The sequence below is a fragment of the Equus quagga genome, chromosome 5 (assembly GCF_021613505.1).
Source record: "Equus quagga isolate Etosha38 chromosome 5, UCLA_HA_Equagga_1.0, whole genome shotgun sequence".
NCBI lineage: Eukaryota > Metazoa > Chordata > Mammalia > Perissodactyla > Equidae > Equus > Equus quagga.
In genome coordinates, this window is record NC_060271.1 from 34,958,506 (window position 1) to 35,084,879 (window position 126,374).

A 126,374-nucleotide genomic window follows, 5' to 3' on the forward strand; every position below is an offset into this window, starting at 1 on the left:
CATCTACTAAATGGAAGGTTGGACTTCACGGACTCCGAGAGTACCTTCCAGCCTCTAACACGCAACGATCCTATGGTACAGATGCTCACTAGCCTGTATGCTGCCATGGAGGAAGTATCGAGAATGTGACAGATTGGCTGGTGCCGGTAAACGAGTGAGGAGGAAGGAGCCAAGCTTTTGGTACCTTTTTAAGCACCAGCTAGAATTTGGAAGACGACATAAGACGGAGAATGACAAAGGCATCTTGCAGATAGAGCAGTTGGTTGACGTCTCGTGATGCCAGGCCGATGGGCAGTTTACTCATCCCTTTGTCTGACTGTTCAGTCATTCGTTCCTTCCTCCCGCCCTCTGCTCCTTCCTTCCTCCACTGGGTGATTCATCATGATTGACAGCTGGGTTTGGAAGCCGATCTGCTTGGGTCCAAAGCCCAGCTCTGCCGTTTATTAGTTATGTGACCTCAGCAAGTACTTGACTTCTCTATGCCTCAGTTTCCCCATCTGTAAAATGGAGACAAAAGAAGAACCGACTCGTGGGGTGGCTTTGCGTTAAATGAGCTGATGTATGTAAAGTGCTGAAACCAGTGCCTGGCGTGGACACGATGCCATACACATGTCTACTGTCATTCTTTGTCTGTTCTGTCACTATTTACTAGGAGACAACTATGTGGCAGGCCCTGGGCTGGGCAACCAGCGGGGATTCAGATCTGAAGGGCAAGCCCCAACCTCGAGGAGGTCACCCGTGGGTAAACAGGCAGTTACAGAGTTGCGTGGTCAGTGTTGGGCAGGTAAGCACAGGGCGCTATGGGAACCAAGAGGAGGGGCACCCGCCTGGATGGGCTGGGCTTGAGTTGGGGGGTGTGTCCAGGAAGGCTTCCTGGCAGAGGTGTCACTGGATCTGGGTCTCAAGGCACTGGAACGTATTAGCCAGGAGGTGAAGGGGGTGGGACGCCCAGAAGCTCTGGCAGAGGGAAGAGCCTGTGCAAAGGCTTGGAGCAGAGAATGCAGATGTTCAGAGGACAGAGGCGGTTTCGTACTGCTTGCTGGGGGCTGGGTGGGAGATGAAGCTGGCGGAGGAGGTGGAGCCTTAACTATGCCGGGCGTTCCAGGCCTGCTAAAGAGTTAATATTTTATCAAGCAGGCCACATATCTCCACCTTTTAGGACCATCTTCAAAATAAACAAAGAAACTCCATGAAATGGAGATTTATTTATAAATAAATTATATACATGTGCTACCACACAAATATATCATGTACATTATAAGACACACAAAAATAAAAGACATTAATCAGCTTGTTTGCCTTTTTTTGCTGTTGAGTTGAATGAGTTCGTTATATATTTTGGATATTAGCCCCTTACCAGATACGTGGTTTGCAAGTATTTCCTCCCGCTCAGTAGCTTGCCTTTTCATTTTGTTGATGGTTTTCCTTGCTGGGCAAAAGCTTTTTAGTTCGATGGTTTATTTTTGCTTTTGTTGCCTTTGCTTTTGGTGTCAAATCCAAAGAGTCGTCACTAAGACCGATGTTACCGCCTGTGTTTTCTTCTAGGCGTTTTATGGTTTCAGGGCTCACACGCAAGACTTTCATTTACTTTGAGTTAATTTTTATGTATTGTGTAAGATAGACAGCGGTCCAGTTTCATTCTTTTGCATTTTGCATGTGGCTGTTCAGTTTTCCCAACAGAAAAATTTATAATATGAAATAAAGTTCACATATAAATACAGGTTGGCCTGGTGGCATAGTGGTTAAGTTCGTGCGCTCTGCTTCAGTGACCCGGGGTTCGTGGGTTTGGATCCTGGCACCTACACGCCACTCATCAAGCCATGCTGTGGCAGCGTCCCACATACAAAAAAATAGAGGAAGGTTGGCACAGGTGTTAGCTCAGGGCTAATCTTCCAAAAAAAAATCCTGGTACTTTTTCTCCTTTGCGCCAATGGCTCTTCTCGTGCCTCTCCTTGCCTGCATTCCCCTCCCCACTTTCGAGCTCGCTCCTCAAAACCTTGGGGTGCATCAAAGAACGGTAAGTGTAAGAGAGTAGATTTTTACCTTTAAAAGACAATTTTGACATTTATACGTGCTGGTTCCCTGCGCTCATTAAAATGAAGATATAGTTGTGTATTATTAACGTTGAAAAGTGCTAATATATTAGCAAAAAAGTTGCAGGGTGACAACCATCCTGGTTTGCCCAGGACTGAGTGCTTTCCCAGGATGCAAGACCTTCAGTGCTAAAACCGGGGCTGTCCCAGGTGAACTGGGTCACCCTGGTAGTAGGTATAGAACAATCCTCTTCTGTCAAGAATAGAAATGAATGTTTAGAAAAAGAATTGGAAGACTGCTTGTCCAAAATATTAACAGTGGCTGTCACTGGGTGATGGTGCTTCTACTTCTATTTATTAAGTAATTTATTTTGGGTTTTGCCTGTCTGTATTAAATATTTTCTCATTAGAAATATGTATTTCTGTGTAGTTTTTAAAACATGGAAAACAAGAAAGTTGAGACTTGGTGGGTAAGGGGCCCCGCTTGGCACAGAAGGAGGCGAAATAAGGCAGAAGCCCTGCGGTGAGTTAGAGGCAGTCGGAGAATCAGGAGAGAAATGAGAAGGGGGCCTGGATTCGGCAGTGCCAGTGGGGAGCGAGAGAAAAAGATGGATTCCAGAGATCAAACGGAGAGAAAGACTCAACAGGACTCGGCGACTGCTTAACCGTGGGACCCGAAGACGACACGGCAGGAGTTGAGACGACCCGCGAGTTTCTGAGTGATGCTGTTGACTAAGATGGATAATTGGAGAGAAATAGCAGTTTTAAGAAGAGATAAAAATGGGAGCTCTGGGGGGCTGAGAATACGCTGCTGGCTGGGTTTTGGAAACACGGACCCGCCTGTGGGACACCCAAGAGAAGGTGCAGAAGAGGGGATTCTCCCAGGAGCTCAGGGAACTAGTGAGACACAAGCGTGTTTCTTGACTCAAGCCACAATTGCCAGCACCCTCCCTTTGAAAAGTCGTTGAGACCTTCGACGACACGCTCTACTGGCCAGGAAGTCCCTTCTGACTCATGGCCTGATCTGAGAGGAGTTCAGTCTTAAGACACACTGCAGAAATCCATTGCTATCACTTGTAAGCAGCAAAAGATGACTCATTTGCATTGTATAGAAAGTTTCTCTTCTCTATCTTTTAGCTACAAAAAACATTGCATGTCCCCGTATCATTTTTTTCTCCAGAATTGGTGTAGTGATTTCAATCCTTTTAAACTTATTGAGGCTTGTTTTATCACCCCGCGTTTGGTGTATCTTGGTGTGCCCTTGAAAATTGTGTGTACTCCGTTGTTAGGTGGAGTGTCTATAAATGTCAATCAGGCCAAGTTAGTTGACAATGTTGTTCAAGTTTTCTATATCCTCGCTGACTTTCTGTCTACTTGTTCTATCAATTATGGGAGTACTGAGATTTCCAAATCTAGTTGCGGATTTGTCTCATTCTCCTTTGAGGTGTGTCAGTTTTTGCTTTATGTATTTTGAAGCTCTGTTGTTAGGTGCATACATACTTAGGAGCGTTATATCCTTGTAATTAATTGATCCCTTTCTCTTTAATAAATATACTTCTTAATCTCTGATAATCTCTCTTACACTGAGGTCTACTTTGTCTGGTATTAATACAGCTACTCCAGCTTTCTAATAATTAGTGTTTTCCTACTATGTATTTTTCCATCTTTTTACTTTTAACTTATCTATTTCTTTATATTTAAAGTGGGTTTCTTCTAGGCAGCATGTAATCTTGCTTTTTAAATCCTGTCTGATAGTCTCTGCCTTTAAATTAGAGCGTGTAGACAATTTACATTTAATGTAATTATCAATATGGTTGCATTTACATCTACTAGCTCCCTACTTGGTTTCTATTTGTCCCCTATCTTCTTTGTTCCTTAATTTCCCCTTGCCTGGCTTCTTTTGGATTAATTGTTTTTGTTATTCCATTTTATTTTCACTCTGTTTTATTTTTTAGTGGTTGCTATAGGGTTAATTATATGCCTCTTTAACTTATCACATATTTACATAATATTATGCCACCTTATATATTTATTAGTCGGAATTCAATCAGAGGAACAGAACTACTGAGGGTGATACATAACAAGAAATTTATTATAGGAATTTTTTTTTGAGGAAAATTAGCCCTGAGCTAATATCCACTGCCAATCCTCCTCTTTTTGCTGAGGAAGACTGGCCCTGAGCTAACATCCATGCCCATCTTCCTCTACTTTATTCGTGGGACGTCCACCACAGCATGGCTCATCAAGTAGTGCCATGTCCACACCCAGGATCCGAACTGGCAAACCCCGGGCCGCCGAGGCAGAACGTGTGAACTTAACTGCTGCACCACTGGGCCGGCCCTATTATAGGAATTTGATCTTATACAATTATGTGGAGCTGGCTAAACAGTCTATAAAAGGCTATTTTCCTTGTGTCTAGTGCTGGGAAACTACTGACAGTGAAGGGAAGGAATTTGGGAAGGAGAGATGGATTTAAAGTGGGAAGTTTGGGGGGGGGGGCAGGAACACATCGGCACCCAGGTGTCATCTCTCGCCTCCTCCAAGATACCAACTTCAATGATGTGAAAGATCTATAGGAGGAACTGGAGATTTTCATCAAGGAGCTAAGCACACACCTGGGCCAGTGATCACAGAAACTAAGGGACAATCCAGCAGGAGCTGGAGGTGCTGTGGGTTCAACTGCACCTCATGATAACAAGGTGACCCAGCAATGAAGTGACAGTGCGTGTGAGCTGTACCTGGTGTCCCTGTACCAACTTTTTTTTTTTGAGGAAGATTAGCCCTGAGCTAACTACTGCCAATTCTCCTCTCTTGCTGAGGAAGACTGGCCCTGAGCTAACATCCGTGCCCATCTTCCTCTACTTTATATGTGGGATGCCTACCACAGCATGGCGTGCCAAGTGGTGCCCTGTCCACACCCGGGATCCCAACCGGTGGACCCTGGGCCATGAAAGCGGAACGTGCAAACTTAACCGCTGAGTCACCGGGCCGGCCCTGTACCAACTTTTTGAGTGACCGAAGAAAAAGAAAACCAAGTGGCTACTGTTTTACTCCACCTTCCAGGTGTTGCACAAAACGTCTCTTGTGACTCACGCTCACTTGGAACTATGCAGGGAAAGGAATTCTAGGAAATGTAGCTCCATCTTAGCTGAGTTGCCCCAATACAAATCTACCACAAGAGATAATGTAAGAAACTGATAACGACAGTATATTTCCAGTCCCCACTCTGTCCTGACTGTGCTATGGTCATACATTTTGCTTTTACATACACTGTAAACCCCACCATATAGTGTTATTATTTTTGTTTATCTTTCAAAGAAGTTGACAAATGAGGGGGAAAAAGACTTTTGTATTTACTCACATGTTTATCATCTCTGGCCTTCTTTATTCCTTTGCGTAGATTCAAGTTTCCAGATTTAGAAAATTTCCAGCCATTATTTCTTCAAATATGTTTTCTCTTTCTTTTCTTTCTTTTTTCTTTTTCCTTTTCTTTTCTTCCTTCCTTCCTTTCTCTCTCTCTCTGTCTGTCTGTCTCTCCCTGTCTCTATCTCTCCTCTTTCTTTCTCTCTCTCTTCTCTCCTCCTTGGATTTCAGTTACACATATTTTAGACCATTTGACGTGATATCACGGGTCACTAAACTCTGTTCATTTCTTCCCAGCCTCTTTTTCTCCCTGTGCTTCAACTTAAATAGATTATATTGCTGAACCTTCAGGGTCAATGATCTTTTCTCCTACAGTATCTAATCTGCTGTTAATCTCATCCAATGAATTTTTAATTTTACATGTGCTATTTTTCATCTCTAGAAGTTCCACTTGATTCTTTTTTATAGTTTCCTCCTTATGCTTATATTTTTCTTCAAATACTTTAACATGGTTATGATAACTATTCTAATGTCTTTGTATGCTAGTTCCGTCATCTCTGTCATTTCTCGGTCTGTTTCTGTTGGTTGACTTTTCTTCTGGTTATGGGTCACATTTTCCTGCTTCTTGGTATATCTAGTAATTTCTGGCTGGATGCTGGACATTATGGACGTCATGTAATTAAATGTCTCAATTTTGTTGTCTTCCTTTAAAGAATGTCAGACTTTGTTCCAACAGGCAACTAGGTTACTTGCAAATCAGCTTGATCCCTTTGAAGCCTGTTTCTAAGCTTTTCTGTGGCTGATCTGGACTAGCCCTCACTCTTAGGACAGCTCAGCTTATTGCTAAGGTATGACTTCTACAAAGTCTCCACTGAATGTTCAGGGTTTTCAATGAGTTCTCACCACTCTGGCTGGTTGCAACTCCAATGTCTCCTTTCCTGTGTGAGTTCTTGCAACTTTCCAGTTGCTCCTTGTCCAGTCTCATGGAATTTCACCCAGTACTCAGCAACAACTCCAAAACATCCCATGTGGATTTCTGGAGCTCTTTTCCTGCACAGCTTCCTCCTTTTGGGAACTTTGCCACACAGCTTCTAGCTGCGTCCCTGACCTTCCATCTCCAGATCTTCAATTCAGCAAGATCGCTACATTGTGCTTGGGATCCCTCCCCGAGCCAGGGTCTGGAAGATGACTCCAGAGAGAAAACCAGGACAATCAGGGGCTCCCCTCGTTTGTTTCTCTTCTCTTATGGGTCACATCCTGCCATGCCTGTTTTTCATTATTAGGAAACAGTTGTTGCATATATTTTGTTCAGTTTTCTAGTTGCTTAGGCTGGGAAGGTAAGTCCAGCCCTTGTTACTACATCATAGCCAGTAGCAGAAGTTAGGAACTGAGATAAAGAAAAGCTTCCTAATGACTCAGTTTAAATTCTACCCCTCTCTAATGAAACATCTCTCAATTTCTGTCTCTTCCATGTTTATTGCCATCACACTCTGCCTTGACTTGTAACCACACACATATGCGACTCTCTCAGAGGTATAAGGGCCTCAAAGGTGGGCGCAGAGTCTTTCTTATCCTAGGAAATTCTCCAAGCTTCACATGAGATGGGCCCTCGGGGAGTGAGGCTGGATTTCCTTGTGTGGCTTGACAGTGAACTGAAGTGACCCTGGTGAGGTAATGGGCATCCCAGGCCGAAACCCAGGAGGACTGGCTCTCTGCTCTGCGTGCTCACCAGTAGGCATCCTCCCAGTAAAATGATGAGATGCACAGCTCTCCCTTATTAGGCAGGGAACCGAGGGATGGGTTAAAAGAATCCAAGCCTGTCCAGACTTGCCAAATACCTCATCCTGACATCAGAGCTCCCAAAGCCTCAGGTCTTGACACAATGGAAGGGCTTGACCACAGGTACCCTAACAGCACAAGAGCAGGGCCAGACCCATCACAGTGGGCGGGTCCCTGGGCCGAGCATCCAGGAGCTCAGGGTGCTGCTGCACTGGCCCACTTTCCCTGGAAGTGGAGCAAGGATGGGGAATGGCGAGGTCTGGGTCCTAGCCCTAGCTCTGTGACCTTGATCAGCTGACTCAGTTTCCATACCTGCAAAATGAAGCCTCAGACGGGATGGTCTCTAAGGCCGTATGTCTCTCTCAAGAGCTGGGTTCTGGCAACTGATGGGTTGATGGTCCTGGAACTCTGCGATTTCCTGAGCAGTGATTCTAGGCTTATAATTGAGGGTTCTGGGACACTGGGTTTCTGTGGCTCTTGGACAATCTGTGATGCCATGATCCTAGCCTTCTATGGTTCTAATGGCCACAGTTGGTGACAATTCTGTGACACTCTGCGGTGTGGCTCTGTGACCCTGGAGCATCCATTGCACTGATCTCCATCAGCAACTGTGGCACTGGTGTGCCTAGGATGCAGCTGTCTGTCTGCTCAAGAAGAATTCAGACCTGCCCCCTGGTCATTGTTCCCAGGGTCATTCACTTACAGGAGCCAGAGAGAAGCAGCGGTGCGGGAATGCCAGCGGCTGCCCTCCTCCTGAAGGGGCAGAATTGTCTGCCCGCCTGAGAGAGCCTTTGTGTTTGGCTGTCTGGTGAGGGCCTGGCTGGGCCGGGCAACAGTGCACCGTGCCTGTTCTAGAGAGAGGTTCTGCACTCCCGGCCCTTTATCCGGCATCTTGGGACCCCGACAATGATCCTGTGCCCCACCAGGAGGGGTGAGCAGGAGGGCAGGCAAGCGCTGAGTCTGCCCCCAGGTTCCCAGGGCGCCTCTGGCTGGGCTTCTGCCTGTTTTGGTAACCTTGGGTGACATCCCTCGTTCTGCCTGGTTTCTGGCCTGACCCTGCCTGGGGGTCTGCCTCACAGCCCTCTGACATCCTCCAGGCCTGGTCATGCTGCCTGACTGGGACCTCTGGGCACATCTCCTGGAATGTCTTTGTTTCCATTATTTCCCTCTAAATGAGGACCCCAATACTGCTCTCTGACCTGTTGGCCTGTGGGTTTTGGACAAACTCCTAGCAATTTCATAATCCTGTCCCCGACCTGTAGCTGTCAGATCCCGATACACAGGGACAGGCCACAGGAGAAGGGATGAGGGATTTGAAGGGACCCCCACTCTGCCACCTGCTCCTGTGTGACAGCTTGCATCCCCTCTCTGTGCTGCGGGCTCTTCCACCTGTAAAATGGGGAGCGGAACCTCCCTCGTGGTGGCCGTGGAGAGAAATCCATGAGAACGTGTGCACAAACGTGCTCTGGGCACTGAGGTTGGTTATTGTTGTGCAAACAGCAGGGTGAGTTCTCCAGGACACAGGCAAGCCCGTCTCCCACACCACACCACGGGTCTCTGGCCCAGGGGAGAATATTTGCTGGGCACGGATCTTCCTCTCCCGAGGGAATCACAGATGCTCTCTATCCAAGAGGAGACCATGTAGACAGGAGAAATTCATTCATCCATTAATTTACACATTCATTAATTCATTCATTAGTTCATTTATTCACACACTCGTTCATTCATTTATTTATCAAACTCAGAGTCTTTGCCAGCCATTGTTTTAGGTGCTGGTTCCTGTCTTGGAAATTCAACACTCAGGATGACTTCATTACACTGTGGTCTTGGAGAGGGAGGGGTGGACAGGTGGGCATGGCCACAGCAGCCCAGCCCTCTTAAGGAGAACAGTTTCAGGCAGGCATTAACAGCAAGCATGTTGGAGTCAGACAGGTGTGGGTCTCTGCCATTTCTTGACTCGCTGCTGTGTGACCTTGAACAGATTGCTTGGCCTCTCTGAGTCTCTGTTTGCTCATCTGTAAAATGGGGAAAGTAATGGTGATTCTTCTGCAAGGGTTGCTGTGTGGCCTGAGTGTCATCAGGTGGCCATGTGACCGAGGATAAGCTCCGTAAGTGGCAGCTCCAGGGTGGAGGTTAAGGTCATGGAAATCAGGTGACATGTTTGAATCTCAGCTCTGTCACTTGTTGACCGAGGGGCCTTAGGAAAGCCACTTGGCCTTTCCCGCCTCAGTTTCTTCTTCTGTCAAATGGGGCTCGTAGGCTTATTATGAAGATTAAATTTTTGAAAACATAGATCATGTAGCATGAGACCTGGCGTGTGGCAGACCTCAGTCAGTGGGAGCCAACAGTGTGGTGAAATATTCCTCATGAGACCTGAGGCCCGGCCTGCTTGGACTTCATTCATGAACTTCTCCAGGAAGTGCGTGCCCCTGGAGGGTGTGCGAGGCAGCCTTGGGGAAAGACTCTGGCCGCATGGCAAATGGGCATCTCTCCTGGAGCTGGGATTTCTCTGGGGAAGCAGGCCGAGCACCCCTCGCCCAGTTGGCCCTGCCGGAATGTCTGGATTCCTAAGTCGTTGATGACGGAGGCACCCTTCCTCACCCCTTGACTTTCCCAGGGAGGGTTTGGTCTCTGTTTTGGTGCCTTGTTGTGGGGTTTCCATGGGGCCGCCTGAGCTTGGCGATTGCATTGATCTCAGCCGCGACACCCGGGTACCACGGCTGGCTCACCTTCTGGGGTGAGGTATAGGGAGGAGGAGGATGCAGCTGGCATGGGGCTGAGGATGAAAAACCTGTAACGGATCAGCATTGCTGTGCTCATGGTGAGCAACAGGAGAGCCCCGTGTGGTCCCTGCCCATCTGAGGCTGGCTTTCCGTTCCTTGTCTGTTCCAGTTCCCAATGTCTCAGGCTGTAAAGGTCTGAGGGTGAATATGGGCTCGGTACCCAGGCTCCAAAGGCATGCATTCATTTGCTTATTCATTCATTCGAGATTTCGCCGAGATTCACCTATTACACGCCAGGCCCTGCACTGGCATTTTGGGAAACAGCAGTGGACTCGTCCTCAAGCAACCAATTATCTGGAGGACTTGGTCAAATTACAACCCAACTGAAACAGCGGTGTTATGAGAACTCTTCTGTGTGTTTTTGGCATAGACTCCTTTAGGAATATGCCAAACAAACAAAGAACTTTCTCCCGGAAAATGTGATAAGCCCATGCCTGTGAAATTTTGCCTGCAACTTTAGAATGCTTCCGGATTCCCCTGACATCACTTTGAGAAACCCAGATGCAGAGTTTCTGAATCATGGTGGAAAATTGCTGACGGATCAAAGCCTCGAGGCTGTCCAGTGCAGAGTTAAAGAATGTTTCTTAGCCTAGGAATTCGGGACAGACTTCTTGAAGGAAGTTGCATGTACTCATTCAGCAAGCATTTATCGAGCGCCTACGAAATACCCTCCATTGGTGATAAACCGCTGAGCAAGAAAGGCAAGTGTCCTACTCTGCTGGTGCTTACAATCTGGCGGGGAGAGACAGAGAAATAAACAAGCAAACAAATCCACAGACACAAGAATGTCTGGAGGTGATGGGGAGCCTGCCTTGGGGGAAGTGCCGGGCATAGTTCATCGAAGGCCCTAACATGAGCATGAAAATGCAGAACTTGAGGAAAGCTTGAAGGAAGGCTCGTGTGGCTGGCGCTTAGTAGGGGCAATGAGATGGAGTTAGAGAGATGAGCAACAGCCAGATCACACGGGCTTGTGGTCCAGGGTAGGAATTAGGACTTCACGCTGAGATTAATGGGAAGCTACTTTTCTTTTTAAGTTCAGAATCTTAAATTTGCATAAATGGAAGCAGTGTCCCATGTCTTTCTGTGACTGCTTTTTTTTCACCTGACAATGCTTGATAGAAGTTAAATTTACTTAGATAACTTATTTTCAACTGCTATATAGAATTCTACGGCACATATACATGAGATTCTATTTATCCACTCTCATAACGATATATGCTTAGGCCGCATCCAGTTTTTCACTATGACAACTGATTCCGAAATGGGGGATGAATGGGTTGAAGGGTGTGCACATTTTCAACCTCATAAGAAGTTGTCAGATGGCTCTCCAAAGCTGGCATTTATATTCCCACCCGCAGCATCTGAAAGTTCCCTTTTCTTTATATCCTTGCCAACGGTTGACATTGACAGCCTTTTAAAATTTTGACAATGTTTTGGGTATAAAATGGTAACTCGTTTTAATTTGCATTTCCAAGATTACTAGTGAGGTTAAACATGTAATTTTATATTTATTGGCTTTTGGTGTTTCTTCTCTTGTGAATTGTCTGTTCATATCCCTTGCCCATTTTTCTGTAAGGCTGTCTTTTTCTAATTGATTTGTGGGAGTTGTTTATGTATTCAAGTTACTAACCCATTATCTTTTGTAAATGTGGCAAATATCTTCTCCCACGCTGTTTATGGAAGGGTTTAAAGGAGAGGAGTTACATGATCTGATTTACATTTTTAAAAGATCATTCTGGCTTTGATGTGAAGAATAGATGGGCGTGACAGATGTACGCAGAAGCCGGGAAATCAGTTAGGAGGTCATTATAGTGGTCCAGGGGTGGCTGACGGTGGCTTGGACTAGCGTGGTAGCAGAGGAACCAGAAAAAAGTAGACGGTTCCAGAGCACATTTTGGAGGTAGAGCTGACAGAGCTTGCTGATACGTTGGATGTGGGGCAAGAAGAAAAGATAGGAATCAGGATGACGCCTCGGTTTTTGGTCTGACCAACTGGGTGGATGGTGGTACCATTGACTGAGATGAAGAATGGCAGGTGGAGAAACAGGTTTAGGCTGACAGTAGGGGAATAAATATTTCTGTTTTCAACATGTAGATGTCCCCAGGCTGTGGTTAAATCAGGTAGGCAGTTGGATCTGTGAGTCTGCAGTTCAGAGGCGACAGCCAGGGCTGGGGACAGACATCTGAGAGTCGTCAACATGTGGATGGAATTTAAAGCCATGAACCTGGATAAGATGGGAAAGACGAGGGGTCCCCAGACGAGCCTCAGCACAAGCCAGCACATAGAGGCTGAGCAGAAGGAGGGAATCAATAAAGAAGATTTGCCCTAGAATGTCAGCTCCACGGGGCAGGGCTCTGTTCTGTTGACCGCCTAGTGCCTCGCATAGGGCTTAGCAAGTAGTAGGCTCTTAATGAATATTTGTTGAAGGAACGCATGAAGGAGTAAATGAATGAACGAAGAGATTGAGAGGAGTGGTCAATGAGGCAGGAGCAGAATAAGGTGTCATGGCAGTCAAGAGAAAGAGAACAGTTTCAAGAAGGTGGGATGGTCAATTGTGTGGCATGTTGTCAAGAAGTTGCACAAGAGCTGGACAGAGAAGTGACCATTGGATCTGGCAACATGGAGGTCATTGGGGACCGTGACAAGAGCAGTTTTGGCTTGAAAGATGAGGAGTTTGCCAGGTCCTATGAGGTAGGGGGCAGGGAGGGGGTGGAGAGTCAGAGGGAGGGGGTCTTCCAAGCAGTGGGAACCACATGTGAAAATGCTGGGAGACAAGTGGGGCTGGTTCACGCCACTGCAAGTTGTTCCAGCTGACGGGAGGGTGAGAGCGTGGTCAAGCGAGAAGAGGCTGGGAGAACGCAAGGCAGGCTGGGCTTCAAGGCAGAGAGGAGGGGGGCGTAAGGGCCAGTCCCACAGAGATTACAGGAGGGTTGAGGGCAGCCCAGCCGTTTCCGAACATGGTCACTTGAGCTGGGATTGAGGGGGTAACCAAGTGTCCAGACAGTATTCAAGATTCAGGGGAGAGAATTCCAATTCAAAATGGCTTAAGCAAAAAGGAATTTTTTTTCCTATTGTAAATGAAAAGTCCGGGGATAGACCCTGGCTTCAGATACAAGAGTTGGGCTTTCTCTTCACTCTTCATTCTCCTTTTCTCTGTGTTGGCTTCCTAGTCAGGCAGACCAGTCTCTCCAGGGGCAAGATGCCCGCCTGCAGGTGTAGGCTCCCATCCTACTCCCTCAGCAGTCCCGGGGGGGGCAAGCCAGACTCATTTCCAATCTTCCAGCCAAATGAAGTCTCACTGGCTCTGCCTGGTGGTCATGTGTCATTCCCGAACCAACCACTGTGGTCAAAGGAGGATGCTCTTCTCTGATTGGCCAGACCTGGTTCTATGCCCATCCCTGTAGCCCAGGGTGAAGATGAGTCTTTCTGAGGCAATTTTGCTTTGGAGAAACAAGGTGCTAATGCAAGAATGGGGTGAGGAGGGGTATAATGCCAGACAAGCGAACCCACAGAATTCAATGATTACCCAGCATCAGAAGGACGTAGATTTGTAGAATATTAGAATATTAAAAAGAAGAAGTACCTTTAGGGATCCCCTAATCCAGTGCTAGAATGAGAGCCACAAATGTAACTTTAAATTTTCTGGTACCCACATTAAAAACGAAAAAGAGAAACAGGTGAAATTAATTTTAATAAATATTTCATTTAATACATTAAATCCAAAATAATACCATTTCAGTACGTAATCAATAAAAAGAAGTATTAATGAGATATTTTACATTCTTTTTTCACAATAAGTCTTCAAAATCTGTATTTTTCCTTACAGAACATCTTAGTCCAAAATCTAAATTTTCCTCCTAAGTGCTTGATCTGCATGTAGGTTTCATCAAATTTACAGTGGGAAAGAGTAGATTCCCATACCCAAGTTGTTCCAGATGTACCTAAAAACTATCCAATGATTGACTCGTGTGTTGGTTTTTTTAAATTCAAATTAATTAAAAATAAATACAATTTCAAATTCAGTTCATCAGTCTCACCAGCCACATTTCAAGCCTGTGGCTACCATATTGGATGGTGCAGCCCTACTCCAATATGCTCTCCTGACTGAGGGGGACGTGAGGTCCAGGGAGGAGTGTGGCCCGCTCTAGAGCACTGAGCTGAGCCAGAGCAGGACCGAGGCCTCCTGGCTCCGTCAGGGCTGTGCCAGCCCACTTCACTGCCTGCCCTGTTTTGAGCAGGTAAGGCACCAGCCCAGAAGCAGCACTTTCGATTTCCATTATTTTATGCTAATCTTCTCTGGGACCATCTCCGCCACTGGGTGATAAATGCTTGTGGAACGAGTGTACAGGTGACTTTAGCATGCATTTAATGAGCACCTACTGTGTTCTAAGCACTGTACCTGATGCGGGCTCAACACAAGGTTGACATAAGGGAAGCCATCGTGTAGAAAAGAAACCATGTTGCAACTTTGAATGACCTCTGATTAACTAGCCCAGACAGGCTCGGTAGATTTTCTGGTCCCTCCTAGCTGCGATAAGATGATAACTTTGTTCTTTGGAGTTCTCTAGGAATGTGATGACCCCCGGGCAGGCAGCCTATGCTGATAGCCATCATCAATGACAACTGAAAGATCAGGGGATAGGGCCTTGTTCCGGTCTCTGATGCATATCCAGTAAAACAAAAGACTATCAGGAACTAAGACCAGATGTCTACCCCAACCTGGAGACCAGCCGCTCCCCTACCCAGAAACCAGCCCCCTATATAACTGGCCTGTAGTGTTTGTTCTGTGAGATGGTTCTTTCGGACATTGGTTGGCCATCTTCCCTCTTGCTAGCAAGCTGTAACAAAGAAACGCTTTATCTCCTACCACCTTGTCTCCTGACTATTGGCATATCTTGTGGCGGGCAGATGACCCCCCTTGGCGGGTAACACACCCAGTCTTAGGGACACAGTGATGAAGCTGGCCAAGCCCCTGTCCTCCCCATCGAGGAGCTCACCATCTGTCCCAGGGAGAACAGAGTGGTAAACACATCATTTAGGGTGTGCACAGGGTGGCGTGGGACCAGTGCTTGTGGGAGCGAGCAGGTGGAACGCCTCGTGTACCAACCACCAGCTAACAGCCTCCAGGGCTGGTTGAGTCCTTGGGAAAATCCGCAGGGAGCCCACACCTGGCACTGCTGGGTGTTGGGCCTTGGCCTGTGGGGGTGGGGGATTTGGGTAACAGCCCGAAGGCTAGGAGAGGTTGTTTTGGTTGTTGATGTTTGGAACTGAGGGGTTATTGTTCGGCGAAGTCTTGGCTTGTTGGTGTGTGCGGCTGGCTGGCTCAGGCTGTGGGGTGGGTACTGGCAGGGGTGGCTTTGCCGACAGTTAACATTGCTTCATTGATGAGATGTTTGCGTGCACACAGTTGGCCTCGTAATTTAATTTGCAGAGTCCAGCGCAAAATGAAAATGCAGGATCTCTTGTTCAAAAATTAAGGATTTCAAGATGGTGACATGGAAGCAGAGCATTCCCCAAGGGCAGGGCCCTAGAGAGTGTGGGGTCCCGTGGGACTGCCTGGGGCACCAATCCAGGAAGCTGACCCTCCTCGCGTGCCAACCCACCAGGTGCCTGCTGTTGGCCCAGGACTTCTGCCTTCCCACGTTTCCGCCTGCTGGGGATGGGATGAAGAGCTCTAAGCGCCTTAGAGGTCTGTTATCATGTGTAATCCGCCAACGTCCGGATGTAATCGGTGACTGTCATGCCACTTTACATATGAGGAAATGGAGACGCAGAGGAACACCGGGCACTTGAGCTCTAAACTCAGCTGAGTCCAAAGCTTGGGCCCATCCCCCGTGCCCCATCTCTCCCCCGAAGAGGAACAGCACCTCATTCTTCGTGTCCTTTCTGATTCTTGTTTAATATTCTTTTCCTCTGCAGGTTTAGATGAATCTGGCTTAGTTTAGTGAATCTGGTAGGAAAATGGAATCGCTGAACTCCTCCTGCCATGCGGGGTCGCTCTTCCCTTCAGTGAGTCCCTACCATGGGGACCCGTGGGGTCCCCACCTGGCCCAGATCACCGAGGGTTTTCAGGGGGTGTGTCTCTCTGAGTCACCTCCTGCAGTTCTCGTCACTCCACCCCCACGTGGACTCAAGAGCAGCCCGTTTGCCTGTAACCCCTTCTCAAGGCGTCACTCACCTGAGCAGCACGTGCTTTTAGTGAGATCTGGAGGCACAGAGAGAATTGCATCACAGAACAGCAACCAGTTGGAAGGCGACATTAGAGACTCATATTTTTAGCCGTCTCTGGGACCCCCGCCTCCCAGGACTTCTCTCTGATGGAGGCTCCCCGGCTGCCTCTCCTCGCTCTCTCCTGGGATGTCTCATTCATTTGTTCATTCCTCACCGAGCATCTGGTATGCGTCTGGCACTGTGTTTGGTGCTGAAGATACAAGGAAAAAAAGATGGACAAATCTCTGTCCTCATGGGCTCCCAGGCTGTTGGGAAGATGGCCCTGAAGTACCTGAGACAGCCACACCGACTAGCTGCTGAGTTTCGGTTGTGACAGGTGCTATGAAGGCAAAGGATGGAAATCAGAACAAGATGGGGAAGACCAGTTTTAGGTTGTATGGCACTGAAGCCAAGACCTGCAAAATGAGCAGAGGTCAACATGGGGAGAAGGAGGTCCTTATCAGAGGCCACAACTTGGGCAAGGACCCTGAGACATGGAGGAGGAGCTGGGGAGTCTATGTGGAGCAGAGGGAGCCAGGGGGAGAGCAGAAGAGATGACGTCAGAGAGCACGTGGAGTCAGATGGCACAGGGCTATCTGGCCAGGGAAAGGGCGGTCCGGCGGGAAGCTACAGAAGGCCTTTGAGCACGGAAGCATGTGATCTGAACTACGTTTCAAGAAACGTTTCATTGGCTGTTGGGTGGAGAATGAGTGGGAGCAGCAGAAGGACAAGAGTGGGAGAGTGGGAGTAGGGGACGATTGCAGACAATTTCGGAGTTTCCGCGAGGGATGAGAGCGGCTGGCTCTGGAACGGTGGTCATGGAGGCAGAAGGGGCGGACAGACTTGACATTTACCTTGGAGGTAGAACCAACAGTGCTTGAATAGCGTTTGGTAATGGAAGACGATTCCCACGTTTCTGGGACCTCCTCTCTTAATTTACAACCCCACTGGCCCTTCTTGCCCAGCCTTCAGACACACCCATAGCGTGTGACACCAGCCAGTCACTGGGTACAAAACTGTATTCCTGGGTACTTGAGATGTGCAAGAGAGGCTGGCGGACCCCTTGGAGGCTGCTGAAGATCCAGTCAATCATCAGGTGGTGGGGGGTTGAATGACATGACCGTTGAGAACTCTATTTTCTTCTTTATTACTTATGTAATACACACAAAAGTAAAAAGATTGATGATGTCCAGCACTGGCAAAGACTTGGAGAGGCATGAACCTTAAATACCGGTAGTGGGAAAATCAACAGGCAAATCTTATTTTTGGAGAGTACTTTGGGGTTATCTACTTGAATTTAAAATGTACACGACCATAGACTGGACCTCTCAGGATTCCCCCCTGCCCCCCAGAGAAATAAGCGTGTACCTGCGTGCCCACAAGCACAGACTAGAATTTTCTCTATACCAGTGTTTGCGTTAGTCAGAAACTGTAAACGAGCAACCTAAATGTCCATCAGTGGTGGATGGATAGACAAACTGTTGTCCGTCCATCTACAGAGAGCACACAGGAGGACAGCAGGGAAAATGATGGAGGGAGAGCCCTTATTCCAGCATGAGAAGGTCTCCAAGCCCACGGGTAAGTGAAAACACAGGTTCTATATCTCTATAGCAGATACATTATGATACCAATTATGTAAAACAATAAAGAAAACTGGAGAATGCTGCATATTTCTAAACGGACACATATACTCATGCAAAATAGGAGAAGGACTCAGAGGAATGACGTAACTCCTAACGTTGGTCATCGATGGAAGAGGATGGTACTGAGGGGGTTAGAGACGATGCTGGCCTTCCGTGTTTGGCTTGTACATTTCCCCATGAGTCTGTTTCCATGCATCACTGGTGTAATTAAAAAGTTAAAACTAAAACTAATATATAAGCATTGTAAACTCTCTGTAATGAAGGGTAAAAAATATCCATAATATTACACCCCAAAGATAACCATTATCAAGTTCTTACTACATTTCCCAACCTTTTCTATTTTCCTATGCTTAAAAAATAAAAAGCATGACTTTTCAACCTACTATTTCATGACCTGCTTTTCTTTACACTTTGCACTATATTGTGAATATCTTTCCCTGTTGTCAATATTCTCCCAAGCTAAGCTTTTGTTAACGGGTGTGCTGTCTCATGCTGCTGGCATTTAACATTATGGTATGTACGTAAGTCCACGGTGGTTGACATACAGCTTATTTCTAATGTCTCTTTATTATACAGAACCTTGTAAGGGCCTCTTTGTAAGATTGCCCAATTGTTTACTTAGGAGAATTTTATTGGGAAACGATGTGGGTTAAAGCTATTTTGAGGCTTTTGATGCGTGTTCCACAGTCACCTTCCGTAAAGGGGAAGCTCGCTGCTGACTGAACAGGACAGTGTGTTCCCCACAGGTCTCTTACCTCAAGGCTTTTCAGGGGGAGCTTCTTGTGCAAAAGCGAAAAAGTTCCCAGGAGAATTCAGAGGAAGAGGTGTAAGTCTGTCCTGGTTGGTCTGCAGAGGCAGAGATGCCCACGTGACCTTTTGAGTCCCTTCCAGAACGGATTTGAGGTTCCAGTGACAGGAAGACAAACCGTGGAGGCTGCATCGAGGTTACTTTGACGTCTGGTTGCGGGTGCCAAGGCCCCTGGGTATCCCCAGAGACTCTGCTTTCAGAGGGCCCGGGTCAGGAGTCAAGCTCCCTGGGGGCCCACAATTCAGAGTCCGAGCGTGGATCGGCCACATCCTCCAAGCGTAGCTACCTCAGCAAGCTACGTGCACCTCGCAAACAAGATGCCGGGCACTTTTAAGAGGCAAGGAGGAAGTCATGTGATGGAAGGGTTCTATGGTGGGCCCAAAAGGTGACCAGTAAACTCTCCGGAGATCGCCTGAGCAGCTGTGTAGTCTGCACGTGGAGGCCAGGACAAGGCTTGAGGACAGCAATTCCAGCAAATCTTCAATTCTCCATCCTTAATACCAACTCTCCAACTGCCTTCAGTCCAGTGCACACACCACATTGATAAAAATAACCATCCACACGATCCTTTTGCAATACATACAAATATCGAATCATTATATTGTACACTTGAAACTAATATAATGTTATATGTCAATTACATCTCAATTTAAAAAAAATGTCTACGTGAGCCAAACTTGCATGAGGAACAACCCACCCCCTGCAACCTCCAACTGCTTCTCCTCGACTGGTTCCTGCTTGATTTTCTCCAAATACTAACCGTATTACTATATACTAGGAAATCGTAATATCATTGTTGACTCTCTCACCCCCACATTCAACCACTCTAAGCCGCAAAGATCTCTCAGGTTTATTCCTTTCCCCATACCCACTGCCTTCACCGCCCCCCCCCAAACCCCCATCACCACAATGAGAACAAACACTTCCCTAGACCCTATCATGGGTGAGGCACGGCCTGAAGCACTCTAACATTCGCCATTTCATTTAATTCTCATAAGACCTCAGAGAGGTAACAGCGTCATGGCAGGTCCGCCCTCTGCAGTTTCTCCCTTTGAGTCTGAGGGCCACACCACCCTCATGGTTGCTGGAGAATGGGTGCCCACGTGTGGTAATTGCATTTCCTTTTTGAGATTAAGAACATTTCATCTGTGTAAAACATACCTAATATGTGAGATAATAATCATAATAAAAATAAATTCATATGCCCACCATCTGACTTAGGAAAGCTGACTTTACAAATTCCTGAAGCTCCCCCGTGCCCCTCCTCAAGCTTTTCCTCTCCCTTCCATCCTGAATTTTGTATTTCTCATTCCTTTGCCCTTTTTCTTTATAGTTTTCCCACAGGTGGACGCAGTCCTGAAGAGTAATTGTCTAGTTTTGCATGCCTTTGAACTTTGGAGAAGTAAAATTGGATTGTCCGCATTTTCCCACCGTGTGTTTTTGTTCCACGTTTCGTTTGTGACATTCACCCCTTTCATTGAATAGAGCCGGAATGCGTTTATTTTCGCTGCCATGATGCACTCTATTGTATGACTGAACCACAGATGGTCAATCCATTCTCCTCTGGATGGACAGGGGGCTGCTGCCATTGATGTTTGTTACAGCCGATGCGCACGTGTGAGGGTTTCTAGGCGAGGCACATAGGAATAGGAATGCTGAGTGGTAAGATACGTGCATCTGAGCTTGACCAGACAATGCCAAGTTGCTTTCCAAAATGGTTGGGTGAATTTGCACTCCCACAGGCAGTGTGCAAGAGCTTGCACTGTTCCACAGCCCTGACAATACTTGGTGGTGTCAGACTTTGACATTGGTGCCAACCTGGTGGGTGTAAATCGGTGTATTATGGAGGTTTCAGGCTTATGTCTCCCTCATTCCTAATGAGTTTGTCCATCTTTTCACGTTTATTGGTGAAACTTGCTTCCTTGCCTGTGCAGCACTCGGTTATTGTTCTTTAGTCCTTTTCTGTTGTGTCGTCCTTTTCTTATTGATTCTTTAGGAGCTCTTTATATATTCGGATCCTAATCTTTTGTAAATTACATTCATTTCACACGTCATTTTCTAACCTGCGGCTTGTCTTTTCACTTTCTAAATGGTGTGTTTTTGTGAACAAAAGTTCTTACCCTTCACATAGTAGAATTTATTGATGTTTTCCCTTACGGTGAATGCTTTTTGTGCCTTTTCGAAGAAATCCCTCTCTCCTCTGAGGTCATAGAGATAGCCTCCTATATTTTCTTCTAAAAGTTTTGCCTTCTGCCTTCAGGTCTTTAGTCCTCCTAGAATGGATGTTGTATAAATAAGGATTGAATTCCAGTTTTTTCCACGTCCTAGCTCTATTTATCGGATAGTTCATCTTCTGCATTATTTTGCAAAACCACCTGTTCTCTAGATCACATTTTTATTTATGACGGAGTCTGCTTCGAGACTCTAGTCTGATCCACTGGTCTATGTAACTATCGCTGAGCCAAAACCATACTACGCCAAGTACGAATGCTTTAAGACCAGTCTTAATGATCACTTTATATTCTGTGTGTTGGTACATGGTAGGCCAAGCCCTAATCTCTGTAATTCTTCAGGAATGTCTTGGCTCTCTTTGGCCTTTTGCTCTTCCTTCTGAATTATAGAAGGAGATTGTCTTATGCCGTGAATGCCGTGTTGGGATTTTACTCAGAACTGCATTCATGATAAATTAATTTGTGCAGGGATCATATTTTATATAACTAATATTTCTTCATATTTACCTGCATGGTTGTCTCTTTTTTCTCATTGTTCTGTCTTGTATTTTAGTCCTACATCTGGGATCATTTTTATTCTTCCTGAGGTACATCTTTAAAAGTTCCTTTGAGGGCTGGCCCCGTGGCCGAGTGGTTAAGTTTGTGCACTCTGCTGTGGCAGCCCAGGGTTTCACCAGTTCGAATCCAGGGCACGGACATGGTACCGCTCATCAAGCCATGCTGAGGCGGCATCCCACATGCCACAACTAGAAGGACCCATAACTAAAAATATACAACTGTGTACCGGGAGGCTTTGGGGAGAAAAAGGAAAAAAAAAATCTTTAAAAGTTCCTTTGGCGAAGTTTTGTCAGTATTGATTTATTTGAAAATGTTGTCCTTGTTCTTAAAAGATAGTTTTGCTGGGTACACAATTCTAGGGACAATAATTTTCACTAAGGGACAACTATTTGGTCCTTTGGAAATATTGTTTCATGATCTTCTGGCTATACTTGTTGTTGAAAAGCCAACTGTCCACGAATCCTTGTTTTTTTGTTGATAATCTGTTGTTTCTCTCTCTGAGTGTGTTTTCTCTTTGACCGTGCTCTTCTGCAGGTTCATTATCTTATATATAGATGCAGATTAGAACGTTTATCTTGCTTGAGATTTACTGTGCTGCTTGAATATGACGTTTCATGTCTTTCATCAGTTCTGAAAAATTCTTAGTAGTCATCTTCTCAATTATTGCTTCTTTCCCATTGTATTTGTTTCCTGTGGCTGCTGAAGCAAATGACCACAAATTTGCTGGCTTAAAGCAACAGAAATTTATCCTGTCACAGTTCTGGAGGGCAAAAGTCCTAACTCAGCACGACCGGGCTGAAATTGAGCTGTCTGCAGGGCCGTGCCTCCTCTGGCGGCTCTGGGGGAGAATCCGTTCCTTGTCTCTTGCAGTTTCCACTGGCTGCCAACATCCCTTGGCTGGCAGCAGCATCACGCTGACCTTCAAGGGCAGCATGTTCAAGTCTTTCTCTACTCTCTTCATGTTGACTTCTCCTCCATGTGTGCGACTTCTCCTCCTTCTTCTCCTCCGTCTCATCTCCCTCTGTTTCCCTTTCATGAGAATAGACGTGGTTGCATTTAGAGACTCTGAACTATCCAGGCTGATCTCCCCATCCTCTGACCCTTAACTTAATCACATCTGCAAAGACTCTTTTTTGCCAATTATGGTAACATTCACAGGCTCCAGACTTAGGACACGGATATCTTTTGGCAAGCCATTTTTCAGCCTACCCCCCTGAGCTCCGATGAGATGTACGTTATGTCCTCCCTCTCTGTCTTCCATGTCTTCAGTTTCTTTTTCACAGTTTATATAACTTTGTCTTTCTGTGCTGTGTTCTAGATAGTTTCTTCAGATCTATCTTCCCTTTTCCCAATTGCCTTTTCAGCCCTACGTAATACGCTGTTTAATACAGCCAATGATTCTTAAAATTTCACTTAATATAATTTTCATTCCCAAAAGTTCTATTTGGTTCTTTTTGAAATCTCCGTGGTCCTTTTCATAGTCTCTTGTTCCTTGCTCAGTTTAATTCTCTTTTTAATTGATTCAGTTCTTTAAATTGATTGTGGCTGGAGAAAAAAAAATCACAACTCTTTTATGAAACTTTACTGTGAAAATGATCAGAGAAATAGGCCAGTAGCTGGAGGAGGATGTAGGGTCCAAAAAAAGATGGAGATTGAGAGGTTACTTTAAGGTGAAGTGGAGATTTGTATGGTGATGAGAATGACCCAGCAGACAGGGGCCACTTTATGGGGCAATATCCTTGTGTAGGGGAGGGCAGACAGGGCCCAATGCACAACGGGAGGAGTACAGCTCAGGCAGGAGCTGGAGAGGTCACTCACAGTGACGGGGGAATGGCAGAGCACAGGGTCAGGTAGGTTGGAATGAGGTGATGGATGGCTGTGGGCCAGCTATTCTGGTTGCTTCTGCTTCATCAGTAAATAGGAAGTAGGGTCATCGGCTGAGAATGAAGACGGGGAGGAGGTGCGTGAGCTATGAGAGAGAGAAGGTGTGAAATGGTCACCCACGGCCAGTGGCAGAGTGACCCGACTAGGAAATGGAATGGAACGGCTTGTCTGGCAGCCTGAAACACAGTGGATGCCAGTGGGCTGAATTTAACAAGAGACTGATGGACGTGGTTATAGTTTTCTAAAGCAGAGCTCTGATCACATCCCTCCCCTGCTTCAAACCCTCATTCACGCCCCCTGCCCCACACTCCTTTGTATGGCATTCTGCTTCTCCATGGCCCCGGTCTACTGATCCCAATCCTGCCCTTTCCACTCCAACCGCCCAGAGCTACTTGCAATTCCCCAAACAGATTTCGCACCTCTCTGCCATGGCTCTTGCTGTTCCCGCAGCCTGGAATGCCCTTCCCTGCCTCCACCCTCCCATGGTGAGTCTGCCCACAAGGTCCGCTTCACTCCTGCCTCCGGCTCCTTGTTCCGCAGTTCCCCGTAGGGACTTTTCTCGTCTGCTGCAGCTCCCATGGAACTTCACTGGCTCTCAGTCGTTTATGGTTCTGCCTCGTCCACCTCACTGAGGGCACAGACTGTGTCCTGTCCTTTCTGTGTCCCTGGCACCGTGCGCGGAGCAGGTGCTAAGACAATGTCTGCTGAGAGGGTGGACCGATGGCTTCTAGAGGAGAGCTGGGTCAGGCCAGCAGGGGTGTTACCCAGAGGGCCCTTAGTGGAGTCACAGGCCTGGAGAGAAGAGACAAGAACAGTGGCCAGGAAGCAGAGCGAGGGCCGGAGGTCAGGAAAAAGCAGGCCATGCTCCCAAGTGGAGGGCCAAGAGGGAGGCAGATAGGGAGGCTAAGGGAGCGAAGGGGAGCAGGTGGGGTGGAGCCTCGTGGTCCGTGACACACGTCTTCAAACTCTGAGCACCCGGCAGCGTGGTTCTGTGCTGTCACCTGGTCCTTGTGCTGGGAGGGGCACAGGCTTTTCAGGGTGAGGGCAGCAGTCTGCTGTGAATCCCTTTTCTCTCGGGGAGTCATGGACCTTCAAAGGCAGGGGACGGGTGAGGCGTCCCCCAGCTCCTCATTCCCAAAGAACGAAATGTTCAACTCCCAACAACCTCCAAACAGGCCCTTGGTGAATCAGGAAAAATGGGGATCTGGACACAGCCTGAAGCAGTGCCAAGGGCAGCACTTAGGGGTCAGGCTGCTTGTTGCCCACAAGCTGTGGTGCCGTGGACAAGCTGCTGTGCATCTCTGAGCCTCAGTCCTCGCATCTGTAAAAGGGGGATGACAAAGAAGACACACACCCCAGTTGAAAAATGGGCAAAGGATTTGAATAGATGTATGTCCAAGGAAAATAATATATATGGTCAATTAGCACCCAAAGCCTGTTCAACGTCCTTAGTCATTAGGGAAATGCAAACCAAAGTCACAACAAGATACCACTTCACACCCACTAGGCAGTAGCATGGGTTGACAAGGGTGTCCAGAATTGAGGCCTGCCTGCTTTGCTGGTGGGAATGTCAAAGGGTGCAGCTGCTTTGGAAAAGCGTTTTCTCAAAATGGTAAACACAGAATTAGCAGATGACCAGCAATTCCACCCCTGAGTATCCACTCAAGAAAACTGAAAACATACAGCCGCACAAAAACTGGTACATGAATGTTCATTGCAGAGTGGCCAAAAAATGGAAACAACTCGAATGTCCGTCAGCTGGGCAATGGTTAAGCAAGATGTGGCATATCCATACAACAGAATACTGTCTGATAAAAAAAAAAGATTGAAATATTGAAACACCTACAACATGGACGAGCCTCGAAAAGATTACATGAAATGCAAGAAGCCAGACACTAAAGTCCACATATTGTATGATGATATTTATACGAAATGTCTAGAATAGACGAATTTATAGAGATGAGAAATAGATTTGTGAGTGCCTAAGGCTTGTGGGGGGTGATGGTTGGCGGGCTGGGGAGTGACTCTAAGTGGGCAATGTCCTAACATTAGATTGTGGTGATGGTGGCCCAACCCCGTAAATATAAAAAATTACATTGACTCGTACACTTAAAATAGGCAGATTTTGTGGTATATGAATTATACCCCAATAAAGCTGTTTCAAAGAGGAGAGGGATGATGATGTCCATCTTGAAAGGTTGTTGGGGGGATTGAGTGAGAAATCGTGCGTGGTACCTGAGCGTCTGGAACACAGTAGGTGCTTGTAGCAGGTGCACTGGGGCCCGTGGGCCCTCACCCTCCGTCGCTCCACCGCACACTGGCCCCGCTTCCAGCAGCTGGCTCCAATTCTTCACCTGGGGGCTTTCTCATGCTGCGTCCACAGCAGCCGTGAAGTGCTGGGGATTCACCCCTCGACCCCCCAAGCCCCACCGCGGGCAGGAATTGGTGTGTAAAGACCCCAGCTCTCTTACCTCGGGCTCCCAGAATTTCCCCATCTGCCTGCCCCAGGGCTGCCTTCCCTATTCCGTCTCACTTCCTCACCCCGCTGCTGGTGTTTCCTGGGACCTCGTCCCAAAAAACTAGTGTTCAGGTACTTGAAATCCTGGTATCGAGCCAGCTTCTAGGGGAACCCTGTCTAAGGCAGGGCTCCCAAGGCCCAGCGGTGATTATGGTCCTAAAGAGGCTGATTGAGTCTCCTGACCCCAGGCGGCCCCTCTCTATCTGCTCCCAGTGTGCCCTACGACCCTGGACCCTCTACTCTCCCCTCCTCTGGGGACGGAGGACTTGCCCCGGAAGAGCTGAGGCTCAGAGAAGGAAAGAGAAGGACCCAAGGATGCTTAGGTGAGGATAAGAGCTGGGTGAGTTGAAGAGGTACTTGGTGCCTGGCACTGTGTGCCCAGTGCTTCTCAGATATTATTTCAGCCTCACGGCAGCTCTGTGCCTCATTTGACTGAGTGGGAACTGAGGCTCAGAGAGGCGGAGTGACTTGCCAAGGTCACATAGCTATTCAGTTGTGATGTCCTGATTCGAACCCAGGGCCTGAGCTCTGCCGCTGGCCCCCCCCACACCCGTCCCAGCCTCTCCCGGAGCCCTGTTCAGCAGCTGACCCACCTCCTTTCTATTTAGAATTGGGGAACTCTGGTTTTCCTGGGGAGGCTCCAGTTTGCTCTGCCTGCTCCTGCCTGGCCCCAAGCCCAGCGGTAAGGACACCACTCAGGCGTGTCTTTGGTTGGGTTGCTAACTGGGGGAGAGGAGGGGAGGCTGTTGGCAGGAGAGAGCCTGGGGGCTGGACGGGGAACAAGGACGCCGGTGTGGCCTCCTTTGAGGTCCCACTGACTCATGACCAAGGGAAGCCTCTTAATCTGTCTCCTGGCCCATTAACCGTGTTTATGGGGTACTTGCCTCGGATTGGCAGGGGAAGGGCTGCAGTGGGGGCCTGCGGCCTGGGGTTCAGGTCCGGGCCCCCTGTGAGAAAGCAGACCTGTCCTTGGGCAGTGCAGTCCCAGCCCCTGGCCGCTGTGCTTTGTTCAGCTGGGGCAGGGCTGGGGGGAGGGGGGTGGTGAGGAGAAGGAAGGTGGGAGGGCGCTCACTTTTCCTGCGTCCCTAGCCCAGCCCTGCAGCTGCACAGGCTCTGGGGAGTTGCATGTCGACGAGAGGCAGCTCCCACTCCCACAGAGTCCCTGTCCCTCGGAGGGCAGGGGACAGAGGAACTGACAATTGCCATCACAGTGCAGTAACAGCAGAGAACACCTACTGTGTGTGAGGGCTTCTCAGGCCTTGTCTCCTCCGGTCCTCACACTGACCCGGGGCTCAACCTGCTGTCGCTGCCCCCATTTTGCAGGCGAAGGAGCTGAGGCAGAGCGAGGCTCAGTGGCTTGTCTGATGACGCAGAGCTAGAACTGAGAAGAGGCAGATTTGAACCCAGGCTGTCCGGCTCCAGGGCCTGCCGGCTGAGCATCCCCTTCTATGACGTCGCCGGTAGTGGGGGGCACGGGGACAGCCCAGGGGATGGAGGGATCTGCTCTGCTGGGGGTGGGTCAGGGGTACATCATGATCTTCATACTGATCCCTGATGGGGGCTTTGAAGGATGAATAGGAGTTAGGTGCAGAAGGAGAAGGAAGGGTGTTTCCACCAGAAGGAAAAGCCTGTGTGTGGGTAGAGAGGCCTGAGCGAGCCTGATGGGTTTGCGGAGTTGCAAGTGGTTCAGAGTGGCCGGAGCATAAAGCGGAGCAGCGGAGAGGAGAGCTGAGGCTGTAGGCCAGGCTCAAGGCATGGAGGACCTGTCCTGTCCCGCTGAGTCATTTGGACTTTGTATAAGACACAGTCCCCGCCTGCCAGGTGCCTTTCCTGAGTTTGGGGAGATGAGCCGCATCACCACGAAATGATGATGAATAAGCTACAGCCACACAGGCATGAGTGGGGGGAGGGCAGAGAAGGGAGGGCTGCCCTGGGTCTAGGAGAGATGGGGGGAGGGGGAGATTTCCTACAAGAGGGTTAAGAATGGGAGGAAGAGGCAGGAGGGTATATGCACAAAGGTGCAGAGGTTAGAAAGTACTGGCTGGGTTTGGGGGACATGAAGAGGATGAAGGGGGCAGGACTTGTGGGAAGAAAGATTAGCAAAGCATACGTACGTTCAGCCCCGCCCACCGGATACCCCTTTGGAGTCTGACCTTCGTTCAAATCCCGACTTGCTGCTGACTAGCTGTGTGACCTTGGGCAAATCACTAAACTTCTCTGAGCCTCAGTTTCCTTCTCACTTGTAAACTGGGTAGAAACAAATGATGATAACCTCCCAGAGTTCCCGTGAGGGATTCACTCAGTCTGGCACCATCACCAAGATCTTTGCCACGTCAGCCAACCTCCTCCACCGGGGGTCGGCAAACTTTTCCTGCAAAGGGTTCAAATAACAAATATTTTAGACTTCATGGGCTATTTGGTCGCTGTTGAGACTATTCAGCTCTGCCACTGTAGCACGAAAGCAGCCACAGACAAAACGTAAATGAGTGAGCATTGATGTGTGCCAATTAAACTTTATTTATGAACACTGAAATTTGAATTTCATATATTTGTCACATATCACAAAATATTCTTCTTCTTTTGATCTTTTCCCCCAACTATTTAAAAATATAGAAACACTTTTTAGTTTGTGGACTGCACAGGCACAGGCACTGGGCCAGATTTGCCCTGGGGGCCACGGTTTGCCCACCCGTGACCCAGACTATCATTTCTTTAATATTTTCTCTAGATTCTCCTTTTCCCACTTAAATAAATTCATAGGAAAAGGACACTTTATGCCACACCTACACCACTGCACATAAATAGAAAGTGACCATAAAAATAGCAGGAAAAGCAAACTGGTGTCATTAAATGTCATTAAATTCTCGCTGGGTCCAGCCCGAGGGTCCGAGCCTACAGCCTGTTGTCTTTGTTGAAGGGAGATAGAGAGGTGTCAGGACAAAGGAGAACAAGATTGAGGCTTTCCTGGTCAAATTCAGGAGAAGCAATGCGCAGGAGGGAGGGTGTCTCCCTCCCTATGGAAGTCAGTGTTATTTAATGCCCTGTCCTGTGCGGCCGAGCGTCATCTTGTGGGAGGCAGCGCGATGTCAGCTCTTCGCATGGCCAGCAGCGTGCGTGGCTGTTCCTGGGGTCCACTAGCCACAGCCTAGGGTCCTGAGTTCCAATCGAGGTTGCTGACTATCTGGGGCGAAAAACGTTGCCCCTGCCCGGCCTGCGGGGCCTGAGACGACCTCTGCTCAGCGTTCTGAAATCACCCAATGACAAGTTGATGGCCGGTGCCGGGAATTATTATTGGTAATAAAATACCAATCACAATAATGGTGGTGAAGTCGGGTTGATGGGACGTTACTGCCCGAAGGCCTGGGAGCATCTTTTAAAGGCATCACTAAAATAATAATTAAAATTACAACAGGGTGGGTCAAGGACATGAAAGCGACTTAGGCCTGGTGGAAAAGCTGCAGGAGACAGCCTCGTGACCCTGGCGAGCCCTTCCCGGCAGAGGCTGGTGCGGGGCTTCAGGAGGCTCAAGGAGATGAGGCAACAGTCAGGCCACTGGGAATTTTAAGGCCCCCAGTGAGCAGGTGGCTTCTGATGTGGGGCCTCTTGTTGGAGGTTCCTGGGCCCCAGTGGGCTCATCTGGGAAGAGGAGATAATCATGCTTCATGCGCAGGAGGAAGGGGCTGGACCAGAGGAGCGTCCTGGGTCCTATTCCAGTCCCGCCAGCTCTTAGCTGATGTGAGTGAGTGTCAGATCCCGGTGCCCTGGGCATCTCAACGGCCAGGTGCTCCCCATCTGGGAGAAAAGACCTGACTCGGGGCTTGCAAGCGTGCTGCCTGGGGGCCAACTCTGACCCTGAGATGTCTTTGATTTAACTGGCAGAGTTAAAATTTGAAAAACAACTTTTGGGATGTATTACATGTTGTGAAGTAACAATACACAGACAGAAACGTTGGTTGGGTAACCCCCAACCAGGCCAAGAGAGAGAGCCCAGCGTGGCAGGCTCCCCGGGGACCCCTGGAGCCTCTTCCAATCGCTTGACACTATTTTAAAAAAAAAAAAGTTTAGTTTCTCCATGTGCTGTCATTTTTCTGACACTGAATCGTGCGGGGTTTTTCCACAGCAGTTCGGCAGTTCTCCGACACTCGTTAAGTGTCCAAGAATTCAGGTCAGCTCTGACACAAACTCCTTGGAGGTATGGCAGACCCCACAAGTTCAGGGCTGAGTTCCACAGGACTGCCCCCGCTTCAGACGTCCATCGCAAGTCCTGGGGGCCCCCTGGACTTCTGACCAATGGGCTGTAAATCGAGGGTTCCCGTGACCCCCTCCTTAGGTTTGATAATTCACTAGAACAACTCACAGAGCTCAGGATAACACTTTGCTTCTGTTTACTGCCTTATTATAAAGGGTATCATTCAGGAACGGCCGAATGCAAGAGAGGCACAGGGCAAGGCGGGGGGCCGGGGGCACGGCCTCTTGGGGGCACCCCGCTCCTAGCACCTTGGTGTGCTCACCAGCCCGGAAGCTCTCAAAGGATGTCGTTAGAGGGTTTACGGAGGTTTCGTTATCTGGGCGTGACTGAGGAAATCACTGGCCATTGGTGATTGAAGTCAGTCTCCAGCCGTCCGTCCCTCCTCCCCGGAGCTCAGGAGGGGAGGTGGGAAGTCCCAGCTCTCCAGCCATGACATGGTCTTTCTGACGACCAGCCCCCATGCTGAAGCCATCTAGGGCGCCCCCGTGAGTCATCTCATTAGCATACAACAGACGGTAAATTCCAAGGGTTTTAGGAGCTCTGTGCCAGGAATCAGGAACCAGGGACACAGATGAAACATTTATTTTTTATTATATCGCAGACCATCTTTAAGCAGGGACTTGCACACTGTACTTTACCACAGACCCCACCACCCCCTGTTGTTGCTCACTGCCCCATTCATTAATCTATGTTGCCTGCTCAGCCTCTTGGTACCTGAAGTGGTGGTCCCTGCTTAATGGATGTTCTTTGTCTTAATAGTAATAGAAACAGTTGTCATCATCATCATCAAATTAATAACGGTAAAGTAGCTATCGGTTGTTGGGTATTTATAATATGCCAGGGACTGTACTGAGTACATTAGACATAGTATCCTTCCAAATAAGGACTCTTATGCTCTCTATTTTTCAGATAAGGAAACCAAGGATCAGAGAATTTGAGTGCATTTCCCAAGGTAATACAGCAAGTTACCTTGGGAATTAAATTAAATTAGAAAGCTACTTTAGCCCAGGCCTTGAAGTGGGATGGGGTCATGTCGGGGAGTGAGACAGGTTAGGGGATCAGATAGGCCTGGACTTCAGCCTCCACACTGCCACCCTGGACAAGCGACTCAGCGTCTTGAGCCTCAGTTTCCCTATCTACAAAATGGGCACCATGACAGCCACCTTCCAAGATCACTGTTAGACTGAATGAGCTAAGGGCTGGGTAGAAGCTCCATAAATGATTCTTCATCACTTACAGCTCAAGCAGAGGGGTTGCTAGAAAGCTGGGGTCCCCATGGAGTGCCCTATCTCTGCCTCCTTCAAGATGTAGTTCAAGGCCGCCTCCTCCAGGCAGCCTCTCCAGATTCCCAGAAGCCCCACTGTCCTTGTCTTTACTTTCAAATTCCGCAGGGCTTTGGTTTTGGGGACTGCCCTCCCGGCCTTGGATATTCACTCCCACCTCTGAACACCCTTGACCTCCCAGAGCACCCTGGACCTCGTCACTCGTCACTTTTGACCTTCTGTGGGCGTCACTGGTGGGCCTGCCTTGTCCCCTCCACCAGGCAGTGGAGGCTCCTTGGGGGCGGCGGTCCAGTGGAGCATGGGCAGCACAGCCTCGCAAGCTGCCTCCCACCCACACCTGTGGGTTGTTGGTGGACTGTGGGGGTTGGGGGTCTCCTGCCCCTTCACGGCAAGGAAACGTGTGGTGGTGACATTTCTGTTGCCAGAGAACGTGCTGGGCGGTTACACACCTTGTCTCATTTCACCTCCCCAGGAGTCTTTTTCGGATGATATATTAAATTTTTTTTTATTTAACATAACGTAACATAAAATTTACCGTTTTAACCATTTTTAAGTGAACAATTCAGTGGCGAGTACATTCACATTAATGTGCAACTATTACATTGTCCATTTCTAGAACTTTTTCACCACCCCAAATTGAGAGCCTGTCCCCATTACCCACTAAGTCCCCAGCCCCCAGCCCCGGTCACCTCTCTTCTGCTTTCTGTCTCTCTGGATTTTCCTGGTACCTCATGTAAGTGGAGCCACATAACGTCTATCCTTTTGTGTCTGGCTCATTCCACTGAGCATAATGTCTTCTAGCTTCATCCATGTCGTAGCCTGTGGCAGAATTTCCTTCCTTTTTAAGGCCACATAATACCCCATTGGGTGTACACACCACATTTGTTTGTCCATACATCCGTAGATGGACACTTGGGTCACGTCCCCCTTTTGGCTGTTGTGAACGATGCGGCTATGAACGTGGCTGCACAGGTAGCTGTTTGAGTCCCTGCCTTCAATTCTTGAGTCTACACCCAGGAGCAGAGTTGCTGGTAATTCCACGTCTAACTTCTTGAGGAACTGCAAACTGTTTCCACGTGGCTGCACCACTTTACGTTCCCACCAGCAGTGCCTGAGGGTTGCAATTTCTCCACGTCCTTGTCACCTCTTGCCGTTTTCTGTTTTCTGAGGACACTCATCCTTGTGGGTGTGAAGTGGTATCTCATGTGGTTATCCTCCTCGTGATTTTAAGGTAGCTCTTGCAGCCCCATTTTACAGTGGGGGGAACTGAGGCTTGGAGAAGTTCAGTAACTTAAGGTCACATTCCGGGATGGGAATGCAGATCCCAGGGGTTACAGAGTTCACTGCCTCCCACTGCCCCAGCCTCCCCACCTGAATTCCTGGACGGTTGGGACTGTGACCTCCTGTCCCTTTGTGGGAACTCCGTCATAGAACCCCCAGATTCTTTGGGAACTGGAAGGCCCTGGGAGACTGTTCCGTCCAAACTTTCCTTTTTCAGCTGAGATGGCTGAGGCTGGCAGAGGGCCATTCACACCCTGAGCGAGCTGCAGGGCAGAAGCAGGTGTCATGAGCCCTGGGCCCATCCCTGGGTCCCACCGGCTCTCCCAGAGCCATCCTGCTTCCCCACTCCTCAGCGCTTGCCCCCTGTTCCCGCCACTCGCCACCCTCTTTTTCCGACCCTGGCGTGGATGGGCAGAGACAGGTGGGTCTGGACACCAGGTCGGGTGACCAATGTTTGGGTCATAGGGGAGGACCTGTGCCTCCCGAAGGTGCCTCCCAAGCAGATGTCCCACCCCTGCCTGTGCTCTGGCTGGTTTAAACCTCCTCCGACAGGAAGGACGGCGGCCAACCTGAAATGGGAGCCCCCGCGGAGCGCTGAGACGGGAGACTCCTGGTGGCTGGCACACTGGCTCTTTCTCCCAGTGGTTGTCTCCGAAGGAGGCCAGAGGGTCCCATGGACAGACTCCAGCCCAATGCCTTGTCCCAGCTGCATGGGAGGTGGGGATCGTCTGACTGTGGGGAGCCAGAGGATAAAGAGAGGTCGACGTCCATCCATCCACCAGAGAGAGTCCAAGTCGGAGGGACGAAGGGGGCGTTAGAGAAGGAATACGGACTTTGGGTTTGCACAGCCTGAGCTGCAGTCCTGGCCGGACCACCAATTAGCTGAGTGAGGTTTGCAAGTCATTTGAGCTTCCTGGGCCTCAGTTTTCGCATCTGTAAAATGGGGGTGTGAGCACGTGCTCACGGCATTGCTGTGAGGATTACAGGACCACCCGTATGCACAAAGCTGAGCGAAGCGCCCGCCCCACACTCACTGCTTCGCAAGGTTAGCGCTAACTCAGCACTATTTTCTGCCTGACCCTGAGCTGCCAGGTTTGGGCTGGGTGAGGTGCTAAATGTTAACTTATGTCCAAGGTGAGCTTTCTCCCAATTTCTGCACTCCTAGGAGAGGTTGCTCTTCCCTCCGAGGCCCCTCGGACCCCCTGAGTCTCCGTCCCTCATTGTTCCTGTGACTCCAACTCCTCCCTCTCTCCAGGAGGTTGGCCGATCAAAACCGGTAGTGTTACTACCCCTCTGGGGATGTTTCATTTAAAGGGGTCCTTTAACACCCCTACAGCAAGGACCGGGCCCTGATGACGTCAGAAGTCTTTGCAGTACAAAATACTATTAATAATAATAATGACCATTTACTAAGTGCCTACTATGTGCCAGGCATTGTTCTGAATTCCTTACGTGCCTTCCCTTATTTAACTGTCCCAACAAAAGTATGAGGCGGGGACTTTGATTATCACCCCCATTTTATAGATGAAAAAATTAAGGCACAGAGAAATTAAGTAACTTATCCCATGTCACACAGTAAGCAGCAGAGAAGGGACGCAAACCAGGCAGCCTGACTCCAGAGCCCATCAGAGCTTCTGTGTAAGCGAGAGCTCACTGTGCACCAGGCATGATTTCAAGATGCTATACACACGTGGTCGCCTCTACCACCTCCGCCCTGCAAATACTGGATTTCTTTTAATCTTCACACCAACCTTATGAAGTGGGTGTTATTACCCCCAATTTAAAGGTGAGAAGGGGCTATACGGTGGTGCAGCGGTTAAGTTCGCGTGTTCTACTTTGGCGGCCCAGGGTTCGCCAGTTCGGATCCTGGGTGTGGACATGGCACCACGTGACAAGCCATGCTGTGGTAGGTGTCCCACATATAAAGTAGAGGAAGATGGGCACGGATGTTAGCTCAGGGCCAGTCTTCCTCAGCAAAAAGAGGATTGGCAGCAGATGTTAGCTCAGGGCTAACAAAAGAGTTGAGAAAACTGAGGCCTGGAGAGGGAACGGCCTGCTGTTGCCTCTCCTGCTATTGAAATATTACCCATGAAGCGAGTCTGGATTTGAAAGCCGCTTCATCCTGAACACTCCCCTGGGGATGGTGGGAGTGTCAGGAGCGGGGAGAAGGCATGGGCTTTGCAGACGGAAGGCCGGATCCTGTCCCCACCACTGCTAGCTTCACGGCTCTGGGAAAACCCGGGAGCCTCGTTGAGCTTGGATCTCCTCGTGAGTACACTGACGGAAGTCATGCCCACTTCAGGGGCTGTTGGGAGCCCGAAATGAGATAAGACGCTCACAGCAGAAGGCACACAGTAGGTGCTCAATAAATTGTCCCACTGCCCCTAAAGCCACATCTTTTGTTCTGTATCCTCCTACACTTTGCCTGGTGCCTCTGTCGGTCCACTGACCGGATGAGAACCAGCGTTGTAGTTATTCAGGTAGCTGGGGCTGGAACCTTCTGGAAGTCAAGGGCTGCACCCCACACATCTTTATGTCTCCCGCTTGGCCCAGGGCCTGATATGCAGCTGTACACAATAAATGTTTTTTATGTTCAAAGCGAAAATCACTTTTCCATTTTTCTCCTTATAAAAGTAATAACTTCGTTGTAAAATGGAGAAAGAATTTTACCGACCTTGACGTCTCGATGTGAGGAGTAAACGAGATGATGCTGTGAGGCACCATCGTGCCTGCACAGAGCTTGGTAACTATTGTTATTATTACTCAGAAAACACATAAAGATGTTTGAAAAAAGTAACAACCATCAGCTGACCTTTTGGATAGCGTACAGATTTTTTCTATGTATATGCACACAGACAACCCTACTGACATAAGATGACCATTTTTTAATGGGTTTTATAGTGTGTCTCTCCAGGGGTAAGTGGTAGACTTCCTTCTGCGCCAACAAAGGTGGGTGTGCGTTATCCTCTGGGTTGTTGGAGCATCACTTCCTATGGATGTGTCGTGACTTAGTCAATCCCCTGTCGCTGGACATCTAGATGACTCCTGTCACCTGTTTGGAGCTGGGCTGCAAGGGGCAGGGTAGGTGGGGACCGAAGGAGTCTCCGGCTGGCTGAGGCCTCTGCAGTTACAAAACAGCCATTGGGGAAGTCACAAAGGCTGACACGATGACTTCTGTGGCGAGTAATTTCTCAGTTATGTTAAGGACAATTAAGGAGCCATTCCTGCCATTGGGGCCCAGATGAGCTCAGACGCATTCCCCTTTTCATGGCCCTAGAAGGGGTGGCCCTCCCGGAAGAAGGCTTGTGACTCACCCCTCTCTTGCAGTCACCTCCCAGGAGGTGTCCCCATTGCTGAGAAGTCTGTTTCAGCAGAAATAGGACCAGGAGGCCACAGAGGCCCCGCCCTGCCTTCCTCTGAGGGCTTTCCTCGGCTTGTGAGAAAGCCCTTTGCCAACCAGACATCAGCGGGGAGGTAAGCGGGGATTTACCCAGCTGGCCTCCTAATGGGCTGGGAGCAAGCCAGTGGGGGAGACAGGCAGGACCCCACAGGTGAGGACTCCCCTGCCCTGCCTGCCCTGCCTTGAAGTTTCTGGAACTCCCAGGGCCTCCCTGGCAACAGTCACCTGTCCTTGTCCCCAGTGCAGCTGCGGGGCCCTCCGTCGTCCTGAGGCTGGCGTGGCCATTGCAGGATCCACGCAGGACCTGGCTCAAGATTTCAGACGTATGATCTCCAGGCCCTGGGACGGGGGAAAGAATCTAGCTGCTCCTCTCCAAGCCTCAGTTTCCTCATCTGTAAAAGGGGAATGATGGTCCTCCCCTCAAATCGATGAGGCTGGGATAGAATGAGGGATGCGTGTGAAGCACTCACACAGTGCCTGGCATGGAAACGATCGCCATTAGAACTGAACCGAGCACAGTAACAAGAGGAACGGGCGAGAGGCCGCATGTGGAGCAGGAGAAGGCCCTCTCCCTGCTGGTCCTCGAGGTCAGGGACCCATCTCTCCGGGTAGAGATGGACGCATCGCTTCATGCGGTTGGGCGCTTTATAAGCTTTCTGATGATGAGAAGAATGAGGCAGAGGTCACATCCTCTGAGAGAGGGCTGCGGGATTTAGAGTGACCTCAGAGAGCCACTCCCCTTCTGTCAGGCACCCTTCCAAGGACTTAATAGATAGCATTTCATTTGGCTCTCATCACAACCCCATGAGGCAGAGAGAACATTCCTATTTTATAGATGGGGAAACTGAGGCTCGGAGCCGTCCGGTATCACACACCCAATAAGGAGCCAGCTCCTTAAGCGTCAGGCTTGAAATTAATCAGGCACGTCACAGAGAGGGGCCCAGGGCTGGACTTCTGCCTGCACTGGAGGAGGGCGAGTGGCCTGGGACTGGGGCGACAGGGTCTGGCTTCTCCTTCTGAAGGTCAGATAGATGGCGTCCTTCCCTCCCTCATGGATCCGTCTGTCCACGAGATGAGGGAGACAGGGACTGGTGGAAATGCTACGGAGAAACGAATCTACAACAGGGAAGAACAAGGGGCCCCTACCCTCGTCTGGGGGTGCACAGTGGCTCCCACGGGGAAGTGCTACCCTTCACATTCACCAAAAGGTTTAAAACAAAAAGGACTGACTATACTGGCCGCTAGCCAGGATGTGGCGCCGTCAGCACTCTCGCACACCGCTGAGGGGGGCGTACATTTGTACGGCCAGCCTGGAGAACCGTTCGGCAGGATCTACTCATGCTGGATGTGCACATACCCCGTGACACAATGGTTCCACCTCTCGGTTTTCATCCAAGAGGAGCAAAAGCTAATGTTCGCCAAAAGGTGTATGTGAGGGGACCCAGTGGGGCTCCCGATAGCCCCAAACCGGCAACCACCCAGACGTCCCTCCGCAGTAGGATGGATAAATAAATTGTGATATGTTCATACCGTATGATACCACACAGCAAAGAAAATGAACAGAATGCTCAACCCACGACGACACGCATGGATCTCAGACACATGAGACTGAGCACAAGAAGTCAAAACATGCGTATGAGTTCATTTCCATGAGGCTAGAAAGGAATCATGGTGAGAAAAGTGAGAATCCGTCTACCTTTGGGAGGTGTCACTGAAAGGAAGCATGAGGGATCCTTGTGGTGTGTGGGAAATGATCTGAGTGATGAGTACCTCGGGGTGCGCATGTGTAGAAATTTGTTGAGCTGTACACGTAATGTTTGTGCACTTTACTGAACGTAAGTTATACCTCAACACAAAGTGTAAACAAGACAACAAATGAAGAAGCAGAGGTACTCCCAAAGCTAAGATCTGAAGGATAAGTAAGAGCTGGCTAGTGAGAAGGGAGAACAGTATTTTTGGAGGGGAATCAGCATGTGCAAAGGCCCAGAGGCAGGTGTGCGTGGCATTGATGATGCCCCTGCCCCTCACTTCTAGATGCCTCTTTCCACTCATTTGCAGGTTTCAATTGTGGAACAGCTTGGCAGAAACCACTTCAACAGTTCACTCCTCGGGTCTGTGCTTGAATGTCCCCCCTTTGAGTTGTTGAGGTAGGAGTTACAGCCAGAGTGGGATGAACGGGACTTGGATTCAAAGTTGGGCTGAAAGCTCAACTGTGCCATGAATCATTTGTTCTTGGGTAGGCCCCTTCACTCCCTGGAGCCTCAGTTTCCCCCTCCATAAGAAGGGTCTTTAACATGTAGTTTTAGTGATAGAGTCAGGGTTAAGAAGATGTTCCACAGATGCCTGTCATGTGGGGATCAGGGAATACGGCCTGAAAGCAAGCACCCCCACAAACTCGTGGCCCCCCCAGAGTGATCCAGCACGTCCCTGGTTAGACTTCTGCACCCCCCGACCTTGATTTCCCGTCACGTGGAGCTCAAACCACCACTGAGCACGGCGCTGGGTGTGGGGTGGAGGAACGCAGGTTCATGATCGCTAATGCCCCGTACATGCCGGGCCGTGTTCTAAACTCTTTACACATGTGGACTTGTTTCATCCTCACGGCAACTACTACCATCCCATTTTACAGAGGGGGAAACTGAGGCTCAGAGCAGCTGAGTAACTTGCCCACAGTCATGCAGGTAACTGATGGAGCTTGGCTCTGGATCCCTGCTGATAACCACCTTGACTTCTAACAAGATTACACAGTGCTGCCCAGCAGGCCTCCATGACATAGGCCTACCGAGCCCCGGAGAAGGCTCCAGAAACAACTGAGTCTTCCCCAAGGCTGCTGACCAAGATCTGCGCTGTCCTGGCAGCCAGTGGGACACGCTGGCGCCCTGACGTCGGTGAAACCCACACCCTTTCCGAGGAAGGCAAACCCACCCAGAATAATTGTTGAGCCAACAGGCAGCTTAAGTCACTTGTAAGCCTGGAGGTGCCCAGGAGGGATGAGGCCGGGCAATGTGCCGCCACTGCCAGATGAGCAAGAGTTACCTTTTGGGCCAGTTTTTTTTTTTTGGGCTGTTGTTGTTGTCATTATTGTTTTCTGGGAGGAGAGCTGGGACATCTCAAGAATTTGCCTGTGCTGCTGAAAGGATTAATTTTCACCTGTAGCATCCTGTGGGGCTTGCGGCCACTCCCTTTCCTCTGTGCCGTCATGTTTTACTGCTCTCTTTCATTTCACCATGATGAACAAACCTGATGAGAATGTTCTAGAAACTGCAGCCTGAGGGTGGGGATGGGGGACAGAGGGGAGAGACAGCAGTTTGTTCTCCCTGGCAAGCAGGACTGAGCTTAGAAGCCGAGAGGGCCACTGGGTGCTGGATCCTTGGAGGGGCTGATATTTTTTTCCTGCTTCTTTATTTATTTATGGGCTTTCCACATTTGCATAAACAAAAAGAAGGAAAAAATTACTGTGAGAATAGCTAATATCTATCAAGCATTTATTAAATGCTGACTTTCCATGTATTAACCCATTTTACCTTTACAGCCGCCCTATGCGGCAGATATTCTCATTAGCCCTATTTCTAAATGAGACCAGATGAGGAACTGAAGTGCAGAAAAGTAAACAAAGTCATGAAAAATTCAAACCGTCAAAATTTAAAAAGAGATTGTCAATAAAAAGGAACGACCCACTGGTGCTATGACACGAATGAACCTCGAAACCATTATGCTCAGTGAAAGACGCAAGACACAAGGCCTCACGTCTTGCATGAGCCCATTTGTATGAAATGTCCAGAAAAGGCAATTAAAGCTATAGAGACAGGAAGTAGATTAGTGGGTGCCTGGCAGGGGGTGGAAACAGCAGGGAACAGTAAATGGACATGAGAGAGCTTTTTGGGAGAGATGAAATATTCTAGAACTGGTTTATAGAGGTGGTTGCAGAACTTGGTAAATTTACTAAAAGCCATTAAAATGGGTGAGTTACATGATATGTAAAATATGCCTCCACATAGTTGTAAGACAAAGAAATGCAATTAAGATTTGGAAATCTAATATTTATCGAGCACTTATTAGACACGTTTCAAGTGCAGACAGCTCATTCGTTTACCTAAACTCACCTTTTTGAGCACCTGTTATGTGACCGGCTCCATGCCGGGATTGGCCCTATGATGGTGGGTTCGACCTGGTTCTGGTTCAAGGTCCCTGCCCTGAGGGACATCATGGTCTGGCTAGTGCTGGGGGTGAGGTGGAGATGCAGATGAGAGAGCCAGCAGTGACAAGGGAGTGTACCGGGCACTGTCACGAGGTAGGCATGCGGCTGACATGGCCCAGAGGAAGCACCCCAGTCCAGACCCGGCCGGTGCTGGGGGCACAGAGAAGGCTTTGTGCACGAGGACGAGGGGTAGTTACGAGGTGAATCGGCTGGGGAGCGGGGTGGGGAGAATGAAAGTTTTTTGACCATTCATTCATTATTTAATTCATTCATTCAGCAACTGTTGATTGAGAGCCTGACACCATGTGCTCAGCACTTCGATGGGGCTGGCAGAGTGGCTGTGGCGGAGGGTACAAGAAGGGCCTTGTAGGTGAAGTTATGCCCGTTTCACTGATGAGGAAATGGAGGCTCAGAGAGGTGAGGTGACTTGCCAGGTCACACAGCTGGTGCAGAGACACAAACCTAAGCCAACTTTGGCTCAAAAGCCCAGCTCTGGAAACACCCTCCCTTCCTGCCTCACAGAAGAGGCCAGGAGGGCCAGACACACCGCTGTGATTTGGAGGGCTACTGAAAGTCCACCCTTGTTCAGCAGGTGGAGGCCGGCATCCTTCCTGGGGATTATCCATGGCCTGTTGAAACGACCTCCCCACCTGGTGAGGACTCGCCTGTAGTCCCTTTGGATGATGGCTGGGGGAGGTGAGGGTATCCAGGGCTGAGGGGAAGGGACCACTGACTTCACTGTGTGGCCGGGGGTAGGACTAAGCATCGGACCAGAATTCTAGACCATGCTTTGCCACCAATTATCTGGGCAACCTGGGGCTACTCCTTACCCCTCTCTGGGCCTCAATTCTCTTGTCTCCAAATTGGGGACATTAGGCTTGCTGCATTCTGAGCTCTGTCTGGTTGACGTTGGTGACCAGGACTTCTGGCCTCAGAAGTCTCCAGAGCATCATGGGCTGGAAGTAGGGTGACTAACTTGTCCCAGTTTGCCCGGGCCTTTCTGGATTTTAGCCCCGAAAGTTCTGCATCAAGGGAAGCCGCTCGGTCCTGAGCAAACAGAGACAGTCACCAGAGCTGGAAGAACATTAGGTCAGCCTCCCCTCTTATCTTACAAATAGCAAGACACACAGCATCTCGATTTTGCTCCTATGCAGCCACAGAACTGTTTTCTAGTCATTTTGTTTGTACAAATTATGTTTCTACAACTCCGTTGAAAACCCCTTCGAGTGCAGGTACCGCTTCCTCCGTTTCCTTTGGATCTCTGGTCTCTGCCCAGCCATCTCCTCCAGGTCAACTGTCTGTCCTCTGCACCCGCTCCCACGTCTCAGGACAGCCTTTTGGGGCGTCTGCTTCCATCAGCTCCCCCAGAGCTCCTTAAACCCTTGCTTGCATCATTCACGGTTGTTTCCCCAGCAGGAGGGCAGAGTCTGTGTCTAAGCGGTTGCTCAATAAATGATCATGGGATGTCTGTCTCCGCAGGGCCCAGGACAGGGCTGGGGGAGCCCAGGAGGTTTCACCCCAAGTCCAAGGCAAAGCTCTTGGCAGGACAGATCGTCTCTGGAAGAGGCTTCAGGGAGCCACTCCCCAGGTGTGGCTTGTTAACCCTTTCGGTCCCACAGGCCCCTTGGGCATCTGTGAAGCCTGTGGACCTCTTCTCAGATTAATTTTTAAAAATCGCATTTGGATTACTATGAAAACAATTTTACTAAAACACAATTATCAAAATATTTAACAATTTTTGTGGTATAGTACCATAGGCCCTTCTTTATTAACAGGTTAAATGATAGGGTGAGGCTGATAGGATCTTAACTTGAGAGTCGCGGTAGCTTAAACGATATTTTGAGATAGCTACAGTGTGATATGAAAACATCTGTGATTTCTCTTAGTGACAACATCCCGGGGACTTCTACTTGGTGCCTGCATTCACGATCAAAGGAAATCCTAACTGCCAAGCAGAGATTGGTGAAAATGAAGATATAACTTTTGTCCATCCCAAGGTCATGGACCCCTCAGAATTCTATCCTCAGGCCCCGTAGGGGTCCATGAACTGTTTTAAGGCAAAGGCGTTTTGATTCTTTAGGATAGATAAACAAGAAAATTGCCAAGAGACAGAGAACAAAGTAAAGAGCAGTGAGTACACTGGGTTGGGCTACGAAGAGAAAGGTTTCAGGCCAGGTGAGTTTCGGTGGCGCTGTGGGCTGTAAAGGTGAGCGAGCCTATTTCGTCAGGGAGCAAGGAGCTAGGAGTGAGGGAAGGAAACACAGGGAGGATTTGCTCTCGTGACTGAATCAAAAACAGCAGCCCAACATCACAGCCACGACCTCACCCCACAGCAAGCCCCGGTCTCCTTTGTGCCTCTTTTGTCACTGGGAATACCAAGCCACTGTCCCTGTAAGACAGGATACCTGCCCTAAAGCTCACACACAACGAGACAAAACAAACACAAAAGTTAATCACAAGCCAGAAATTAAATTGCAATCCAAGAAGTGCAGCTGGAAGAATCTGGAACATGCCACATATCTGGTTAAGTGCACACAGGGCGACCCACAGGCATTCGAAGGTGGGGGTCACCTCCCCTCCGAGGTTTGTGGTGAGGAGCCAATGGGGAAATGGACAAAGGCCAGCAGCGCCGGCTACAGGGTGTGCTTTGGGATCGCTGGCTGTTCCTCTGGTCTCAGTGATGCTTTCTGTACAACTGGGATGGTAACTAAGTATGATGCCTGACACACACTAAACACTCAGTAATGGGAGCTATTACTATCATTTAAAAAATAACGACAGATGTTTGCAAATTGGTTCAAGAGACACCAGGAGACTGCAGAATTCGGTCTTTAGGATGGTAGACCTGAAAACAGATTTGAATGAATGAATGAATGAATGAATGAATGAATGCATCCTTGGGTTGGCCCCACCCTCCAGACCGGTTACACACCCATGCTGCCCACTGAGCGGCTCAGTGAAATGGACCCCGAGCTGCATCTCAGCGCATGAGTGTGCGCAGTGGGGTGTGTGGGGGGGTGGTCATTCGGGGCCAGGGAGCAACCCAGGGAGAGCTTGCGGGTGTCATATTCCGGGAGGGTCTTCGCTCGGTCTCCCCCCCTCACCCCCCACTCAGCGAGGCGCCTCCGTGGGCCCGGGGACCAGCCGGCTCGGCAGTGCCCAAGCCCATCTCGGGAGGCCGAGCCAGCGGCTACAGGCGGGGGCAAGCGGTCAAGGAGCCCGCCCTGGTTCTCCGCGTGGGGGACGTGCGGGCGGAAGCGCTACCTTATCCTGGGAAGGTCGATCTAGGCCGCCCCAGGCTGGAGTGGGGGTGGGGTGCGGATGCATCTTCGGATGCTATGGTCCCCAAACCCTTCTAGGCCAAGGTCTCCCGCACCCAGTGGGAATTTGGGGCCGGGGAAATTGAGGTGGGAGAGGAAGAGAAGCGGAGCCTCCCTGGCAGAGGACGTGGGGGAAGGGGCGCCCTAAAGGGGGAAACGAGCGCTGCCCAGGATGCTGGCCCCTTTAAGAGGCCGGGCCGGCTCTGCGGCGGTTCCAGCTAACCGCGTGCCTGGTGCAGCTCTGCGGTCCGCGTCCCCGGGCGAAGAATCGGAGCCGGGCCGGGCGGCAGGACCCGGCGCAGGAGACGGCGTGCTTCGATGGGCAGCTGGGCGGGGCCAGAGCTGCGGACAGCCTGTCAGCGGAGCCGGGACAGCGGCGCAGCCCTGGAGTGGGCGGAGCCCGAGGCCGTGGGCGTGGCCCGGCGCTGCGGCCTCGGGGGCGGGGCCTCGGGCTCCGGGAGCGCCGCAGAGGGCGGCGGGGTGGGCGGGGCGAGCGCGGGGGCGGGGCCTGTGTCTGCAGTGGGCGTGGCCCGCCGCAGAGGGGCAGTGCCGGCCGAGGGTCCTCTGCGCGCGGCTGCCGCGGCGTCTCCACACCGTCCCTGACAGCCCCGGCGGTGGACCCGCGATCCTCGCTCGCTCGCTCGCGCAGCCGCCGCGGCCTCCACCCCGGCCCGAGTCCGTCCCTCGCCTCGGCGCCCACATCCGGGGGCCGTCCGGCCCGCGTCGCTGCGGAGGCCGCATCTGGCGCGCATCTGGAACCGCCCGGCCGGCCGCGCTGGAGCCCGCGCCTGCCCTGGCCCGGCCGCGCCGGGAGCCCTGCCCGGAGCTGGAGCCGCACCTGGAGCCGCGGGCCCGGGGCCTTGAGCCGCGCAGCCGGCGCATGGTGAACTCGCTGCTGTTCGGGGAGATGGCCTTGGCCTTCGGCTGCCCGCCGGGCGCCGGCGGCGGCGGGGTCTGCCCCGGTGGCGGCGGCGGCGGCGGCGGGGCCGGGCCGGGGCCGTCGCCGGTGACGGCGGCGCTGCGGGACGACTTGGGCTCCAACATCCATCTCCTGAAGGGGCTCAACGTGCGCTTCCGCTGCTTCCTGGCCAAGGTGCACGAGCTGGAGCGGCGCAACCGGCTGCTGGAGAAGCAGCTGGAGCAGCAGCAGAGCGAGCGCGAGCGGCGGCTGCGCTACAAGACCTTCTCCCGCGAGCAGGCCGTGCAGACCGGGCCCGAGCTGCTGCAGCCGCCCGCGCCCGGTGGCGTGCACGGCAGCGGCGCGGCGGCCGGCGCCAACGCCAACGCGCTGGCCCTGGGCGGCCTGCCCCCCGGCGGCGGCTCGCACCCGCAGCACTACGGCCGCCTGCCCGGGACCATCTGGAGCTACACGCAGGTGCGGCGCACGGGCGGCGGCGGCGTGGAGACCGTGCAGGGCCCCGGCGTGTCGTGGGTGCACCCCGACGGCGTGGGCGTGCAGATCGACACCATCACGCCCGAGATACGCGCGCTCTACAACGTGCTGGCCAAGGTGAAGCGCGAGCGCGACGAGTACAAGCGGAGGTGAGTGGCTCTCGCCCCTCCCCCCGCACCTCCTGGGGAGGGGGCGTCCAGGTCCCGGCAGCCGCGGAATGTGTTCGGGAGGGGTCGGGACCGGCCAGCTGGTCCGAGCAGGTGGGCTGGAAGCTGTGTTTGCAGAGCGCCCGCCTGCACACGCTTGGAAAACTCAGTTATCTGCTTCCAAGAATGGGGGCGGGCGCTGACTACGGTAGGGGACACCTCGGCGCCGTCATTGGACCAGGCAAGTTGTCTTCTGGGTGACATAATCATCGGTGTTTTATGGGATCTCATTTAATCCTCACGGCAGAGTGTAGGGCCTTTTTATCCCCATTTTGTAGATGAGGAAACTGAGGCACAGAGATGCAAGTGGCTTGTCCACGGTGGCTTGGCTAATAAGTGGTGAAGCCCGGATTTGAACTAGTGATTTTAACTATTCCTGGCTAGTCTGTCTCCCAGCTTAGGTATTTTCCTAAGGGTGTAGCAGGGGGGCTCCCCTGCCTTCATGGGTGAAAAGAAAAAACTCTTAACCAACGCACTGGCTTCTTGTTCCTTGACTTAAATGAGATCAAGTGTTTGAAAATGGACAGATCTGCCCCTGCCTGCTAGGGCCAGGGTCTGCCGTCTTGCTCCAGCTCTGTAAGGTCCAGCTGGCTGGGCTGGATAAGCGTACCTACATCAGCCTGGCCCCAGGCTTTTAAAAACACCTCCCTTCGCTCCTCTTCTCCCCACCGCGCTATTGTTCTGGTTTATTGGGCCCCAGCAAACTCAGCCCTAAAGGCCCACAGGAAGAGAGAAGCTTGGGCTAGAAGACTGGACATCGAATGGACCCAGGCCACTGTCTCTGGCTGGAGTGTAGGGCAGACTGCCTGCAGGACTGGCTAGCACATCCTGCCCAGCTCAGATTCCCCAGCTGGGAGACCGACATTGCTTCCTGCCTGCAGCCAGGCTGACAGTGCTGTCTGCTCTGCTCTCTGATAAGAGGAGACGGGTCTGTCCGTAGCATCGGAACATCGCAGGCCTGGGTGGGGGTGGGATCCTCTGGTCCTGGCTGCTGCTCTCCCAGGCATGCAACTCTGCACTGGCAGCCGTGGCTCTGCACTCCAGGGCTTGGAGGATGTGCTGAGAAGGATCTTTCCTTCTGCTCCTTGAATCCTGGTGCTCACATGAGCACAGAGGTCTGCCCAGGTAGCTGGGCATGGATCTCCTTCCGTCTCCTTCCACTGGGCAGCCTGGCTCCTGAGCAGGACTCAGGTGCCTGCTCCATCACCTGCTTGTGAGATTGTTGAAGTACTTGGAAGCCTGTTTGCTCATCTGAGAAATGGGCATAATAAAATCCACCCACTGTGGCATGAAGGAAGAGTAGGGTGGTGATACTTTTCGGAAGGTATAAAGTAATCAAGCTGATGTGATAAAGGTGACGGGCTCTTTGTCAAGCCAGCAGAGAGTAGACACCCAGAGACTCAGGTCTTTGCAGAGCCTGGCTTTCTGGGGGTAGGTCTTAACACCCGCTCAAGACGAGCGACTCTCCTGAGCTGGGAGTCTCTCTTGAGGACTTGAGAGTGGCCTGCTGACTCGCCATGGAGGCATGAGGCAGGCTGCCTCCCTGCCCCTCGTGGGCATCTTCACTGGGGTGGGGAAGGGAAACAGGCGTTTGCTCTCGATGGTGAAACTTGGAGGGATGGGCCCTACTGTCTGCTGCTGGGGATGGTGTCGTCATGCCCTAGGCTTGCGCTGTTTGTTTTAATGTGTGTGTGCTTTTTGGACCTGGCTACTAAGGAGATGGAAAACCGTGCCCAGTCTTAGAGGCAGATAGGTTGGCATTGAGCAATGTTCAAGTTGCGCCCAGGGCGTGGGGTGTGATGTCAGCTTCTGGCGCTGGCCTGGAATGAGACGGGCTCTGCCAAGACAGGTGGAGTGCGGGTGTCGCTCTTCCCGCCCTCTGGGGTGCGTGTGCACCTCCTCTTTCCCCATTCTTTTGTGAATTGGGGAGACGCATCTTTTCTGACATTGATTCAGGGCTCAAGTTGGGGTTTTCCAAAGCAAGTCTACTCCCTTCCTTGGGCCTCAGTTTCCCTTTCTGTAAAGTGAGAGGTGGATGGGCTAGAACTATGCTCCTCGAAGTGCCAGGCTTCCTCAGAGATGCTTTAGGGGTTCCTTGAATATTAAATAAAAATGAATATTTAAAATTATATTAAAATGTTCATATGGTCATAAAAATGGGCTCACTCACTTTTAAGTTCTTCATTTTAACTCATCGAAGTCCACATTTTGGCTAATTTGTTAGTGGTTGGCCTCAAGTAAAGGCCACTCTCCTCCTTTGTCCATTTGTCTGAAGAGCATTCTGAGATTGCAAAGCAAACTGCTAAAAACGATTCCCATTCGTAACTACTTCTCTGTGTGAGTCAGGATTTTCCTGATACTCTGCAGCCAAAACTGGAGATGGAATTAAACGGGACGTGGAGCTGTCATCCAGAATCCCGGTTTTCAGTGTTAATGGTCAAAATAGCCTCATCAGCCTCACTGAGTGAATTGAGAATAGGTAACTGTTATATATTTGAACCTATGATAGAAATTTACACGAGTAACATTCTGTTTGTACTTGTTTCTGTATTTGAGTTTCTCCTAAGAATTTTCTTTTGGGAGGAGGGTGGGCATATGATCAACTTTTTAAAAAGCTTAAAAACCCCTGGGCTAGACGATCTCAAAGGGTCTGCCTGGCTTTGACGGTCTGTGAATCTGAGTTTGAGCTCCTAGCCCACTTCCAGTCCCCCGTCCCGAAGAGAAGTCGAGGCTGAAGGATGAGACCACGGTGTTTGTCTGGACTGTTGGCCTCTGAAGGCTTCAGATTCTTCCATGATGTCTAGCACAGAGTCCCAAGCAGTGAGCAATGAAAGAAGCCTGTGCCAGGGTCTCCTTGGGTCCACTTGGAGGAATTCAGAGCCTCGGAGACCCCAACTTCCTTCCTCAAAGGGCAGCCCGGCATGTGTCGGCCAGTGTTCTCCAAGCTAGAGGCCTTCTGGGTTCCACCTCCATGATTTGTGACTATAGCCACGTCCCACTACCTGTATTATTACTTATGTAAAATATTGTAAAGAGCTTTATTGAGGTATAATTTGCATATCCTGAAATCCTCGCATTCTAAGCATACAATTGAATGATTTTTAGTAAGTCCACAGAGTTGTGCAACCATCACCACAATCCCAGCTTTAGAATACTTGCATCATGTCCGAAAGATCCTTCGTGCCCATTTGCAGTTCATCCCCGTTCCCACCCAGCCCAAGCAGCCCCCGACCTGCTCTCTGTTTCTATGCTCGACCTTTTGTGGACACTTCATATATAGAGAACCATATGATAGGTAGTCTTTCGTGTGTGGTTTCTCTCACTTAGGTAGTGTTTGTGAGGTTCACCCGTGTCGTGGCGTCTATCAGTAGTACATCCCTTTGTGTGCTGAATAATGGTCCACTGTATGGTTAGACCACATTTTGTTCATCCATTCACCTGGTGAGTGCCTGGGCCCCGGCCTGCACCCTCCTGCTTTGATTTCTCCTTGCTCCAGGCAGCTCCGAGCTCTTTACCGCAAGGGAGATGTGGTCGCCGAAACTGTAACGCGACAAGGTTGTCAGGCGTTGATTTGGAAACCAAAACAAACATCACTGCCCTGTCACCACCCAGTGCCACCAAAATATCCTGTTCTGAGTTTGTAGGCTGGGGGCTTTTCCCTGGGAGAGTCCTGCTGAATCTGCCTGAACTCGAAACAAATGAGAGTTCTCTGAATTGGCATCTGAGAGACCTGGACTCTGGGTCTGGCTCTGCCACTAGGTGCTGTGTGACCTCAGGCCAGTTGCTGCCCTCTCTGAGCCTTAGGTCCTTCACCTTTACACCAGGGGATTTCTACTGGTGATCTCTCCCAGCTCGCTCTACACTTAGAGTCTGTGACTTGAAGGGGCCCAAGTCAGGGCTGCCCTTTCTGCCTCCTGCAATGACAGTCTGGGCATCCCCCTCTCCTGTCCCCAGGCCCAGTGTGGTTTGGAACTGGCTGGTTTCGTTCCCTCCTCCTGTAGGTTGCCGAATGTCTGCCCCTGACTCAAGTCAGCATGAAGGGCTTAGTTTATTTTCCCTGGTGCCTGGGGCGATGGGAGCTTTGAGACCCAGGAGGGACCACGGTGTTCATTTAGCCTGGTGGGCCCTTTGGATCCCTGGGTTCTAGAGCAGGGTGTCTTGGGGCGATTCTGGGGACAGTGGGGGCTGAGCACCTGGGATGTGGCCCTCATTAACCGCAGAAGCACCATTTCAGTGACTCTCAGATTGACATATGGAGGGAGATTCAATTGGGAAACAGGGTTCTACAGTTTAGAAAAAAGAGAAACAAAGAAGTCGCTGACTCAGCTGAGTACTTTCATTTTAGGAAGGTGGAAACTGAGGCCCAGAGGCAGCTGAACCCCAAAGCCGAGCTGGGCAGACCTCTGTCTGCCGTTGGGAGCTTTCCTCGCCGCTCCGAGGTGACGCCCGCACCATCTGCCTGAGGTCGGGGCTTGCTAGAGTTCTTGCCGCTTTTGGTGTGCCTGCCTTTAAGCATTTTTTAAAAAGCCACTTTCAGAGATGGGAGGAACTTTTGTCACAGCTATTTCTGATCGTGAGCAGGAAAGGGCTGGGCTGTTGGCCTGAATGGAGGGCTCCAAAAAGGGCTGGTGGGTGAGCCCGCTGGAGTGTCCCCTGCCTTTTCCCGTCATGCCCTGGGTGGCCCTTGAGCAGGTGGGTGGTGGCCCCTGAACACCCCAGAGCCAGAAGACCGCCCCGGAGGGCTGGCCGGAGGGCTTCGTTCCCTGCCACTTCCGTCATTTCTGAAGCTGCCACGGATGCGGACTCTTTATTTCTGATTTTCCTGGGAGGCAGCCTGAGATGGTGGACAAAGGGTTCGAATCCTAGCTCTCCTGCTCCCTGTGTGACTATGGGCAATTGCTTGGCCTCTCTGAGCTGCCTGATCCACTGCTTTCTGTGAAAGAGGGAGAAGAATGTTGCTCCCCCAGGGACTGAGAAGGAATAAGTGAGCTCATGTCTTACGGCACCGGGGGCTTAGCAGGCTGCTGGTATGGCTCCCCCCACCCCCCCCAGCCCATCCCTTCCCCCTGCACCGTCTGCTCCCTTCATGGACAGGCCTTCAGTGCTGGACGGTCCAGCACATCCATTTCAGGACACGTCGCCGCTCTCTGTCCTGTGGAAGGCGCCAGAGATGGTGCTGGGGGCGGAGGAGAAAGGGCTGCTGCTTTGTCCCGCATCTCTAAGGAGGGGGTTCTTCCTACTCGTAGCGGTTGATTTGTGCCTCCGGAAATCTCTGGCCACCCCCCGCCTTTTCTCCCAACCTCTTAAAAGAAACCCACAAAACCCCCTCCATCTTGCTCCTCAGTGTTCCAGACACTCTTGGCTGGGCTGGCATTCTCTTTGGGGACAAATTTGGGAGGGATTTTCAGAGCCTCAAGCTAGAGGGAGGGAATGAGGTCCCAGAAAAGAAGAGGAAGCAGGAAGCAGGGAGACAGCTGACGATGAAGATTCCTTCTCCCAGGAATGCAGGCGGGGCCTTCGCCTCGGCCACCGGATGCGAGTCCCCCCCCCCCCCCCCCCCCCCCGCCCCCCTGCCCCCACCCCCTGCACACACACTCACACTGACACTCCTGCTCTCATCCTCATCTCACACACTCTCAGGCTCTCTCTCCAGGCTCCTGGCCGCGTCCCCACACGTGTCGGGGTTTGAAGGACACAGAAGGGTAGACCCAGAATTTGAACACGCTCTTTACTGCAAGGAGATGCGCTGACTGCGGGGGAATTGATTTAACCGTGCCATGTGTCAGTGATACCCGAGGCTGTGGACTTTCATTTGGAGTTCTGGCTTTTGCCAGTTCTGGCTTTTGATAGCACTGGGGAGATGAAGCTGGGCTGGCGTTCTGTTTATTTCCTGTGTCGTGGAGGCTAAGGGCCGGGGACAGGGAAGGAGGCAGTCCTGTTGTCCTCTGTGCTCAGGATTAGCATGTGTTGCTCTTCCCTGACTTGCTTCCATCAGGCATTCCTGAGCGCCCACTACCTCCCCCATTGCGGCACCCCCACACCCGGAGCCGTAATTGCCTGGGATGTGTCTGCTGCCCCGCTGCCCGTAAGCTCTGTGGGGGTGGCTCTCCTACAGAGTCCAGCCAGGGCCCGGCCTCAGTCCATGCTGAGCAAGTATCTGTGCCCCAGGCAGGGCTCTGTGCCTGGCTGCTGCGTGCTGGGAGGCCCCCAATGGGGCTGGGGAGGTAAGGCACAGATGACACGGATGACTGACACGGACTCTACATCCGGGGACTTTCGGCTCATGGAGGGAATGGTCTGGACTTGGAGTCAGGAGACCTGCCCTGCAGTTCTGACACGTTGGTTCAGCAAGTTTGAATAAGCACCATCGCCTGGCGCCAGATGCCAGACCCCAGGTCAGGAGCTAAAAGCTGGGCGAGCTTAGGCTAGTCACTTTGCCTCTTTGAGTCTCAGTTTCCTCATCTGGAAAAGGGGGATGCTGAGCTCTGTGTCCCAGGCTAGTGGGAGGAGGAAAATATCTACCACTCTTTGTAAACGGTGAAGTTCCAAAAGAATTACACAGCAAGATTTCACAGGGCAGCGGGGTGGGGGTCCTGAGGGGTGAGGGGTGCCGGCTTTGTGAGGTGGGCAGAAGTCCAGGACCAGGCTGGAAGCGGGGAGAGGGTGGTCCACGCCCTGCAGGCAGCCTCTGGTGGTCGTGCAGCCTCAGGGCATTGCTGGATGCAAGGTGTTTAGAGGATCCCAGGGCAGATGAGAGCCTGGTGCAGGTTTCTATGCGGCTGCCGGCCCCAGGGGAGCGCCCTCCCACCCTCGGTGGGTGCCATGGCCTGGCTGCCTGGGCAGGATGTGGTTTCTGACTCTTAGTTCCTGGTACACGAGAGGGTAGTTGTCACTCAAAAGTAAACCCAGCAAATTCTTCTGGTTCCCTCGAGGGCCTGTGGCTGGGCTGAGCCCTCGGGGGGTGGTATGGGGCAGCTAGAGCCCTTTGGAGTCCAGGTCGTGGTCCTGGCTGGCCTGTGGCGTGATCTGAGCTTCCCGTTGCCCGCCTGGGAATGGGGACGCTGGGAAGATGGGCTTGTCCAGTGCCCGCGGAAGACCTCCTCTCTGTAACTCTGTTGGCGTGGGCTGGATGCTGCGCATGCTGTGTAATCTCTTACGCCTCAGTTTGTTGCTCTGTAAAGTGGGGATAAGGTTTCTTAGGAGTTCTGCTTCCCAGAGCCGATGTAAAAATCATTTGAAATCGTGGAGTGTGAAAGCATTTTGAAAATGTTTAAAAATAAATCATAATGACTTAACAGCCACCATCGATTGAGTACCTCCTGCCTCTGGGCTCTGGGATGACCCCTTTCAACAAGTGGGAGTTAATTATTAGAGGAACCCAAGAGGTAGGACTCGGTTATGCCCATCTTACAGATGAGAGGATCAGAGAGGTGAAGAACTCTGGCTCAGATCTCACAGCAAGTCCAGTCTGGGGCTCCAGGCCCCAAGTTCAGGGCTCTTCCCGGGGGGAGACGCAGGCTGGCCTCGTCCCATGCCCCCTGAGGGCTGGTGGAGGCTGGCCCAGGGTGAGGAGGCACGGGGTCTCCCCGGCGCCCATCGCAATATTGCCACGGCAGGTGGCAGAGCAGGAGGTGGCTGCTGCTCTGGGAAGACTTCCTGCTGTCACTTTACAGTAATTATTTCTTGAGAAGCTGGTGAATCCCTGGCAGTGGCAGGCAGACAAGCCTCCGGGGCCCCCGTTGCGGGCCGTCCAGACCCTGCTCTTTGTAGATGATCCTACTGGGGAGCCCCACTCTGCTGGGGGGAGTTCCTGGTCAGCCACAGAGGTTGGCACACCTGGGCTGGCAGGCCTGGCAGGGGAGGGGATGGGGAGCAGGGATCACGGGTTACCACCTGTCTGGCACTTGCCACGTGATCTGATTTCCACCTTGTGGCAATTCTGCAGGACGGAAACCAAGGCTGGGATTTGCTAACTTGCCCCCAGTCACCCAGCAAAGCCAGGTGGCAGACTCTCAGTTAATGCTCCTCTGGTCACACCTGGCGCCTAAGTGCCCAGGGCTGGGGCCAGAGGGTCTCACCACTGATAACAGGCAGGAGGGAGCACAGGCCACCGTCCGGAGGGAGGGAAGCTGGCCTCCGCCCTGGGCTCGGGTTGCCTCACTTTTGCTTCCGTTGGGGGCCGTGAGCTTTGCCGGGGTGCAAGAACCCTGCTACGGTCCTTCTGTGCCTCTCGTTGGGGAAGATGAGTGTGCTGGGTGCAGACGTCTGAGGAGCTGGGGCTCCGTTCTCAGCGGGGGCTGCACACCCACCATGGGCCCGGCGCTGTGCTGGGCACTGGGGTGAAGCTGCCAGCCCCTACCCAGGAGCTCAGAGTCTGGGGACACAAGCAAATGTGACAATGCCATGTGACGAATATCTGCCCAAGTAGAGCCTGTGCATACTAGGGGCTCAATAAATATTTATTACTTAATTAATTTATCAAACAAATATTTATACCATGTCGACTCTTGGCCAGGCTCCATTCAGAGCAGTTTGCAAACGTTTAAATCGCATAACCTCGTAATAACACTATGAGCTGGGTACTAACAGTGGCCCATTTTAGAGATGCTGCAACTGGACCACAGAGACATGGAGGGAACCGGGCCAAGACCACTCCTAGGTGGCAAGCCAAGATTTGAACCCAGGAAGTCAGGCTCCAGAGTCAGCCTTTATCCTGTGCGGTGCCCATTGCAAACAGCTTTCCTGCTCTGAGCCTCAGTTGTACTTCTGTTAAAGGGGGAGTATTAAATTTGACTTCGTGAGGCCATTTGGAAGATTAAATGAAGCGATGCCTCTGGAAGCATTTTATAAACTGTTGAGCGATGTGCCCATGGTGACTAAATGGTTGGAAGCCCTGGGGCCTACCCACACTGCTGTTTCTTCTCCAACTTGCCGTACAACCTGGGGCTGCTCGAAGCTCTGTGAAATGTCTCGTCCTCCCCGTGCCTTCATATTCTCACCTCCCCTGGCTCTCCCCAGGCTGTGATGGGGTGTGGGGCAGACACCTCTGAAACTAGACAGCTTGGACAGAGCATTTGTGCGGAACTCAGAAGCTGGGAAGAGAGGAAGATGAGAGTGTTTCCACAGCTTATCAGCGACGTGACCTTGAGTGAGTTATTTGCTTTTCTTAGCCACCGGTTCCTTATCTGCAAAATGGGGACAGTCATGTTGCATGATGGCACAAGAAAGTAAGCGAGGTGATGGTTCAGACCCTGGCAGCTGCCGGCATGGTCACTGAATGAGGCCGGGGCCCCTGGGGAGAGGGGCAGGCCGGGAGGCAGACGGCGTTTGCACCCTGGCCTGGGCAGGAGCCCCTCCGTGTGGCGGCGCTGGGTGGGGGCCCTCTCTGAGTGTCTCGGAGGTGCTTGCTTGGCGCCCTTGGCCTGCGTGCTCTGACTTCGGGATGTGCAGGTTCACACAGCCCCCCACCCATCGGCTGCTCGACGGAGGGATGCCCCCGCAGTGGAGACACTGCCTCCCGCCCTCTTAATTGGCCATTTTTATTACTTGGATTATTTAAGACGGTTCTTGGCTCGCTGCCGCCTGGTTGCTGTCATGGGGGAGGGGAGGAGCTGCGGGTCTAAGTGGGCCCTGTGACATTCTCCGGCAGGCAGGCTCCTCTCTGGGCAGTGTTGGTACGTCTTCCCAGGCCTGTCGGCACCCCCTTTCTGCCCCTGGCCTGCTGCGGTAATGTGCACAAGGCCATCTAACGGGATGAGGAGGAGGGCGGGGAGACCGGGATTGGAATCGCTTTGGGGGAAATTTGTGGCAAAGTCAGACCACAGGACCAGAGAGAATGCTGGAATGCTGGGTGGGGCCCTGGTGGGACCCTGTGTGCCTGAAACCCAGGGATCCTGGAAGGTACCTGAGCCAGCTTAGGGCCGTCAAAGAAGGCTTCCTGGAGGAGACATCACCTGATTGTGTTTTGAAGGTCCCATAAGAGTGGAAGAGAAGGGGAGAGGGTGTGCAGGGAGAGAGAACAGCCAGTGCAGAGGCCTGAGGGTGAGATCGCCAGGCCGCCGCACCATCTGGGGCCTGCTCTCATGCCCAGGCTTGAGTCGAGACCCGGCCCGAGCCTGGCCTGCCTGCTCTTTCCTCTCCTTGTCCTCCTCCCTCCCTGTGGGCTGCTTGGCTCCCTTTGTTCTGTTTTGCTGTCTCTCATCCTCTTTCCTCTTCCTCTTTCCCTCCTTTCTTGGTTTGGTCTGCGCTCCTTATGGCTGGCTCCCTCACCCGCCCGGTCCCCCACGTGAGGCAGGGGAGGGCTGTGAGGGGGCGCTGTCCCCCACCCCCCAGCCTGATGCCGGGCCGCAGTGGGGGGCTCTTTGTCTGCCGCTGGGGCTTTGTGAGCTCGTGTGTGCACGTGGGTGTGAGCCTGTGTCTACACCCTGCGGACTTGGAGCCCCCGGGGTCAGGACCCCACTTCTGGCGACCCCAGGCCCCTTGTCCTATAGGGCTGGGGTCTTGACATCGTGGTGGGTGGCAGGGGAGGTTGCCTGGTGAGAGGATAGCTGCCGGGTCTTGGAGGTCAGAGCTGGCTGTCGGGGCCGCAGCCTCCCCAGCCCTCGTCAGGTCTGGGCCTCGGATTAGACCAGGGACAGGGGCGGGTGGGGAAACCAGGCTGCTCATCTTCCCTCTCCCATCTGACCGCCTGCCTGTCCCTTCTCCCTCACACCTATGACTTCTGTTTACCTGGTGGGCACAGAGCACCCTCTGAGGTCATTTAGTCCACCCCTCTGCGTCCACGCAGCATCGTCCCCGGTCGTCCCAGATGAGCAGAGCTGCCTTCTGTCTTTTGAAAAAGACCTTCTGCGGGCTTGTCCTTCAGTGTCTTCTGTTTTTCTCTCCATTCCCACTCACATACCCGTGACCATTTTACAGATGAGGGCACTGAAGCTCAGAGAAGGAGAGCAGTTCCTTGAGGTCACACAGCAGAATAGAGGCTGGAATCCAGGTCCCCTGAACAGGGCTCCTTTGAAACCCTTGGGCTAAGGGATCCTTCTGAGGACTGTAGTCCTTTAAGGAGGGGTTTTGAAAACTCCCAGAGGCCAGAGTGTTTGGGGTGCAGGAGGCTCAGAGCCTGTCAGGTGGAGTCCAGAGACCAGGCCCAGGCCCTCTGCCAGAGGTTGGGGTCTGTGCTGCAGACGAGGCTCTCAGCCTACGGAAGGGACATCTGAGGTGGCTGTGGCCTTGTGTCTTTCAAACAAGGACACTTCCCTGGCCTTGGCATGGCACTGGGGTCTTGGGGTGTTGACTGACTGACTGACCTACCATCCCTGTCTGCCAGCCATGCACTCGGCTGCATCATTTCTCTGTGCCTCGGTTTCCTTGTGTATAAAATGGGATGAGGAGGCCCCCAGGGTTGTTGATAAGCCAGGCCCAGGGTGGGCTGTTCCTCTCCCCTTGTCTCTGGGGTGAACCCTGGAGTTGGAATGGCTGAGAACTTGGCCTAGAGCGTCGGAGTTGGGGAACTGCAAGGCCGATCCTCCAGTCACTGCAAACTCTGTCCCCAGGTCCCCAGTCTGGGGCTGTGGCCTGACAGACGGTACGTGTGGCTCTGTACACAGTTCTATATGGAAAGTCTTATATTTACAATTGGTATTACACTTGCCTTTAAAGAAAATACTAACATTTAAAACATCAGGATTTATCCAAATTGGGGAAACTGAGGCCTGGGCTCAGCAGGCTGCTGGCAGAGCCAGCATTAACTTGATGCCCATTAACTTGATGCCCCCTCCCCGACTCACAGATTGTTCTTTTCTGTGCCTTAAGCATAATAAATCCACAGGGAATAGGAAGAAATTGGTTTCTTGGCTCCCCCTTGGTTGGTTGCTGGCCCGCCATCCGGGCCTACCCCTGTGGGGGGCTCCGACTCCGCAGCGGGGCGCCCGGGTTCCCCTCCCACCCGAGCCTCGGGTGTCTCATCTGTAACGTGGGCAGGCAGCCTTAGCTCACAAGGCTGCACTGAGGACTCGGTGACATAGTGTGAGCCGAGGGCTGAGCGTGGGGCTGGCCCCCGATGTTATCCTCGGTCCCTTCTGCCCAGGCCCGGCCCTCCCCAGCCCCCAGGCCCGCTCAGTGAGCACTGCCTGCTCCCTCCGCCTTCCGGCTCAGAGTGGCCTTCTATGTTCAGGGCACTTCCTTTCCCCGGCAGAGCTGCCCGCCTGGCCAGTGAGAAGGTCACGTCCCCTCTCCTGCTTGGCACACTGTCAGCACAGGGTCTCAGGGAGGGCAGGACCTAGCATTCGAGGCTGTGTGCAGCACACCGTGGAGCCTGTGGCTTCCAGTGGCCTTGGAGGGTGCTCTTGAATGGGGGCGTCTATCCCCATCCCTGCCTCCTCCTCGGGAGATCACTGGCCTGAGGTCTCAGCGTGAGGCGGAGGCAGAGCTGGCATTTGAACCTGGGTCTTCAGAGGACCGCCTGCCACACTCAGGGCCTCAGGCTCCCTGGTTGGGAAATGGGCCGCGCGTGCCTGGCCTTCGCCCTTGGGCTGAGACACCGGAGTTGGAAGACAGGTTCAAGCCCTTTCTTGCCCCTCAGCGGGCAGTAGGGCAGCTGTTCTTTCTAGTGGGGTCCCTGTAAGGAGATGGGAAGCTGGCTGCTGGGTTCTCGCCCAGCCCATGGACTGCCCTGCAAGGCCGTGTGGGTGAAGGGCTCGCTCCCAGACCTTGGGGGAGAGTGGCATCTTGCTACTGTTTCTCAGCGGTGAGGTCCAGGCAGCTGGTTCAGGGTCTCGTCCAGGAGATAAAGGCTGCTTTGTATCTTCTGCCTGATTTAAGTCCAGACACATCACCCCTTAAGGCAGGAAACAAGGTGGAAGGGATTGCAGGGCCCAAGCAGAGAAGGCCTGGGAGGTTGGCTCTCCCTCACCTCCTCCAGGAAGGAAGCCAGGATCTCATAACCCCATTATACTTATGTCCCTAGAGCATCTCCCGTGCCCAGTGCAGTCTAAAACTCTGTGGATGTGTTCTCTTGAACCTCACAGCACACCTGAAGGGTAGCTGTGGTTATGCCCATTGTACAGATGAAGAAACTGAGTCCCGGCAGGTGAAATGGCTTGTTACTTGTCATAGCCAGAGAGTGGCAGAGCTGGCATGTGAACGTGAGTCTCTGTGGCTTAAAAGATCACCACTGGGTTCCCCCACGGTTAAGTGTCCTTTCAAACCCAGCTTTGGGAGCTACTTCAGAAAGCCAAGACACCATGTGGGAAGACCAGAGCAGAGAAATCTCCTGGCCTTGGGGATCCTTAGCTTTAATTTCTATTCTGAGGATTAGGAGATGGGTCGCTGTGCCTGGAGCGTGTGTAAATATGCGTATGTAGGTGGGTGCCCAAGTGTGTCCAAGTTAGAGAAGGAGGTCGGACACTGGAGGGTCTGCAGTCAGGGGTGAGTGATGCTAGGGAGGTCTGTGGGCGAGTGTAAGGAAGCTTCCCGGGGACACCTAGGACCTGCTGCACTTCTTTATCAGGAATTACTCCACTTGATCATCCATCCATCCATGCATCCATGCATGCATGCATCCATCCATCCATCCATCCTTATCAGGGCCCCTGTGCCTATGCTTGGGCCCTTCGGATGATGCTACAGGGATCAGAAAGGCAAACTCCTGTCCCTAGGGAGCTTGTCAAATGACTGTTAAATCAGAGCTGGAAGAGTCCTTAGAGATTGTTTACTTTCTCCCCCAATGCACACTTTTTTCAGAGAGGGACAGTGATTTGCCCAGGGTGACACAGCAAGTTGGTGGTCGAGCTAGGACTCACAGCCAGGTCTGTGGCCCCCAGCGCCATGTTCTCGCCTCTCTGCTGTGCTGACGGACCACTCGACTCCAGGCTGGCAGCCCTCTTGCCCAGCACCTTCCTCCTCGGCTAGTGGGATGTGTTCTTGGCTTTTCTGGAGTCCTCTGCAGGTTCTCTCCTGAGAGCTGTCTGGAGATGCCGGCTGGACCAGCGTGTGGGCCCCAGGTTGGGGCCGAGCTTGGCCGTGCTCTGCCCTGAGAGGACACCTTCGTCCATGTGGAGCGTGAGGCTGGCCGGGCACCTGAGTGCAGACACTCAGAGGCTCTGCTTTACTGCTCCTTGTGGACACCAGCTTGCTGTCCCCTCGGGTCTCCAGAGGTCGTCTGTTCCTCTCTCTCCTTGAGGCTTGGACCATTCCAAATCTTACTTAAAGATCTTACTGCCTTGGAAGACATTCCAGAGCCTTCCCCTAGATGTGCCTTCCATCGGGAAGTGCTTCCTGGCCTCTAGCCATCGTCCCACACGCTGCACTTCCCCTGTTCAGCCTTCCGTAGTGTAGGGCAATGGGTGGGCATCAACTATCTGGGGAAGACCCTTTCCAGGTTCTCAAGGCAGTTCGCCTCCCCTCCAAACCCCCGAAGCTTACTTTCTTCACGCCGGAAGTCCCTCCTGACTCATGCACACTTGTTGGGGCACGCTCGTGTGGAAAGGATCTGGCTGGCCCCTTTAGGGTTCTGTAAGTTCTTGGGAGGGAGGCACATTCCTTCTCCTGGAGTCATGGAGCCCTCCCTCTGAGCCGGGAGTGGCCCTAGAGCCCAGGGATCACCCCGGCTTCACCTTTCCTGATGGGGAAACTGAGGCCCAGAGAGGCTGAGCAACATGGCTACGGCCATCAGCCAGCCTGGTGGGGTTGGGTCTCCTCCTTCACAAGGCGGTGCTGTTTCTAGGGTTTGGGCAGGGGAGTGGGTTTTCCAGCCTGATAAAGGGGGCAGCTGGTGGGGTTCTGGCCTGGCAGTCCCTGCCTGAGATGGGTGTCCTGGAAGCAAAGCTGCCGGCTCCACGTGGTTCTACAGGATGCCCCGGCCCGGAGTCAGTGCCCTCCCGGCTCGCCCGCTGGCACCTCTGGCACTCCCGCCCATCCCGTGGTCCCCTCCCACCCCGCCGCCTCCCTGACTCTCTTTCAGCCCCGGGGAGGCCCCTCACCTCCAAGGTGGAGGACGGAAGGCCCGAGTGGATGCAAGTGACTAAGTTGCTGCAGGGACACTAGCGCCTGTGGCTGGGCAGGAAGGGGTTAAGCAGCCCTACTTGCTGGGACTGGACTCCCAGCTGGTGTCCTGGCCCCTCAGGCCAAGTGGGCCATCTGGCTTGACAGACACCACACCATGTTCCATCTGTCCCCAGGCAAAGTCACCAAGAGGAAGCCGCCTGCTGCCTTTGTGGGCCTGCTGGGTGGGCGTGGACCCACTGTCTGTCCCCAGGAGGCCGGCGGGTTGGGAAAAGGCCCTCCACTGGGCAGGCCGCCCTGCGGGTGGCTGGCTTAGGTCTTCCAGCGGCAGGAGGAGGGAGGACCTGAGCTCCCGGGGGTGGTCAGAGCCTCCTCGTGCAGATGGGTTCAGAGAGGTGCAGGGCCCAGCCCGGGGCCACACAGTGAGTCAGTGCAGAGAGCAGGACTCGTGCCCAGGCCCTGCCCACTGCTTCGCCCCGTGGCTTCAGCTTACAAACTCATTCATCCAGTCAATACTAGGTGAGGGCCTACTATGTGCCTACTGTGTAGAGACTCTGGGTACCAGACAGCACCCCTGTCCCAGCGCAGGGGAGAGGGAATGGAGAGGATGGAGCCTCCGAGGGGAAGAGTGGCACGTCTCAGTCAAGCCCAGGACCCCAGCCCCTGGGCCGGCCCCTCAGCCGCTGGAAGCGGGGCCTGCTCCCTAAGAGGAACAGAAGCGTACCAGACGCTGGGTGCCGCTGCTCTTGTGCGGTCCTCACAGCCCAGTGGGGCGGGTACTGTTGTTACCCCCATTTCACGGACGAGGAAACTGAGGCTCGGGGAGGTAACATCACTTCACCAGGTCACCGGCCGGGGAGTGGCTGAGTCTGTCTGAAATCAAAGGGTTTGGGGACAAGGGGCAGGGGAGCAGTGCTGAGGGCCTCCCCTCTCCCCGCCGGCCAGTCCTTCTCGTCCCTCTGTCTTGGACCGTCTCCTTCTTGGCTTCTTGCCCGGTCCAGGCCAGGGATTGTGGGGCTGGAGGACCAAGTCTCAGGGGAGGAGAGGCCCCTGTTGGGTTTGAGCTGAGAAGAGAAGCTGGGCCCTCGGCAGGGCTGGGGTTGGTGACCCTGTGCCCCCCTGGGACAGGGCACCTGCCAGGGTCTCGGCAGTGCTTGAGGGGCTCCCTCTGGGGGATCCCTGGTGTCTGAAGGACCCCCTGCCCATCCGAGGGCCCTGGGGGCTGGGCCGGGCCAATGGGAACCTCACTTCAGGGGCTCCACAGTCAGCAGCCCGGGCGGGGGCCTCGGCGCTTTGTTGGTGGGGTTTGGAGGTGGTGCAACTTGGGGTCCTTTCTGAGCCCCAGGAGACTGGGGTGCCCAATTCCTGACCCTCTTCCTCCCGTTACGGGGCCTCCCGGCACAGAGAAAGGAGCCCAGGCATTGGGAGGGAGACCCTGTGGGCTACTCCTACACCTGGCGCTCCCTCGGGAGAGCAGGGGCCGGCGAGTCTGGTGCGTGCGAGCTCGGGCCCTGGGGCCTGGATTCCAGTCCCGGCTCTACTGCTTCTGAGCTCTGGGACCGTCACAGCTCGCTTCACCTCCCTGGGCCTCAGTTTCCTCGTCTGTGAAACGGGCATATAACAGTGCCTCCCTCACGAGGCTGTTGTGAGGGTTCACTGAGGTCGTACAGGCTGTCACGTGCTAACACTTCACAAGGGTAGCTTTTTTGATGATGTGACCCTGGACAGGTCACCTCACCTCTGTGCGCCTCAGTTTCCCCATCAGCAGAATGGGGGTGAGGAAGCAAGAGGCTCCAACGAGGAGCTCTGCTGGCAGATTATTGTCACAGAAGGTTCTATGGGCGTCTGCTCGCTTTCATTCCCCCTCCCGTCTTCCCAGAGGGCACTGACTTCTCTCTCCTCTGAGGGGCACCCGGGCCCCACGGATGCTCTGCGTGTGCGTGTGTGTTTGTTGGGGACACCCCAGTGTCCTCCCCGCTGGTCCGCATCACGCTGAGCCTCAGAGCCCGCGTGACGCAGGAGGCGGTGTTGAAGAACGGGTCGGTACCCTGGAGCAGTGGCTCGTCACTAATCCTCTCTCGGCGCTGGGGTCACTGTCTGGTCACCTGCCCGGCTGTGCCGGGAGCCTTGCAGGCCAGTTAGGAGGGTTAAGACGCTGCACACGCAGGCGAGCCGCCACCAGCATCCTCCCTTGCACACGCCCCACAGTAATTGCTTCCCTGGGTCCTTGTCCCTTTCCCTCCTTCCTCCTGGTGGTGCTCAGGGACGCCCTCCTCCCCTTACCGCAGCATGGCAGGAGCACACAGGCTCTGGGTTTCCGTCCCCACTCTGCCGCTGCCTGGCTGTGTGACCTCGGGCATGTCACCTCACCTCTCTGAGCTTCAGACTTCTCACATCCATATTGCCCGGGCTTCTGAGTGTCCCCATCTGACATCCTGGGGTCCTGTGTTCTGTGATTTCTTTTTCACTCCTGGAGCCTATTTGTGCATGCCTGTCCTTGCTGAATCCAGCTGGGGTCCTTCACCCCATTTCACAGGTGAGGAGACCAAGGCCTGGAGAGACGACTTGCTCAAGGCTGCGGAACCTTGGTTTGAGTCCAGGACAGGGTGTGTGCCGGCTCCTGCCCGGTGGGCTCTCCTTGGCTCCGGCCCTTTATGTGTCCAGGCTGCAGATGAAGAGGGAAGCTTGGAAGCGAGAGCAGTGGCCCAGGTTGCTCGGGATAAACAAGAGGGCCCCGTGAGTGATGTGGCTTTGATGGGGAGAGTGTGTCGAGCGGCAGACCCGCAGGGCCTTGCATTTACCTGTGGGTGGCACAGTCACCAGAAATAAACAGCGGAGAGACCCAAAGTGCACATTAGGTTTCCAGAATAGCCTTGGGAGTTGCTGATTTTCCTCAAAGCTGTAAACATAGCCCTGGGTGGGGCCCCCTGGCCTCCTGGGCACAGACCCCCTGGGCCTCCTGCTTCTTGGCCTGGGTGCCCGGACTGCCTCCCTGCGGGCTTCTGGCCTCGGGTGAGAGCTGGAGCCCCCGAGGCCGAGAGCGGCTGGGGTAGGGTGGAGCGTCCCTGGGGGCTCGGCCGGGCCTGGGTGGGAAGTGGAGTCCTGGGGAAGCAGAGCCCTGGGGAAGCGGAGTCCTGGGGAAGCAGAGTTCTGGGGAAGCAGAGCTGTGAGCACCAGGCTTCCCATCCTCTGCCCCATGTGAGGCAGGCCCAGGCGTCGAGGCGAGAGAAGAGGATCCTGGGAGGAGAGCTGTAGAGCTGCTGGGGACTGTGGAGGTTATCTGGGGAAACTGAGGCTGATGGGGAGGGACAGGTCATGTCCAAGGCCACACAGTGAGTCAGTGCTGCACTGACTCCAGACTCCATCTCCTAAGAAAGGCCCTCGAGGTAGCTCTTTATCCAGGAAACATTTACCTGGTGCCTACTGTGTGCCAGGCTCTGTGCTGTGCTCTGGAGCGGCAGCTGGGAGCCAGAGATGGGCCTGATCTTGCACAAGCTGGGCGAAGTGGGAAGACCAACAGGGGAGCAGGTAACCTCAGGAGCAAGTGACCAGGGCCTTTAGAGCCAGAAGAGGGGCACTTGGCCTTGACCAAGGAGTCAGGGAAGGCTTCCTGGAGGAGGGGGTATAGCAGCTGGGTCCTGAAGTTGGCATAAGATGAGGAGGAGAGAGAGATGACAAAGGGGGCGTGTGGATTGGAGCCTTCCAGGCAGAGCCTCCAGCTCATGCTCAGGCCTTGAGTGTGATGCTTCTTGGCACACCTGGGGCTGGGGGCGCCGAGGGGGTTGCTGCCCTAGCATGTGGCTGCTTGCCCCAGGGCTACCCTTTCAGAAGAGGTATGGGGCCATTTCTCCCGTGAGCCTGGTCCCCCAGCCCTTGCTCCTTGGGGAGGGCAGGGTGCCACCCCAGTGAGGGGGAGGACGGGCCACATTTGTGGTGGGGTCTTCTTCCACCCGAAAGAGAGGCAGCCCTTTGACTAATGGGGAAACCGAGGCACGAAACAGCGTTGCTGCAGGGGCTAGGGTGAGGACCAGGGACCCTGCTTTTCCTCGGCTCTGTGGGCAGCTGTCCAGACTCCAGCAGCTGCCAAGCCCCATGAGAGTGCAGCCTTGTCACACACACGCTTGGCGGGGCACTGAGGCCTTCTCCAGGCCTGCGCCCTTGACCCAGCAGCCCCCTCCACAGGGGAGGCCGGGCACACGTGCAAATGCGAGTGTGCCAAGAAGCTCTTGGCAGTGTTTTGATTGCTAGGACTGGGGAATGACAGTGCAGGACCCATCGGGTCAGTGGTGCCCCAGCCGCCTCTGTCTCACCCGCTCGGAAGGAGGCTTCCCGTGTGCTGTGTTCACAGGAACTCTCACGGAGGGGGAATTGCGTGGGTTGTAAATTTTTTTTGGCTTGGCTTCCCTGATTTTTTTCTATTTTTTGTGTAATCGTTGTAAAATACTCATGATATCAAAACAAGCAGATATTTTCTCTTTTTTAAAATTTACATGGTTTTGACTTTTTGACTTGGTGATACATTACATCACTCAAAATTAAAAAGCCACAGAAGGAGAGGAAATTCGGACACCTGTGCAACATGGATGACCCTTGAGGGCATTAGGCTAAGTGCCATAAGCCGGTCACAGAAGGACAAATACTGTATGATTCCACTTATTCGAGGCACCTGGAGCAGTCAAATTCATAGAGGCAGAAAGTAGGATGGTGGTTGCCAAGGGCTGTGGGGAGGAGGTTGGGGGGTTAGTGTTTAATGGGTGCAGAGTTTCAGTTTCAACATGAATCGTTCCAGAGATGGATGGTGGTGATGGGTGCATCAGTGGGAATGTATTTAATGCCACCGAACTGCACACTCAAAAATGGCTAAGATGGTACATTTGACAGTATGAATATTTTACCATGATTAAAAAAAAAAGATACAGAGGGGGACAGAGTGACAAGTCTCCCTCCCATTCCTGTCCCCAGCCACGCTGTTCTCTCTTGAGGCAACCAGTGTCTTCAGTGTGCTGGTGGATTCTTGCTTTCCTCCCTCCTGGCCCGGGTACCGATGGGCAGAGCGAGGATGCCTCCCGCCCCGAGAGCCCAGGATGAGCACGCCCTTCCATCCCCGCCTCCAGGACATGAGGCAGCGGCTGGACCCAGATCTTCCCGCCCTGCTGGGTTGCAGGAATTGAGGACCCGAGGCTAGGGGGCCAGAGTCCTGCCTGGAGAGCGCCCCGGAACTCTCCTCCCCTCTCTTGGGAGAAGACTCCTAAGTGGGCACTTGGGAATGTTTGTTGACTGTGTCATGGGGGAAAGAAGGTGGAATGTCAGCCAACAGCCAGACGGAGCTGGGCTGCCGCAGACGCTCTGATCTCCTGTTCTTAGAGTCCCAGAAGCACCCAGCACTCCCTCGCCGGGGTGTCCTCGGGGCCAGCTCTTGTGCCGGCACTGGGATGAGGCACTGGATTGGACCCCAGGGAGGTGAGCTGTCCTCCCATGTCTGTTTGATGGTTACCGGGCGTCGATAGCAGGGCGTTTGGTTTGGCACCCGGGTATCCTGCTGGTGCCCAGGTCCCTGGCCAGTCCCCTTAACAGAGCTGCCACCCTGAGCTGAGCTGCCCATTCTCCAAGGCAGGAAAGACAGCATGAAGCCCTGTGCTGTGGCAGAATCCATGTATCGAGCTGGACTTTGTGCTGAGTGCTTACCACAGACGGACGCATTCAGTACGCCGGCCCCACCCCTTAGACAGGGAGCCTGGAGCCCTGGAGCTTCTGTGCTTTGCCCAGAGGCACACTTCTGCCCCTTCCAGCATCCCTGTCAGGTGGGACCTCTGCAGCCAGCGCCCGGGGGCCTGATGACAAACTGCAGCTGGCCCCGCACCATGCTGTCCATTGAGCGGCGAAGCCGAAAGGACCTGAGACCGTTTTACAGAGAAGAACCTGAGGCCCAGAGAGGCCAAGGTGCCGTCTTAGACCTCAGAGCTGGTTAACGACGGGAGGGCAGGGCAGGGGACCCTCCGTGTGATCCATCAGCTCTCACACACTGTAGCAGCCCCAAGGAGGGGCCTCTATGATCCCCATTTTGTGGATGACCAGGCGGGGATGCTCAGAGCAGGACATCATTTGCCCAGAAGCATGTGGCCGGTAATGTTAGGATTTGGACCCAGTTCGGTCCAGCTCCAAGGCTAGTGCCTCTTTTGCTCGTCACGTGCTAGCCCTGGCTGGTTGGAGGGGTGGGACAGGGGCAGGGCTGTGGGCAGACCCGTCTTGCCCCATGGAGGTGGACCTTTCCCCACGCGGGGTCTAGGACCTGGGAAGTGAGTACATGGCCGGAGCGAACACCCAGCCAAGTGGCTCTTTTCCACGCCAGTGACTGTGGCCCCGGGCACCCGGGATGGGCCCAGTGACTTATCCTGGGGAAGTCATGTCGTGCTCCCTGGAGGAGGTGATTGCAAGCTTGGAAGAGGTTGGGAATGATGCCCCAGAAACGACATGGTGGCCTCCAATTTGGGACGCAGATCCCTCCTCACCATGGGATGCTCGTTGAGTTGTTTCCTTCTCAGAATGGCCTGGTTTGGGGGACAGTGCCCACTCGGGTGTGGTTCCTAGGCAGAGGCACTGGAAGGAGGGCGCTGCCCAGCATACGGCTCTGGATTATGAGCATCCACAGAGCTGCTGGGGCTCAAAGGTGTTGGCAGTAAATGACACCAAAGCAGGAGTGATGCTGGGAACCTGGGCGAATACAGACGCTGGGTAATTAGAACAGGTGGCTCACATAAATGGCCATAATCTAAGGTTATGGGGGCAGGTGACCAGGGGCTTCTCTGGTCCCGGGAGGATGCCCTTAAATGCCTTGTGTCTGCTGGGGTGGCTCCATGAGACCAGCTGTGCTCTGCTGGCGGGTGCTCTCCAGCCTTGGTCTCTCCTGCTGGAATGGTGACCTTGTCAGGACAGACCACGAAGGCTGAGCATGTGCCCATGCGTCTTGGGGCATGTCTGGCACAGAGGGCAGAATCAGGACATTTGTTGGGTTTTGCTGGCAGTGGAATTAGTGGTGTCAGCATCTGGCTTCTTTCCCTCTGCCACTGACACCCCTATGTGCCTCTGGTCACCCAGCCAGGTGCCAGTGGCATCTAGCGCATTGTTGTTATCATCGTCAACATGATTATTATGGGAGCATAGTGGCTCTGGGGCCAGCCAGTCCTGAGTTCAGGTCTTGCCCTGTCATTTGCAATGTGGTCTGGGACCACTCTCTCAGTCTCTGGGGACCTCTCTGACCATCTGTCATTGGGAGGTCATGAGGATGAGGATGGTGACCCTGAGTGCATGCTCAGGGAGTACCAGGCCCTGTTCTAGGCTCCTGTCATACATGAGCCCATTGAATATTTGCAAGAAAACCCTATGAGCTGGGTGGTCTTATCAAGGCTCAGAGAGGGTTGGTAGTTTGCTCCAGGTCACGGAGCTGCAGGATGTGTAGCTGGGGTTTGACCCTAGACACTCTGGCTTCACCATACACGTTGGTTTGAACTCAAAGACTGATGTCGCAGCTGGCCTTGAGACTTTGCAGTGTATCAGATAGCTTTGTGGTCAGTTACGGGCGATGCGGGCAGGAGCCAGAGGCCTAACACCGTTATCAAGGATGATTCTGGATGGAGTTGAGCTCCCTGAAGCTGTCACCTCTTCCAGGCTCCAAGGAAGGGCCACATGCAGAGTCTGTGAACAGCACTGCAAATGTCACATCCAGAGGGACTCTTAGAGACCATGTCACCGATGGGGAGACTGAGGCCCAGGCAGAGAAGGGACTTGCTGGGGTCGCACAGTGAATTAGTGACAGAGCCAGGACTCGAAGCAGGATCTCCTGCCTCCTAGCCCAGAACACTCTCCTCTGCAGGGTGCTTCCTTGTGGGCACTAGACCCCCGCCCGCCCCCTGAGCAGGCTTGCGCAGACCTCACCCACTGGGATCCCCGGGGCCCTGGGCGGGGGGGCGGGGTGGGTGCTGTTTCAGGTCGTGGGGGCGGCATGCTGGGAGGAGGCACACATTGATGTGGCGGCTCCTCAAACCCAGCCCAACACCGTCTTGGAGCCCGGGCTCTGGCCTGCCCAGGCCATTACTGTCCTCCCGTAATGGAATCGGCTGCCCTGGTTAAGTGTTCACATTAAATTAATGCCTCCTCCGCGGAGACGATCAGTTGGCATTTAATTTGTGTTTCCTTCTGCGAGCAGCAGAGTACAGCTGGGCAGCTGGGCCTCTGATGGGCATGTGTGTGAGGGATCCCTTCCCGGGATGGGGGCTCGGTGCAGATGCGAGCATCCAAGTCCCCAGGGAGGAGGATGGTGAGCGCGGACGAGGTGATACCTGGAGGCACCCATGAGAGGGGGGCTCAGGGGCATGGGGGCGTCTCCCCACTCGCAGGCTGGGGGAGCCAGCCCTCCATTTACTGGAGAGAAAAGATGCTCACAGTAAACCAAAGGGGAGGAGGAAGTCGGGAGGTGGGGAGCCTCTGCACGTTTCCACGGGTAGCTTCCTGGGAGGAGGAACTCCTCGGAGGGGCGGGTTCACATCGTGTATTCCCAGCCCCCTCTCTATTTTTTTTCCTTTTTTTAGATTTTTTAAAGATCTTTTAGATTTTAGATTGTTTAAGATTTTTAGATTTTTGCTCCTCTCTTTTTTTTTCTGCCTCGAATGTGAATTGTTTGTGGTGTTAGACAAGGGGGGTGGTGTGGAATGAGGAAGTTGACTCAGTGGTGATTTTTAAGCTCTCTAGGGAGGCTCTGCAGAAGCAACGTAGGTCGGGCGCTCCAGATCTTCACCAGGCAACCCAGACCCCATCAGGGCGCCCCCTCTGATCTGTTGCCCATCGGCTTCTGCGAAACTGCATTTGCAGAAAGGGTCCCCTTGGTCTGCCTCTGTGCCCGCACTCTCGTCCTCCAGCTCGGATATTAGTCTAGAGAAGAACCGGGCAGTTAAGGCCCTGGCTCAGCCCTGACTCTGTGGCGGGGCCCAGGGGGAGGCCCTGTCCACGAGGGAAGGGGAGAGAGGCTTCTGTGCGTCTGTGGGTGGGCTCACACAGAGGCTGGGGCAGCGCAGAGCCCGGGGACCGACGGGCAGAAGCGCTCCAGCACGCCCCGGCCATCCCCAGGCAGCCTGCCTCTGGCTGTGAGCAATGGGGTGAGCTCCCCGTAGCCCGGGTGGGAACTGCTCTCCACCCGTCTGCCCTCTGCCAGAGGCCGGGCCCACGCTTGGCCCAGAATGAAGTTTTCCACGGACGGCGCCCGCCCGGCCTCACCTGAGCCTGCTTCCCATCACCTGAGTGAGTTGGCCTAGGCGTGCCGGCCGCTCGCCCTCCCTGAAGAGGTGTGGAGCATTCCCGTGGGGCCCTCCCAGCTCTCCGAGGTCTGGCCACCGAGCGAGCCGCGGCCTCTGCAGTTCAGATTGAGCCACCTCATTAATTGTCTGCTGTGTGCCAGGGGCGGGACTGGTGTTTTCACCCACACCGCCTGCCTTGTGTGGTTCTCACAGCCACCCTCAGAAGGGGTGGTGTGCTTCCCATTTCACAGGTGACGAAACCAAGGCCCAGAGAGGGTAATTGACTTGCCCAGGGTCACACAGCTGGGAAGCGACAGGGGCCCAGTCTCTTGCTGCCCAGGAGTCTCCGGGACTTTCTCCCCAGAAGCCCCAGGGCTGTCCCTGGAGCCTGGATTGTTTCGCTGGGGCTGCACTCACTTTCCTCTGGAGTCTGAGCCCCGGAGCCTCTTTCTCTGATGGCTCAGGAAGTGAAAAATCTGTGAGTCAGTCCCTCTGCCTGTGACTTCACTTGGCTTTCCGCCCCTCCGAAGGCCAGGCTGTGTCGGCCCCTTTCCTGTGGGTCTGTGTCATCCTGAGCTGATGGGGGAGGGGAGACGCCGGCCCTGAGTGTCGCCTGGGGGTGGGGGCTGGCGTGGAAGCTGCCTATCCCCTCCCCCCAGGGGCCTCCTGGGACTTCTCGTCTATCACGTGGTGCCAGCGGTGGCTCCTCAGGAATTCGGGAGACCACATCTGGCTGGGGCGGGTGCTGCCGCCTCCCCCTCCTGGCCACCGGCCTCACATGTGGGCTCCTTCTGCCAAGATGGTGGCTGAGGCCCCGGATCTCAGCTGCAGTCTCGCTGTGTGGAGTCATTTCCTCTCCCTGCCCTCATCGTCCTGATGTCCCTGCCTCCCCTCCAGGGCCGAGGGCTGTGGGAACTGGGAGAGGGAAGCCGTCTCCTTCTTCCTGCCCTCTTCCTGCCCTGGCGGCCTCCCCCTGCAGAGGCTCTGGAGCCCAGTGGATGGAGCTGAGCAGGAGCTGGTGCTGGGAACTCAGCTCCCGGGGGCCCCCAGGCTAGGGCGGTGCAGACAGAGGATGTTCCAGGCAGAAGGGGCCCTGGCTGGGGAAGGGGCGAGCAGGAGGACTGAGGAGTGATTGCAGCTTGGATTCATTCATTCATTCATTCCCCATTCATTCATTCATTCATTCAGCAAATGCATGCAACAACATCTAACTCCTTACCAAGTGCAGGTGGGTTTTAGGTACAGGGAGTACTGAGTGAGACTAGTGATGGTAACCATAACCAGTTCTCTGCACTGGTGGAGGGGTGGAGCCTCAGCTTTAGACCCGACTCCTCTGATGACTTGTGTGATGGTGCCCCTTCCCTGCGCCTCTTTTCCCACTGGAATGGGCATCTCACCCATGATTTCTCCACATCCCGACAGGCTAGGGCACAGGGTGCTTGAGACCCCCTGCGATGGACGCTGGAGGGCATCACCGTGCTGCCCATACATGCGTCCGGGCTCCCGATTTGTGGGCTCTGTGGTGTGAGCCCCTGCTTGTCTTTGGCATTAGCCAAGCGCCCTCCAGGACTGCCCTTGCCTCGTCCAGCATCCCATCCCTGCTGCCATGTTGTGAATCATGCCCGTTGGGGCTCCGTGGGTCTCTGGGGATGCTGTGTGTCGGCCCCTTCCTCTTTGGGATCCTGATTTCACACTCAGTTCAAGGCTCCAGGCAATGGGAGGTATAAGCACCGGTCACCAGAGGGATGGGAGTGACTGAGTGGCAGGGAGCAGTGGGCAGGGACCAGGAGATGCGGCCAGTGGCTGGGGGCCGGTCACATGACCGTCAGAGAGTAGGGGAACAGAATGGTTTTTCTTGAGAGTCCCTGGGGTGTGTTGGGCCCACACCTCGTGTCATTTATGGATGGAGAAACCCAGGCTCTGAGAGGTGGAGGCAGAGGCTGGGGGAGGCAGATTCGGGGTTCAGACTCACGTCCCTCCGCCGTCCTCGTGAGCTCTGGCCTGGGCCGGGGGAGTGGCGGGCACTCCGCCGTCCACTCCCTGCGTGACCCTGGGCCTCAGTTTCCTTATCTGTACATTCAGAAGTCTGGACAAGTGAATCCTTGTCCCTTTCAGCCCTCCCTTTTGGAGATTCTCTGAGTCTCAGTTTTCCCCTGGAAAATGGAAACAACCCCGCTTCCTAGCTGTGCGTCCCTGGGTCGTGGTTTAGGACTGACGCTTCCTCCTCAGTAGCACGGAGGTGATAATTCTACCCGGAGGTTACCATGCAGCCTGTTGAGACGAGGTTCTGCCCCGGGCACCTGAAAACGGCACAGGCGCGTCGTGAGCGCTCAGTGCGCGTCCGCTGCTCCGTCAGCCTGGCGATCCTCGTCCTCGCCATTATCGTCTGTCCTGCCTGCTTCAGAGGCTGCTGGGAGCTCTGTGGATGGAGGGGCTTTGGGGAGCTGGCACGCGTATCAGGCTGTTGTGGGAGGGTGTCTGCAGGCGGAGGGAGAGAGAGGATGCCTGGGGGGAGATGCTGGGGCAAGAGAGGATCTCTGTGGTGTGGGGGGCCTGAGCCCCTTTTGATGGTGGGGAAGATGGAGGGGGGTCCATCCCTGTCCCCGGCCTCGTGCGCTGCTCTCGGAGTGAGAGCCACGCCCGATGAACAGCATGGCCACACTGCCGGGGAACATGGCATCCTGAGGCCGCCTCGAGCCTGGGCTCCAGGAGGAAAAACAACGGAAGTGGCCGCCTGGGCTTGGGGAGAGAGAACGTTTGAGAGGACCTGGGAGAACGAACAGGATCTCAGGAGGCTGTGGAGGAGGGAGGGAAAGGGGAATCGGGTACCTCTGAACCTCTGTTTCCTCATCTGCAAAATGGGGGCAATCCTTAGGGGAGGAGAAGGTGATGTGATGTTTTATCTCTCACGTGAATAAGAATGCCTAGCGTGGGCACACCATCCAGAAGGTCACCCGTAAACATCCTCCTCTCCCTTCTCTTACACAGCCTTTTAGGAGAGAAGTTGGGACTTTTAAGAGCTGTTGTGTCCATGTGGGAAGGGGTGGCTCCAGTTGTCTCTGTGCTCTGGGCCTTTATTTTCCCACCTGTAAAATGGGGAGGGGGTTTCTCTGTAGCTTCACCGCCCGCTGCGTGAGCCCCTTCGCTCAGTGGTGCTCCAAGCAGGAGAGTCGGGATGGCAAAGGCTTAGAGGACATGTCATCCACCAGCCCCTGGCCCGTAGTAGGGGCATCCCCTTCACGGTGTCATCCAGCTGCCCCCGGGCTTCCTGCTGCCCCATCTTGCCTTATGCTGGTCCCTCTGCCTGAAGCGCCCATCCTGCTGAAACCTTACTGCTGGGGGCAGATCCAGGTTGGGGAGGGGAGGGGCCTGGGCAGCAGGTGTTGACATTTCCCAGCCCACAGCTTGGTGGACAGTTCTTTAGTTAAGCTGCATACTCCTTTCCCCGCGCCGAGTTCCAGTGACTTCGGGGCGTCTGGGGCGCCTTACGAGGCACGTCCCTGTCGTCCTTTCTCCCCGACAGCCGGAGCAGCTGAAGGGCAGAGCTTCTGCATCGTCAACATCGGAGACGCGGAGCCAGGTCTCCCGCCGCAGCGGGGAGGGCCGGGCCGTCCGTGTGGGCAGCGGATTCGGCCTGTCGAGCCAGCTGCCATCGACATGCGGGGTCTGTCCTCAGTCTCCCGGGAGCAGGCGCGCCAGCTGCCCACCCAGCCGGTCTTTGGAAATAAAGGGCCCGTGGAATCATCTGTGTGGGCTTGTCTGGGGTGCAGTTGAGAAACACCAGCGAGGTGTGGGCCACTCCAAATGCCGTCTGCCGGGAGCTGGTTGGGGAGGCAGCGTGTCCGCCCAATCCTACCCTGGACCTGCTGGATCTGGGTCTGCAGCTGAACACCATCCCCAGGGATTCCCGTGCACATCACAGTGGGAGACTTGCTGCTCTAGAGCACGGGCTTGGGCTGGAGTCCCATCCCTGCCTGGGGGCTGTGTGACCTCAGACAAGTTACCGCACTGCTCTGAACCTCAGCTCGCTCCTCTGCAAAATGGGTTTGGGGAAAAATTCTTTACCTGAGAGGGTTTATAATTCACATGAAAGCTCATGAGATATGCGTACAAGGCACTGAACTGAGTGTGTGGGACCCAGACCATGCTTGCCAGTCAGTGGCTGCTGCTCATGTGTCTGACGATCCAAAGACATGGCTTGTGCTCTCGCTCTGGGTTGACTTGGGACAAGTCACTTTCCGTCTCGGGGCCTCAGGCTCCCTATCTGTACAATGGGTCTGTTGACCCCTCGCCCCACCTTCCTCATGAATAGGCTGCTTAAAGGAAAAGTGAGGGGGCGCTGGGCGTCATCTCCAAAGCCCATCTGGGAGATGAGGGGTGTGGGCAAGAGGCCCTGGGCGCTGCGTCTTCGCCCTTTGCTCCCCTCTTCTCTGCTTCTCCTGTTGTCGCTCAAGAGGGGGTAGTGAGGCAGGTCCCCAAAGCCAGGCTGTGGCCAGCACCCCCCAGGGTCCCCCGGCATCTGCTCTGCTCCACGGCTTTGGATGGAGTCCCCCGCCCCCCTCAGAGCAGCGCGGCCAGCAGAGATGATTCAGCTCGGGCCGTGTTCTGGGCCCTGGCCTCCCTTGAGGGAAGTTCCAGATGCCCCAAGCTGCTGGGCTGGGGTGGGGACGCCTGTGAACTTCAACCCACCCGGGATGCCTGTCTCCCACGTTACCCCGAGGCTGGACTCTGGCCTTGCCCCTGACATACTGGGCAACCCTGGGCAAATTCCTCGCACACTCGGGCCTTGGTTTCCCTATTTGCACAATGTGGGGGTTCAGTGAGGTGGCCCCACCTGGGTTAGACCCCTTGGTTCTCTGCTGCCCCTGCTTTGCTTTCTCTGTGTCTGTCATTCCTGGCAGAAGCCCCAAGTCCAGTGCTGCTAGATTCTGGACCCTGCAGCCCACGGCAGATCTAGGCCTGGCCGCCCATGCGGGGGCCAGTAAAGACCACAGGGAACGGGGCAGACAGGAGCGTTTGTGTCCTCCGGGAGCCCTGGCCAGGGCTGTCTCCTCTTGTTTGGGAGAGAGGAGGAATTTTCCTCTGTGTGTGCAAACAGTATCCGTTTTCTCTTGTTTCCAAAAGCTGGTGACGTAACCCACTCTTATCCATTCCTCCCCTCTGGCCTATTTTTAGCTGGCCCTGACAGCATCCGAAAAGGCTTCCAGACCTGCCTGCTCTGAGGCCATGTAGGGAGGCGGCCGTGGGGCGAGGAAACAGAGAAGTTCGTGTGTCTGTCCCAGGATGGAGTGGGTAGAGAGGGAACCTACCACCCCCCAAACCCCCGCTTCCTCTGGGGAGGGAGAGGGGTCCCGGGTAGGGCTCTGACGGGCCCTGGGCCTGCGGGGAGCCTGGGGGTTACAGACTGTCTGTGTGTAGCCTCCAGCCTGGGTTTGAGTCCTGGCTCCACTTGTCCTCACCGTGACCTTGGGCATGTGACTCTGTGCCTTGCTGTCCTCACCTGTAACATGGGGATGATGGTGGCGCCTGCGTTAGGGGGCTGTTATGAGGACTGAGTGGCACCAGGCGGCACGGTGGCCGGTACGAGTCTGCGCTTGGCTGAGGTGAGCTGCTGTTGTTACAGTAACCGTGACTGTCATCATGCTGTCCCTACCTTCAGTCAGTGCTGGGGCACCCCGTGAGCCCCGCTGTGCCTTCTCCCCTCTGTCCTTGCCTGTCCCGCTTCAACCGATGTGTGCACGAACGAGGTAACACATGGAATGCCGTGGAACAGGGCCTGGCACAGAATAAGTGGTCAATGAGTGTGAGCTGTATTTATTACTTTTTGTTTTTATGTAAGGGAACAGACCTGGGCTTGAGATCCAGCCCCACCTACTGACTAGCTCTGTGTCTTTGGGCAAGACGTTTGACTTCTCTGAGCCTCAGTTTCCTTTGTCTGTAAGATGGGGATGATACTAGCTGTATTGGAGATTTCTTTGCTGGTTAGGGTAGGTGGCAGGGCCAGTAGACGCCAAGGTGGCGGTGGTTAGCACAGTGAAAGTTCATTTCTCGCGGGTGCAAAGAAGAGCCTGAGTGTGGCGCGGGCCGCAGCCTGGCTCCCGAGGGCCAGCTTCCAGACTGCGTGTTGCAGCAACAGCAGGAGCAGCAGCGTTTACGCAGCACTTTACAGTTTGTGTGCAGCGGGGTGGCGGTCCCTCCCGTCCTTGTCTCCTCGTGGTGCTGTGCTCTTGCGTCCAGAGCAGCACTGTCACCACCACTTGGTATTATGGCTCCACGTCAACCTGGCCGTCCTCCCCACACCGCCCCCTACACGGGGAGTCCCGGAGGGCAGGCGGGGTGGGTCCACTGGGACAGGCTCAGGGTGGGCGCTGGCTTTGCATCAGAGGGCCGGACGGGCCTGGGGAGGCCGCACTCTCACCGCCTGTCCTTCTTGGTCTTGCAGGTGGGAGGAGGAGCTGGCCAAGCGCATGAACCTGCAGACCATGGTGGACACGCTGCAGGAGGTAAGAGCCCTCAGGTCCCCACCAGGAGGGGCTCCGGAGAACCGCGTGGCCAGTAGGCACATCCATGGGGCAGAGCAGGGCCAGTTCCCAGCACAGACCCTGCTCTCTCACCTCCTGCTGCCTCAGTGTCTCCTCCGTGGAGCCAAGAGGCCTCTTCTGCTTCCCCTGCGTTGGAGCTGGGAGGGGACCAGCACAGTGATACGGAAAAGCTCGGGTCCAGGAGTTGGGCAGCCTGGGGGCAAGTCCCGGCTTGCAAGACCTGACTTGGGGCCGGATGCCTTGGAGAGGGTGGGTGGGCGTCCCTGGGGGGCTCCTAGCCCCAGCGGGCTCTCCGTGGCAGCCGGGAGAACATTGCCTTGCTGTTCCCGGGAGCTCTGTGTTCTGGGCCCCGCTTCTCGCCCACCTGCCATGTGCCCGGAGCAACAGACTCCACCTTCTCAGCCTCTGTTTGCCTCTAGTCAAACGGGCACAAGAACAGAGACTCCATGAGAAGGCCTAGAAAGTTCTTTCAAACATTAAAAAAATTGCTTCCTGATATTTAAAGCACTGATCTTCTAAGAAAGTTAGAGACACGAAAGTCACGTCAGTATGTAGAAGGCCAAGGATGAACACCCCCCGTCATAATAAAAGCTTTCTACTTTACACACATAACATGTTCACGTCCAAAACTGAAAATGCAGAAAAACACTGAGAAGAAAATCAAACAGTTCTGCCCCTCCATGGTCATAAATTGGTGCGGGATCTTCTGGTCTTTTCTGTGCAAACATACGCATATTCTAGGTGTACATTCGGTCAGGGTGACACATGTGACATTGCCGTTTTTGAAATCAGAGTCGGTCAACTATTGGCAATTTCACATGAATCGACCTAATATTTTAACCTAGTGGGATCCCCTGTGACATGAATCTGCTCTTTTTCTCTTAATACCTGCCATGGATTTTTCCATGTGATAAATATTCCTTTGAGAGGTGCTTTACGCTGCATGCTGCCCTGCAGTGAGCAGGCCGAGCGGGAAGCCAGGCTGGGACGAGGTCCTTGGCCCCCCTCCCTGGCACTCAGGCACCCGGCCTGGTTGGATGTCAGGTGTCCAGTCCCTCCTACCCCGCAGGGTGCCCGGCCCCCCCTAAACGCTCCCCCATCTCCATCCCCTAGGCGGCGCAGGAGGCCGAGGCCATCCAGGAGGAGATGAACGAGAAGATCGAGCGGCTCAAGGCCGAGCTGGTGGTGTTTAAGGGGCTCATGAGTGATGTAAGTGCCACGGCCGCCGCCCCAGGTGTCATGACCTCCCCCACACCCATCATGCGACCTGCTTCATTCACTCCGAGGCAAGCTCAGCTTCTAGTTAGAGTCCTGGCTGGCTGCGTTTGAGGATGACGGATGCATCAGAGACCAGGCGCCCTCCCCCACATCCGCTTCCCTTGGTCTGAGTAGAGATGCATTAACCTGCCGCTTAACCCTCCCGCCCACCCGGGGCTCCCCATGGTGTGTGTGTGTTTGCTCCGACTCCTTCCCCACTCGCCACGATGAGGGCGGGTGGTGGCCGTGGGCCTCGGTGTCTGGGCGTGGGTTGAGGGAGACCCCCAGGTCTGGTCTCTGCCAGCCTGAGAGACCCCTCAGGCCAGTGGTCTTCAGCAGGTTGCTTGTGAAGTCGGGAAAGGCCAGTGTGTGGGTCCTTTTGACTATCGGAGCCCTTCCGAGTGACTGTGGTTGGGGGGGGTGAGCTGTTGGCAGCGAAGGCCTCCTTCCTGCTGGGGACCCGGGTGTCCTGCCCCCTTCAAGCAGCGGGCAGTGTGTAGGAAGAGCTGCCAGAAAGGAGGAGCCAGACATGGGTGACTCAGCCCAGTGTGGCTTCTGGTCCTAAGGGGCACGAGGCTGGGGTGGCTGGAAGAAGCCGTGGGGTTTCCAGGTGCAGGCCACCTGGCTGCCCCTCCCTGGATTCCAGGGGGACCCCCTCATCCTAGGCCGCCTCCCACTGTCAGCTGTGGGAGGAATCCTGGAGAGAGCGCCGCCTTGGCAGGCCCCTCGGCGTCGGGACCACGGGCATGCGGGGTGGGAAGAAGGGACGTCTTTCAACAGAGGGAGCTGTTTTTCTGTTTTCTTTGCTCTGACAAAATAAACACTGACACTGTGTCTGCTAAGAGGGTGCCTTCCAGCCCTTAGGGAGACTGGCAGACGGCCTCGCATTGTCCACGTGGCGGCAAACCTTTAGCTCCCACGCCCCCTCCACCCCCTGCCCCAGCTGAGCAGTGCTGGCCCCGCCCTTCACGCCCAGGACAAGCTCAGGGCCCCCTCCCCCCTGGGATCTCCCACCTCTCTGTCCAGCAGGAGCCTGGGAGCGACTCCTCTGCCCCCATGCTTGCATCATCCCTCGCTCACGTAACCCCTGCTGTCCTCCCTGCAGCCCATGACAGACCTGGACACAAAGATCCAAGAAAAGGCCATGAAGGTGGACATGGACATCTGCCGCCGAATCGATATCACGGCCAAGCTGTGCGATGTCGCACAGCAGCGGAACTCGGAAGACGTGTCCAAGATCTTCCAGGTGAATAGGGCCACCTCCTCCCCAGCCGCCACTGCCACCCGCCGCTGCCACCCTCCCGAGCGGCCAGTCCTCCCCCCTGCCTGGCCGGCCCCCGTTTCCCTCACATCCCGCTCACTCCCCTTCCCCCAGAGGTAGCCTTTACCCAACCCTCTGGCCTTCCCAAAAAACATTGTCAGGGACTCGTAGACTTGCAGGCTTACCATCGTCCAGGCTGGCCCTTCATCCTGAGGCTCCAGACACCACTCATCGGGGGCGGGGGTGACGTGACGGCTTCAGGGAAGGAAATGGCGGAGGTGGGACTGGAACTCAGGGCTCCTGGCCCCCCAGGGCTCCATCCGTGGGTTCATGCAGGGTCCCCACTTCCGATCTTCCTCTGGGCGCCATCGCCACGCTCAGGGAGCCCTGGCCAGGCTGTGGGAGCCCTGGGCCAGCTGGCCTGCGCCCTGGCAGATGAGCTGCAGAACCCCGAAGAGGAGCTGTTGGCCTTTGACTAGTTTCCTTTCCCACTGAGGAGTCTCTCAGCCCCCAAAACGAGCAAGTGTGTGTGTCCCGAGAGAAGACCATGGGTTAGCACCAGCGGGCTGTCCTTGGGGAGGGCTGGGGGCTAGCCTGCTGCCAGAGGGGCCCGCGTCCTTCTCCGAAGGCTGCTTCTTGAGTTTGGGATTGTGGTTTGGCTTTTGCTTGAGCCCAGGGCAGTGTGGTGTGTTGGCGCTTTAAGTGTGTGACTGTGTGTGGAGCTGGTGAGGTCTGGGCTTCCCTGGGGCCTCCATCCACCTCCGTGCCTTCTCGCTGCCCCTCCACTGGGAAGCGGGGGACAGCCCTGCAGCCTTCGTGCGGTTTGCTCGTCTCGTGTCTGCTGGGAGCGGAGGGAGCTTGGGGAAGCTCGACCGCCTGTCTGATGCCTTTGCGTGGGTGCAAGAGGGCTCTGGGGAGCATGGGGCCACCTGGGCCTCTGGGAGGCCTTCTCCATCTCTCTGGCTGGCTCTGAGACCTCCCGGGTCACTTTGCGCTCCCGTCTGGCCTGTTCCTCTCCCCAAATCGTGGGGCTGCTTCTCTGGTGAAGGGGCGAGCTGGGCCCGCCCAGCCACCAGGGCAGGGAAGTGTCCAGGCCGTCTATGTCCCAACCTCCCGCATGTCCCCCCTCACGCTTCCTGCTAACGCGCCTGCTTCTTAGAGGACTGTGCATCTTCCCCGGCTGTGGCTGGCCCAGCCACACTCCATCCATCCTGTGGGATGCCGGCTCCCTTCCCAGCCCACCCCACCCTCCGTCCTGGCAGAGCCTCCCAGTTACCTTGATCTCTTCCTTTCCGGGTCAGGTGGTCCCCAAAAAGAAAGAGCGTAAGGTCGCTTCGGACGATGACATCTCGGAGCAGGATGGGGAGGTGAACCGGTTCTCGGATGACGAGGTCGGCTCCATGAACATCACAGACGAGATGAAACGCATGTTTAATCAGCTGTGAGTATCACCGTGCCCCTGCAGTGGGGGCTCCTCTCCGCTCGCCCAGGCCGCTGGGCGAGGGTGGCACATGGGCGGCCTGGGCTGCAAGTGGCCCGCCGGTGTGTTTTTTAAGGCCTGCACGGTGTTAAAGAATTTGGATTAATTTTCACCATTTATAATTTGGGGAGTTTCCCGTTTTCAGAAAGGGCCAAATGATAGTAGAAGTCGGGTTTGTGCGTGGTCTTGATCAAGCCTCAGACCCACTCCCATTGGTTTGCCCTGTGGAGGGATGGCTGAGCTGACCCACACTGGGGCCCCCCACGCTGGCTGAGGGAGGCTCCAACATTCACTGAGCATCCTCCATCTGCCAGGAGCTTTACAGATGTGACCCAGTGACTCCAGACAAGCCTAGGAGGTAGGGCATCGCTCCCTTTTGTAGATGAGGAAATGGAGACTCAGAGAGGGGCAGTGACTTGGCCCAGGCCATTCCGCTATTACGTGGCAGAGCTGGGATTCAGAGCCCGGCCTGTCTACCTGTGTCCTCTCATGGGGAGGTGCTGCCTGGGCTAGTGACAGAGTCTGGGGATGGTTGCTTAAAATCTGCCATGGCGGGAAATAGGCCGATGCTGCCACTCGGGGCTGCCCTCCCCCGCCCCTGTGGAGAGCCGGTTTCCCAGACCCTCACTGGGTCTAGGCGCCCAGGGCAGGGATGCGTGGTGGCCTTGGCCTATCCAGTGCCATGTTTTCAATCCTGATCTACTTTTAATTCTAATCCGTGTTGTACCTGAAAGTGGGGGGGAGAGAAGGGGAGAAGAGCAGCTGTAGGCCTTGGATGACTTGCCCAAGGGCCTGGCGTCAAAGGGCAGGGCTGAGACGGGCCTCTGGGGTCCACCTGTCCCCCGGCCCGCTGGCCTGCTCCTGCCTGCTCCCTTCTGGAGTCCCTTGCCGTTGGGCACCTGGGCTCTGAGCACTCAGTTTTCCCATGACTTCATGCTGCCCATGCCCATTCCCCCGCCTCCCCTCACCCCGCTGCCTCGGAGTCTCCTGGCTGAGCCAGGTTTCTGGCCTGATACCCCACCTTGGAGTCCTGGGTTTCCAACAGCAGGGCTGGGTTTGAGCTCTTGCCTCTGATGAGCCATCACAACCTCCCAGGACCCCTCCGGAGAGACCCTGCTCCTTTAGCAGATCGCTCTGACGTCTGCTCTTTCAAAAGCCAGGGCTGCCGGCTGTCCTCACAAAGCTCCTGCAAAGCTCTGGGTGGGCTTAGCTTTACAGAGCCCAAAGATCATGTTGCCCAGCCCCTTCACATAGAGATGGGGAAACTGAGGCTCAGAGAGGGGCACACGAGGGGTGGGGACAGAGTTGACCCCTGACTCCTGGTCCAGTGCTCTGTCCCAACCAGCTGTGTTCATGCTTGGAAGAGATGTCCCTCCTCTGCCCTCTCTGGGACCATCCCTGCCCTGGTCCTTTTGCCCCTGAGCCAGGCAGCTCTAAGGAAGACAGGAGTGGGGACCAGCCGGGGATGGGTTTGCCCAACACTTCCCGTACTTGCTTTTCCCTTGAAACAGAATGGAGATGGGGCTGTGTTTTGTGGGTTTGCTATTTGAGGGTGACAGGACACTCCTAGACTCTTGATTCATCTTTCGACGTCCCCCCAAATCTCATATTCTCACCTCTTGCTGACGAGAGGGCCTTTGGAAGAGAACTGTGGTGGGGTTGGGTTTTCGGAATGTTGCTCTGGGCATTTCTGAGCCTCAGGCAGGATTGTATGCCCCGCAGACCCAGGCTGGGTTCATTTGGTTGAATTAGAGGGCTTCTCCGAAGAAATCGTTGTCCCCGTTTTTATAAAGTCCCCAGAGAGTTGTTAGGCTGCCCAGGAAGGGGGTGAACTGAAAGGGACAGTCTTGAGGGCCGAGTTGGGGGGCTCCGCTGGTGGTGCTCCTGTGTGTACGACAGAGCGTTCCGATGCTGCGAAGACGGGCGCCCAAGTGTGGACAGGTGTGAACTGGGTTCGGCATCCAGTCGGATTTGTTTGGTTGTAAAGTTGCCCAAGTTAAAAACAATCCTCTGATCACCCCTCCACCCACCCTTACCCTTCTAATCTAGGCCATGCCAACCCCACCCTGGGCGAGGCCGGGCCCCATCCCCCTGACATCTCCCGCTAGCGATGGGCTGAGCCCCAAGCCAGAGATGTCCCGGCCGGTTCCACCGCAGTCTCTGAAGGCACTCGTGTCAGGGCTGTTTTGTTTTGATCAGAATCAGTTGCTCAGGCTCTAGACGGAGGAGTTTGCCACTTTGTCTGCACAGTGCCAGCCCTCGGCCTCAGCCCTGACCTCCAGGCCTGGCGGGAGCAGGGACGCCTCTTCCGACCCCTCTTTCTTGTCCATCTTCCTGTGCTTTCTGGCTCTCCGGTCCTCAGCTGGGATTTCCTTCAGATCCCAGATGCTGGAAAGGAAGTGAAGTCAGCAGTCCCGTATGTCATGCGGTGACAGTCAAGGCCAGGGCCTTCTCTGGAGCTGACCGGCGGGCAGTGCCTCCCTCTCCAGCCCGGGCGGCTCTGGTCCCCTGACTCGTGGAGCCCCCTGCAGGCTCCGGCAGGAACTGCTTTTTGGCAGGGACCCCGGCTCCAGGGGGCCTTCAGGGCAGCTTTTTACCAGAAATTCTTTCTTCTTGGGCCCTGCCCAGTGGCCCCTGCCCGGTGGCCCCCAGCCTGGCCCATTGTCGGAAGGTTGGGAGCAGTGCCCTGGAGGACCCAGGAAGAGCCAAGGGGGGAGCGCAGGCAGGGGGGAGCCCCGCACAGGAATGTGGAGACTTGGGGCCCACATCCTCCTCTGCGTCTGATTCAGGTGATTTCACTCCTGCAGACACAGCCCTCCCATCTGAATCAGGGGTGTGTTGAATGATTTCTCAGGTCTCGTCCGGTTGGGGTAACCAGTACATGTCCAGAAACCCCTTAGTCCCAGGCAAACCCGTCTGGTCCCTCACCCTGCTTCTAGGTCTAATGAAGAGGGAAGCCCAGAAGTCACTCAGGCTTTGAATTCAAACCTGATTTCCAGCATGTGTTGGTCTAGAAGTCCACCGAGTCCCTCTGTGCCTCAGTTTCCTCACCTGTGTAATGGGAAGAATAGTCATGCTCGCCTCCTAGAATCGTTGTGAGGGTGGAATGACTTGCATTTTAATGTATGCCCAGCATGTGATGGCGCTTGATGAGGTTTTGACGGGGAGGAAAAGGCTGTCGGAAGCCGGGGGGTCTGGCTTCCAGCCCCAGTTTCTGTCACAGGCTGGCAGCGTGACTTTGGACAAGCAAGTTACTCCTGAGGTGTGGTTTCCTCATCTGTGCAGTGGGAGTGAGAATACCAGCCTTTCCGAGTTGCAGAGGAGATTATACAAATCGGCTCACTCAAAGTGGGGGTTCAGGCAGTGAGCTGTTAAATGAATGGAAAATGTTATAAGATTGGACCTGGGAGGAAAATCTGTTTAGTCTCCATTAATTAAAGCCTGGCACCTTGCAAATGCACATTTTAACTTGTGTAAATAATATGTAAATACCTTCTGCATTTTAAAAGAGTTCAACTCCATGGATAAGGCACACGTCCCCTTTGGCCACCACCCCTGTCTTTTTGGAGGGCCGCCTTGTAGGAGCATACCCATTGGGGCGGGCCGCCTTCTCTCTCCACTCAGGGCACCCCCCCGGAGCCCGGCTCCTTCAGCCATGCCCTCCTGTGCCCCCCCCAGGCGGGAGACCTTTGACTTTGACGACGACTGTGACAGCCTGACGTGGGAGGAGAATGAAGACACGCTGCTGCTCTGGGAGGACTTTACCAACTGCAACCCGACCATCGACCTGCAGGGCGAGGTGAGCCCAGGCCTGGTTTCCCGAGGCCGGGAGTGGGGGGCCCTGGGGCCCCTCCCTTCAATGGCCCCTCGTCCCTCTTCTTCCCCCCGCCACCAGCTCAATTGTCCCCTTTGTTCTCTTTCCCCAGCAAGATGAAAACCTGGGCAACTTGATCCATGAGACTGAATCCTTCTTCAAGACGAGAGACAAGGAGTACCAGGAAACCATAGGCCAGATTGAGGTGAGGGCCCGGGCTGCCGAGCCCCCAGCACAGCTCCACTGAGGCCACACCGTTGAGACCCTGGTGGTTAAGTGCCTCTCTTTGCGGAGGCGGGTGGAGAGGGGAGGCCCAGGATTGGGAGTCAGGAGGCCTATTGATTCCTTGCCTGGCGCTGGGCAAGCCATGCCCCTCTTAGGGCCTCAGTCTCCTGATCTGTAAAATGGGGGTAGTGATCCCTGTCTGCTCCAGAGAACTTTGTTTTAAGTTACTCGGTGTAGATGGTGATCTCAAATAAAGAGCTGACTTCTGAGTGACATCGAATGATGCTGGGTGCTTGTACGCCCTTTATAAGTCCACCCTCCCTGGTATGCACGAACCCTGTGGATGTGCCTGGAGGCACCTCAGAGCCTCCCCCTGTGCAGTAGGCCCTGGGCACCCCGTTTTGACGAGGATAAGATGAGGTTAAAAGAGAGCAAGCGACTTGCCGAAGGCTTCGCAGCCAGGAAGTGGGCTCCAGGCCCGGTTCTCTCTGCTCCAGAGCCTGTGCACTTGGCCCCATCCATCAATGAGCGTTATTGCTCTGGTCATGCTGCAGAGAGAGATGGCCGGCTCCTTCCCTGGGGGATGTATCATTTGGTGGAGGAGAAGGTCAGAAACATGAAAGAGACTCGAGGACTTTTCTAATCAAGTCCACAGAAAGGACATGCTGGGCTGGGTGGAGTTTGCAGGACCAGATGGAACTCCTCAGGGAAGGCTGGCCCTGTGGTTGCTAAGCAACCATTCCCCTTTCACCAGAAGCAGTTCTAGAGGCCGTGGACCACTACGCAGAGAGCAGAGAGAGGACTGATGTCTGCGAGGCAGGGCCCTGAGGGTGTGGTGTCCAGGGGTGGCCTGGAGGCTTCCACCACTGAGGATGCGAGGAGGGAGCTTGCTGAGGGTTCAGCTACAAGGATGACTTGGCCTCACTCTTCCCACGTTGGTTCTTCTTAGCTGGAGCTGGCCACAGCCAAGAGCGACATGAACCGACACTTGCATGAGTACATGGAGATGTGCAGCATGAAGCGTGGCCTCGACGTGCAGATGGAGACCTGCCGCCGGCTCATCAAAGGCTCTGCGGACAGGTATCCGGCCCTCCTTCCTGGGGATTCCGTGGTTTTGGGTTCTTGGGGGGAATTTGTGGGGCTGCAACTTACAGCCTGGTCCATTTCATCTGCCCAGCCCATCCACCTAACCCGTCCCTGCATCCATCCATCCATCCACCCATCCACTTGTCCATCCACCCATCCACCCATCCACTTGTCCATCCATCCATCCATCCATCCGTCCATCCACCCAGCCACTTGTCCATCCATCCATCCATCCATCCACCCATCCACTTGTCCATCCATCCATCCATCCGTCCATCCACCCATCCACTTGTCCATCCATCCATCCGTCCAGTGAATATTAGCCACCTACTATGTGCTAGATGATTTACCTATTAAACTCAGATAACTCTCACAGCAACCCTGCCCCCGTTGGTTCAACAGCTACTCGTCAAAGGCCTGCCCTGTGCAAGGCCATGGGGATAGAGTGATGAACAGAGCTGTCACAGCCCCTGCCCTCAGGGAGCTCACACCCCACTTTCTGCTGAGCGGGCGGGTGGAGGAGGTGGGCAGGGTCCTCCTCTCCACCATTGCTGAGGCTGCTCACATTTGTCCATAGGGAGCAATTTCCCTTCCTTTCCCAACTTCCAACCCAGGGCCAGATGGGTCTGTCCCCAGGAGACTGACATGCACCAGGCCCCTTTTATTTGCTGGGGGACACCAAGACCGAGACAGAGCCCCTGCTTTCAAGGAACACACAGCCTTGCGGGGGAGACAGACATTCTAATAATAAAATGAGATGATACGTGTGAAATGTCTGGCATAGAACACAAGTGTATGTTCATTGTAATTGTTTCTCTTATTATGACTGTGTTCCTGTAGGCCGTGGTTCAGGCCGTGAAGGAGGGAGAAGCGGCTCCGTGGGAAGCCGCGTGTTCAGGCCTAGGCTTAGCATGTCGTACCTTTAGCTCATTAAATCCTCCAGAACCCACTGTTGTTATCTCCATCTTTCAGTTGGAGGAGCAGACACTTAGGCAGGTTAAACGGCTTGTCCAAGGCCCCCCAGCTCATCATTACTAGAGCCAGAATTGGAACCTAGTGCTGTTAACCACGATCCAGTGTGGCCTCCCTTTGAGCCCTGAACTAGCTGGGGTTTACTGAGCATCTCCATGTGCCCAGACCTGTGTTAGGTGGCTGGAGGGTAAGAAGCAAGCTTGATCCACGGCCCCTCCTCCCAAGGAGCTCTCAGCGCCCAGAACAATCGGAGGCTGGAGAGGGGGTCCCAAGAGGTCTTGAGGGCCACTTTCAACACGTGATCTTAGAAGATTCTAAGGAAACAGAGCAAGGGCGTGGTCTTAGGGCAGGACCTCCTGAGGTTAGAGTTTGCAGGAGGGGCTGCTCGGCCTTTCTTGCTCCTTGAATCCCTTCGGGCATCCGCAGGCTACCCTCTGACCATCCCCCTTTCTCTCGTGCCTTCCAGGAATTCACCGTCCCCCAGCTCCGTGGCCAGCAGTGACTCAGGAAGTACAGATGAGATCCAGGACGAGTTTGAGCGGGAGGCGGACGTGGAGCCCATGGTCAGCTGATGACTGAGGCCCCCGTGCCTGGTGGTCTTGGCGATGGGGCCTCTGCCCCTTTCTCTCCATGGGGCCGGGAAGGCTCCTCGGAGTGGGCTCCAGTCCTCCCCACACAGACTTCCTCTGCCCTCCCTTCTCTGGAGGCCCCGAGGGACCGCTGCTTCCTTCCTTCCACCCCGCCACCAACCAGTGTCCCTTCTGCATTCACCCACCCAAGGAATGGTGCTGTCAATTTCTATTGTTCTCCACGTTACAAATGCAGACTTCTGTCCGGACGATGCAGTGTCAACTGTGCCTTTTCCCTTAAGCTGAGCCACTTTGAGCTCCAAAGAATTATTCCTTGCAGGTGTTTTTATACAAAACTCTAGGTGAGGGCAGGGCCCCCAGGCATGGTATCCTGCGATTTTCTACCCTCCCACCTGCTCCTCTGATTGGCCGTGAGCTATGCCCTCCCCTCCTCTGCTGGCCAGCGCTGACCGAGCTGGGCTTGGGGTGGTCTGCCTGCCCCCAGGAAGGAGGTGTTTGCCTCTGCAACCTTCTTAGGCCTGGATGGGGACCTCCCAGGTGTTCTTCACTTACCGAAAGAGAGGAAAGATGGGAAGCGGGGGGGAAGACAAATTTTTATTTTCTTTTTGGATCGAGTGGCAAAGCAGAGGGACAAGGCACTGTGGGGGAAGGTGGTGCCTCACTGTGTTTAAACTACTATGCAAAAAACAAACAAACAAACAAAAGCAGCTTGCCTTATATCATCGTGGAAGGTCGGCCCTCTCCCAGACCCCTGGTTTTCCCCTGGAGCTGGGAGGGAGGCCAAAGTAGGGCGGTCTCTCTGGCAGCCTCCGAGGGTGAGCACTGACTGGGGAAGGGGTTCGGTCAAGGTCGGTAGCGAGGCCTGGGTCCTGCAAGGCCCTTGGCCACTTGACTGCTTGCTTTCTTGAGACTTCTGTGGGGTGGGGGGATCTTTTATTGCCCTGATGACTTGATGGTTTTCTCTCCCTTTCCAACCAACAATAAGGGGTTGTGTATCTTTAATTTCTCTGTGAGAAAGTCTCAAGGGGGCCAGGTCTGGCATCCACCCCTCCACAGTGGGGCCGGGTCAGTACTGCCTGCTGCCATCTTGGTTCTCCACTGTCTCCCAGTCGCCCGCTGTTTGGCCACTGGTAGACACTGGAAGGGGAAGGGAAAGGAGACAGCGAGGGCTGCTGGCAGATTGGAGGTGGCAGGAGTAGAGCTGGAGCGAGAACCATCCTCTTCTGCTTGTGGACACATGGAAGCATCTTTCCATAATTCACTTGGTTGACGGACCAGTGGGGGAGTTAATCTGAGCCGGTACCTCCCCAGGACTGGAGTGGGCCTGAGTCAAAGGGCACTGTGTCGAGGCCACCTGCCAAATCTCAGCTTGCAGCCAGCTGAGCAGGCTTTGGTTTTTTTTTTTTTTAATTTCCTTTTGTACCCACTACTGTGGGTGCAAGTGCAGATTTTTGTTTTCGTTGGCCCGGGAGCTCCCCCTGGAGGTCGAAGGAGCAAAATGTGCCCCAGGACCAGAACTTAGCACCTGCTGCTTCTGTCTGCAGGCAGAGAGCTCTGGCCTTGAGTAGGATGTGGCCCTGTCCTTCCTCCAGCGTACCAGCGACCCGTAAGGGCCTTCTTTCTCTTCCATTCTAGTTTTCAGTCTTAAAGCCATTGTACATAATATTCATATAATATATATATATGGAGAGAGAGAGAATGTTAGTGACTGTGTGTAATTTTTATTTATCAGAACTTGGTGGCCTTTATTGTGAATTTTTTCCTTTTTTTTTTTTGTTGGGGGACCTCCTCCTGGTTCTCTGTGGCAGTCTGCCTGAGAGGCTTCCATCCCCAGCATCTCTGATTAGCCACCGTCCCTCGGTAGGGACATGGAAGGACAATGGTTTCAGAGGAGAGACAGCCTTCCCCTCCTTCCACTGACCTGTGTTCTAAAGGTGACAGGGTTCAAACCTACCTGATTATTACTGTCGTTATTGTTAATGTTGTTTTAGTTTTAGTTTTATTTTAACCAAAGGTTATCAGAGCCAGTTGGGCTTGGACCTCAGCTGCTAAAAAGATTTTCCGTTTCTGAGACGGGGGGCAGATGGTCGCCCCCAAGGGCCTCCTTGGTGCAGGCCTGCGGGAGGCATTGAATGGCATGGTCAGGCAGGCAGAGTGGAAGCCAGCCTCGGCTTGTTCCTCAAGGTGGTGGGAGGGTAGCAGACCTATCTTTAGGGTTAAGATAGTAAGGCAACGGTGTAAGCATTGGGGGTCACTAAGGCGACCGTGGCGAGTGGTGTCCAGTGGTTTTATTTTTGCTTTCCCCCTCGTATCCATAGGACATTTATCTTTGGGGACTAGGGTACTCTGAATCTGTCCAGGGAGGATGGAAATGGCAGGAGCTAGAGACAGACATTGGCTGGAAAGTTCTTCCTGCTGGTTTTTAATAGCTGCTGTCCCCTGGGGAGCAAAGATTCCAGGCAGGTGGATGCAGGGGGACAGCAAGAGTTGGGCAGCCAGCCTCCTGGGTGGGGTCCTGGGTCTTGGCCTGGACCAAGGCCTGGCTGCCTCCCTCCCCACCATGTTTTATTTTTGAGTTAGTTGCCAGTGGGCCCTGCTTGTCCCCCGCCACGAGCCCACAGCTTGCCAAGAAAGACCCCAACGCTCGCTGGGGCAGCACCTGGTCCAGTTGGGACAAACTGGTCCGTCCTTTGTAAAGCTGTAAATACTTAATTTTGGTTTTCTATTTCTAGGCCCAGTGTCATATTGACACTGGTATTTTAGAATTGTTCTCAGATGGGCTCTCCTCTGCTGCCCTCTCTCACTCTCCTATTTTGGGGGGTTTTATAAAAAGAGGATGGAGAGGGGCAGGAGAGTAGCTTCCTTTTGGCTCCCTGGTTGTGGAATACGCACACACGCACACACACACACACACACACACACGCATACACACACACTCTTCTGAGACTCCGAACAGGGAACAAAATCATTGGCAGGTAAACACGTTTTGTTTTCTTGTAGCAATATGTCTTGAGGTCTCCGAAGGGCCCGTCCAGCCTGGACTTAGCCCTGTGGGTGTAGCTCAGATGACCCATGGAGAATCAAACCACTTTTGGCTTGGGGTGGGGGAGAGGGTGTGGGGTAGGGGATAATATAAGTTGTAACTTAAGCTAAACGTAATCTATTTATAAAGCGAGAGACTCTCATCTATTTTTATGAAAGGAAAGGGTTTTAACCCCGGGCAGGCAGTGGTGGCCACCCAGCGCGTTTCTGTGGCCAGGATGCATGTTGCTGCTGGGTTTAATATATCCAGTACCCCTCCCCTGTCTCCCCGTCCACACCGCCTGCTCGTCTACACCCAGGAGCAGCTTCAGCAGAGCGAAAGTCCCACTGTACCTCATTTCCCCGGTCCCCGCTCCCTCAGCTCCTTGGTCCTGGGAAGTCTTAGTGGGGAGGGCACTTGTGGAAGTAGGCAGGCAGCGGGGAATTCAGAATTGAGGTGGGTGGGGGGAGGGAAAAGGGGCACCAGGTGGGCAACAAACCCTGCTTTTCAGAGCGCGGGCTCTGATTAGTTCCTTGAGCTCTCGTCTCCCAAGGTGCATTTCCAAGCATAGAGCGTGGGCGGCAATGGGGCACACGGATTCCTTGGGGCCTGGGCCCTACCGGGTCCCAGGTTGTCAGGCAGCTGGAGCAGGAGTGGAAACATGAGGACTTGCTCGTAGCCCAGCCCTGGCTGTGCCTGCTCCAGGCGCGGGCCTGGGCTCCCGTTCTTGATGTGCTCCTCCCAGGCCCTGGATGCAGAACTAGGGGCTGGGGCCTTCCTCAGACCTGAGTCCTCCGCCTTGAGACACTGAGCTCGGGGTCCTAGGAGGGCTCTGTCCTAGACTGGGGAGTCTGGAGGTGCCCGGGTGGGTATGGATAAACGCAAATTCTCTCTGGAAGGGAATTTTCCATGGGTGGAAGATTTCCAAGCTCAGAGGGGCTGTGTGTTAGTCTTGGGCGAATCCCTCAACATTCCCCCTGCCAAGCCTGAAAAGAAATGAGGCAAAGGCACCCTCCACTCCATCCCTTCCGTGGACATTTTGGCATCAACCTGATTTCTAGCCCCATCCAGGGAGATATTCTATCCTGTGGTCCCATCCCACCCCACTGTTGCTGTTTGTCTGTCAGCTGGGTCTAGCATCAAGGGGAAGGGGGGGTTTATACTCATTGAAAGACTACTGATCCTACCGGAAACCAACCTGTTTACTGTACTCTTGTAAATATCATGCCCTTTATATCCTGTATATTGGCTTCTTTTAAATAAAGTGAAATGTCTTAGACTTGATGGTGTTTTTTTTTAATTGAGAATAAAATGGTGGTGGGGGGAAGGGCAAGAGGCCCAAGGGCCACATAAACACTAAAGCAAAGTAGATAGCCAATGAGTGACACAATAGGGAAATTTCACATCATCTATTGCGTTTGCATCTGACAATGTTTGGAAATAGATAAAGTGGGATTTATTAGGCACATTTTACAGAAGGGGAAGAGAGAGCCAGAGAGATCAAGGCTGAACAATTGTCGAAGCCTGGTTTGGAATTGAGGTCCTGTTAATCACAGAGCCCCCATTTCTTAAACCTCCTCCAGGGGCCCATGAGAGGCCACCTCCTGGGGCTCTGCTTTGACCCTGTCCAATGTTCTAGTTTCTTTTTGTTAATGGCCAGATTCAGGGAGACATTGCCCCATGTGAATGGGGCCCACCGACTACAGTTTTCTTCCAGGATGAAAGGAAACAGCCACCACCAATTCCAATTTATTTTTTTACCCTAAAACTTGCACTTAATGCAGTTTCCTTTCCCATTCCCCGCTCTGTTTAAATTCCCCAGTGTCAAAGCGATGACCTTCTGGAGGGAAAGAAGTAGCATGAGATAATGAGGGAATTCTAAGGTGGGGATTATTACCCCCTCTTTATAGACAGGGAAACCGAGGACCAGGGAAGTTGTGTGTTTTGCCAGCGTCCTAGGGAGGAACCACGATCAGCATCGGAACTCTGACTCCTAAGCAGGTTTGTGATTCACGCTGCTGGGGGAACTAGAAACAGATATATTAGAAGAGAGTGTTAGGAAAGCTGTAACAGCACTTTAGGAATAGAATGGGTTCCTAAGACTCTGTCCTCAGGAAGGCTTCAGGATCCGAGTTTTAAGTAACGTTCAAGCCTCCATCAAACTTCTCCAAAAGAAAACTAAAATTTTGACCCGGGGGGGAAAAGATAAAGCGCAGGACCAACTGGTTCCGCAGCCCGAGGCTTTGAAAGAAAAAGTTAAGCAAAGACCGGCTCGGGTTTTATCTTTTATTGACCGTAAACTGCAAGGAAGCCGGCCGATTTATCTAAGCGATTTATCTAAGCGCCAGGCCCTGGGAAACTGGGTGGCCCCGCGCCAGGCTGGGAGGTGGAGGGCGGCTGGGTCCCGGCCAGGGGACTGGAGGCAGGGGACTGGCCGCGGCGTGGCCCTGCGGGGTCGAAGAGCCTGGTAGCCACAGGCCAAGGGCAGCCACAGTGGTCGGGCCCGGACGCCCGCGACACCTGACTCGCGGATCTGCGGTCCTTCCGCCCCGCCTCCCACGTGTCCCTTTCCCGCTCTCTCATTGGCTCGTTCAGCCCCTCTCTCCGGCCTAAGAAGGCTGCAACATGACCGCCCCCCCTGATTGGCCCAGGAGCTTCGATGCTTCACTCTGATTGGTCGATGGGCCTCACGCCCTCTCTCCCTCGAGGGCTGCTGGGTCATACCATAGAGAGAGGAGGGGGAAACGTGTATGTTTCACGGCTTCCCTTTTCGGTTGCCTTGTCCTATGTCACATAGTGGCCTCTATCATGCCCTAAAAAAGAGAACTGTTTTATTAACAGGAGGTAAGTTTCGGTTGACGCTGACTCGGAGGACAGGCCTGTTGGGCCGGCCCCCCCCGCCCGCCGAGGTGGTGCGCTCCGGGCGGGGCAGCACCTCCCCACCGCGCCGGGGCGGACAGTCCCGCGACCAGCCGCCCGCGAGCCCGAGATGCTGCTGTCGCCCGCGCTCCGCCGCGCCCTGCTGGCCCGCCCCTGGCGGGGGGCCGGGTGAGTGAGCCCCGGGCCCCGGGGGCCCCGAGCGGCGTCTGCTGGCCCGGGGTCCCGGGAGGCACTGGGCGCCCCCCCGCGCCGCACTCCCTCCCTGCCGGACCCCCGGCGGCACCCCGGGGCTCCCCTCCGCCGCGGATCGCTTCTTCTAGTGCCCTCTGCACCCTACCCAGACCTTCCCCCCACTGCGATCCCCTTGTCCCCCTCAGGTGGTCGCCTTCATTTAGGGAGGGGGACCCGCTTCCCGAATCTTGCGGCCGAATGGGGTTCCCCACTGCCCTCCTGGCTCCCACGCTCGGAAAGGAGACTTTTAATCCCTCTTCCTCCTAATCCTGGATCTTCGAAATTTGCCCGCCGCCTGAGAGCGGTGGCTTCCTCCCGGGGGTACGTCTGTTTTTAGCACACCCCGCTTCTCACCTCCCCACCCTCGGCCTCACATGCAGGACCCTCTTCTGGGGTTCTGAGTCCTGCCTGTCCTCTCTCTAACGGGATTTCTACGTCTCTTTTCCTTTTCCGCTTTTTTGAAGTTAAGTGTTGGGCAGAAAAGGGACTCCTTTCTCCTGGTGGCTGGAATAACAATATCTATGGAGCACTTATAATGTGCTTGGTATGTGCCTTATTATGATAAGTAAACGAGTTAATACATGTGAAGTGCATTGGGCAGAGCCTGGCACAAAGGCAGGGCCCAGTTATTATTCATCACGATAATCGTTATCACTTGTAGTTAAACGTCTTCTGGGGGCCGGCCCGGTGGCGCAGCCGTTAAGTTCGCACATTCAGCTTCAGTGGCCCGGGGTTCACTGGTTCGGATCCCGGGTGCAGACATGGCACCGTTTGGCAAGCCATGCTGTGGCAGGCGTCTCACATATAAAGTAGAGGAGGATGGGCACGGATGTTAGCTCAGGGCCAGTCTTCCTCAGCAAAAAGAGGAGGATTGGCACAGATGTTAGCTCGGGGCTAATCTTCCTCAAACAAAACAAAACAAAGTCTTCTGTGCGGGAGATAGTGTTATTCCAAATTACAGATGAATTACAGATGTAGTTTCAGAGTGGAGCTGCACTGTGAACCCAGATTTGCAGACCCCCACTCTGTGGAGTTGGGTCCCTGGACCCTTGCTGGCTCAATGACAAACCTTCTCAGAGCCCCTGCCTGCTCTGGGCCTGGAGGGGAGGTAGGTAGGACACAGACTCTGTCCCCTTATGGATCTGTGTTTCTGTTGGCCTCCCTTTCACAGCTGGGCAGCCAGCCCCGCCCCCAATCTGAGTTTTGTTGGCCTGACCCCTAGGACTGTGACCAGCTATGTCTCCCCCGCTGAGCTCTTTCTGAGTTAATCAGTGTCCCAGGGGATGCACAGGGGTGGCCCCCAGCTGTGGGCACAGGTGAGTTTCAGCACTGCTGTGTGTCCTGTGCGTGGGGGTGGGATGGGGAAGGCACAGGAAGAGGACATGGGAGAAAGGGCTCCTCTCCCAAACAGGAGGGCATGCTCGCCACACCTGCAGCGTGGTCCTGCTTGTAGGCTCTCCCTGCACTCTGAGACCAGCCCTCTCGGACCCTGGATGGAAGCCCCATAGATGCACGTGTTCACTGAGTCCCTACCATGTGCAGGGGCCACGCTGCACCCTGGACAGAAGAGTGCCCAGGAGGTTTACATGTGCATAGGGTCTTCGGAGAGTTTTCAGTTTAATGGGAAGAGAGGCTTTGTCATAAAAAACCCTCTAATATCCGATAGAAAACAATCCATATCCTTAAAAAAAAGCCATAATAACAATAACATTGGGGCCAGCCCCCGTGGCACAGCAGTTAAGTGCACATGTTCCGTTCTGGCAGCCTGGGGTTCGCCGCTTCAGATCCTGGGCACGGACATGGCACTGCTTGGCAAGCCATGCTGTGGTAGGCATCCCACATATAAAGTAGAGGAGGATGGGCACGGTTGTTAGCTCAGGGCCAGTCTTCCTCAGCAAAAAGAGGAGGATTGGCATCAGATGTTAGCTCAGGGCTAATCTTCCTCAAAAAAAAAAAAAAAATCATATTGATCAAGCAGTCAAGTACCATGGGCCTGGCACCGTGCTGATAAGCACTGTATTATCCCCATTTTACAGATGGGAAACTTCTCTGCCCGTTTAGGCAAATACAGGACTAAGATCGTAAAATCGCTGTTGGTCTGACTCCAGATTCTTGGTCTTAATTACAAAGCCTCCTGAGCGGGGGAAGAGCATTTTGCAACCAGAGAGAAAGCGTTTTGCAACCAGATCTGCAGGATCGGGTGACCTCGTCCCGTCCGGCATTGGCCCGCTGCCCCAGACGGGGTTTCTCAATGCAGCGCTGTGAACACTTGCGTCAGGTGACAGAGTTATGGGGCTGTCCTGTGCACAGTAGGATGCTTAGTGGCATTCTTTACCTCTATGCACTAGATGCCATAGCACCCGCAAGTCATGACAACAAAAAAATGTCTCGACACTGCCACGTGTCACCTGGGGGGCAAAATCCTAGGTGAGAATCACGGCTCTAGAACAGTTTTGGCGTTTGATCCCTTGTTCATTTATTCAACAGATATTTAGGACACATCTGTGGCATGCCATGTCTGCATTTGTGGAGAAACAATTTTAGGACATTTTTAGTGAGATTTCTGGTGTCCTATATGTAAAACTCTAGTGCCGAGAAAAACTATCATGAGGAACTGGTATGGGTGAGGTTCTGTAGTGTTTCCCTTTTTGCCTGGAGTGCTAGGAAGCTCAACCAGTTTTTACAAATACTCTTAATTGTGCGTTTTCTTTTAATTTAATTAATATCTGTCTATTGTAAAAAGTACAGATAAAGCAAAAAAGAATACAAAAATCACCAGACAGAGGTAACCACTGTCGTCATTTTGATTAATATCAAATATCCTTTTAAATTTCCATGAATATATATATGCTTAAACAAAGCAGCAATACAAAAACCAGCTCATGTGCAAATACTTTTTTGTAGCTTGCTTTTCTCACTTCATAGACTCGTCTGCCTTCCTCTGTGGCCCCAGGGCCTAGAACTGTGTCTGGCACCTGGAAAGCCCTGGGCAAACTGTTGGTGAATGAATGAATGATCATTCGAGGTCTTCCTTGTCAGCAGATCTTTATCACGTCCAGTCTGGAGATGGTCACCACACACATGTGGCCTTTATGGCCTGTAGGGATGGTCACTAATGACACTGGCTGCCATTTGCCTTTGATGTGCATCATTAGCTCCTCAGCAACCTATGATGTAGGTGTTACTGTTCCCATTTCACAGTTTAAACAACTGAGGCGGCAGAGAATTAAGGAGAACTCGCTCAGGGCCTTAAGCTGGTCAATACCGGCCAGATACCAGGCCTCCATCTCCTTTGACCTTGACCTCCTGCCCTTTTCTCTGTTTCCTTTAACTTTATGATCAGTGTCCTTGGTTGTGTCTCTGCAAATTCTCTTTGGGAAGAGCCAAGATACATCTTTATATTTATCTATAAATTTAGTAAATAAAAGAACTAGCCCAGGCATATAGTGTGCTTATAATAAATGTTAATTTTGTCCCTTCCTTGCTCTGGTACCAGACCCTGCCGAGTGTTGGGGGTCCGTAGATGACTCCAACTGGGTCCCCCAACATCAGGGGGCTTGTGGACTGGAATTGGCCCCTGCAGAAATCTGGGTCACTTTGGACTCCCCTCAGCCTGTTTAATTTTCACCATTTCACAGCCCCCTGCTGCTTGCCCCAGCCCGCCTGCACCGTGGTCGGGCACAGGTTGTGTGGGGCAGGGGGCTGGCACGGCCCATCATTCCCGGGACCCACTGTTCACTCTCCCTTCTCCAGGCGGTGGCCGGGCGGCACCCCTTGTCTGGAATGTCCTCCCCTGGCCACCTGTGAGCCCACACCATCCAGCGCTTTGTGGCCTTGGCAGGGCAGCTCTGCTTTGGCCCTTCAGTGTCCCATCTGGAAAATGGGGATAATCTTATTAACAACCATGTAGCACAAGGATCAGAGATGATGGAACAGTGCCTTACTGGGGGCCTGGCACCCAGCGTGTGCTCGGCAAATAATTGAGTGAAGGAATAAACAGAACCTACGATGATCCTAGTACTTGCTTCTAAAGTTGTTAGAATCCCCGCTCGGGCAGCGTTTGGCTCTGGCGCACCTTGGAGCACCTGCCTCCTGTGCCCGGCTCCTGGCTTGGTGCATAGTAGGTGGTTCCCATGACTGGTGGCTGTTGGAATGGCCCGGAGGACAGCCTGCGGTGGATCCTGGCTCCACCTCTTAGCAGCTGTGTGGCTCTGGGCAGGTTACTCCACCTCTCTGTGCTGCTGCATGTTCCCATGTGGAAAACGAAGATGATGATGATAGCCACCTGATGGAATTGACTTGGAGGTCAAACGGATTCATACGCAAAAACCATTTTGAAGAGGCAGCTAGAAAACTCCGTGTGTAGCTTCCATCCTTCCTTTGGTCCCCTCCCCCACCAGTGGGCTGCCCTCAGTGACCATCCTGGGTCAGGAATATCAAGACAGGAGGGTCCCAGCAGCCCAGGATGGTCCTCGGTCCCTCTCCTTTATTGGAAGTCATTACCCGAAGGCAGAGCCCCTTCTGTTGGGCTGGACCCTGCTCTCCCCAGGGGATGCGGGAGACCCCTGCCCTCCCTGGGGGCTGCTTGGCCCCCAGACCTTTCCTGGCAGAGACCACATCACGGAGTGGAAAGCCCTGGGCTGCGCTGGCAGTGCCAGTGGACAGCCGTGTGACCTTGGGCCAGCCACTGCCCACCGTGGGGTGGCCTCTTTCTTCGGGTGGGAATTGAGGTGCTGGCTGGACGGTGAGGAGGATGTACCCGCCCCTCCGGCTCCAGTGACCGTGGGTCTCTGAGGTGCTCCAGCTGCTTCTGCCATAGCGTGTAGTCTCCTGAGCCAGGAGGGCCTGGGTTCAAGTCCTGCCCTGCCCGTGACCGAGCTGTGGCCATGAGCCATGGGCGAGTCCCGGCGCCTCTGAGCCTCAGTTTCCTCATCCGTGCAATGGAGGTCGTACCAGGACCTCCGTCCCTCACACATTTGTCGTGTGGATTCAGTGAGATTATCACTAAGCGGGGTGCCAGCCTTCTTCTAAGTGCTTAATCAAAGTTCCGCCATGGTTTCCAGGCTTTTCCGATGGTTTCCTGGCTTTCCCAGGCGGTAAGGTGGAGGCAGCTTGGTGCCCCTCCCTCTGGACCTGCCTGGCCCTGTGCTTTCTCTCTGCTCTGTCTCTCTGCTGCCTCCCCTGGGGCCCCTTATCTCAGCGATAAGGGATAAGGGGAATTGGCCTTATCAGGCCCCTGATAACCTCCGGGGAAGCCTGGAAGCTCCAGAAGGCAAGGGTAATTTCCTTCGTACTCCTCTCCTTGGCCTCAGCCACCCTTGACTCCAGCCACTGGGACGCCCAAGGCACCTGCGTCCAGTCCTGGGGGACTGGTGTGGCCTCTGACACTGCTCGTGCGTTGTTTGAAAAGGTATTTCTCAAGTGCTTACTGTGGGCTGAGCAGCGTGTCCAGTGGTGAACGGAATGGACATGGGCCGGCCACGTGGGGCTCACAGCCTGGCTGGAGCCCAGACACCAGGGCTGCTGCGAGGAACGGGCGGGGCTGTGAGATGAGCCGATAGGGGCCCGTCCAGGTGGTACGAGGCCAGCCAGGTGAAGAACACCCGACACGGAGGGGACCCCAAAAAGCCCAGGGGGCTGGCCTGCAGCAAACGAGGTGGGAGGGGCTGGGGTGATGGGAAATGAGTCTGGAGGCCTCCGTAAGGATTCTGGTTTTTTATTGTAGAAGAAATGAGAAACCACTAAGTAGTGTTGAGCTGAGCGCTTGTTCCCTCTGTCTCTCTGTGTGTGATGATCAAATTTTCACGTGAAAACCATGACTTGGGCTATGGTTTGGAGACAGTGGAACAAGAGCAGCTATTGCTTGACCTCCGGGCAAAAGCCGGGGTGGAGGCCGAGGGCTGACCTGGGGCCCAGGCCCTCTGCATCCCCTCTGTCACCTTCTGAGGCTGCACCTGCTGGCCCGCAGCTCCATCCAGCCCTGATGTTGCCCCCTGCAGGCGTTTTGGTGGTGTGGCCTTTTCAGCTCTGATCGGGCTACCAGCAGAGGATGGGGAGGGCAGTGAGGTCTCACGCCCAGGCCGTGAGGTCCCCAGGTGAGCAGGGGCGGGTACTCCAGGTTGTTAGGGGAAGCGGGGTCAAGTTCAGACTGCCCCGGGCCTCCTTCCTGGGGTGGGAGGGCTGAGAGCTGCCCTAAGAAAGGTCGGGTGGGACTCATTGCTGCGTCCAGGAGCCAGGCGCCTGGTAGGTAATAGGGAAGTGTGTGATGGATGAGAGTGAGCGTTTTGCCTTCGTCTGAGTTATCCCTGCATCTTTGTGGCGTGAAATAAATGTGTGCTGACTGCATGCGGGAGTGAATGATGAGGGATGCTGTCCTGCCCAGGAGGGCCTCGCAGGTCCTCACAGAGGCCCCGCATCCTGTGACTGAGTGATGTCCGCCTTCCCTTGATCCCATGGAAGGTGCTCGTGGCAACCCCAAATGGCCCATGAGCCCCAAAGAAAAACCTTTGGTGGGGGTCCAGGGATTATTTTTGGCTCCAGTTCTTTGAACTACTCTCTCTTCCCCAAGCCACACTCGGACTGACGGACAGCTGGGCCGGGGCCTGGAGTCTTCCCAGGCGTAGAGACAGCCGCGGGGACTTGTGATCCAGAGGTCACAGTGGGCCTCTGCCCAGACGGCCTCTCCCTGTGGAGGGAGCCCTGCAGGATTTCTGTTCCTGACCCTGCCTGGGAGGGAACAGAGAGAGGCGAGCTGGCAGCTCCTACAGTTTAAGCCTCTGCCCCGGGTGGACTGCGGTGCTAAATTCATTCCAGCATATGTGCCGAGCTCCTGGGCCAGCCCCTGATCCTCGAGATGTCTGGGATCCAGTTTACCTTTGAAAGTCTGGCCTGGTGGAGTAAACATTCTGGAAGACCTTTACAGTTTTCTTAGGAAACCCTAAGGGCAGGAGGGGTGAGGAAAGGCCAGTGCTTTTAATCCTCACGATGACCCTGCAAGGAACATGGTGTCACCCTATTTTTCAGGAGGAACAGAGGCCTGGCAGAGGTCAGGAGAGTGTGCTGAGGGCTCGGATGGAGCAGCTGGGGTTGTGGTCCCGGGTGTGTTCGCTCCCAGAGCCCACACTGCTTACACCCACCAGGAGCTGGGGTACGGGGTGGCGTTGGGGCGGCCCACCCCCTGGCTCCCAGCCAATGCCTGTTGCCAGCACTCTCCTGGCTTACAGAGGACGTGGCCCCATCTCATCTACTGACTGGCAGAGGTGTGCTGCTCCTGAGGCCCAGAGAGGCTGCTGGAACCTTCTGCATGGCCCCGCGGAACGGACCTGGCCCAGCCCTATCCTGACGAGCTGCTCAGGCTTTTGGCTGCTGGTGGTTCTTCCCGCCTCTCTGTCCCAGCCCCCCCCCCCCCCCCACCGCCCCTGACAGTGGGTGTGGGATTTTAATTTACTGAGCCAGTCTACAGCTTTGCATTCTCATTTAACCCCAGGAGATGGGGTCACCATCTTCCATCATCTAAAAGGAATCCAGCTCCCAGACCGGGGCCTTGCCCGAGGTTACAGGCTGAAGCAGCGCCACACGTCCTCCTTTGGTGTGGGGAAAGGGTGGGGCCTGAGGAATGTCACTGGCTTCCTTGGGTGGATGGGTGTGGCCTGGGGGCTGCAGGTGGGGGGAGAGGAGGAAGAAGGTCGCTCACTTTGCCCTTGGGGATCTTGGACCACCTGGCCCTGCCCCCTCTCCCTTTTCCTCAGCTGCACAAGCCCCTTTCTGCTCTTTCTCCCACGTGCTCCTCCCACCTCCTGGAATGTCCTCTCAGCTCTTCTCAGGCCTCCTCCTGGTCTCCTGCAGAGGTCACCTCCTCAGAGAGGCCCTCCCTGACTACCGTGGCTGAAGTAGCCACACCCTTCCCCTTACTTACTCATTTTTGTGTCCCCACTGTCATTATTGTGTTTATTTCTTGCCCGTGTCCCTCCCCCCGAGGTCAGCTGCCTGCAGCCAGAGCCCTTGCCGTCTTGGTCACCGCAGTATCTCCGTCATCTAGGACAGGGTCAGAGCTGTGGCAGGTGCCCAGTAACCTTGTAGAGTGAATGAAGGACCTGCCCTCCCGGCCCCTGGTTTCGTGTCCTTCCTCCAGGCCTCCCCAGCTGGGTCTTTGAGCCTCCAGACCCCTCCCCAGTGAGAAAGACAAAAAAGTGCCCTGACACTCATAGCCGGGTTGTTTTGTTCTCCTGTTGGGCATAAACAGCCTTACTGAACCCCAGCCTCAGACAAGGTCTGAGCGTGGGCTGAGGCGCCACAAGCCCCTTCATAATTTTGACTGAGCACAGAGGTCACTGTGCCACCCCCGAAGTGTGGGACATCCCCCTCTCTTGCTAAATGAGGGAGCGCTACTTTTTCACCCATAGAATGGCCCCGCCCTCTGACATATCCCATCCAGAGCAAACCCCGGCTTCCCCAGTGCACCCATCCAGCACCCAGATCCAGTTCTTCCCGACACCCTCTTCCCGAGAGGCCCCCCCATCCCCCCGGTGTATGCTCTCCCTCCCGCAGTGACCAGTAGCCCGGCTTGTCCATCGCGGGTGTGTTCCCACTGGTCTCTGGCTGCGGGCTGCTGACCCCAGAGGGAGATATATCTGGCTTTTTCTGGACTCAAATCCAGGTTTCTCCTGATCTTGATCTTGAACTAGTCTTTTTCCTTCCAGGACCTAAATTACCTTATTTCCATCGTGGGCCTGCTGGTGAGGCCCCTTGGGTGCCGTGATGGATGGGAGGCCCTGTGTGCATTAGGTGGCCTTTGTTGTCATGATTGTCCTCATTTACAGATGAGGAAACTGAGGCCTGGAGGGGAAACCCCACGGGGACTGGGAGTGACGGGCCCTGAAGTCCCAGGTCTTACCCACCTGTCCTCCTGCCCTGTGACCCTCAGACACGTCGGGGTGGTGGTCACTAGCGGTCACTCGTCACTGAGGTCATAAAGTTCAGGATTAAACAGGGCGTCCAGAACAAGGAGCTCTTGAAGCTCCATGCCCAGGAATTAGTCCCTGAACCCCAGGCCAGCCCTCCCTGTGTCTGTGGACTGAGCCCAGGGCCCTCCTCCAAGTTCACGGTCCACATTTTAGATGTTCCTGCCCACGCGGAGCTCAGCTCTGCCCAGGCAGCCTCAGCTGGTTCACATTCCGAGACTCAGCTCGGAACGTGCTGCCGTTTCAGCTTAGAGACAGAAGCCGCGTGGGGCCGTTTGGGATAAAGTCCGCATTGTGGGGCAATGGTGTGAGAATAAACCCTCTCCATGTGCAGAACACTTAAAAATGGTTTTGCATCTATGCATTTAAACTTCAAGCAACCATGTAAGTTTGCACAGTTATCTCACTTTCTAGGTGTAGAAACAGGTTTAGAGGAGGCAGGTCACATGCCTAAGGACACACAGCGGCACAACTGAGATTTGAACTTGGGTCTGGGACCCAAAGGCCAGCTCTGGGCCCCTAGTTCTCTAGTTTCTCTGGATTTCAGGCTTCTGGGCCAACCCAGGACCCCCCATCAGCGATTGAGGGGCTGGGTCTGGTGGCGGCTGTTGCTGACCTGTCCACCTCTGTCTCCGCTCTCGCACCCCAGGCTGCGGTGGAAACACACCTCCGCCTTGACGGTGGCCAACGAGCCGATCTTGGCGTTCACACAGGGCAGCCCCGAGCGAGATGCTCTGCAAAAGGTAAGGGGGAGTGCGGGGGACCCCAGCTGGCCAAGGGCAGCCTCCACCAGCACCCATGGTGCTTCTCCGAGCCCACAGCCATCACCCCTCCTGCCCCTGCCCAGCCCTGGCAGGAGACCCGGAGTCTGGGGAGAGCCGTGCGTCTGGAGGGTGGCAGAGGCTGGGAGCGGCAGCGGGGCAGCCTGGGCCACTTTGGGGCCTCAGTCCAGGTCAGGGGTCCTAAACCCACGGATGTTTCATACTTAAAAACATTCTCCCATTAATTGCCGGTATTTTAAAATCATGAGATTTCACATAAATTTCAGATGCAGTTTTTAAAAAAATCTCTTTGTAATGGGAAGACCCGGCAAGACGGAAAGTGGCGATGGATGGAAGCTGAATCCTGCCACCCGCCGAGGAGAGCGCACACTCTGTGGCCGTAGACCCGCTTGCCCCCTTCTCATTTCTGTTCCTGCCTGGGCATCTGCGTTTGCAGACTCTGCGTTGGGGTTTTAGGCGGACGGAGAGGAGAAGGGTGCCCATCTGCCCTCTGTCCTCCCTTCAGGCCTTGAAGGACCTCAGGGGCCGAACGGAGGCCATCCCATGCGTGGTGGGGGACGAGGAGTTGTGGACCTCGGATGTGCAGTACCAGGTGTCGGTGAGTCCAGTGGGTGGCCTGGGCTCGGCCTCCGTGAATCTGGGGTCTGTCTCTTGGGCTGCACATAAGCATGCACTGTGGGGTCTCTGCCTCCAGAGGAGTTTATAGTCCACTCCTGGATTTTGAATTCCATTCACCAGTATAAAACTTCCAGCAGCAATCCCGGAGGGCTGCCAGGAGGAAGTTAAAAACAACCATGCCGCCAGCTTCGCCAGCTCTTAGTTCTCTCATTGATCGTGGAGAGTAGGAAAAAAGGACTGCATGTCAGAAGCAAAGATAATCCTTCCAAAGGAAGTTCAAGCTCCAATGCCCCTGTCTGTATTTGGGAACCACTGGTCTAACGCCCAGGGTGTGGCCAGGTGTCGCCTCCTCCTAGAAGCCCTCCTGCTGGAGCTGTGCTCCTTTGGCAGCACAATGAAGAGGCCCTGTCCCATTGCACAAGCTCCTGCTTCAGTCCCTGCCACTCCCCTTTGAGGCAGGGAGAGCAGGAAGTTAGCAAGTTTTACAGATCAGGCGACAAGCTCAGAGAGACAAGCTCAGAGACGTTGAATGACCTGCCTGGGGTGGCACAGTGAGATTTGGAACAGGGGTGATAGACCCAGGCTTTCCAGAACCAGAGCCATTTGATTTTGATGTAAATGAATCCATTCACACCCTGACAGTTTCTAAAGAGGATTAATTTGCATACAGTGCAACAAGGTCACCTTGCTGTGACCTGTGATGACCTTGGCCTAAGAAATCTACCTGCTTGGAGTTTGTGGACCCAGGAACTGGTGTGCCCTAAGGATGGACCAAGGAAGTCTTAGGTCTCTAAATTTGGGGAGTAAAGGGTTGGCCCCTTTGCAAGTGGGCGAGCATATTCTGGCTCTGTCCGGAGGGAACCCTGAGCAGGTGTGCACAGGGGTAAGGCTCAGGACCCAGGGCTCCCGCTCTGAGGTTTCCCAGGATGGCCTGGGGCGGGAGTCGCCCACAGAGGCATCCTGGAGCTCCTGCTGCTGGATCAGCGACCAGAGGGCCTGACACCTGGAGCTGTCGGAGCACGGCCTGGGGTCTGCAGGCTCCTCGGGTCTGCACCAGGTGTTTGGCAGGTGCCAGCTGAGAGCAGCTCCCACGGTTTCGCTCACCACTCTCGCCTCTAACTGCCTGGAGCCTGCCCTCACCTACGATTCCCTCAGGCCTCTGCAGCTGCCGTGTCCCCTGGGATTTTCCAGGTGGCTGGGATTTTGATAACACCCTGGGTGGCACTTCTGATTTTCATTTTCTGTGTTGCCTTGCTGACCTGGCCACGTGGTAATGGCTGGAGCCCAGGCATTTGGGGCAGTGGCCAGTGTGAGGGCAGGAGCTGTGTTCCCAGGACACATTGCTGATTCGTGAGATCCGCAGTTCACTGGGATCTGCTCACTGGAAGGGCCTGGTCCTAGCTGCCTTCTCGGCCCTTAAGTGTCACCAGCCAATCTCAGGTGTAGTCAGGACGCAGGTGACTGTGCCAGGGGTTAAAGCGAAGGGGAAAAGGCCACCTTCTACTCAAACCTAGGCCGGCGCTGCCCCATAGAGCTTTCTGTTTGTGATGATGATGGTGGCCACCAGCCACTCGTGGTTATCGGGTGCGTGAAAGGTGGCGAGTGCAACTGAGGAACTGAATTCAAAGTCAGCAGTCACGTGCGCTAGACAGGAAAGCCCCCGTAGCCCCTGGGAAGACCCCAAAGTTGACGATTATGGCATTAAATCTATTTGCAGCCCTGGGTAGGGAAAAAAGTGACATCTCCCCCTCTTTACTGCTCCTGCTGATACCCAGCACTGCAGGTTCTGTTTGTAAATGTGGTTGAGCATCCTCCCTGTTAGATGAGTAAATCAGGGCCTCATGCAAAGGGGCTCAAGAAGCGATTGCTCTGTTCCCTGGGGACTTTGGGGCCTGGCAGAAATCTCGAGCGTTTCACACCAGTGCATCGTTTTGGGCCTCCTGTGGTGATAGCACCCATCACTGAGCTGTGGCCTCATGCCAGACCTGGCTGGGAAGGATTTTCACCTGTGACCCCATTTGGTCCTCCACTCCAAGCGATGAGGCAGGAAGTCCCTACTTCCTGGATGAGGAGAGTTGGAGAAGGGAAGTCAGTTGACATAAGGCCCCATCCATGTCTGTCTGACTACCAAGTCCACACTTTCCTCGAAAGACCATCCATGCCTTTCTCCTGGACCGTGAGCCTTCTGGAATGGGAACCATGTCTTACTCATTGAACAGCAGGTGCTCCGTAACTCTCGAGAGGGAGAGATCCATGTGGGTGGGGGCGACAGGAGAAGGCTTCATGGGGAGTGGAGGGAAGAGAGTGAGTGTGCCAAAGACTCTTGCCTGGAAAGCGAGCTCTGAGCGCGGCCCCATCCCTGCCTGTCCTCAGGGAGTCCCCATAGTGACCTCAGGCTTCTCTCTTCTTCCAGCCCTTTAACCACAGACACAAGGTGGCCAAGTTCTGCTATGCAGACAAGGTGAGTCCCTGGCAACTGTGGGGTTGGGGTGCTGCCCCCTCTTGCCCTGCTAGTTGCTGACGTGCAGGTGGACGTCAGTCACTCCTTTCCTCTCTGGCCGTGGGGGTGGGGGCGTGAGGGGCGGCTGGCACTGAGTCTCTGGGTGGGCGTCTTTGATGGGGCCAGGCATGCAAGGGTTGACTTGAGCCAAGGGGCGCTGCCTGGGCCAGGGCTGGGACACCCCCACACGGCCCTTTCTGGGAGGCAGATCCTGGTTTGGGAGATGGGAGTCGATTCTGGAAGGTCAAGTCAGGGACATTGAAGGCATCGTGGATGGAAAGCCAGGCAGAGAACTGGCATCATGGAGCGCCAGACAGAGGGGTGGGGTGACCTGTGGCTGGGGGTCCAGGAGCTGGCATCAGGTGGCAGTGAGGGCAGTTGGCGTCTGCGATGCCAGCAGCAGGTGGATGTCTCAGGCTGTGGTTCTGCCTGGCGAGGGCAAGGCTGGGCCCCTGACCTCCAGGCTGGAGGCTCCGGCAGGTTCAGGAGCCCCAGGTCCCAGGACTGCAGCGAGGCCCCGATGAGCCCACAGAGGCAGTGGAGCAGGTTTAACAGCTGCAGGCCTCAGTGCCAAGTCCTTGGCAAGTCCCTCAGACTTCTCCAGACGAGAAGGATGGGCTCCGAGCCTGGGGCGCCCCAGCTGACAATGGGACCACAGGGTCTGCAGCAGCCGGGAGCCAGGGGTCTCCAGATCTCTCCTCCCTTGCTCACTCCCCTGGGGCCCTTCCTGCTGCGGGAGGAAGCCCCTCACCTTTTCCTCTTCGTCAGGCCCTGCTCAACAAAGCCATCGAGGCCGCCTTGGCTGCCAGGAAAGAGTGGGACCTGAAGCCTGTCGCTGACCGGGCCCAGATCTTCCTACGGGCGGCGGATATGCTGAGCGGGCCACACAGGGCGGAGGTCCTTGCCAAGACGATGGTGGGACAGGTGAGGTGCCCTTGGGCACAGTCGGGGCCGGTTGGGGCACTCCTGCCCCATTCGATCCAGCAGACATCAGCTGAACAGCTTCAGGGTGCCAAGCCCTGCCCTGTGTGCTGGAGACCCAGAGATGTCCTTGGGGGACGAGGCCTAGGAGAGGGGACTGTGCTTGGCCTGCATATCCTGCTGTGGAAATGCCCCCTCCCCTCCCCTCCGCCCCGTCCCGGGCCAGGCCTTTGTCAGGCTTTGCCTGGACTGACAGGTGCCCTGTGCGGTCCTGCAGGCTCGGGCAGACCCTGCAGCCCTCAGTGGTCAGTCTGACACCTCCAGCAGGTCACTCCAGGCTTGTGAACCACCAAGATGTCTGTCACTGAGAGTCACGTCCCAAGGCCTGAGCCCAGCACCCAGGGCCCTTTGTTTCCGGCCTCTGTCCAGCTCGCCAGCTGCTCTGCCCTTCCCGCCAGGCCATCCCGCCATGATGTTGCCATTGGCAAGATTCCTGGACTGTGGCCATCCCATCCCGTCTCCCTGCCTCCGCCCTGTGTCCCCTGCCTGGAATGCTCACTCTTCTCTGCCCCTTGAACTCTTACCCGTCAAGGTCCAGTCCAGATATCACCTCCTCTGTGAGGCTTCCAGAACCTTCTCTGTCCAAAAGGATCAGCCCTGCCTCCGTGCTCCCGTAGCATGCTGTTCATTCGTCAGTTACAGCCTGGATCGCATGGGGGTGTCATGACTTCCTATGTGTTTGTCCCTTGTACAAGCTTTTTGGGGACAGTCATCATGTGCTACTGTTCTCCGTCTTTCTGTGCCTTGCACCGTGTCTTCCTGGAATTGGAGGAGGTCCTGATGGGCGTTTTTGAGCAAGTGCACGTTGAGCCTGCGAGTGGCACGGGCAGCACAGAGCTGGGGAAGGAGCAGAGGGAGAAGGTTAATTTCGCCACCTCCAGGCATGAGCCTTGGGCTGGGTCAGCCCAGAGCTCTTGCTGGGGGGTCCGCACTGAGAGCCCCTGCTGCTGCCCGGAGGTGGTACGACAGCCCCACGCCCGGCCAGCTGTCTCCTGGTTCTCTCAGCCCCTGCTGTGGGTGTCGGGCTCCGGAGTGTCCCGTGGGCCATGCTCGGGCAGGCAGAGCCACAAGACCAGAGGGAGGTGCCTCTCGATTTGACTAGACACTCAGGAGCTTGTGGGAAGCGTGGTGGCCGCACAGAGTGGGGGTGATGCAGCTCAGCTCAGCTTCCCTGCTCCGTGTCACGAGCAGGACGAGCAGCTGCCGGTGACCCTGTGTACCAAGGAGGGGCCGCCCCGTCCGAGAAAGCCCATTCTTGCTGCCCAGCGTCCTTTCCTCATGGCTCATGTTGCCGTCAGGAAGAACAGACAGTCTAAGGAGATGTTTGCAGTCGTCAGGCCCCCTGGTCTTGGCCCAGATGCCCCCAGCGAGGGCGCATGATCATCCCTGGGAACGAGCCGCCAGCATCCTGCACATGATGTCACTGTGGGCGCAGGGTCCAGTGTCAGGAGAGGGCTAACTGGAGGCACATCTGCCACCGCCGACCCCGGCCCTCCTACCTTGCAGGGTAAGACAGTGATCCAGGCGGAGATCGACGCCGCGGCCGAGCTCATCGACTTCTTCAGATTCAATGCCAAGTTTGCCGTGGAGCTGGAGGGGCAGCAGCCGATCAGCGTGCCGCCCAGCACCAACAGCGTGGTGTACCGGGGGCTCGAGGTACCCACAGCGGCGGGCGGCGGGGCGGGGCGGGGCGGGCGGGGGCTGCCTGAGGCTTGAGCTCGGCCTCACCGCCGCCTCCTCGTCCCCCAGGGCTTTGTGGCGGCCATCTCTCCATTTAACTTCACCGCAATCGGCGGCAACCTGGCGGGGGCGCCGGCCTTGATGGTGAGACGTGGGCAGGGGGTGGGGATGGCGGGAGTGAGTCATTGTCCCCTCTGAACAGACAAGAGGCCACACTCGAGCCCCTCGGGTCCTGGCCCTGGTCGTGGGGAGAAGCACAGGGGGCGGGGGCGGCGAGGGGCTTATTTGTCAGGGTCGCACAGCGAGTAAATGACGTGACAGAAAAGGATTCAGGCTTAGTTTTAAAGTCACTGGGCACCACTGCCGCTATCAGGGTGGAGGTGGCCATTGCCTTCATGAGCTCCCAGTCTGATGGGGGAGACGCAGCCTTGCCCTCAGAGGGCCTGGGGGCTCACGGAGTTGCAGGAGGCGGGCTGAGAGTTGGGGGGGGGTCTGGACCCCCCGCCCCAGGGCAGCCGGGTGAGCTGGAGGATGCTCATGCACAGACAGGCGGGGTGCACGCTGAGCTGCCCACGTGCCTCACCTAGGACACATGCAGGGAGCCCTGTGAGCACTTGCCCAGCTATGCCCAGTGACGCCCAGTGACTCAGGCACACCCAGAACACATGTGCCCGAGGGTGCTGGCAGGATGAGACTGCACAGGCTTCCAGAGGAAGGGAGCCCTGGCCAGAGTGTGGGAGCAGACAGGGCAGGGTGGGGTCTTGTTGGCAAGGGCTGTTAGAGCAGAGCCTGACACCTGGAGGAGTGGGGTTGGGTAAGGGACATCCTGGCCTGCACAGAGGCCTGGTGGTTCCAGGTGGGGGATGGCCATGCTTCCGGGTAGGGTGGGAGTGGGGGCTGGTGGCCCCAGCCTCATGGATCATCACCTTGCCTCCCGGGCAGGGCAATGTGGTCCTGTGGAAGCCCAGTGACACTGCCATGCTGGCCAGCTACGCCGTCTACCGCATCCTCCGGGAAGCTGGCCTGCCCCCTAACATCATCCAGTTTGTGCCGGCTGATGGGCCCACATTTGGGGACACTGTCACCAGCTCAGAGCACCTCTGTGGCATCAACTTCACAGGCAGCGTGCCGTAAGTCCCTGGGCGTGGCGGGTGGCATGGGGACGTTCACCAGGCAACGGCCTCGTCACCTCTGTCCAGGAGCTGGGGCTGTGAACCCAGAGGTCAGGCACTGACCGTGCCCACTTACTCGCTGTGTGGCTGTGGGTGAGCCACTTCACCTCTCTGAGCCTCGGTTTCTTCCCCTGTACAACGGGAGCGATTCTCCCTCCCCTGCAGAGTAGTTGTGAGGGTCAGATTAGGTGATGAGCAGGGAAGAGCTGCGAAGGCTAGAAGCAGCCTGCGGGGGTTTGGCGATTTCGAAGTCACCTCTGCTACTGGAAGAGGCTCGAGGGCGCTTGGAAGGAATTGCAGGAGGAAGTCAGGAAGGCTTCTTGGAGGCAGTGGCATCAGACGGAGAAGTTGCCAGATGAGGGGGGTGGGGTGGGGAGAATGTGGGAGGTGGAGGTGGCCTCATGTGGCCCAAGTGGCATTCGGGGGCTGAGGGTAAGAGGGTGGGGGCGGGGCGTGGTTCCATTGCGGTTGTTCATTCCTTCACTCACCCAGCAGGGCTTTATTGAGCCCCTGCTCAGCAGTGTTCTTGAGAAGTAGACAAGACCCCACCTCTCGGGGATTTAGTCCGCTGCCTCTAAGGCCCTGTGAGCCCGCTAAGGTGTCTGGACTTTTTCCTGAAGGTCATGGGAGCCATGGAAGGTTTTACACAGAGGGAGTGGCTTAATCAGAGTTCTGTTTGAAGCAGAGGTCGCAAATCCAGGGGGCCTGGCAAGGGGTTCTCCTGGTCGCGATGGACCAGCCTTGTACAACTGGGACAGTTTCATGTAAAAACCCAAATGTTCTCTTGATGACCTGGACCGTCCGGTCGCTGGGCCTGCATTGCCATGTGGTGTCACTGGCCGGAGGCGGGCAGGCGCTCTCCGGTTCCCCACTGTGCCCCCCAGCCCGGGTCCCTGCATACCCAGGTGGCCTTCACTCCCTGCCTGGCCCCTCCGGGCCCCTGCGTTCGCAGCCTCTGGCCCAGGTGACCGCTCTGGCTGCTCTGTGCTAGTGGCCAGAAAGAGGTCGGTTAGGAGGCCGTCCACATCCGAGGAGGGGCCCGAACCTGGGTGGAGACAGCGGGCAGACGGGGAAGGGGCCGATGCAAGTGAGTGAGGAGCAGGGTCAGGTGGGGTCAGCAGGAGGGTCCAGGCTCGGGTGGGGCAGGAGGTGGGCGCCTGGGAGGCTTGGCCCAAGAAGATGACCCACCTGCCGGTCACTTCGCGGCTGAGGTGCCCGAGGGCCACTGGGGTTCCAGTGTCGAGGTTTGCACTCGGGGACCTTCCAGGTGTCCTTGGGGACATCTGCGATGACTTCTTGCCTCTGCCGGCCTCAGGCTCTCCCCCGCTGCTTCCGGCCAAGCTTTACCGGGTGGCGATGGCAGCGTCAGACTTGCTGAGGAGGGCCGTTTTCCAGAAGGCCCGCTCTGCTGCCGCTGGCCCCACCGTCCCTGCCGATTAGCGGGCGGCGCGGCCCGGCCCCATTTGCCATGCTCTGAGGCTCAAAGGTGGGAGAGTCATAAATTAGTATTAGCTGCTGTGTCTCCGGCTCCCTGCTGATTAGCATTTTTATTGTTTTCTGGTGCTGAGGTTGGTCACACTTGCAGCTCGGGGAGGAGGCGGGGGCCCGGCACGCTCTCCCAGGACCTTCTTCAATTCGGCCTCTGGAAGCCTGGGCACTGGGCCAGGGCGTCCCTCCCAGACCGTGACAGCGTCTGTCCCCATCAGGCACCCGCAGAGTGCCCAGCACTGTCCTGAGCACTTGACTCGCATTAGAGTGAATCACAAAACAGCCCTGCCAGGTGGCATCCTTCTCTCTTGTTTCCAGAGGAGGTGCAGAATTAGAGGCTCAGAGAGGTTAAGTGATGAACGTAAGATCACACAGCCATGAGTGTCTCAGTCAAGCCTTGAACCCAGCACCCTCTGGCCTTCTCTGCCCCATCTTGCCGCCAAGCCTCCCCTTGCTCCCTCCCTGTAGACTCAGAATGCAGCCATTTCCAGCCGCCACCACCTCCTTGGTTCCCCGCCACCATGGCTGTGACCCCTGCCCGCCTCCTGCTGGGCTGCGACCCTGGCCCTCCTCCCTGGGCTTTTCGGCCCCTTCCTCTGGTGGGGACAGCTCCCCTCTCCCCAAGACCCTCACCATCTCAGGAACCTCAGCCCGGCTCCCTAACCGTGTCCTCTGGTTTCAGTACCTTCAAACACCTGTGGAAGCAGGTGGCCCAGAACCTGGACCGGTTCCGCACCTTCCCGCGCCTGGCCGGAGGTAAGGGCCCCTCGCCACCCCTTCCCCGTGGCCCCAGGGACCCCTCCCCTGGCCACGATGGAAGAAGAGGAGGTGGAGGTGATGCAGCTGTAGGCGGGGAGGCCGTGCAGGAGCTGAGAGCTGGGTGCCGGGGCGGAGGCAGGTCCGCAGTTGTGCACAGTGCTGGCGCCTCAGAAGGTGCATTTTTTTCACTCATTCGTCAGTCCTTCAGCAAATAAATTATTAAGCGTCCATGTAGCTACTTTCTGGACACTGGGGATGCAGAGATGAGGAGTGGCAGACCCAGCCCTTGCCAGTCTGTTCCAGTAGCAGGAGGCAGTCGATAGACAGATGGGTGGCGTCAGGTCGTGACCGGGGCCATCAAGAATTAAAGGAGGGAAAAGAGGTGACGAGCAGAGCGCCCAGGGGCTGGGTGCGGTGGTGGGCAGGTGGGCCTCTTCACGGAGGGAGCATTTGAGCGGAGACCTGAATGAGGAGAAGCAGCCAGCCTCGCAAAGACCTGGGGGCGGGCCCTCTGGGGCACCAGTGCCGTCCAGTAGAATGTCCCGCGATGATGGAAACGTTCTCTATCTGCGTGTCTGACGTGGTAGCCACCAGCCCTGTGTGGCCATCACGTACTTGAAAGGTGGCCGCTGGGGCCAAGGAAGGGAATCTTCTGTTTTGTTGAATTTTAATGAGTTTGAATTTAAATAGCCACTTGTGGCTGGCATCTACCGTGTTGCACGGCCCGGATCTCAGCAGGGGAGACTGCAAACAGAGGCCGTGGGGTGGGAATGAACTTGTACGTGGGGAGACGAGGCCAGCGTAACTGGAGTAATGCCAAGACCTCGAGAGAGGGAGGTGGTGACGGGAGATGGAGCTGAGAGGTCGGCAGGGCTAGATCTTACTGAAATGTTACTAGTTGTCCCGTGAAGCAGCATTCCATGGTCAGGGAAATGAGGCACCGCTGTGTTAAAGAAAAATGGATTCCTCGCCTGCAGGACCTCTCAGAGCCTTTAATGCTCCAACTTGCATTGTACATCTTCAAGAGCAAGGTCTGATGTGTGTTTCCCCAACTCTTGGGGCCACAGAAGCGCACTTTTGCAGAGGCCCCGTGGCCCAAGTGTTTCGTGGAACACACTTTGGGTAAATGCCGAGATCTCGAGAGAGGGAGGGCTGTCCGGGGCCACACAGCACGGGGTCGGCAGAGCTGGGGCTGTGGGTTCAGTGCCCCTACTCCTGGGCTGAAGACTGGACCCCACTCCTGAGCCATGGGGAGCTTTGATGGGGGTGTCAGGGAAGGGGAGCCCTCCTCAGGGCCAGCTCTCGGCCCCCAGTGCCCCCAGTCCAGCCTCCGCGAGATGGGGACCAGCAAGCCGCTTCGGGGAGCTGCCCATGGTTTTCTGCTATCTCCTTTCCCCGCCCCCCTGAGGGAGAGAAACGCTGCCAACTCTCCCGCAGCCCACCCTCGAGCCTGTGATTGGATCTTTCCACCTCAGTTTTCTCGTCTTTAAAATGGGAATAACAGCGGGAGGTGGTGAGATTTCAGCGGGACAGGCAGAGGCCCCGGACAGTCCGGCAGGTACTCAGTGCTGTGTCACTGGAGCTGCTGTTAGCTGATGCTTGTCCGAGGGAGGAAACCGAGGCTGGAGCGTGAAGGACCTGCCTGAGCTCCCTCATCCTAAGGAGATGGGAGCAGTCCCCCTGTGGGTAGGAAGAGGGCCCCGCCCTGGCCGTGCTCCTCTCACTGGGTGGGGTGACTCAAGGAGTGCGGCGCCCACTTCTGGGAACGGATTGACCCTCGGGAGCCTTGGGTGCTGGTCCTCCTCTGCCCTTAGGTCGGGCAGCACCCTGACCCTGGCCTCCGTTTTCTCGTCTGTGGAGGGGGAGGATAGGCCCGGCTCCTCCCGCTCCCATCCGTCCGGGACTGGGGGCTGATCGCAGGCCCCTGGGACGGGTGTGGGCAGCGCGCAGGGTCCCCGGACTGGTGTGGGAGCCGGCCCTGCTCCCCGAGTCACCCCGCGCCCCGGCCCTTGCAGAGTGTGGGGGCAAGAACTTCCACTTCGTCCACCGCTCGGCCGACGTGGACAGCGTGGTGAGTGGGACCCTGCGCTCGGCCTTCGAGTACGGCGGCCAGAAGTGCTCGGCCTGCTCGCGCCTCTACGTGCCCCGCTCGCTGTGGCCGCAGATCAAAGGGCGGCTGCTGGAGGAGCACGGCAGGATCAAAGTGGGCGACGTGAGTGGCGCCTTCCTCCCGCCGCGGCGCAGCGGGGGGCTGATGGGATTGGAGGCTCCCTCGCGGGGCGGGGGGGCTGGGGCGAGTGGGGAGGGGCTGCCTTTGTCCTGGGCCTGCGGTGACTCGGTCTCTTCGTCTCCCCTTCCTCCAGCCTGCAGAGGACTTTGGGACCTTCTTCTCCGCGGTGATTGATGCCAAGGTACGGGGAGCAGCGGGCGTTCCTGGGACCGGGGCCGAGGCCGGACCCGGGGGAGACGGAGGAGGAGGGGCGGGGGCCTGAACCCGGGCGACCGGGCCCACTGCTTCCAGCAGGGCCGCTCTGGCCACACGTGCACCCCGCCCCAGCTTTGGACGAGGCGGAGTCGGCCGTAAGCAGAGAGCTCGCCTCCCGCACCCCTGCCGCCGGGCTCAGCTGGCTCCCCGCAAGTGCGTGTGTGCCTGTGCACGCGCAGTAGGCCCTCCCATCTGCGTGTGGGCGTGCATGTGGGTCTCCCACAGGAACACACACATATCTCCATACATGGACAAAGCCACCCACGGGTGTGCACGCACACACATTCATGTTCATGTATGTATAGAGGCCACGTGTAGGTCTTCATGCGTGAGCATAAGCACACATATACCTATGTACTTAAACATGAGGACAGGTGGCTTGTGCACACTTGTGTGTGTTGTGTTTATACGTGAGTGCACCTGTACTTCTATCACACGCGCACACATGCGTGCGAGTGTGCGCATCTGCCCTCGTCTCCGCCGCGGCTCAGCCAGACTCGGGCGTCCGCCCTCGCCCCTCCCATTTCGGGTTCGGGCCCTTCCGGGACGGTGTTTCCGGGGTGTGTGTTGGGGGCTGCTGCTGGGAACGGCCCCCCAGCCGGCCCTGATGCCTCTCCTTCCGCCGCCGCAGTCCTTCGGCCGCATCCGGAAGTGGCTGGAGCACGCCCGCTCCTCGCCCAGCCTCACCGTCCTGGCAGGGGGCAAGTGTGACGACTCGGTGGGCTACTTCGTGGAGCCCTGCATCGTGGAGAGCAAGGACCCTCAGGAGCCTATCATGAAGGAGGTAGTGGGGCAGCAGCCTGGGTGTCGAGGGGTCAGTCTCACCCGAGCACAGCGTAGGCACAGGGCCTTTGCATGGCATTTTTTCTCGTGCCATTACCCCATTTCACAGATGAGAAACTGAGGCTCCGAGGAGTCAAGGCACTTGCCCAGGATGGCAGTGCAGGGGTGGGGGTCCTCCCCCAGAGGCTGGCAGAGGGGACAGTGACACTGCTGGGCGGTTCCTGTGCCAGTTGCTGTCGGAAGTCTCCTGTTTCCGAGGGTCTGGGCCCTGGCTCTACGGGGCAGGTTTGGCCGGCAGCCAGGGCCAGAAAGTTTCTGGGCTCTTTTGCTGGGTGGGGTGGGGTGAACAGGGCAGGAGCTGAGCCTGTGGCTGTCCTCGGAGGGGCCCGGGCAGGAGGCCGCGCCTGCAGGGGCTCAGGAGAGGGGCACAGGCTGAGCCTGGGCTCCTCCCCCCAGGAGATCTTCGGGCCTGTGCTGACCGTGTACGTCTACCCCGACGACCAGTACAAGGAGACGCTGCGGCTCGTGGACAGCACCACCAGCTACGGCCTCACGGGGGCAGTGTTCGCCCAGGATAAGTGAGTGGCCGCGGCCCCTTGGCTCTGGGCCTGGTGTCCTGCCCCCACCCTGGAGACCGCCCTCCTGGACCCGGACTCTAGTAATCATGCCGCCCCTGCTTTCTCCCTTTAGCCCGACTGGCTGGCGGCCGAGCACAGTCCGGGGAGGCAGCCAGCTCTTTGCTAAAATGCAGGGCCAGGGGCCCCGCATGAGTCTGAGCATCTCGGGGCGGCCCGGGATCTGCGCTTTAACTGGCTCCTGGATTTGATGGCTCGTGCTGCACAGCGGGAGAGGGGCTCGGGGCGCACTGCTCATCTCCAGAGGCAGGAGTCGAGTCTGGGGCTCCTGCCAACCCGAGGCTCGGCCTTTCCTTCCTCCCAGGCTCTGGGGCCACCCTGTGTCCACCTCTGAGAGTGGAGGTGGGATTGGAACCTGAGTGGGGAGGGTCTGGGGGTTCCCCTGGCTCCCGATGGGCAGGAAAACTGGACCAGGATGGGCCACTCCCGTGAGTGTGTGTGGCTGATCCTCCATCGTCCTGTTCAGTCCTTGAACTGCCCTGCTGGGAGGTGAGCTAACCCCCTTCCAGAGGAGGAAGCTGAGTCTCAGAGACTCTAAGCACCCTGCCCAAGGGTGCACAGCCATGGGCTGGCCCGTGTCGCTGGTCCCCGACTTGGCCTAGCACTTCACCTGGATGGCTGGCTTGGGCGGGGGCAGGTGAGGGGGTTGGAGGTGGGACCCGAGGCTGGAGGGCGGGGTGAGTGGCTGCCCTCTTACTGCTGCCCCACCTGGTAGGGACGTTGTCCAGGAGGCCACCAGGATGCTGAGGAATGCTGCTGGCAACTTCTACATCAACGACAAGTCCACCGGCTCGGTGGTGGGCCAGCAGCCCTTCGGGGGGGCCCGAGCCTCTGGTGAGTGGGTGCACCTGTCCAGAGGGGAGCCGAGTTCCTGGCGGGAGACCCTTCGTCTCCAGGGTGTTAGGAGTAATAGGAACAGTGCCACTTAACGAGCACTGTGGCCCAGGGGCTGTGCTAGCACAGGGCGCTGTCAACAACCTCATGAGCTAAGGCACTATTATTCTTCTTCCCATTTTATGGAGGGGGAAACTGAGGCCCAGGGAGGTGACGTGATTTGCTCCGGGGCACACAGCTAGGATGTGGTGGAGCTGGCTTTTGTCCCAGCAGCCACACCTTTTACCACCATGTTCCAGGTCACTTCAGTCCAACACCCTCCTTTTTACAAATGGGGAAACTGAGGCTTACAGAGGGGCAGTGACTTGCCAAAGGTTCCAGTGGCCTGGTGGCAGAGCCAGGGCCGGAACCCACATTTCCTAACCCCCAGTCCAATGCTCCCTCCGCATGCGTCCCTGCCTCCCAGACACCCCTTGCAGGGGGCCACATGGACCCCTGAGCAGACCGCCTGCCTGCTCGTCAGGCCCTGCCTGTCCAGCTGTGCGCGCTCCCCACGATGCGCCCGGCACCTGGGCTGCTTGAACTCGTGTAGCGTTAGTTTAGCTGCTCTCTGCCCGGGCTTGGGCCCCTTTATTCCGTCAACTCCCCACCCTTTTTCCTTCTGCCCAGAGCTGTCGTGTCTTTTCGGAGGATAACAGAGCTGTCATTTCTGCAGGAACCAATGACAAGCCGGGGGGCCCCCACTACATCCTGCGCTGGACGTCGCCCCAGGTCATCAAGGAGACCCACGCGCCTCTAGGGGACTGGCGCTACTCATACATGCACTGAGCCCCGCGCGGCGCCTCACTGTCCTCTGTCGTCTGTCCAGACTACTGACTTCGCTGCACTGGCCCGTCCCAGCCCCTCCAACCGGCTCCCCACAGACACCCCCCTTTCTAGGGCTGACATCTGCCCCACTGCCCCCCACCGGCCCATATCCTGGCCCATCCCGCCCTCGGGGTCAGGTGCTGGCCTCTGGTTTGGGATCACGCCAGGGAGGAACAGGGCTGTTACCTCCTATTCCATCAGCTGCCCTAGAAATCCCATCTGGCAGGTAGGACCTTGGTCCCAGCTGATTCTGTCTGTCCTTTTCTCCTTACACTGTGGTCTAGTGGCTTAGGGACCTGTGGCGGTGGAGCAGCTCCCAGGATCCCTTGGGGACAAGGAGGCAGCTCTGGGCCCACAGAGGGAGGCTTCTGGCCTTGGCCCTGGTTCCACCAGCTCTCCAGGGCTGGGTGTGACCGGGTGGCCTGCAGGGCATGGGGCACCAGCTGGCCTCGCCCTCCCGGTCTGGGCTGCCCACCGTCCTCACAGGCACTTCACCCAGACCCGCCTGACCCCACAGGGGCCTGTGCCAACATGCGCCTTAGACACCCGTGTGCCTTTCTCCAGGGGCTTGTGTCCGCCTGAGGACCACGTGGTCCCTGCCATCTCCACGTGCCGGGGGCGGGGGGGGCTGCCGCTGGAGGCCACCTGCCGAGGCGGGGACGTGCTGGTCCTTCCTGTCTGGGCTGTGTTTGGGAGCCCTGGGGGGCCTCCGTGCCGTGTTAGCTGCCCCCAAGCTCTCTGCTCCCGCCTCGAGATGCGGCCACACTCCGCGCCTGGGTTTTCCTGCAGGAGCTCCATTCCCGCCGAGCAGTGGTGGAACGGGCCCAGGCACCTCTCAGCCCCGGAGACATAGCCTGGGTCCCCCTCCAGCCTGGGCTGAGGTCGCCTGTAGAATCTTGTCTCCCGTGCGTGTTAGTGGCTCTGTATGGACTGGCCCCTCGGTGGCCTGTGCTTTGTTGGACGCAGCCAATGGGTGGACACTGGCGAATATCTCCGGGTCGGATTCTGGGTGGCCGGGGAGCCATAAGGGGTGACTTTTAGGGGGCCCTGAGAGTGCTGGGCCCTCCCCCAGGATGGCTGGTGTGGCCTTTCCCCGAGTGCCACGATTTCCCACTGCACCCACGGTCAGGTGGGCACCAGTGCTGCCCGGGCTGGCCTGGGTCCTGCCTCCTCCCAGTTCTGCACTGTTTCCCTGAGGGGCCGGGGTGGTCGGCGGGGCTGGATGTGTCCTGGTTCTACTGCACTGTGAGGTGGCAACGGGATTTGCCCTGGTGCCCCCAATAAAATGCCTGTTACTTCACCCACTCGGTGGTCTTTCTGGTGGGGGTGACAGGGGCCGGCCAACTTCTCCCAACACTGGTGGTGTTGCCAATGTGTCACCTGTGTCAGGGTGCAGATCCTCAGTGTGATGGCAGGAAGGGTGGGCGCTGATGTTTGGGAATACCTGCTGGAGGCGGCAGGAACGTGAGTCACATAGGCTGGGGCTGGGTGATCTCCAGAAAGTTACACAACCTCTCTGACCTTCTGTCTCTTCATCTGTAAGTTGAGCATAATAATACACACACACACACATAAACACACCTGTCATGAGAATTAAATGAGTTAATTCCTATAAGTCCTTAGTACAATACCAGACACATAATTAATGATTCAAAAACGTTGCCATTTACCTATTGTAGCAACCACTGCTATGTGCTGTGATGGGTAATTTTGTGTCAACTTGACTGGGCACGGTGCCCAGATATTTAGTTAAAAGTTATTCTGGATGTTTCTGTGAAGGTGTTTTTTGGATGAGATTAACATTTAAATCAGTGGACTTTGAGTAAAGCAGATTGCCCTCCATCATGTGGGTGGGCCTTCTCCAATCAGTTGAAGGCCTTAACAGAACAAAGACTGACCTCCATGAGCAAGAAGGAATTCTGCGGGCAGACGGCCTTTGGCCCCGCCCGCAGCTCCTCCCTAGGTCTCCGGCTGCTGGCCTACTCTGCAGAGTTTGGGTTTCCTGAGCCCCCATCACGGTGTGAGCCGGTGCCTTATGATGCCTCTCTCCCTCTCTGCCTGCTCTTGGTTCTGTTTCTCCCTAAACCCTGACTGATGCCCGTGCTGGGGGCTTTGCATACGTTTTCTCACTCCCGACAGCTTGTGAAGTCAGTGCTGCTGTGCTCCCATTGTGCGGACGAGGAAACGGGTACAGAGAGGTGAGGGGACTTGCCCAGGGTGCAGTGTGTCTGGGATGTAAACCCAGGTCTCTCCAATTCCCAAAACCCATTCTGTCCTCCACCTGGATGTCCACACTCAGTGCTGAACCGCCTGGGAAAGACCCGCTCAGCTGGCCAAGGGATGAGGTGGAGGGGCCACTGGCCAGTTGGCTGGAGCCCAGAATCCGTGGGTCCAAGCCGCCAGCTGGGGAGGGGATGATGTCCATCCTGGCCTGTCTCCACCCAAAGATCACGTGCGAGTTGCTGCTCCTGAACGGCACCGATGCCTCCCTGTCGGAGCCCGTGGACCGGAGCCGCCGGGAGGGCAACAGAGACTTCAGTCCTTGGCAGAGCCCCCCGCCCTGCTCACCCGGGGCAAATCTGCTGATGTGTGCAAGAGGGGGCTTGATGCAGAGACAGAGGGCAGCATCTGGAGGACCCGGGCTGGGCTCGCGGGAGGGGAGTGGGGAGAGCCTGCGTTTTTATAGTCACTGTATGTAGGCCAGTTAATGTTTTTGAGCAAATGGAGTGACTTGCTCCAGGTCAGGCTGAGACGGTAGCAGAGGTGGCTAAGTACGAAGCAGTACCTTAGCTGCCTAGTCTCATGACCTTGACACTGACCTTCCCGGGTAACTTATCTGCCTTCTGTGGAAGGACTGATGGAGGTCAGGGTGGAATGACTGGCTCGAGCTGGTTAGTAGGGGGCCCAGGGTTTGAACCCAGGTCTGTGGGTGCCTACAGCCCACGCTCCTCGGCACCTGCCCCACCAGGTCCCCGTCTTCCAGCTGCCTCTCCACCACTGTCCTTGTGCCCTGCCCTCCCCTGCTGGGTGCCTTTGCCTCCGTGTTTCCAGGGCAGGGGGCGGCTCAAAGCCGTCACTCACTCTGTTCTCTCTGCCCTCCCTCGTCCCCCAGACTTGGGGCTGGTGGTTCCGGAGCGGGCACAGTGCACGCCCGGGTGCCTGAGGCCTCTTTGCATGGTCACCACAGTCAGTCCCCATGTCTGTGGTGGCCCACAGAGCCTCTTCATTTCCCTGCTGTGGCTGGGGGCCTGGCCGCAGGTCTGGGCTCGAAGCATGAGCCATTTGACTGAGGCCGGATGTCCCTGCCACCGCCGTTCCGCAGGCTGCCAGTGGGGCATACGCTTTAAGGAAATGAGAGGCCACCTGTGCTGGCTGCTGGCCACCGGGCTGGCCGGAGCTCCTGGGGGCCGGAGGAAGCAGCAGGGTGCCGGCCCACCCTTTTCATGGAGTCACGTCTTCATCTTTGTTCATCTACCTACCACACATGCATTCATCACGGTCCCTGTATGTCCTCTGTGTGGGGCCAGCTTGCTTGAGTGCAGGCCGGGGGCCGGGCGTCAAGCTAAATGCTTTAGACGTCACACCCTCGGGCCCTCACCGCCACACCGCAGGTACATTCTGTTCCTCCCGTTTCACAGAGGAGCAGACAGGCTCCGGGAGGTGCAGAGACCCGCACATAAGGATGCAGCCAGCCATGTCCCCCTCACTCAGGTTGTTGCAGTTGCCCTGGATGGTGGGGCAGGTGCCACATGGCCCTGAGGGCTCGAGGTGCATCGGAGTTCTGTTCCAGAGCCCTGCTGTGCCGTCCCTCCAGACCCATGTGCCCAGCAGTTACCTTCTGCCCCCGGAGCCTTTGGCGCAGAGAGGCCGTGGTGAGGAGGAGAGCTGATGTCCCTTCGGGCGCCTGCTCCGTGACGTGCGTCAGGGTGGGCATCGTGGCGAGGGGAGTGAGGCTCGGGTGGGAACGCCTGTGAGAGGTCGTATAGCCAGTAAGTGGCAGAGCCAGGGTTGGAACCCGGGCCGGTCAGACCTCAGCCGCAGGAAGAGGAAGAGGTCCCAAGTCATAGACCCGAGCCTTTTCTTGGGGCTGAAATTGAGGGCCCCACCCCAGCTCCATGCCGGGAAGGAAGCCAGCAGCACTGTAGTCTAACATTTGCTGTCGTTTACCAGGCAGCTGCGTGATGCGTTACCTCACTGGGGGTGGCTGGGGCCAGCGCTTTCTGCTCCCATCCAGAGCTCCCCGAGCCTCTTCCTCCCCAGGCGGAACGTCCCCATTCCTTCGTCTGCTCCCTGTGGGACACAGTTTCTGGTTCTTTGTCCACTTTGTGACCTCCTCTGGTGGTGCCAAGGAGAGCAGTCTAGTCATCCTGAGCTGGGAACCTGGCTGTGTGACCTGGGCCGAGTCATGTCACCTCTCTGAGCCTTAGTCTCCTCTTGTGTAAAATGAGGATATAAGTGTGATAGTACTCATCCCTTACAGTTAGGAGGATTGAATGAGCCACAACGTGAAAATGAATCTAGCACTGAGCCTGATGGCCAGGAAGGGATCTGTCAATGTGAGCCATTACTGTTCAAATCATCCACCGTGTGAGGTCTGATCACATCGCATGGCAGGACTGTCACCTCCCTTGTTCTGGACAGTCTGATCCTTTAGATGTAACCTTAAGTTTAATGGAAAAAGTATGAGCTCTGGAGGGACACAAAAGTGAGTTCAAATCCCAGTGACCTTGGGCAAGCCTCCTGAGGCTTAGTTTTGTCATTTGTACAATAGGGATAAAAACCCTCCACAGCACTGTGGTGAGCAGATGCAACGATGTTTGCAATCATAGAGACTCTACAACGTTTGTGTCCCTTCCCTCTGCCTTCGGTGACTCTCACTCTCTTGGCTCTCGCTGAGCTTGTGGTCCTTTGGAACCTCCAGATCTTTTTCTGGTTGAGACATGGCCTGCTTGAGGTCACCTAGGGGAATTTGGCGAGGGGGCCCGGGTAGGTCTTTGGGCTTGATATAGGGTCCCACCCACCGTAGGGTTCTCCCTGAAGGCCTTAGCTGGTCCCTAGTCCCCAGCCTGGGGGACCACCCCATGCATTCCACTTTTGCCTTCTGATCTCTCGGAGGGGTGACTGGGAGGCCAGGCCCTCTGAGAAGTGGGTCTGAGGTCTCCTCAGGGACCTCCTCCCAGGTGGCTCAGAGGGCCCATCTCCCACCTTCCTTGAGGTGCCTGTCCACCCCTGCCGCACCCTGAGCCCCAGTGGCACCGGGTTTCCAGCTGCCAGTTTCGTCCCCAAGGAGGCAGGACAGGTGGGAAAGAGACACGGGAAAAGTGGGCCGGGGGCGGGGGACAGAGAAGCCGATGGAGGGACGTGCTGATGGACACAGAGACAGACAGACTGGAGGGCGTGGTGGGGAGAGGAGCTGATGCGGCCCTCAGTCCCTGGGGTCGGCCCCTCCGGGGGTCCCCCCAGGCGCCAGCCTTCCTCCCCCCACAGCAGGGGCAGAAGGACATGGAGGGCAGCCCCCTCCAGCTGAAAGCAAATATGGCCCGTTCCTTTCCGTGAGCCCCGGGGAGCAGATGCCAGGCAAATGGGCAGCTTCTCCAGGGCCCCCCGTTTCCACGGCCTGCCCCCCGGGTACTTTGCATAGTCCTGTCCTGGCTCTCTGTCGCCTTGGCAACCAGTGGCCACACAGGTGTGAACACGGGGCCCTGGGGACCTGGGCTGGGCCGTGAGGGGGCAGTTGTGTGAGTCTGGGGCTCTGTGTGCAACCCGGAGGAGAATGGCGATGACGTGGGGCTCCTGGGCATGTGTCCCCAGGGCGGCCAGCGCCCCAGCCTCATCCACTCGCCCCTGTGAGGTGATGTCAAGGCCAGAGGGGACCGCAGATGAGGCTCGGAAATGAGGCTGTGGCACCCGGCTCCATGTGCGCAGCTGCAGGCGCTGGGTGTGCTTCAGTGTCCGGGGCTTTGTCAGAACCTCGAAAGGACCCTTGCCCCCGAAATGTTAAGAAACACCGAGTCCATTTCACAGTGGGGGAGACTGAGGCCGGGAGAATGGAGTGGGTTGTTGGGGAGTAGCCTGCAGGTTGGAACAGAGCTGGACCAGAGCCCAGACTCTTGACTCGCCATCCAGTGCTCCTTCTTGAGATTTTGGTCTTCAGAGAGCTGGTCCGTCCATGCTGACAGCCCACGCTGAGGAGCTCTCTGTTGAGGGGGACCCGTGATTCCCTCCTCATTGGGCCCTCAGTTGCCCCCACTCCCAGTAACTCCATTGCGGCCTCGGATTCCACCAATCCACAGACTGGCCATGTGGCCTTGACTAAGTTACTGTTCCACTCTGAACTTCAGTCTCCTCATCTGCAAAACGGGGACATAATGGTAGCGCGTCAAAAGGCAGTGAGAATAAAGTGGGACGATGGAGCACACAGAGTGCTCCGCGAAGGGCCTGGCGCGTAGCGAGCCCTCGGAACACAGTGACGATAGAAATAACGTGTGCTCCTTCTCACCGTCACCCTGCCATGCTTCGTGGCACAGACCCTGCCTCCCCCCAGAGCTCTTGGCTGGCCGGCGCCCTCCGCCCCCCTCGACCCCCTCTCCCGGCCTGCGTGGCGTGGGGCATCACAGAGCGGTCCTGACATGCCTTTGACTTAACTAGAGTGGAGAGGGAAGCAACCTGCTTTTCTGGCCCTTTGGCGACTGCCTCTCTCCAGGCCTCAGTTTCCCCATCTGTAGAATGGGTAGGTTTGTGGATCTCGCAGGTGCTGGCAGCTCTGATGTGACACACCACACGATGATGGATGGCCCCAGTGCCCCAGCACCTTCCAGCGCCTGCTGCCCTCATGAGGGCCCTGATTTCTGTCTCTATACTGCAAGCCCTATGCCTCACTTAGTGTCACCGGCTGTCCCTTGTCCCACGCCCAGCCCTGCTACATAGCGGGCTCGGCCAGTGCCCGTGGGATTAATAGCTTTCCCAGCCACTCGTCTTCTCCATCCCCACACCTCACATCCTGGGGTAGGCGCCACACCCCGGGGGCTCAGGTTGATTTAGACGCCGTCTGTCTCTGCCTTCCCCGGACCCCTCAGCTTTGCTGAATAGCCTGACTCTGCTGGGGCCCCCAAAGCACCCAGGGCTCCCAGCAGCCGGCGTCTCTGTTCTCCCTCAGAACTGAGCCGGGCTGACGTCACGCCCTGGAACCTGTCCTTCCCCGACGTCTCGGACTCGAGGTGGGACCTCACTGCGGGAGGGCAGCCCACCCTCCCCACCGCCGGCAGCCGTGGCGGCGACGGCTCCTGGAGGCAGAACAGCCAAAGTCGCATAGTCCAGCTTCAGCAGCTGTGAGCTGTGTGACTCTGGAAGTTGGCTAACCTCTCAGCCTCAGTTTCCTCATCTTAAAAACGGCTGCTTTGCAGGGTCGTGGGAATGAAACGAACGATGCATATGAAGTGACAGCACCGTCCTGGCGTGTGACGAGCCCAGAAAAGCTGCAGTGGCGCTGTTGTCCTTGCAGTTCCCGGCGTGTCTGGAGGGCAGGTGGCTTGGTCTCGGAGGCTCCCAGAATGCCATCCTAGGAGGAGCCTCCAGGGACCACTCTCCAAGGAGGCCAATGTGGCCGTGGCTTGGGCACATGATGGAGAATAGAGTGGGCTGCAAGGGCAGGGATGGAGGAGGACGAGCTGGGACCAGGCAGGGAGGCCTCGAGTGCCACGACCAGGAGCTCAACCGTGCCCATGCAGGCTGTGGGGAGCTCCTGGAGGCGTTAGAGCAGAGGAGCGATGGATGCGGGCAGTGCTTTGGGCATTTAAACTGTCCACGTGAGGCGGACAGAAAGGTCCAGAAAGGAGGAGGGGAGGGTCTGAGCTTGGGGTGGGCAGAAGCGGGGAGGGGTCGGAGAGAAGCTGGAGGACAGAGGGTGGACTGGGCTGGGGTTTGAGACTGGTTCACGCGGAGGGTGGATCAGGGCAGGCCACAGTGGGCCTCATCGTGCAGAGGAGGAAACTGAGGCACGGGAGGGGAGAGCCAGGCCCAGAAGCCACACCTCCAGGCACCTCATGCAGGGCTTTTCCTTTTGTTTTATGGGTTGAGTCTCCGCCTCTCTCCCACTGGTTTACATAGGCCCAGAGAGGGGCAGGGACAGGCCCAGGATCACACAGCCCATCCGGTGTCTCTCTGCAGGAGCAGGTGACCTCTCCCTGTCATTTACGTCTATGTCTGTGGGACGACTCCACCCCAGGAGAGGTCAGGGGCAAGGGAGGCGTGTTCCTTCCGGAGCTGCTAGAGACACTCAGAGTCTTCCGGGGACTTCGAGAAGCTCTGTGCTCTTTCAGCGGGACGCAGAGCCTGTGGGGCCCCCTGTGGCAGTTTGTTTCATTTCAGAAGGGACAATCTCGCACTTTGGCAGATCCACCTGTCTCCAGGGTCTGCTCTGCACCCCGTGATTGCACATGCCACTTTATTTAATCCCCACGTGGATCCGATGAGGCTGGAATTGTGGTCCCTATTTCAGTGGGGGGAGGAAACAGAGGCTCAGAGAGGTTAAGCAACCTGCCTGTGCTCACACAGCAAACAGAGCTGATGTCCCATCAGGTCAGCCAGAGTCAAGCTGCCTCAGGGTTCCTCAGGTGTAGATGCCCCATCAGTGCGAGCCAGTCAACAATGTAAGGCTGTTAGGGGGGCTCAGTGACAATACAGACCTGGCAGTTATTGCAGCTCAGAGCAGGGTGGTTCCTGTGAATTGGGGCCCAGGATGGCTTCTTGGAGGGGGCGAGGCTCAGACTGGGCCTCGAAGGGGGAGCAGGGCTCTGCTGGGGTGGGGCCGAGGGAGAGCGCTGGGTTTTCAATCACTGTTTTGTACCATGGAGCCTCCCCACTGCCCGGGACTCAGGAGCACTTGGCAGGCCTGTGACACACCATCTGAGCTGTGTGTTTTGTGACAAGTCCCCTAAGGCTCCCACTATGCCACACACGGTTAGGGCTGGAAAGGACCAAAATGGCATCACGTGGACAAGGGTCTCTGATTCAAGTGGGTCCCAAATTTGCTGGAGCTGCCTCCCTC

The 126,374-nt window shown here is 55.3% G+C and overlaps 2 protein-coding genes across 3 annotated transcripts; both read left to right on the forward strand.

Moving 5' to 3' along the window:
- The first annotated feature begins 44,138 nt into the window (after positions 1 to 44,138).
- IFFO2 (intermediate filament family orphan 2) lies at positions 44,139 to 90,952 on the forward strand. Its single transcript, XM_046660661.1, has 9 exons — positions 44,139 to 45,083; positions 75,867 to 75,927; positions 77,080 to 77,175; positions 78,329 to 78,469; positions 79,786 to 79,925; positions 83,643 to 83,763; positions 83,891 to 83,983; positions 84,953 to 85,083; positions 86,528 to 90,952. The coding sequence occupies exons 1-9, from the start codon at positions 44,422 to 44,424 to the stop codon at positions 86,631 to 86,633; spliced, it is 1,551 nt and encodes a 516-aa protein (XP_046516617.1). The 5' UTR covers positions 44,139 to 44,421; the 3' UTR covers positions 86,634 to 90,952.
- Positions 90,953 to 92,585: 1,633 nt separating this feature from the next.
- Positions 92,586 to 118,628, forward strand: ALDH4A1 (aldehyde dehydrogenase 4 family member A1). Of its 2 annotated transcripts, XM_046661373.1 has the most exons (16): positions 92,659 to 92,721; positions 98,784 to 98,879; positions 102,394 to 102,487; positions 103,032 to 103,124; positions 105,558 to 105,605; positions 106,413 to 106,568; positions 108,132 to 108,281; positions 108,375 to 108,449; positions 109,248 to 109,435; positions 111,648 to 111,721; positions 113,740 to 113,936; positions 114,088 to 114,135; positions 114,841 to 114,993; positions 115,449 to 115,570; positions 116,343 to 116,461; positions 117,177 to 118,628. In XM_046661373.1, the coding sequence occupies exons 1-16, from the start codon at positions 92,663 to 92,665 to the stop codon at positions 117,287 to 117,289; spliced, it is 1,785 nt and encodes a 594-aa protein (XP_046517329.1). In that variant the 5' UTR covers positions 92,659 to 92,662; the 3' UTR covers positions 117,290 to 118,628. The 2 variants fall into 2 exon arrangements, with proteins under 2 accessions (XP_046517330.1, XP_046517329.1); XM_046661374.1 differs by lacking the exon at positions 98,784 to 98,879 and having other exon boundaries at positions 92,586 to 92,721.
- The last annotated feature ends 7,746 nt before the right edge of the window (positions 118,629 to 126,374 follow it).

What these genes read in the sequence shown, in the direction of transcription:
- ALDH4A1 (XM_046661373.1), top strand. Translation starts at nt 92,663, where the DNA reads ATGCTGCTGTCGCCCGCGCTCCGCCGCGCCCTGCTGGCCCGCCCCTGG. An exon ending in ATGTGCAGTACCAGGTGTCG is followed by an intron (nt 103,125 to 105,557) that starts GTGAGTCCAGTG and finishes CTCTTCTTCCAG; the next exon opens with CCCTTTAACCACAGACACAA. An exon ending in CCGCGGTGATTGATGCCAAG is followed by an intron (nt 114,136 to 114,840) that starts GTACGGGGAGCA and finishes CCGCCGCCGCAG; the next exon opens with TCCTTCGGCCGCATCCGGAA.
- IFFO2 (XM_046660661.1), top strand. Translation starts at nt 44,422, where the DNA reads ATGGTGAACTCGCTGCTGTTCGGGGAGATGGCCTTGGCCTTCGGCTGC. An exon ending in CGCGACGAGTACAAGCGGAG is followed by an intron (nt 45,084 to 75,866) that starts GTGAGTGGCTCT and finishes TTGGTCTTGCAG; the next exon opens with GTGGGAGGAGGAGCTGGCCA. An exon ending in TGGTGGACACGCTGCAGGAG is followed by an intron (nt 75,928 to 77,079) that starts GTAAGAGCCCTC and finishes TCCATCCCCTAG; the next exon opens with GCGGCGCAGGAGGCCGAGGC.